The sequence below is a fragment of the Acromyrmex echinatior genome, chromosome 6, assembly GCF_024713525.1.
Source record: "Acromyrmex echinatior isolate Ae372 chromosome 6, ASM2471352v2, whole genome shotgun sequence".
Taxonomy (NCBI): domain Eukaryota; kingdom Metazoa; phylum Arthropoda; class Insecta; order Hymenoptera; family Formicidae; genus Acromyrmex; species Acromyrmex echinatior.
The window spans coordinates 11,854,244-11,998,422 of record NC_141857.1 but is presented as its reverse complement, the minus strand read 5'-3'; the positions used below and the strand labels follow the sequence as shown (position 1 = coordinate 11,998,422).

General features: G+C 36.4%; 8 protein-coding genes, 5 long non-coding RNA genes and 3 pseudogenes across 33 annotated transcripts in view; 7 read left to right on the top strand and 9 right to left on the bottom strand.

The window, feature by feature from the left end:
* LOC105148545 (Jumonji domain containing 7) overlaps nucleotides 1-24,653 on the bottom strand; it is a 38,043-nt gene extending 13,390 nt beyond the window's left edge. For 2 of the 4 annotated variants that reach the window (XM_087407483.1, XM_087407482.1), the window contains exons 1-2: nucleotides 24,514-24,613; nucleotides 21,871-22,016 (exon numbers count right to left, since the gene is read on the bottom strand). In XM_087407483.1, the coding sequence (XP_087263609.1) occupies nucleotides 21,871-21,934 (64 nt within the window). In that variant the 5' untranslated portion in view covers nucleotides 21,935-22,016; nucleotides 24,514-24,613. Of the gene's footprint in view, nucleotides 1-21,870; nucleotides 22,017-24,513 lie in introns of all 4 variants that reach the window. The other 2 variants (XM_011060334.2, XM_087407484.1) reach the window with 2 other exon arrangements.
* LOC105148546 (prestin) lies at nucleotides 24,522-31,912 on the top strand. 4 transcript variants are annotated; one of them, XM_011060336.2, is made up of 11 exons: nucleotides 24,522-24,662; nucleotides 25,445-25,646; nucleotides 25,731-26,003; nucleotides 26,219-26,400; nucleotides 26,486-26,650; nucleotides 27,475-27,579; nucleotides 27,653-27,786; nucleotides 27,913-28,075; nucleotides 28,149-28,349; nucleotides 28,430-28,678; nucleotides 28,747-31,912. In XM_011060336.2, exons 2-11 carry the CDS (start codon nucleotides 25,547-25,549, stop codon nucleotides 29,182-29,184), a joined length of 2,010 nt encoding a protein of 669 aa, XP_011058638.1. In that variant the 5' UTR covers nucleotides 24,522-24,662; nucleotides 25,445-25,546; the 3' UTR covers nucleotides 29,185-31,912. The 4 variants fall into 4 exon arrangements, with proteins under 4 accessions (XP_011058638.1, XP_087263605.1, XP_011058639.1 ...); XM_087407479.1 differs by lacking the exon at nucleotides 24,522-24,662 and adding an exon at nucleotides 25,041-25,059; XM_011060337.2 differs by lacking the exon at nucleotides 24,522-24,662 and having other exon boundaries at nucleotides 25,256-25,661.
* A 3,176-nt stretch (nucleotides 31,913-35,088) lies between these two features.
* On the bottom strand, nucleotides 35,089-40,544 carry Mpcp1 (Mitochondrial phosphate carrier protein 1). 2 transcript variants are annotated; one of them, XM_087407481.1, is made up of 7 exons: nucleotides 40,449-40,544; nucleotides 40,324-40,376; nucleotides 40,061-40,229; nucleotides 37,608-37,768; nucleotides 37,264-37,500; nucleotides 36,875-37,171; nucleotides 35,089-35,652 (listed from the first exon to the last, which is right to left on the bottom strand). In XM_087407481.1, the coding sequence occupies exons 3-7, from the start codon at nucleotides 40,200-40,202 to the stop codon at nucleotides 35,425-35,427; spliced, it is 1,065 nt and encodes a 354-aa protein (XP_087263607.1). In that variant the 5' UTR covers nucleotides 40,203-40,229; nucleotides 40,324-40,376; nucleotides 40,449-40,544; the 3' UTR covers nucleotides 35,089-35,424. The 2 variants fall into 2 exon arrangements, with proteins under 2 accessions (XP_087263607.1, XP_011058631.1); XM_011060329.2 differs by having other exon boundaries at nucleotides 40,324-40,461.
* A 6,222-nt stretch (nucleotides 40,545-46,766) lies between these two features.
* LOC105148537 (uncharacterized) lies at nucleotides 46,767-143,600 on the top strand. Of its 2 annotated transcripts, none has more exons than XM_087406842.1 (4): nucleotides 46,767-47,715; nucleotides 142,453-142,671; nucleotides 142,753-142,866; nucleotides 143,323-143,600. In XM_087406842.1, the coding sequence occupies exons 2-4, from the start codon at nucleotides 142,485-142,487 to the stop codon at nucleotides 143,451-143,453; spliced, it is 432 nt and encodes a 143-aa protein (XP_087262968.1). In that variant the 5' UTR covers nucleotides 46,767-47,715; nucleotides 142,453-142,484; the 3' UTR covers nucleotides 143,454-143,600. The 2 variants fall into 2 exon arrangements, with proteins under 2 accessions (XP_087262968.1, XP_011058628.1); XM_011060326.2 differs by lacking the exon at nucleotides 46,767-47,715 and adding an exon at nucleotides 137,771-141,808.
* On the bottom strand, nucleotides 48,401-50,287 carry LOC147909453 (uncharacterized). Its single transcript, XR_846452.2, has 2 exons — nucleotides 50,074-50,287; nucleotides 48,401-50,002 (listed from the first exon to the last, which is right to left on the bottom strand). It is a non-coding gene; the product is annotated as an uncharacterized LOC147909453 (long non-coding RNA).
* On the bottom strand, nucleotides 50,346-54,936 carry LOC105148541 (uncharacterized). The gene is made up of 3 exons (XR_015545296.1): nucleotides 53,911-54,936; nucleotides 50,916-53,731; nucleotides 50,346-50,485 (listed from the first exon to the last, which is right to left on the bottom strand). It is a non-coding gene; the product is annotated as an uncharacterized LOC105148541 (long non-coding RNA).
* LOC105148539 (uncharacterized) lies at nucleotides 59,454-67,547 on the bottom strand. 13 transcript variants are annotated; one of them, XR_015545406.1, is made up of 7 exons: nucleotides 67,398-67,547; nucleotides 67,100-67,326; nucleotides 64,258-64,492; nucleotides 63,260-64,155; nucleotides 62,332-62,770; nucleotides 62,015-62,178; nucleotides 61,458-61,940 (listed from the first exon to the last, which is right to left on the bottom strand). It is a non-coding gene; the product is annotated as an uncharacterized LOC105148539 (long non-coding RNA). The 13 variants fall into 13 exon arrangements; XR_015545405.1 differs by having other exon boundaries at nucleotides 67,410-67,547; XR_015545400.1 differs by lacking the exon at nucleotides 64,258-64,492 and adding an exon at nucleotides 62,850-62,976 and having other exon boundaries at nucleotides 63,260-63,478; nucleotides 67,410-67,545.
* Nucleotides 64,521-66,886, top strand: LOC147909452 (uncharacterized). Its single transcript, XR_015545409.1, has 2 exons — nucleotides 64,521-64,604; nucleotides 64,686-66,886. It is a non-coding gene; the product is annotated as an uncharacterized LOC147909452 (long non-coding RNA).
* LOC147909451 (uncharacterized) lies at nucleotides 73,944-75,724 on the top strand (annotated as a pseudogene).
* Nucleotides 95,781-96,188, bottom strand: LOC147909450 (uncharacterized). The gene has a single exon (XM_087406801.1). The coding sequence runs from the start codon at nucleotides 96,186-96,188 to the stop codon at nucleotides 95,781-95,783; it is 408 nt and encodes a 135-aa protein (XP_087262927.1).
* Nucleotides 98,761-102,912, top strand: LOC147909449 (uncharacterized; annotated as a pseudogene).
* Nucleotides 103,111-104,891, top strand: LOC105148538 (uncharacterized). The gene is made up of 2 exons (XR_015545360.1): nucleotides 103,111-104,551; nucleotides 104,615-104,891. It is a non-coding gene; the product is annotated as an uncharacterized LOC105148538 (long non-coding RNA).
* Nucleotides 107,924-110,070, top strand: LOC147909448 (uncharacterized). Its single transcript, XM_087406993.1, has one exon. It carries the CDS (start codon nucleotides 108,868-108,870, stop codon nucleotides 109,954-109,956), a length of 1,089 nt encoding a protein of 362 aa, XP_087263119.1. The 5' UTR covers nucleotides 107,924-108,867; the 3' UTR covers nucleotides 109,957-110,070.
* On the bottom strand, nucleotides 112,197-113,467 carry LOC147909447 (uncharacterized; annotated as a pseudogene).
* On the bottom strand, nucleotides 113,581-115,404 carry LOC147909446 (uncharacterized). Its single transcript, XM_087406800.1, is given in 4 exon segments — nucleotides 113,581-114,346; nucleotides 114,348-114,802; nucleotides 114,897-115,093; nucleotides 115,221-115,404. Coding segments are annotated over 4 exon segments (1,602 nt in total).
* Nucleotides 134,577-135,131, bottom strand: LOC147909445 (uncharacterized). Its single transcript, XM_087406799.1, has one exon. The coding sequence runs from the start codon at nucleotides 135,129-135,131 to the stop codon at nucleotides 134,577-134,579; it is 555 nt and encodes a 184-aa protein (XP_087262925.1).
* Nucleotides 143,601-144,179: the final 579 nt, after the last annotated feature.

The window sequence follows — 144,179 nt, the reverse complement described above, 5'->3', positions numbered from 1 at the left end:
TTCTATGCACAACACACACATTGTAAATAGTGTTCAATTCAAAATTTTGAATAGGAAATGCAGTTTTTCAATCCAATTGCATCCAATTGAATCCAATTGAATTCAATCGAATCCAATTAAATCCAAAAAAGTATTCGCTATTTAAAATACGCATTCGAATAGAAAAAAATTTCAATCCATTTGAATCCATTCTCGTTTGCTGGGAACAGAGATAAATTTCTTTTTAATTATCATTTCCTAATTTAGTTAACAAATACTAATGTATAATTTTATTTTTGTTCGATTTTCTTTTGTTAAATATTAATTACAAACAAATATAACAAAGATAAATCGTTTATTCATTATCATTTCCTAGCTTAGTTAACAATTATCAATGTATAATTTCGTTTCCATCCGATTTCCTTTATGTATTAAATTATAAATAAATAGAATCCAATAACGAACAAATTGCTTTTTATTATCATTTTCCAGCATAGTTCTCGAAAAATTCTCGATTATTCCCAATTTTCGCAATCAAAACATTAATTTTGAAAGTGCTGAATATTCTCCATCGATAGCTTGATACGCGAAGAATGGAGACTGCCTGGCAGTCTCCACTAGATATAAAGAGTGACGCCAATTAGCCGAAAGTCCATTTGATGTCCTACATCTAGGGTATCTATATGACGCAATTCCTTATCTTAACCTCTTCTTTCTTTAACGTTGTCTTCTTTTAACTAACAGTGCCTAGTTTCCACCGAGGGTTTCCACCGAATCAGAATGTAAGAACCAACTACAGTCGAGTATTCTCCTGTTACAGTCGAACGACAGGGGAATGCTCGACTGTAGTCGGTGAAAACTAGGTCAGTAAAACATCTAATGATGTAACCAATCAGCCTCTGGCATACCAGATATACAATGAGTGTACAGTTTTACCGATATTCTTATTCTAAAGCTTATTGTCATTAGATATCGCGTGTCGCGCGCGACTAACGCTGGTGTGCCGGAGCCATTAAGCACATGGATTGGTGTCACTCTCTTTACAACAAAGTCCCTAATGAGTTCGACTGACAACACATTCGACTTGGAATGTCGACATGATGGACATTGGAATGCCCCATGACATTTTCTCGCCATATTCACAATTTTCTTTCAGAGGTCATTGGGGTCCGAGGGACATGACCGCCATCTACCGAACAACCAGCCAATTCTCGTGTCCTCCGTCTAGACATCTCTCGGTCATCTGAGCTATTCATTATTTCTGTTCTGTATCTGAATCCCAGTTCCTTTTATCGAATTATTTCGAGCACACTTCGAGCATTCTCGCCACTGGCTCTAATTCCTTTCTGACTCCAGAACATTTTTCTAAAATTCTGATGTTCTTCTCCTGAGGGGTAGCAGGCACACTAATCCCACTTCTGAGCTGTAAACGATTGACGACAACAGAGAAAAATATCAGGGCGCTTCTCGTCTCGAACCCAGACTTGGTCTCTGCTCCGAATTGATAGATTTTTGTTCTGTCACTGAGCCACACAGCTCTGACGCTGGTAGTTTCTCTGTTATCTATTCATTTTTCACTCCAACACTGCCATCGGTAGTCCATTCTATATGTCGATGAATCGCACTGTTATCCCTTTCACCACTAACTAGAGTCCTATATATGAGAAAAGCGTCACAATTTCTAATTGATGATACCCCTACCTAAAGCAGTCATATTGTGCCTGCAGTGAAGAGCTATTATATTTTTCCTTGTTACAACTGTCTACAATTGAACTGATACATACATACACATACCTAAAATAGATATAAGATATGCCGTTTATCTTTTTATGTGACATTTGTAATTGCATTACTTAAGCCTAACTAGTCGCGGCTGCCATGTTGGAATCGTGATGTCAGAAACGAGGAATGACATGTTATGTCATTTTATGTTGCATGCCATTTTTAAATAAAGATAATTTGGATGAGATCACCTTAAAACATTTGTAAAAATCGATGAAAACTGTCCTTTCCTCCCTTGACAATCAGTAAAAGGTACGTAAAGTGAATCTATATTCGGACACACGGTTCGACAGCTGTTGAAACGAGTAAAATATACGCTTTTAGATATAAAATTCCAAGATAACATTAGTTTTTTTGGATAATTATGACTTTGATAAGTTCGAGACAAGTCACATTTTTACAATTAAGCAAATAATAACGAAATGGTACGCAATATAAATTTCGTCGTCAAAACGTCACTTTTCCATGCCTATAAGTCGGCCATTTATCGTAGTGCGGCGCTGTACACACAAACACGAGTCCATGTTCATGGGCTTGCTTGCGGCGCATCGAGAATGAAGCCGAGAGACAGCGAGCTGTTTCTCACACTAGTCGCTTGTTTCGACCGAAAATGCTTTCTCGATAATCTCAGTCGCTCGGCGGCCTTAGGCATCAATAAGGGGCGGGGAGGGGGGGATCTCAAATAACATAAGTTTTAATAAATTGTAGTAATAGTGTATCTCTCCTATTAATCCAAAATAATATAAATCATGTTAAAACGCAATAGTTTACGAGATATTTAATTGTTTACAATTTTTCATGCGCATTATACAGTATACCCCTTCTTCATAAACTGTAGCAAGAATAGTTCAATAGAATTTTATCAGAAAAAGATTATAAACCATTTCTTTTCACGTAAGTCTCCAAAGGTCATCAGAAAAGAAATGCGTATGTTTGAGAACTTATGAAGAAAATATGCAAAAAAAATCGAATAAAAATTGCAAAAAGCGTTTTTTGCTTATAAAACGAAAAATATTGATTGTATGAAAAAAAATTGGTAAAAAATGTAGGAATTTGAAATAACTACAAAATGAGACGTCGAATATTAAAATCGATCTATTAGTTCAGTAGAAAAAAAATAAAAAACATCGAAAAAGGCCTTTTTTCACTCGTTCTCTGTTCATTGAGATTTAAACGCAAAGCTTTGAAATTCTCATAAAATGTAGTCCTCGTAATGATGATCAAATCTAATCCTAAACAAGCCTGAAATGTTCATTAGTTTTTGCAAAAAGCCATTTGTTCACTAAAAATCTGTCTGCGGAAAATTTAATTTCTTCATCTTTGAGCAGTCACACAGCAATTTAGGAGTGACTTTTTTTCTTCGAGAATTGTACTATCGCGTGCATTTAATAACAAAACGATTTTTTGCAGTTAAACTATTATAAAACGATTTTAAAAAGTAGATATCTATTTCCGTATAAAAAAATGGAAATAATTCCGTTAATATGCATTATAGCCGTGTGAAGTATTCTACATCTGACATTTTTCTATGAATTAAAAAAAAAAGATTACCCTCCGATTATTAGGAGCCGAGATAACATTTCTTTTCAAAAAATCACTAGCTCCAATTTTTAATATTAAGAATTCGGTCTGGACCAATTTGTCAAAGAAGAATTGAATTTGCTGAAAAATTCTCGAATTTTTTGCTGCCGAAAAAGTTTGTTTAAAACCATTGGAAAGTTGGAGAACGAAGCATCCAATTGGACAATTAAATTGTTTTTGTGAATTTAATTGCAGATACAAATGTGACTATGTAAACAAATAATAAATAATTTGCCAAACGTGTAACATGTATATAGTTGCAAAATACATTTTTCATAACACTAATTTTCTATTGGGAATACAAATTAGTTCGGTCCATTTTTTTGTGTTCAAAAATGCATTTATTTCAAAACAAAATGAATGAACAGATTAATTAAAGCATTGTCCATCGCTGGCTACTACTCTTTCCCATCTCTCAGGTAATTTTCGAATTCCATCTCGAAAAAATGACTCGTCTTTGGAGGCGAATTTTAGAGAAGTGAATCGGTGACTTGCCAAATCGTGCTGCGTTCCTTCGGAACAATCAGTAATTAGAAGGAGCAATGTCCGGAGAATACGGCGGGTGCGGTAAAACATCCCATTTGAGCGTTTCCAAATATTTTTTTTATGACTTTTGCAACATGAGGCCGAGCGTTGTCATGAAGAAAAATAACTTTATCATGTCTTTGCTATATGTATTCCGGCTGTTTTTTTCGCAATACACGGCTCAAACGAATCAATTGTAACCGATACCGATCGCCCGTAATGGAATCGCCAGGTTTCAGCTCATAATAAACAACATCCTTTTGATCCCACCAGATACAGAGCATGATCTTCGAACCATGAATGTTCGGCTTTGGTGTTGAAGTTGAGGTCGATGGCAACGATTGACCGGGCGTAATATTTTTTCTTCTTGGGATTGTCGTAGAATATCCACTTCTCATCTCCAGTCACAATCCGATGCAAAAAACCTTTTCTTTGTTGTCTTTGAATCAGCTGTTCGCAAGTGAAAAATCGCCTTTCAACGTCTCTCGGTTTCAGTTCATAAGGCACCCGATTTCCTTGTTTTTGAATTATTCCCATGGCTTTCAATCATGCAGAAACGGCTTGTTGAGTTACTCCCAATGATTCTGCAAGCTCCTCTTGCGTTTGACTCTGATCTTCTTCGAGTAATGCCTCTAATTCTTTGTCTTCGAATTTTTTTGACTGTCCAGAGCGAGGCTTGTCTTCAATACTGAAATCTCCATCCTTGAAACGTCGAAACTATTCCCTACATGATTTATCAGTTAGAGCAGTGTCACCATAAACTTCGACAAGCATTCGATGGACTTCAGCTGCACTTTTCTTTCAATTAAAGCAGAAAATTAGAACTTCCCGCAAATGCTGCTTGGTTAACACAAAATTCGACATTTCAAACACAGTAAAAATCAAGATTTTTGTATGAAACTCAAAACGATATAAATTGAATATTATTAGCAGATGTCTAACCTCTCTGAAAACGTCAAAATCAGCTGTCACTATGAATCATTCACAACAGCCGGAGCCATCTTTTAGAAAACGGACCGAACTAATTTGTACTCCCAATATATACCGTAAAGCAATCTTTTCCGGTAGATTTCTTAATTTCCATTCACACCATCCACTTTGTCCATCATAAAAGAGGTGTAATTTATGGAGTTGTGGATAAAATTTTAAAAGAGGTGTAATTTATGGAGTTGTGGAAGAACGGTAAATGTCGACGAACATCTACCGGAGTTGTAAATGCAGCGATCGCTCGACTAGCACGAGTGGAAGGTTTGAGAAATGTTTTACGGCAACGTTTCGAACATGTGGGCTCTGACTATGTCGAATCGTAAAAGAGGGGATTTTCGTGGTTGGAGATTGAAACAGCTTTTACCAATCGCGTATTGACTGGTATGGTGTTGAATTCGAATTACATCGAACTTTGACAATTTCTCGATGACGCGAGAGATATCGTTCTCGATCGGATACGCGATAATCTTCAGAGCATATTTGTTTGAAAGTGAATACAATATTCAACGATGAGTTCGTCGCGGATGCTAAGAGATCTGCTAAGAGTATTACTACGAAAAATTACGAGCTTTTTGGCACATCGGATCTGCGAGAGTGGTATGATAAACACGTGACAGACGATACTTTAGCAGCATTGGAGGAATTTCAGGAACGTGATAGTGGATGGGCGCTATCACGTATATTGAATCTGATCATAAATGTTAACAAATACAATCCTATGCATGCGGGATGTTGGGTGAAGCTGCCGCGAGAAATTATGCTGAAGAAGGTGGTAATCAATGTGCGTTCGATGAACAATGCATGTTTCGCTTGGTCGGTGGTCGCCGCTCTGTATCCAATTGAAAGTCATGTGAATAAGAAATCATCGTATTCGGATTATACTACTGTGTTGAATCTTGAGGGTATCGAGTTTCCCGTTACCTTAAAACAAATTACGAAATTTGAACTTTTGAACGATATATCTGTCAACGTATTTACCGAGCGAGAGAGAGGTGGGAAAAAAGACGATGGTAATATAATCGTTCCTCTTCGTCTTACCAAAGAGAAGAAGAAAGAGAAACGTGTAAATCTATTGTACCTGCAAGAGTCGAGACGCGACGACGAAAACGTCATCGGTCATTTCACATGGATTAAAAACCTGTCACGTTTGATAGGTTCGCAATTGAGCAAGAATACAAGGGAATATAAGGGAAGAAGTATTTGTGCGATAGGTGGGTATAACTAATTGTTCTCGTACATATACTCGTATACATATTTATATACATATTTATATTTTGTATTTTCAATTTTGAAATAGAATTATCTTCGAATGAAGATTACATTGAGGAAATGGAATACGTTATGGATTCTTCTGACATGGTATACATTGAATAAGGAAACAAAGTTTATGATTCAAGGTATAAGTACAGTAAAAGAAAATGTACTTACTACATCCATAAAATCGTGAAGTTTTATTATTATTTACTCAATTTATGCAAATCGATTCTTTTATAGTGAGACTTGCATATGTAGTATAGTCGATTGTAATGCGAATTTATATTTTTGGAAATGGAAACTCTGATGTAGGAAAATTGCATCAAGGTGAAATCAGCTTCGTGTGACATGGTGCAACAAGAAGGCAATGAAGAGGTTCCTAATTCAAGGTTGGGAAATGTCCAGAATACATGAATATTTCTTAATTACTAATTACTTTTGTAATTTGTAATTGTTTTATCCAAATAGATTGTGTCGAAATATCATAGTGAATGATTATTTCAATTTTTACAGTAATGATACTGCTGATTCATTGATATGGAATCCGTCACTGCTTCGATAGCGATCGACAAAAACTGAGTTGCAATATCCAGCTCAAATCATTAAAGAAAATATACTGCAAATTAAGATCGTTTATCAAAGCTACATGTATTTATATTAAAAGACGTCTACGACAAAAAAAACATAAATAGTCAAACGATTACAGATGCAACAACGTCGACAAACAAAAAGAATAAAAAACCTACAAGAGTTGTTCGAATTATCCAAACGGAACCTTCTTTCAGAAAATGCTTCGAAAATACAGATAAGGGACAATTAATAGGGAGCGGTTCATCTGCACCACTACATCGGCCTGTTCCTAATATATACAGGATGGCATGAATATACGGCCCCACTCGTCCCGAGCAGGTAGAGTGAACTAAATTGAGTAGAAAAGTCCTATTTGAGTAGTACCATTTTGTAATGCTCGCAATAATTAACGAGATATTAACGTTTGAAGATAGCTGAATACGCGCGTCCGCTCGACTTACTATTGTCGAAGGTACGGCCCACCGAGTGAACGGCGCGCGAGCCGCGAAGAGCAGAAATGGCCTAGCAGGCGCGCCGCGCCGTTTGAGCTTAGATGCTCGCGATGGTAAGCCCCGTCTATATTGATTATGAACATGCGATTAAGGAACCTTGTGAAGCAATAGCAACCCAAGCGTTGGTGTATTTGGTCACGGGAAACGAAAAATGGAAAATACTTGTAGCGTATTTCTTGTTGAATGGATTGAAAGCATTGGAACGAGCAGAGATAATTACGAGAGTTCTGGAATTCGCCGCGAAATCAGGAGTACGCGTTATAGCTCTAACATTTGATGGACTATCGGGGAACATTGCCATGTGCTCTGATTGAGGTGCCAATGTATATAATGACAAACCTTGTTTTACATATCCAGTTGATGGCCATCTGGTTTTTATTTTCCTAGACGCACCGCACATGTTGAAGCTAGTGCGGAACACGATGGGGAAGCACATTTTATATGATAGCGATGGACAACTCATAATGTTCTAATATCTGCAGAAGTTGATGAAACAAGAAGAAGAGTACTTTCATTTAGCAAATAAGCTAAATAAAAAGTACATAGAATGGTGGAAACATAAAATAAGCAGTGAAGATAGCAGCGCAGACATTTAGCTAGTTCTGCTATTGAAGCAGTTGTTAGCAGATGAGCATCCAGACTTCACAGGATGTGCTGCAAAATTTTGTCGAATGACGTCTTCGACGTTTTAAATTCAAGAAGTAATTTTCGCTTTATTTGCAGAAGCCACTCAATATTTCTCCACTTTGAAAGTCGATAGCATAGCCTTAAGAAATGCATAGCCCTAAGACTGAAAGAATAACAAGAAAACTCGTTATTGAAAGCCAATTCAAAGTAGGATTTTGTGGTTTCATACTCGACATATCTAATTTGAAGAACATGTACGAACAATTCATAATAAATGGCTATTTGAAATACATACTGTCATACAAAATATCACAAGACCACCTCGAGATACTCTTCTCGTGTTTTCGGATAATGGATACAATAATAATACCAAATGCAATATAATTTGCGGCCTCGTAAGAACCTTTTACATCATAACGAAGTTATGATCGCAACCGCAAATTGTATCGTTCGACAGCACGTTGATTTTATTCATAACTGTTGCATCGGGAAAGAAAATTAAAGATTTGATAACCGAATGCAACGAAGAAGATAAAGAAATTGATGACTATCAAATTAACGTGGATGACATTCCTGTGAAATGCATCAATAACACTTTAAACGACGCAGTGCTTTATGTATCAGGTTCCGTTGAAACGCGTACTGAATGGAATTAAATACTCTGAATGTGTGAGGTTGTTGGACGAGTGTTCAGAGGCAGAGTTCGATTTTATTGCAAGAAAGTCTTTTGGATTTTTAAGATTTCCAAGGATTGATACATGTAAAGTTACATCGATGATAGAGAAATTATAATATATATCTCAACAATGGCGAAATCAAACATAAAAAAGCATATCAAAAAATTATATGTGACAGGATGCGAAATTTAGACATGACCGCACTGTTTAAAAATTTTGATAACCACGTTAAAGATGTAGATATCATCGAAAATCATAAATATGAATTGATAAAATTAATCATAGATTATTACTTGCGAATAAAAATGTCTTATTTTGGAAAATGCAATTACTCTTTGACACCAAGAATTGTCAGTCAGGCATATCTTTAAATAAAACAATTTTATTTAAAGATCAATAATATATGTTATATTTTAGACTTTGTTACATATGTCTATCATTAGTTTTATTTACATGTATCTATTATATTCTATCAATCTTATTACATATTTTTAATTATTAATTATATGTATATGTTGATTTGACACATAATAATAATTATTTATTTACTTTCTTACATTTTACTTTTACCCTATAAGTAACTTAATTCTTATTAATATATAATATATCCAGAAATTAAGGATGATACACGCAAAAGGTATGTGTTTAAGAAATATAATATTTCTATTTCAAATTTTTAAAAACTATTTTAAAAATTAATAAATAATTAATAAATAATAATAAAAAATTATTTAATTGATTTTAATAATTGTATTTTATTTCATAATAATTATTTTTATAATTTCTTTTCTTATTTAATTACTTCATAAATTAGTTGATTATTAATATTTCTCTGTTAATGTAATGTCATGATCAGTTCAATATTATACATGGATGCGCCTATGACAGGTAACAAGTTTATTAAATTATTTTTTCAATTTCGATTAAAAAAATAATATTAAAAGTTACTGCTTTCAAAGATAATCACGAAAAATTATTTATTATTTCCTTTCATTAAATGCTTTTCTCATATACTTATTGCTAAAATTATTATTTTTACTTATTTATTTTATATCCCTATTCTCAACATACAAATTCTCGTAACAGGTAGCATAACCTCAAACTATCAAAAATAATACTACATCCCCTTTCTATATATTTGAGATTTTTTTGGCTTCCTATCAATTTTCAATCAAATATCGAACGAATTTAAACTTTTCTTATTTGAAAAAGTCTTACTATAAAAAATATGGCAACTTTCGCATTTGAACTTCTCGATCTTTACTATTCGGGGCGAAGCCTAACAATCTTCAATCAACTTCAGTTCGGCGACACTGAGAGTATGCATTTCCTATAGCAAAAAATGAGGGACTAGTAGTCCATGTGTTTATAGTCAAAACTCCATCCAGTACTATATGTCGATGGCCTTTTAGTTTTTACCGAGAGTTTAAACCGGATCAGAATGTAAGAACCAACCAACTACAGTCGAGTATTCCTATTACAGTCGAACGACAGGGGAATGTTCAACTATAGTTGGTTGGTTCTTACATTCTGATCTAGTTTAAACCCTTAGTGGAAACTAGGCCGATGATGATACTGACCGACATTTGTGATGGCCACGGAGTAAAAAGAACCCAGATAACCAAACGTGCGATGTTCCACGATACTCGCACAAAATACCATTACCATACTCAACCCTATGAGGATGCCATTCCATGTATCACAGAATCGGAACGATGGAACAAATTTCTTACTAGAAATCAGTTCACTAGCATTCTGTTCCATAAGAAGTTTCTCTGTATTGGAACCACCAGAATCATAGTCGGAACAGTATAGAGACGATCAGACGATACGGAATCAACGGAATGTCGATTGTAAGCTATGTCAATTCAGCTATTGTTGATGATTGAGAATTTGACAACTTCGAAAAAGAAAATTAATAATAATTCTTATTTTTCAATATGACGTATTCTTGTTTTATATATACATAGTCCAACTATAATGTCAGCAATTCTTTAATAATTCCGATGTCATTCTGAAAAGTAATTGAAGAATTTCTCACGGTCATTGCATTTCAAGGACTAACTTGCACCTTGGTGTCATCTCATTCTTTGTGTAAACATTGACTATTTAGAATTTTCGTCTTCTTGTATATTTTGCTGTTGCAATAAAATGTTATAAGCGAATAAAATTTTCACACACTCTTAAATATCGGAATAGCACGCAACATTTCTTGCCTTTCGCAATAATTTTAACATTAGTATTAACATTAGTAATTATTTCTTCATCCATCGTTATAGATTTACAAAAAAAGTTTCTGAATATCCGTTTCAATTTTTAGATTCAATCAACTCAGCTGAACGTACCATTCCATTCCGTAAAAATTTTCTCTACCCGTCCCATGTAGCCGAAACGCAATGGAATTTTAGTAACAAAATATATCTCACTCCTATAATTCAGTATTTTTGAATTCAGTATTCAAAATAATGTTATAAATAAGATAATTGCACAAATGCATATTACTGCTTTAGTCGCATTAAAATACCGAAATCATTTAAATTAAACAAATGAGCTTGCGACCGAAACGACATTCCATTTGTTCCATCCCGTTCGCATTTCCATTCCGTTCCATCTACATGAAACGGGTAGAGAAATTTCTTACAGAAACGGAATTGTAGTGAACTCAATTTTCTAACAAGAAATTATCGTTCCATCGTTCTGATTCTGTGTACATAGAACAGCAACCTGACATTCCTATTGCATATCCTGTAGTATGGCTACTTAATGTCATCGAACCGCTAGAAGGCGACGGCAACTTGTATTCTGCATAATATTGTACATATATAGATTATATAGATATTTTTGTAATTTTTGTAGTTTTTGCAAATTTTTAGAAGTTTTCCTCAATTTTTATCAAGTAAGGCAGTTGAAATCATCGAAATACATTGTTAAAGTGATTAAAAGTATTAATTGAAATTAAGGATTCGGACCGGTTACGATCCGGTCAGAGGTCCAATTTTCGGTTTCAGTTTCGGTCCTTTTATAACGGTTTCGATAACGGTTTCGGTCTTTTTCGGTTCCGGGTTGAAAAAGTCCGAAATTCAAACGATTTCGGCATTTATCGATAACGGTGACCATAACCATTTGGATTTAAGTTTTTTTCGATTACGGTATTATCTACTGTAGATAGTAAGAGAGAAAGGTAATATAACAAGTATAAATTGCATATTTAAGGAAATTCATGTTTATTTTAAGACAATACTGAATTGGAGATATGTAAGCACTAAATAATGTAAGGTTCATTTCTATCAATCCAGTTTAACTTTAATCACGGTTTAACTTAGGACCTTGGCAGAAGGCTGACTTACTTCTTCTTCTTCTTCTTTAGATACTGGCCAGGGAACCCATGGGTTAATACTAGGCCACTGAGGTCCGCGGCGAATGAAGTTTGTTGTGGTTATGTTTAAAAAAAGTGTCAGTTACAATCGATACGGTTGCCTTCTCCTTAAATCCGGACGCTTGCTGCCACCCAGCGGTGAATAGCGTGCCATGAGAGAAAAAAAGAGAACAAAGGAAGATCATAGAAAAGGTCGCTTTGATAAAGATCAAAAATAGGCGACACAACTTGGTAGGAGAGGAATGCAGAGCAGGGAGGACGTCTTGCTTGAGGGGAGTTTGGAAATTTTTTTAATATAGTTTCGGGTTGGAGAAGAATTTGTAACGAATTTTTCATAGTGAAAAATTATATGATTAACCGTTTGACGAGAGTTTTCCGCAAGGACAATCCGGCGAAGCCACCATGTTTACTCTATGTAAACTCTCATTAACATTAACATGATTGGATCTGAGTCGATTGATAAGGACGATCTCTTCTCTCGTTAAGACAGCCTTGTGAAATCATGTCTTCGTGGAACTTGTGTAAAAAAGTTCGAAGTACAGTGATAGAAACTTTAGTGATAGAGACTTTTTTCATGTATTCTACGCTTTGTTTATTTGCCTGAACATACGACTCTACTAAAAGATCCTTATAAGGAACTCGAAAATTGGGCTTATATCTTTCCAATGCGATCAGCTTTGCAGTTTGGTCAGCCGATTCGTTACCAGATATACCTGAGTGCGCAGGAACCCAGATTTGCCATTGATAGCACTCCTGGCATCGGCAATAGAAATATTTTCAATGGCTGTTTGAGATCGGTAATTCGAAAGAAAAGCAAGCGATTCGTCGTTCTTTGTTCTTTTTAAAACAATTCGTTACACGCAAACAAGTTGTCGTTACCGGCAACGGACAATCGAAAGTTCTAGAACAATTCAATTCGCGCACACGAGCGCCGCGCTCCGACGATACGTCACGCGCTGTCACCAATCCCACGCACGGATTTTCTGTCGCGCATGACTGTTACGTTGAACGTCGTTAGAAAAGAATCCAAAGCGCCAATCAATTTTGTACACCTAATGCCACGTAATAATTACGATTGTGGCAAAATTTTATTGGATTTTTCCCAAGAAGAAAGCCCAGGCCGAAAGCAATAAATGCTTCGATCTCGCCGGCCTCCTTCTTAGAGTCCTTAGTTCTTAGAGTCTAAAAGTTCTTAGAGGTCTTAGAGTCATAGTATCGCTACTATATCGCTTTGTAAAAAACCGCCGTGCTAACCGCTTAGTGAAAACCGTTATAAAACGAATCTTTTCGAGAAGTGCCGAGAAAATCGCCGAGATTTTCCATCACCGCGATTCCAACTACAATTGGAAAAGGTGACCGCATTTAATATTCTGTTAATCTAATATTTAATTAATTATATTTTCTGAATTTGTAACTGTGCATATTAAAGAAAATTCTTTTGTTAAATTACAAAGAAACGGAGTTCTCTTTACTGTCGCTTATCATATCAACCTTGTGCCGTTTTCTCACTCGAATCTTTCCGCGCGGTGCGCTCTAGCACAGCTGCCATGCTGATAATAGTACACTGCTTGCTGATAAGACAATCATAATCATTAGCCCAGTAATTGTCATGACAATTAATACATTTAGGGGCTCACGGGTGCGGCACAGATCATGCTTATTTTCGCCGCAATATAAGCATCTGGGGGTGCTCTTGCATGAACTACTAACGTGTCCCACTCTATAACAAAGATTGCACATTCTCAGTCTAGGAATGAAGGAACGAATCTCATATCTAACCTTATATATAAAGACTTCTTGCGGTAGCAATTATCCTGCAAACCTTATACGTATTGTCCTGGACGGAATATATTCCACTTTGCCATCTTTTACGCTTCTGCGGTTGAGTTTCTGAACATTAAGGACTTTAGCTTTTGGCGATTCAATGCACTCTTTAAGTGTCTCTAAGTCAATTTGCTGTGGAACGTCCTATAACGCCGATTCTGAGAACCTTGAAAGCTGGAATGAAGGTACGGAGTTTATGCTTAGGAAAAATCGTGTTTTCAACTAACTTATTTGCGGAGTTATTTTGACTATAACTAAAATCTTTTTTCTATCAATCTTTTTTATTTCTAGAATATCTGGAATGCCGGCTTTAGTAATAATTCTATTAATAAGGGGATGTATGATGCTGTTCCTGTTATTGAGATACACATATACCATAAAGGGGCCCATGTCTCGTGTGTCTGATGAAATCGTGTGCCTGTTAATGAAATTTTGTCACCTAGATTTTGGTCTTGTGGCGGACCATTGTTCATAGCATGGTTTATCTGAGTCTGCGGCGCTGTAAGCGCGTCAGAGAGGCGTGCTTGCGAATCTCTTGGCGGGAAATATTTGTACAATTTGATTTTCCTCCAAGGTTTCCTGCAAGGGATGCTTTCTGATTTGAGACTGACGCTCTTCAATATCCATGGGTGTTTCGTCAAAATTACTTTGAACCATAGATGGATGATTTATGTTTTCAAAAGAAAGTTTACCTGCACTATCCGATACAATCGGAATAATGGGAACTATTATCCGATACAATCGGAATAATGGGAACTATTTTATTACACAAGGAAGGCGGTATTACGATTCCCGCTTTTTTGTAGAGATCCTCTAGGAGACCCTGGGATGTATGCTCAGAATGAGTGGATACAGGAGAACTATAGGAGAAGAAGCATCCGCCGTTTCGTGGGAAGAGAGAGATTCTAGATTGAAGATTGAGGTGGTGAGCGCGAAAGACGCACCAAATGCACCGTCACCGCCTTCTCCCTTCTCCCCGGAAAGCGAGATCATGGTGCCTCAAAGTTAATTTAAGCAAGGCTAGGCAAGCTATACGATTCACAATCGATATAAGAATATTAGAATATTCGCCCTGAAAAACGCTACGCGGGCCTGATTGATACGCTTTACGCGTCCAGAATACACATGAGCATACGCACATCCGTGTACTCTACCGCTGCTCAAAGGAGACTCAAGGCTGACTTATAATCTTAAAACAGTTCTTGTGCGTTACTAAAGACATGAGACTTAGGTCCAATTCCACAACTCACAGTTAACTCTTAACTGATGTTCAACTTATTCTTTATTTCTTTCCAATTCTAGAATTGAAAAGAGATGAGGAATAAATTGAACTACGGTTAAGAGTTAACCGTGAATTGTGGAACTAAGTCTTAATCATAAAATACTCTCTTAAAGTTATAAGTCAGCCTTTTTGCTAAGACTCTTATGCTTCATCTTTTTCTAATTCTTAAAACTAGAAAAAAATGCAGAGTTAGTTGAACCGAGATTAAAGTTAAACTGCATTTGTAGAACAGACATAAGCACTCTAACTCTAAACTAGTGTAAAGTAAACAGATCATTTTTTTTTCTTTCTTTGCTGCTGTTTCATTTTTATTATCTTTTACGATGTCATCTACGTCGACTACATCAGCACAGTTTGTAACATCGCTAATGGTCGTTTATAGTTTTTTAATAATTTTTTATAAAATAACATATTATTCTTACATAAATTATCATAATCAAACAAAGAAATAAGAAAGTAACACTCCGTGGACACCCTGTAATATTGCTACTTAAAATCCTTTTTCTCTTTAAGACTCTCCTGTAGTCACTGTGGCAGTGGCAACATTGGAGTATGATGTTATAAGTGAGAAATGATGTTAAAGTTTCTTGCATAATATTTGTAAAAAGAGAATTTAAGTAAAATCAAATAATGAGATTGCTTTAAAACACTTGTAAAAATAGGCGAAGACTATCCTTTCTTCCCTCTTGATTCCTTCTGAGTTAGTAAATAATGGCAAAAGAGAGAAACGTGACATGAAAATAGGCTACAATAAGTTGTCAGTTAGTGTCGTTCGTACGCAGTAATGAGTCTTTCTGGCGTGATTTTTGATTACTTTCCAACTTTCATTTTCATGGAATTAATTAGTGTTTTAATGTTAAAGCTTTCCATTTGTAACCTTGAATAATACTAGCTAAAACTAAAAGTGATTCACTATGTCTGATATTGACTGGCCAAAACATCAAGAATCGGTTTTTGAATAATTCATAGTAATGTTTGCGATATAGTTTGTGATTTGTGATCAGAGTGAACGTCCTTATTTTCGGGATAATTAATTATAATCTTAAAGTTTTTTGATAAATTAGTTTTTCATATTCTCTATTCCGATATTTCTATCATTTCCTTATTTATGTTCATTTTTCTTTTTTTTTTACTCTTTGGGTTTAATTCGGGCATTTAAATTCTCGAGGTAGGGGAGCTCACCATGATAGGATAATTTTTATTTACAATTTATTTATGTTAGTTTGTGTTGTCTCTGAGGATGGCTCAAAAGTGAGTCGAAATGTGTAAGTATGTTTTAGTGAATAAAGAAGTTTCATATTTCATAGATATATTAGGTCATCTAAGAAGTATCCGCGGTACTTTGTCACTAGATGTATGATCATCAACACACATCTAGTGACAAAAAACCGCGGATACTTTTTAGATGACCCAATATTATTTGCGTAACGTCTTCTACGCTTGACTCCTACTATCCATATCCTTTTCAGTTCTTTGATTTATAAGGAGTCTTGGTTAGTTTGATTTGTTATACGGATTTAATGTTTGATGACATTCTAAATAAATATGATATGAATATATTGGGTCATCTAAAAAGTATCCGCGATTTTTTGTCACTAGATGGTATTGATGGTCTAGTGACAAAAAATCGCGGATACTTTTTAGATGACCCAATATATACTGGAATTTTAACAAATAAATGGAATAAACAGATTAAATGATTAAATTTGTTGGTGCGATGCTATATCTGCGACTACTGCCACTTAATTCAATCAGTTCGGTCTATAGCGAGCCTAGTCGGCCTAGCCCATGTATGGTCTATAGCATGCAGGTACAAGTTGTCAGTGACAGTATGTAGATATCGGGAACTACTGTAGTGTCAGTGGGCTGATCGTACTGTTACGGGCTCCGTACAATAAAAGGAACAGGAAACAGAGAATAGAGAATAAGAATTTCAACCTATAAACTGTGTATTCCACAATACATGATTTCTGATAGGTTGAATTCTTATTCTCTGTTTTCTCTTCCCTTTTATTGTGCGGAGCACAATGACCCTGACTGTACTGCCATGAGATGGCGGTGTATGGCGTAACAGTACATAAAAAGTGTACATGATATTATAATACAGTGTATCAACACTATATCTGTACTGTTAGGTATATCATAGTACATAATCTGTATCGTATCAACACGTCGTACTATTATTGACAGACTGTGGAAATCTCTATAGTTGAAGATGATATACGTGATAACTGATACTACGAAAGTACAGCGTCTGATTTCCTAATCTGAAAATAGTCGTTATAACATTAAAATTAAATATTAGACAGTAACTGACTGGATGTTCAAACTGCACAAATTTCTATCAAGACCATATTGAACAGATGTATCATAGCTATTCATCTATGATTATATAGGTGTTCGAGGTGGATCATCGAGATGTAGCGGTTTTCATACAATTTCAGAAGTCAAGGACAGTGGATGGCAGTATGTAACCAGATGGATAACCGCTTCTCGAAGCTATGAAATTAGTTTCCGAATTCAGGAAAAAACGTTTTTTTTTTAATCATAATTTTACGATATGTATTCTGGAATAACATATTAATCATTAATAAGATATTAATTAATAATATTCATTTTAGCAATAAAACTATAAAATTAATTAATTTTGATAACATGCGTATTTAAGGTGTACATTATTGACATGACGTATCAAAAGTACAGTGTACTGTATGTGTAAACTTTAGGTACGCATGTACGTGACAGGTACGGTACCGGCACACATAGGATGCGTTCGGGGAGACACTATTCGCGCTATGAACGCAAACGCTACCAACGCTATTCGTGGAATCAATAGCGTGATAGCGTTAGCAAATTCTATGAACGATCTTAGCGTAGCGTTGGTAGCGTTTAACCAGAGAGATTTAATATTCGTCAAGGTTAAATTAATGTAGGGGATTCTGTTTTCAATCACCGACCAAACTTTTCTCTGTAATTTAAATTTTTAGGGTTTTGTAAAGTATATGTAACGTAAATATTTAATTTTCTCGTAATGAATAACAGAACGCAATCTCAATTGCAATCTCTATGATTGCCACTAGGCCGGAGTAAACAATGTAAACTAGATAAAAAAATTAATAGTTACACTGAATAAATTAATCAGAAAAGGAAGAATTCTTGAGCATTCGTTGTCGATTTGAGAAGAAGCGTATCTATATCTAATAAGGACCTTAAGCATCGGCAGCGGAATACCGCAATAGTAACTTTTTTCTGTACACGGAAATTAATAATCGCCAGTAACAAGATATCTCTGACTTTCACATTTGTAATGAAATCAAATATACAAGTTGAACTCTGCAGGAACTTTGAAAAGTTAAAGATGATACACAAGCAAAAATTACGTTCACTCCAGCCTAGTAGCAAGTCATCAATTGCAGAGATTGAAATTGATATTGCATTCATTACGATAAAATTTGAAATTCACATATTACGTACGTACGTTTATTCTACGAAATTCTAAAGAGAGAAAAATTTGATGGTACTCGAGAACAGAATTCTCTCAAATATTAATCCATGACAAATGTTAAATGCTACCAATGCGACGTTAGGATCGTTCACGGATCTGTAAACGCTACCTCGGAAGGGATAGCGTTGATAGCGCGCAGTTGTGACGTAACACGCTGCCATTAGTGACATCATGATCGTGTTTGTTAGCGCTATCTGCAGCTTCGTGAACAGTTTGTAGCGCTAAATAGCGCGAATAGCTTCTCTTCGAACGCACCCATAATATGCCGTACGCTCATAATACGTCGTACACTCGTACCAATATCGTGGAGGTATTTTGCTCTGGATGTACCTAAACAGTATGCATACAGACACTGTGTTATTGATACGCTGTACTATAATATTATGTATATTTTTTATATTGCTATCATACAATTGTAGCGTTGCAAGCGTTAGTTGCGTTTATGCCCCGAGATTGCATTTAGCAATAGCGCTTGCATGCTTGCGAGATCTTTGAGAAACCGATTATAGAAATTGAGCATTCCTAAGAAACATCGAAGTCCTTTGACTGTAGCTGGTTCCTGAAATTCAGCGATAGTTTGGACTTTTTCAGGTAAAAGTTTGATACCTTCAGCGCTGATTGTATGTCAGGAAGCACTTTTCTGTCCGAACATTTATTCAGATTGATTGCTATGCCATGCCGTTGAAGTCTGTCGAATAGTATTTTTAGATACTCTTTATGCTGTATTTCATGCTGCAAAGCGATTAAAATGTCATCAATATAAGTAAGAAGTTAAGTTCTACAGTTCCATAAATCTTTGAAAAGTTTGTGCTGCATTACGAAGTCCGAATGTCATATAAGGGAATTCGAAAAATCCGAACGATGTAATTATTGCGGTTTTAGGAATATTCGATTTGCGACTGAAATCTGTTGATATGCACGCACTAGATCTACCATAAAGAATACAGTTTTGCCATGGAAATATGTGCTGTCTTGTAAAAATGGAATTAAGTAACGATCTGGCAAGGTTACCTCATTGAATTTGCAGTAATCTTTATATGGACACCAATCGCTATTCTTTTTTTGCACGAGATGTAGGGAATTAAGGTCTTTTGGAAGATCTATATAAGGTCTATGATCTTGTTGGATCATGTAAAATTCTTGTTCAGCTGCTTTGAGTTTTTTTCTGGATAGAGTCGTCTGGCTTTATTTGACACGAGGAGACCCGTTGTTTCGATTACATGTTCCCGTGTACAATTTATTTGTGCGTGATCGACATCCTAATTATTTCAGCTATACAAAGAGATTTTAAACTTGTTTAGGATCTCTTTGTATGGGCAATCGGTCAACGCTGTTAATCGAGGAATAGCTTTGTTGACAAGTTAAGCAGAAATTTTAAGAAATGTCGATCAAACGCTTGTGCTGTATGTCAGGCAGTAAATTGAAAATTACTAGAAAATCTGAGCCAATAATGAAGGCGATCATGAAAGACCATTAAAAAATATGACAGAATCCCAAATCAAACTGGAGTAATTTTTGTTCATACGTAGGGATGATCGTTTGTAGCGTAAAATATCCGATCGCTAATGTGAATATGATCGCGTCTTGAGATAGGAATGATTAAGATATCCGCTCCAGTGTCCACCAAAAATTTGGTGACACGGTCTTTATGAGACGGTGAGTCGCCACGGCCAAACTATCTGCCGCCGGAAATAGTCGTATCTCTAGTTTTCCTGCATCGCTGGCTTCCAGCTGCAGGGTTGCGTACATTTGATAGCTTTACCACTAAAGCATCGATGACACCAGCAGGACTTGTTCTCCGATTGTGATCTTGAACAGTTTCTGCGACGAGAATGTCGCGAGGTCTGTGACTTGCCACGCATAAACGAGTTTTCAATTTCTCCACCCGATCTAGAAGCGCGGACATTTGCGAATCCATCGAATTGGCTTCTGTCGGTGTAACTGCTGTGACAACGTTAATGCCAGCGGATAGCACATTTGTGATTCGATCTGCTAGTTGCGACAGCTCTTCGAGTTCGTGTTTGGTAGCTTGTTATAGTAAGCGTTATACACAGCCATAAAGATTTAAGCACTCCCTCTGACACGCCGTTTTGCGAGATCTCTCATCCGACGGAGCAATTGCGACGGACGGCGGTCACCTAAATCAACCTCATTTAATAACTTATGCAGTTTCTTTTCGGTATTATCCGCAAAACTCTTAACTAACTTGTTTTTGAGCGCGGCATATCTATCCGTCGCGGGTGGATTAAACACGATATCACTAACTTCGATTAAGGAATTGTCGTCAAGACACTGTATCATGTAATTGTATTTCGTCTCATCTATAGTTATATCCGCGGTGAGGAATTGAGTTTCCATTTGTACAAACCATAGATCTAGTTTTGATTTTCAAAACAATATGAATCTGATTTCGACTCGCGCAAGTGCAGGCACTTCAACTATACACGACGATGCACCGCTGCCCTGATCGCCCGAGGGAGGATCGCCTGAACTACTAGCCATGTCTGCGACTTGTTAGGATGCACGCGTTAGGTTAAATGGAACTGCGACACGATCACGTCAGGATCATTAATCTGGGGCTGCTGTGCCCAATGTAGTGCTGAGCGTGTCTGACCAACTAATGGCGAAGGAAGATTAGCGGAAAATCACTAAGTTCACAAAGAAATGTTACTCATTGTTTCTGACTCACAAGCCATAAGGAAGTTTAATATAAACTCAAATGAATATTTGGAACGTATATCGAAAGAGTAGAGACGTAATTGTGTGTATTATATAACAGCTTGAATATCGGTGTTGCATTACTAGGTTAGAAATAGAATATGAGAAACTAAAAAATCTATAACATAAGCGTTTATCTGACGGCGCGAGTAATTACCTAACGATATGAGCAGTAATCGATGCCGATCTCGCAATGAATATAAAGTGATGATTAATCTACCGAGCACTAACTTAAAATCTATCGCTTACAAAAGTTACGCAGAACGCCATGATACCAGTGAGAAAGAGGAAGGGGGAAAAGGAGAGAGGAAGGGAGGGAGAGAGAGACGGAAGGGGAAGGAAAGAGAGAGAGAGGGGGGAAAATCGGAAAAAAGAAATGACTCGAGCGCCGCAACTAACGCTTGCAACCATCAAACAGTTACGCCGTACATCGCCACCTTGTGGCAGAACAGTAATACGGTAGCGGTATCTTGTACGAGTATCACACGCTTAGTTATCTGAGATGCTAAAATCGTCTGTTTTATTAACATTTCTACACGGCAAAAAATCTTCAAATTGAATTTACAGATTGCAAAAGTGTTTTATTACATAAATTAAAGTACGCACAAATAGGACCTCATCTGCACTGGATTTCATAAGAAAGTGGAAAAAAAGATAAAAAATTCACTTACTTTTGGCTCGTGCAGTTATTATCCCAGATATGTATTTGCTTGATATAAGAATTTTAGAGTCCATATATCTTAAAAATAAGCGTGCAGCTTGAGGTCCATATTATTGGAACGAACAATACCGAGTTTGTAGAACTAAGATTGAAAGTCTAGAAAAAACGTATTTTCACGTGTAGAAAATACGTGCATACGAATGCTTTGCGAAGACTAAGAATGTCAACAGAGCCAAAATTCCGTGTAGCAGTAGTTGTGCGGTCTTGCAATAGATGGTTGACATATTTTAGATAAGGACAGATGTATGATTGAGTAAGACAGAACAATATATTGGGTCATCTAAAAAGTATCCGCGGTTTTTTGTCACTAGATGTGTGTTGATGGTCATATATCTAGTGACAAAGTACCGCGGATACTTTTTAAATGACCCAATATAATATATTACATAATGTAAGAAATTAATCAAAGATGTCACTATCGAATTTGGAATTAAAAAAGTCTTTACTATTGATCAAGTTCGGTAAGTCTGGATCTACAATAGATTTTTAAGCCTTAAGAAATGGACGAATCGCAATCGATTATTCTTCTCGCATTCGACTATTTATTGGTCAATTTCTTATGGCTTAAAATACCTATTGTAAGTCCGGACTTAGAATCCCGTTAAGCACCGACGAGATACTATTAAAGACCGACATCCTTACGGAAGTTCGCGTCCTTGAGAATATTGAAGTAATTAAGAATTAAAAATTAATAATATATTAATTTTATGATTTATTAGTTTAGTAGACGTATTAATGCATTTAGAACTCAATAATACTTCATTATTCTTTAAAATTTCAATGTTATCATCAAATGAGATTAACTTGATTATCAATAGAGATGATAACTGCAGAAAAAAAATTGTAATTTTTTTGCATTATATAGGATATTATAGCTTTAAAAGTATGCATGTATTTATGGAACATTTATGTAATAAAAAATTGAATTTAATAATGTATGAGTCAAATATTTAATAATAGCAAATTAATAATAGCAAATTTATATCAATTGTCGATAATGTCAGAGTTCTCCAATTATCTCTAGACCCTCGTCCTAGAATCCCTCGTCTAAGTCCTTTTTATACCGTCGAAAAGTGTTCAGAGTTGATGGTCTTTAATAGTATCTCGTCGATGTTTTAAGTAATGTCTTAAGACGTTAAAGGCCGCAGCATAGACGTTTGCATGACGCATAACGCATAATATTGGGTCATCTAAAAAGTATCAGCGGTACTTTGTTACTAGATATATGACCATCAACACACATCTAGTTACAAAAAACCGCGGATACTTTTTAGATGACCCAATATATAAGCAAACCAACTAATCAAAATCTTTACTTTCCTCCCATATCATAAAAAAGAATTTCGATTATATGCATTATGCGTTATGCAAGAGTCTGTCTGATTGGTTCAGACCGGCCCTCTGATTGGTTCGGCCCTCGATTTCTTAAAACTGTACTTAGACAATCTTGAATATATTGGATCATCTAAAAAGTATCCGCGGTATTTTGTCACTAGATATTGGGTCATCTAAAAAGTATCTGCGGTACTTTGTCACTAGATATATGACCATCAACACACATCTAGTAACAAAAAATCGCGGATATTTTTTAAATGACCCAATATTTGACTATGAATACCGGCCTTATAGCTCCCGTACACAGAACGCAGCAATGCTTGCCGCGCGGCGGAAGTTATCCTACTAACCAATAATTCTATATTCTTAAGTCGGCCTCACCATGCAAAACTTCTAGAAATGATGTAATATTACTTTCCGCCGCGAGGCAAAAGTTGGATTGATAACTCCTGCATACTGGACGCGGAAAATAAGATGCTTGCTGCGCGGCAAAATACGACGCGGTAACCAATGAACACATTAGGAGCTGTAAGCTTATTGGCTACCGTATCACATTTTACCGCGCGGCAAGCAGACGTTTCCGCGTCCAGTGTGCAGAAGCCATGAGTTCAATTTTTGTCGCGCGGTGGAAATTATGTATCTATTACTTCCGAGCAAGCGAGACGTTGATTGGCTATCGTACCAACTTTCGCCGCGCGGCAAGCATTTTGTGTGCGGGACCCATTAAGCCGGTTCTATATTAGTTGCAAGTTGATCGCAAGTTTGTTGCGACAGCCAATATGAAGCATTGATTTTTAAATACAAGCTTCAGATTGGCTGTCGCAACAAACTTGCGATCGGTTTGCAACTAATGTAGAACCGGTTTAATGTATAATCATAAATTTTCATTGATTTATCATTATCTAACTTATCGACATCAAAAACTTCGAAATTAAAAAGAAAAATGGAACTTTAGCAACGATTTTGTTTTTCAAAATGTATGAAAATACGGAAAATACACAAATTTACAAAATGACATCGGAGAGAGTTACGTAATATTTACTCAAATTACATTTACATTTGCATTTATATGGCTGTTCCATAAATATTTATTAATGTAATTAAACGAAAAATCGCAAATTATAATGCGTATTTATAATATATGTAAACGTAACCAAATACTAATCTATATAAATTCTTTTGAAATCGATACATACATTAAATTAATTGTAGAGGTTAGTTCGCGTACTTAAATATTGAAGAAAATAAAAAGACAGACCTTTTGCTTCTTGCGACAGAATATGAAACGCCTCTTGGATTCTGACCTCGAGATTTGACATTATTCAAGATAAAAAAGAAATAATGCGAAACGTTTAAGAAAGCACCGACAAGTCTAAACAAATCTGACAAGTGGCCTCGGAGATAGATGTAGGTATTGTAGGTTAGGAGATCTAAATTGAAATTGTGAATATTGTTATACTACACAACTACACAGCTAATCAATGCATCTGAAACTTCGTCGGAATTAGTCACGTGCTAGTAATTTCATTGTCTCTTTGCTGAGGATTAAAAGAGATCGAAGAATCCCTTTTAATATGTGGATATATATATATATATATGTATATATATATATATATATATATATATATATATATATATATATACATATACACATCCCAAGTAGCACATAGCACTTACAAAAAAAACGTTAACAAACATCTCAATAATCGTTTTTTTAGCGCTTTGCAAACGTGCTGTGCTACTTGGGATACATGTAAATTTACGCTTTTCATCGAGAAGCTAACTAGCTAAAACGGACGAGATGGTGACAGAATTTAAAAAATATTTATTATTTTAATCTAATTCAAATTCTATATTTGTAGTACATATTGCACATAAAAATTAACCAGAGCGATGCATTTAATAATATATTATATGTTCGTATATATTCATAAGATGAGTCTTACTCTGTGTAAATCATTACAGATTAAATATAAAATATGAGAGGATGGTGTGTGGTGTGTGTGTGTGTGTGTGCGTGTGCGCGCGCGCGGTGTGTGCACGCGCGCGCGTGCGCGCGTGTGGAAATTTCTGCTCAAGATGTTACGTAATCGTGAAAAATGAAGAAATGTTGTGGATCTAGAGATAGAGAATTTTATTATGAATCTCAAAAATATTATATCTATTATATAATGTTGATTTGATTACAGATACATTGTATAGAGCAAAAAAGATAATCTCACATCAGTTTTGACATTGAGCTCAGAGATAGATACAGTTGTTAAAATTAAACACGTTCGCCATTGTAGATCATGAACAAAAGCAATATGTTGCAATTACGCTTAGAAAGGCCTCTTTATGAACACGAAATGCTGAATCAAACTTACGATTATGAAAAACCAAAGTCATCCTGTAAGTTATAATGAGGTATAGATACATCCTATGTAAAAACATAAATTTAAGTATAAGCAATAATTACAAATAATCTGTTTACAGTGATGCAGAATGTGATAAACAATGTTAAGTCAAAGAATTGGCAGTCTTGTATAGTGTCGACAGTTCCAGTGGTACAATGGCTCAGCCAATATAATTGGAGGGAAGATATATTGCCTGATATTATTTCAGGTCTAACAGTAGCAATTATGCATATACCACAAGGTATGGCTTATGCACTTCTGGGAAATTTACCGCCGGTAGTTGGCATATATATGGCCTTCTTTCCTGTCTTCATATATTTCCTTTTCGGGACGTCCAAGCATGTATCTATAGGTAAGAATATCAGGTGATATTAAGAGAATATACAAAATTTGAATTAGAGATAACATTGAGTTAAAACCAAGTTGCAAAAATATATATATTTTGCAACCCTCTTGGTTAATACATTTATTTGATTAACTTCCATTACAGAACAGTTAGAAATAATACATCTTAATATGAACTTATTCAACTACCTTGAACAATCAAACATTCTTGGCACTCATCAGGAACTTTTGCTGTGGTTTGCCTAATGACTGGCAAAGTAGTCACATTTTACTCAAATCCATATGTCGGACACACGTTTGCAAATGCTACGGATGCTGTTTTACAAAATCTCCAAGATGTCTCATATGGATATACACCTATGCAGGTAGCAACAGCTGTGACATTAATGGTCGGAATATTTCAGGTAAATGCCTTTTGCATCTTTGAAAGTATATTTCTTTTAAAATTGAAAAGACAGGGAAAATAAATAGATTTGCTTATCATTATAGATAATAATGTATACATTCCGATTAGGCATTGTAACGACTTTACTGAGTGAAACTTTAGTAAACAGTTTTACAACAGCAGCTGCTGTTTATGTTTTAATATCTCAAATCAAGGATCTTCTTGGTTTAAAATTGCCAAAGCAAAAAGATTACTTCAAATTGATTTTTGTAAGTAAACATAAATTATATTTCTCGTACATAAGACTATATATTATATAGTATATTAAGACATAATATCACATTTTTCCGTTTCTGTTGTATGATAAATTTTTTAAGCTTTGTTGATTGCCTAGAAAAATCCGAGAACCTCTTTGTCCTGCAACCAATCAATAGGTTTGAAAATCTTTATCGTATAACATATAAAATATTAGCTTTATACCATGAATTATATAGTAAATGTACAATGTAACAAGAAAAATGTGGGATTTAAATCTTTCATTATCTTTTTTTAGTAAAGACCGTATTTTTTTATGTTAGAATCTATGTATAAAAAGATTTAATTATGAAAGATAAAATGAAAGAAATTATTATAAAAATAAAAAATTTTTTTCAAAAAATAAAATATTTTATTAATTTTCTTCTTTTGCTTATATAAACATTTAAATAAGAAAACTATTATATCTAATGTAAAAATATATTATTAGATATTATTTAGTCTGATTACTGCGAATTTTAATTCTAGTGATTATATATCTGTGCGACGTACGTATTATTAATCAGTTTGTCAGTTACGGAATAAAAAATTATCAATTTCGAAAATACTTTTCTCATTAAGCATAGATACGAATATGTGCAACTTTATATTATGAAAATTGCTTTAAAATATTTTCAATATAATACAAATATATACAAATGTATAAAATCTATTATGTCGTTGAACAATATGCACACTAATTATGTGGACAAAATGATGTATATTATTTGCTCGCAACTGTATTTGTTTTCAGATTAGTATAATAGAAAAACAGATATTTTACTTTTTTTATTTTCAGACTGTTATAGATGTATTTAAAGAAATAAAGAATACCAATATAGCCGCTGTAACTGTATCGACTGTATCAATTATTATTCTTGTTGTCAATAATGAATATCTAAAGGTAAATAGCATATTAATTTAATACTTTAATTGAATATTTGTAAAAGTTAAAAATATGATTTATATTTCATTAGCCAAGAATGAAAAAAAAATGCAGCATACCAATACCCATTGAACTTATTGCAGTAGTTGGTGGAACATTAATCTCTCGATATTGTGATTTACCAAAAATTTATGATATTGAAACCGTTGGGCATATTCCTACGGGGTATAAAAATTTTATTTTTTAACATTTTATCCTATTTTCCAAAATTCTATATTTGCCAAAATTCTATTATAATATCTACTTAAAATTTAAGATATTAAAATATTAATTCTTATGTCTTTTAAATAGATTGCCCAAGCCAGAAGTGCCAAGTTTCGAATTATTACCCTTAGTATTGGTCGATAGTATTGCGATAACCATGGTTTCATATACTATCACTGTATCAATGGCGTTAATATTCGCACAAAAGCTTAATTACGAGATAGATTCGAATCAAGAACTTCTTGCAATGGTCAGACATTAATATAATTTTTAACAATTATTGAGCTTTCATTAATAATTCCGGCAAATTATTCTAATTTTAGGGTTTTAGTAACATAATGGGTTCTTTCTTCTCCTGCATGCCAATATCGGCTTCCTTGAGTAGATCTCTTATTCAGCAAACCGTCGGAGGACGTACGCAGATAGCGAGTATTGTATCTTGCTTATTATTGCTTATTATACTTTTGTGGATCGGGCCATTTTTTGAGCTTCTACCAAGATGTGTCTTGGCTTCCATAATAGTTGTACGTGTAGAATTATATTATAAAGAAAATCTCGCATTGTCATTAAGAAAGCATATAATTCTTAAAGACTTTTCATGCAGGTAGCGTTAAAAGGAATGTTTCAACAAATCAATCAACTCGTTAAATTTTGGAAACTAAGCAAAATCGACGCTGTAATTTGGATTATAACGTTTTTCGTGGTAATATTGATAAATATCGACATTGGATTGCTTGCTGGATTGCTCGTGTCGCTTGTCATGATTCTATTGCAAGTTATTCGACCTTATACATGCTTATTGGGTCATATACCGCATACAGATCTGTATTTAGACATGGGTAGATACAAAGCGGTAAGGCATATCGAATAAATCAGAAAACAAAGCTATTAATCAGCTTTTATATTGATTTTTATTTTTAGGCGGTAGAGATACATGGAATAAAAATATTTCACTATTGTGGGACTTTGAATTTCGCCAATAATAGCTATTTCAAGTCCATTGTATACAAACTTGTGGGAGTGTGTCCACAAAAAATTATTAAGTACAGAAAAAAATTGGCCGAAGAGAGTCGCTTTTTGGATGAGAAAAACTCCAGAGAGACATGTGAATTACAGTGTATAATCATGGATATGAGCGCGTTGAGTTACATCGATCCCAGTAGCGTTCAAGTCCTGCATATAATCGTAGAAGAGTTCACTCAAGTGAATATTAAGTTTTACTTTGCTAATTGTCCTAGTCCTATTTTCGAAACAATCAAGAAATGTGACTTATATGTATATGGGACGATGTCATTGAAAATCTTTGCAACTATACAGGATGCCATTGCTTATTTTCAAAGTGAAATAGCCTCAAGATAATGGAAAATACAATAGTTTTCTAATATACTGTAGTAAGATACATATATATATGTATACAATAGGGTAGACCAAAAAAATTTTTGAAAATCAATTAGCGATACCTCCCCCCCCCCCGCTAAAAAAAAATAGCTATGAGCCACAATATGATTTAGATAAAATTTCATCGAAATCGATTAATATTTTCAGGTTGCCTCTCGACTTTGAAAATTAGTATTTGTGCATTTCTTGAATACATGTATCAAAATTTGAAAAAATATTGAAATTTTAATACAATTTTGTACTATCTATTCTTTTTTGGTCACTAGAATCCGAGGTTAGAAGTACACATTTCAAAATGGCGGATCCAATATGACTACACAAAGGATGTGAGTAAAGTCCAAGACCGGGAAATAACTAAGCATTTCCAAAAAAAATGTTTCCTACGAAAGTTGCAAGGTTTTAAATGATCTATTCACTGATCTGGTCTTGGGTTCTCAAGGTCATATTAATTTTTTTAAATGGCACTCCTAATTTTCGATTCCAGACTCTAATAACCGATGTCGAGAATTTTCAAAAACTATAATAAAGTTATTTTTTATTGAATATTTTTCAGATTATTAAAAATTTATTTTTACGTAAAAATGAAAATAAGAGGTACAACTTCCAATAGCCTTGATCTTGACAAAGTTCCAGGACATGATCCTAAATAATATTCAAGAGATTTTAGTCGTCGGACACCTTGCGTAATGCTAATATTTACGATAATGTAACCTTCGAGCTTTACCCTTTCGAATTATACCCAGTGAGAAATGACAATGAAATCGACATCGAAATCATCAAATTGACATCAACTCGACGTCAATTCGACATCGATTCCATTGCCATTTCTCACTGGATATAACTCGAAAAATACTTAATAAAAAATAACTTTATTATAATGTTTTGGAAAGCTGTCGATATCGGCTATTAGATTCTGGAATCAAAAATAGAATATGCTATTTAAAACAATCGATGTGATCTTTACCTGACCTTGGCAACACCACTCGAAGTCAGAGTGATCAGATCAGTGAATAGATTATTTTAAAGTTTAAATTTTAAACTATAACTTTTGTAGGAAACATTTCTTTCAGAAATGCTTAGTTTCCGAGATATTTCACCAGTCCGGAACTTTTACTCACTCTATCATATTGGATCCGCCATTTTGAAATGTGTACTGACTGTGTTGGATTCGTGTTCAGCAACCAAAAAGAACAAGTAGTACAATAATGCGTTCGGGGAGACGCTACTTTTGTTATTCTATCATTGTTTATTAGACGTAAAACAAAGATAGAATGACACAATAGCGCTAATAGCGTTTCCCCGAACGCACCTCAAATTCTATTGAAATTTAAATATTTTTTCGAATTTTGACACATGTATTCAAGAAATGCATAAATACTAATTTCTAAATCGAGAGATAATTTGAAGATATTAATCGATTTCAACGAAATTTTACACAAATTATATTGAGGTCCATAGCTAACTTTTGGGAGTATTTGCTAATTGATTTTCACAAATTTTTTTTTTGACCCATCCTAATGTATAAAATATATATATCTTTTTGTTACAACTATTATTATATTAATGTATAATGGAGGAATGGATGAATGTAATTATAGAATGCAACTGCATATTTATTGTTATTTTCCTTTATGCAAGATACTTATTTTGTTTGTGAAATGATATAAACGTAAGAATTATATTTTTTGCTATTAATTTTATACAATGCAATGTAAAATACAGTATTGTTATATACATGATTAATATTGCATTGAAAATACTGCATCACTGGAAGTGAGGTGATATAAAAGTAAAACTTGCAATGGATATTTTCTAACACTGTACTTAGAAATGAGAAATTGTGAATTGTTTTGCTCTATATGTTGAAATTAATTTTTTTTAATGGTTCTACTACATTTACTAATGAGATAGAAGTTGGAAAAATGATCAAAAGTCACCTTGAAATTTGAATAAAGCAAACATGGTTTTATATTGTAAATAAGATGAAGACTCTGTAACTAAATTATATAAAGGCTTCATCAATTTATTTCGATTTGGCAAGGCATTGGAAATAAAAAAGACACTGAATTTGTTTTGTGAGCTATGCAGCATATTTTCGACAAATTCAAAAATATTTGTCAAATTTAAAATATTATTAATAGAATTAAAAAAACAATTTTTGACACATTATTGATATATACTGTTGAATCAGTACAATGAGATAAAAGTTGGAAAAATTGGCCGAAAGTCAATCTTAAAATTTAAATAAAACAAATGTGATTTTATATTGTACATAAGATGAAGATTCTCTAACTAAATTATATAAAGGCTTCATCAATTTATTTGGTTTTGACAAGGCAATGAAAATAAAAAACTGAATTTGTTTTGTGAGCTATGCAGCATATTTTCGACAAATCCAAGAATATTTGTCAAATTTCAAATGTTATTAATAGAAAGGATACGGGCAGTAAGAGTCAAGCGCAGAAAATGTCGCGCAAATAATATATCTATAAAGTGTGAAACTTCTTTATTCACTAAAATGCGCTTACATGTTTCGGGTCACTTTTGAGCTTCCTTCCTCAGAGATAACATAAACCAACATATATAAAAATTGTGAATAAAAATTATCCTGTTATGGTGAGCTCTCCTACATCGAGAATTTAAATGTCGGAATTAAAACCAAAAAGAGTGAAAGAAAAAAGAAAAGAAATTAGGAAATATCATAAAATAGAATATGGAGAACTAATTTATCAAACAATTTTAAGCTTATAATTAATTATCCAGCAAATATAAGGACGCTCACAGAGCACTATATCGTAAACACTACAAAAATAATTCAAGAATCGGCTTCTGTTAATGTTGGCCAGTCAATATCAGACACAGTGAGTGACACTTTTGTTTTTAACTAGTAATTTTCCGAGATAACAAATGGAAAAATGTATCATTAAAGCGTTAATCTATTCCAAGAACAAGAAAGTAATCGATAAACACGCCAAAAAGACTCATTACTGCGTACGAACGACACTGACTGACTCGACAACAACCTTTATAGTTTGTTTATGATCGGGAGATAAGCTTTGGGAAACCCATCTATATCCGTCTGCAAGTTGAGTCCATGCATCTGTCTCCTGATGAATATCATCTCCGAAATAAATCTCTTCCTGTAGTGAGGCTTTTCGTCCAGTATTGTAATGGTATCCCAATCGAAATCATGGCCTTCTTGTAACCGATGTTCCGTTATGACATTACGAGTAGAAGTATTCCATTAGATGTGATTCTTAACCTCAGCTGTCTACACGTCTGTCTCACAACTTGCATCGCAACTCTTACACGAGATCTTATAAACAACATTCGATTTCTTGTCACGCGGTAAAAGGTCCTTATGCATCCTAATGAATTCTCGCAATTTATTAATACTATAAAATGAAACCCTCATACGCTCGCTATTCAATCTACTAAGCTTCTCAATAATCACGAACGAAGTGAACCACGAAGGCTGCACTGTTTCAACCCTATTATCATTAACAATACTCTTCCTATTACTAGCCATAATAATTTTCTTCAAACGATTGTTAATATTCTCAAATATAAAGTTCAATGGATAATCATTCTCTATAATACTTTAATAATGAAACATAAATTATCAAGATGAAATTTAGGATTCGAAAGCAAAACTACCCTATCAACTAATCCCGCGATTGTATCTATTTTTTGAGAAACCGGATGCTGTGATCAAAAATTCAAATATCTACTAAAAAAAATCGGCTTATGGTACCAATTGAACTCTATCAACTCTCATCTCTAATCACTGTAACATCCAAAAAATTCAATCTATTATTCCCTATCTCCATAGTGAACTGAAGCTTAGGATGCTGAGAATTGAAAAATATTAAGAATAGAATTAACCGAAAACGCAGGTGTCGCCAATATAATATGTCGTCAATAAACCTATGTAAGATAAAAGGGCAACGGAAACCGAATCAAAGAAGCTCTAACCTCCAGTTTTCGCATAACTAGATTTGCGATGACGGGAGATAATGGAGAGCCCGTAAGAGTCCCGTAATTCTGCTTACATATAACACTATCAAAAACAAAGAAAGTAGAATCTAAAACAAATTGAACCGCTTTGATGAATTCCTTCTCCGGTAAACAATAATCTCTAGAAATAAATCGTCAATGATCTTTAATACAGTCCATCGCATAGTTAATGGGGACGTTAGTGAAGAGGCTCACAATAGTGATATTAACTGAAATTCATCACTCAAATGTCTATCACCAAATTCCTTAATAAGTTAAAAATTGTTTTCGATATGACTATCTGCCTCAGGAATTGTTTTTATGATAATATTATGAAGAAATATTGCTAACGAATACAAAAGGCTATTTATCGAAGAAACTATTATATGAAAGGGCAATCCTGCTTGTGTATCTTCGGAAGAGCGTAAGATCTCGAAAGTATCTCATCGTTACTTAACAAACTTCTATATGTGGAAGCTACTTTTTTTCCCTCCAACTAATAAAGCGCGTAAGCTCGTTACCATCCTCCTCGTCGGATCCCTTTCAATTACCTCGTAAGCATTCACATCCCGAAATATCTCATTTACCTTTGAAATGTACACCTGTCTATCTAAGGTTACCGTCACATTCCCCTTATCTGCACGAGTAAAAATAATCCTATCATTTATATCCCTCAAGAAAAATGTCTTTTGCTAGCTGTGACAAACTCCTATCTACCTCGTACAATGTAAGGAACAAGAAGTTATCCCACTGTATGTACATACATTGGTTCAATAATATATGGATAATGTATAAAAAAGTTGTTTTTTAATTCCACATTAATAAATAAGCATATATAATTCATGTCTTACACATTTGTGAAAATAAATTTCATTTATTAATCAAGATTTATATAATTACTTATTAATTTGCGAATCGAGAAGAATTTTGATATATTTTAGATTGAATCTTATACGTAAGAACATGCATGAAAATATTAGTTTATTTCATTATACGGTAAAACTCACAAATTTCAATAACCTTGATGTATGTTGTCATTATACTAAGTAACAATCAATAGGTTTTTTTTTAGCTGTAAAATGTTATTAATCAAAGTTAATTATTCTCTTTTTTATATTCTGAACAGTAATACAATGTATATTTTTTGCGTGATCAGCATCATAAATGTAATATGTGGGGCCTCACTTTACGTTATAAAGTGTATGTGTGGATGCAGTAGTTTCAGCCTCCCCCCCCCCCCCCCCCCGTTACTGGTGGGACCATTCAACCACCGAAAAAATAAATAAGTTTGGGATTACATTTCGCGTAGTTATAAACTCATATGGATTAAAAATTTTTTACGCAAAAAGTGAAGTTTTTACACAAACAACATAAATTCACATAATGAGTTTACATAGATGGGCTTTTTAATTAATCACAGGTACAGCTTTTTTGGAGCAAAGTTGCTAGCCTATTCTATATTTTATTCTATATTTTGATCATGACAACGTATGTATATGTAGTGACAGACTATAGAACACACATAATACGATTTAATCTAAGTAAAATTGAATTTTTTTGTTAATAACTTTTACGACCGACAATTAAAATCTTTTGATTATTATTCAGGACCTTGACAACATTTGTCAAGGTTGTTGAAATCGATGAGATCATCTTTAGTAAAGTTTTACTAAAAACCCTATACACATTACATGAGATAAATTCTGTTTTTGCTATTGCAGTCCAATATAGTTAATAAATTAAAAATCCATTTTTTCATTACAACTTTATTAATCAGCGATATATCTTGTAAAATGTTGCATTCTCTGCGTTTATATTATCAATCATCGTTATATTTTGGAAAAAGGAGAAATATTAAGCAATATAGTATGTGATTGAGTAATCGGCCTGTTTATTTATAGCGATCACCCTATGTACAATGTCACGGCTTATGGTTACTCTAGGTAACCCGTGCCTAATAGAATTCGCACAATTAGCATCCTATATTTTCTATTTGTAAGACACAATTGTTTTCTCTAATCTTGCGGCAGTGTTGCCTTGCGTTGATGCTGTTGTATAATACGGAATAAATATTCCAAAATAAAATAGGACATATCGTTCAACGACATACAATATAAGAAATTGAAGTTGCTTTATACGCTTCTCTTTTTCTAATCAATGATCGAGTGAAATGATTCGGTTAGCAATGTGCCTATCATATTGCGCTTATGCCAGACCATACTTCTTCTTGAGAGATTCTGGCATCTCAGGTGGTGGTGGACGGGGCATGCGTAACCAAACCTTGACAGCGTCATAGATAAACCATTGCGCAGCGGTCAAAGTACCGATCATAATGATTCTCGGTCCCAAGCCCTTCCACACACCACCGAAACCGAGCTTCTTCAGAACTTGACCCGCGGATGCTCCCTTCTCTTGATTCAATTTCGACACCACCTGGCCAAACATTTATAGATTCATAATGTTGACAATTTAAAACTATAAGAATCGAGAGATGTCATCAAATAATCCATGTATATGCTATACGTAGTCTATCTAGCCTAAATATCTTTCGGTATCTTTATTTCGTAACATTTGAACTGATCTATTAGGTGTTGGAATTAATTCGTAGCGTTTTACAAGTGATGGGAAGTACTTTCATTAATGTATTTTTTAATGCTCATGTGAAATAAATAACATTCTTTCATTAAAAACGCTACGAATTAATTCCAACACCTAATAATTTTCAGCTTAATTCTTTATGATCTCTATTAATGGATTATATTCGAAAATTATTTATAATAATGTAATTTATTTTAATTCAGATGAACAAATATAAATGAAGATTTTTTTTATCTTTTGAGGCTTCTATAGATATTTATATTTTATGAAGATAATGAACAACCTAGTAGCGGAGTTGCTCTTCCAAAAAATTCCCATGTTTAATGTTGGTTTAATGATATATTAACATATAATGATAACCTGTAAATCTTCAAACAATTTTGAATTTTAATTTCTTACTATGTAAGTTTTATGGCCATTCTACAATAAGCCATTAATTATAAATCAGAAATTAGAAGTTGGAAATTTAACAATCACAGTCGTCAATTTCTAACTTCTAACTTCTGATTTATAATTGATGGCTTATTGTAGAATGTGTGTTAGCTTTACAGGCCTAAATAGACTGTAGCAAGAAAGTTATTTTTTTTTTATTGATATAAATATCAAAATATACTTTGTATTTCAATAATTCATTTTTTTTTTAAGAAACAACGTCATTTATTTTGTTATCTAATCTCTCTTTTTATATTTACTCTTAATGTGTCCGAATTTTTATCATGTATCATGAAAACATAAAGATTAGCCAATAGCTGAACTTTTAAATAATAAAAGTTTCTTTATCTTGACTTTTCAAATAATATTTTTCGAACAAGTCAAATTTGATCGATAAAGGAGAATCAAAGCAAGGTAACAATGCAATAATGTACTTACTTCAATTTACTTCAATTTATATATATATATGAAATCAAAATATATGTAAATATATTTATCAAAATATATGTAAATTGAAATAATATATTCATCTTGCGTTGGTTTTTATCGATTAAATTGGCTCCTTTATCGATCAAATTTTTCTTTTTCTTTTTTTTACAAATGGAAGTATTCCAATAAAACCTACCGTATCAGCAGGATGGGATACAATAGCGCAAAATATACCGGCGATATATCCAGCTGCAAACGTAACCACCAGCTGCTCAGATTTACTACATTCTGATCTAGGTTTAGGTACTACATATTTATATAGAAGTTCGACGGTGCGTTCGAAACAGGCAAATTTCATCATCGTATATGGAATCTGACGCAGCCATAGCGGTATTAAGCCTTTATAGAATCCGGTAAGACCCTCATCTGCATACATCTTTGGTACCGCTTGTCGTAAAGTATTAGCATATCCTGGCATAGTCTGTATCCTGACCTGTAATTTAAAAACAAATTTGTTATATAGAACAGGGAGGCAGTTGATTATGATATAGAAAATGATATAGAAAACTGTTGACGATCAATTACCTTGGCGGCTTCAAATGGCGCTAAACCAATATCTGCAAAGAATTCCGCTGAAGCCGACGATATCAAGTATAAAGAGGTTCTGTATTCATAAGAGAGCTCTTCGCCAACTAACGTCGAATATTGAACTTTGAAAACTTCATAAAGACCAAATTTAAACATTCCCTGGATGGAATAGCCAAAGAAAGTAGGTGCCCAGCCTTTCACTAATCCTCGAGTGCCATCTTCGGCGAAAGTTACCTATAACACGTAGAATTCACAATAAATATTATGTTAAATATTAAACAATAATATTGTATTATATCCAGATATAAAAGAAAGTGTGAATAATTATTAAGAATAGTTACTCGAAATCCATTGAACACTGATTTGTATTTTTGAGGATCCACTTGAATTCGGCATTTGACTAAATCTAAGGGAGTGATACCGGTATGAGTGATGCCACAGGATAAAATGCCTCCGAGACCGCATAATAGGAAATAATGATTTGATCCAAACTCGCAACTATCTGGAAATAACGCAATAATCAACATCGTATTAATTTTTAATTCTATGTATTTTTCAGAAAATCCGACGAATAGAACTCTGGCAATATAAGTTGGTCCACAACCTTGCTTTAAGATGCCCTAAGCCATAAGCTGAAAAAGGTTAAGTGACATTAATTTCTGTCTTTAAATTATTTTTGAGCAATTTCTAGTCTTTAATTGTACTTAAGCAAATCGACTTCAGCAAAATCTAAAATTCTAAAAGCATAAGTTTTCTGATCGCGATATATCGTCACTTACAACTTACGACTTACGACCTCTTAAAGTAAGGTTGTGGATCTAGGCTAATATCGTAAGATCTACAAGCAATTAAGACTTTTATTAATATATTAGGTAAAAAGAAATCCATTATTTTTCCAATAGATGGTTTTAGTAATCTGTATCTCGTCTACGCGTGATATTTCGTTTCAGCAGTACGTTTAGCTAAATTCGATATAAACTCTAAAATTATTAATATAATAAATTTTCTTCTATATTTTTTCTAATTAAAAAAAGAATTCTTTTATGTCTATTGCATGATATATCAATAGACAATATTTTGTTTGTGTAGTCTCGTTATTACATCATTAAATTTAGTAAATTTAAATTTTTCACATCTCTCTCTCTCTCTCTCTCCAAGTTTAATGTGAAAGAAAACTTGTACTTGATCTAGGCAAATTGTTTCTTTTAAATACATAATAATAATAAATGGTATAATTATAAATACAGTTTTACCTTCGGTAAAAAAAGTATCTAAAAATATCTTTTTGAATAAATATCTTATAATTTTTATTGCAGAATCCTTCTCTATTTTCACTTGGAGCGGAGTACAATATTAAGTTTAAATAAAGAATAAATTAATAATATATTTAAAATTTAAAAATGTCACTTTTAAATATCGAGATATTCGTAAACATTTCAGGGGGTTCTTTCGATCAGCTGATTAATCGAGCACTCTTCTTGGTAGATTCTAAGTTTAACTGGATTTGTCTCTTTTGCTTTGCTTGCTTGATCTATAAACATGCTTTGAAAGCATGGTCAACATACAGGGATGACAATCAAATTAGCGAATTATTAATTAAATATAAACGAGGTCAATGATCGAGCCTTTTAAAGCTAAAGCATACTACGCTCAAATAAACCAAGTAAGAAATGATTTATATCTCATGCAAGCGAATTATTCCTACCGGTTCGCCTTGTTCAAAGCTAAAGAGTATATTTTGTATGTGCTGATAGCATAATGGCCAACAATGGCCGCACCTTATACAATCCAAGACATCCACGGTTTTAAATTAAATTTTCTTGCTATGTAAAATGTTAAAATTCTCACATAAAGATCATGTAATTTGTAATCTTTTAACATAGGAACAGAAATTTAATAATACATTGCACAGCACATATACAAACAATACATATGTATATGAAATGTTCGAATAATCAAACATCGGTTTTCTAGTTGTATAATTTATAAAAATGTATTATAACCTACCACGAGAAGTCGTGGAGCAAGGAATAGTGGAGCACGCTGTTATTTTTTTAAGAATTTCGAACAAACATTGATTAACTTAATGGTGATTAATCTATCAATATTATTTTATTCTATATAGCTATAACTTTGTTAAGGGAACTAAATATTTTCTTTAATAATGGGAAGAAAAGATTATAGGTAGACTAAATGGTGCAAAGACATTATTTCAATTCTGTGCTAGATTGAATTATGTCCATTTCTATCAATATAACTTTAATATCGGTTTTATGTAACTTTTTATATTCTTCTAGTTTTAGAAATTAGAAAAATAATAAATTCAACAAATCAATTAAAGTTAATCTATATTGATAAAAGTGGATTAATTGTAAGTTAATTAGAATTTTGGCCAAAGTTGTCTTAAATCATATCAATATTAAAAAAAGCAAATAAAATAAAACAAAAGTTCTCGAGAACATCAATGAGCAATCGAGCGACCTTCAAATACGGATTTGACAATGAAACGACATTCGATCGTGTTTCAGATGACGTTGAAACATATTTCGGGTTATGTAACGCGAATCAAATAGAAAAATGGCGTGTCTTATCACATAAATGGATTATTTCATACAAATAATAAGAGAAAAAATTCTTGGGACATTAGTAACTATTCCTAGTATAAACAAGATCGCTCCACAAGATGTTAGATATCATGAAATCACGTGAAAGCTGTATAACCTCTCGATTGAGAAGAATCGCTCGTTTTACTCACAATCAAAGTGAGAAGAGTTCGGAAGATAATATTACTAACCACTTTCCTCGACGGAAGCGGCAGCGATACTTCGATTCGGAACGAGTGATCGAGCACCGTTCTCCAATGCCTGGCACTTGACTGTCAAAAACGGCGACGAAAATGGATTCATTTTTGCTGCTTCTTGCATCCAGGCTAACATTGTGATTCCCGTAACTCGCGCTTACACCTGAGAAAAACATTTGTTCAGTTTAACTAGTTAGATCGCAAGCAAGGATTTTCTTTTTTTGTCCGTAAGCATACACATAGAAGTACATACAGACCTGTACAAAGTATACGAGTCTCGTGAATCCGCCGAAGAGTGAACACCAAGTGACTAAAGTGACACGAGCGAGATTGAGCGAGACTGAAAGTAACACAGACAGAAGGGTTGCTAGTTGCCACTTACCGTTTGCTTTGCCGAATTGCCACCAGTCCAATTTTTTGGGCTGCATTCAGGAATTCAGATATATCCACACAACTTACACACCACATAAATGTATGTAAAGAAAACTATCCAATCAAATTTTACATGCGACTTTATAAAAGAAATGTGATTGGATGATTTATTTCTGTATATTGCAGCTGTGTAAAACCTGCGACACACGATGTTTGTTTTCCAACTGGATTAGAATCTTGCCACCGTATTGGCTGCGATGCTGACACTGGCTTAGTTTCCATCGAGGGTTTAAACCGGATCAGAATGTAAAAACCAATCAACTACAGTCGAGCATTCCTCTGTTGTTCGTCTGTAGCCAATACGGTGGCAAGATTCTAACCGGACAATTACAATAGATTTTTAAGGAATGGATCACAATTAATTATTCTCCTCGCATTTGACTATAGTTGGTCAATTTCTTATGGCTTAAAACACCTATTGTAGATCCGGACTAATTCAGCTAGTAATCCAGCAGGAAAATAAGTATCGTGTACCGCAGGCTTAAGTGTATGTGTTCTGAATTACGTATGAAATGCATGTTGTATCATTTTATCTTTCTTTAATATTTGGTGAACAACAAAAAAAAATGATTCATTATGTGCTTAAATTCGAATCTGCAATATTTTAAATCTTATGGTTTCTGCACACTGGACGCGGAAACGCTTGCTGCGTGACAAAATATGATGCGGCCAATAAACTTACAGCTCCTAATGTGTTCATTGGTTACCGCGTCTCATTTTGCCGCGGCAAGCGTTTCCGCGTCAGTGTGCAGAAGCCATTAAACCGTAAGAAATTGATCCAACTACAGTCGAATGCGAGGAGAATAATCGACTATGATTCGTTCATTCTTTATGGCTTAGGCCCGATTGCACTAACGTTACTTTGATTTTAAGTAAGCTTAAACTCTTTCTGTCTCTGTCTCTTTTTGGCTTTAAAACGAGACAGATAAAGTTTTAAGTCTCACTTAAAATCAAAGTGACATTGATGCAACTGGGCCTTAAAACTTAAAAATCTATTGTAGATCCGGGATTATGCGTAATTCAGATGCGTAGTAGGAACGCATCCTGTGTGGATATACTATAAATAATTGACAACAACAGAGAAAAATATCAGGGCGCTCCTCGTCTTGATCCCAGTCCTGATCTCTCCTTCGAGTTGATAAACTCGTTCTGCCACTGAGCCACACAGTTCTGACGTTGTTGGTATCTCTGTTGTGTCTATATCTAGTAAATTTCTTACAATACCCTCACATTTAGATAAAACCTGCGACACACTATGTTTGTTTTCCTGTTGAATTGTTACCTGGATTAGAATCTTACCACCTTACTATTAGCTATGATGCTAATACTGACAGCATCGCAGCCAATACAGTAGCAAGATTCTAATCCAGCTAACAATGCAGCAGGAAAACAAGCATCGTGTGCCATAAACCTGTGGCATAGGGCCTTTTTCATCAATTTCTGGGAGTCCTATTTTTGAAAAGTATCGCATACGAAATACTAGGGAAATACTATAATGTACGTAATATATACTATAGTATTTTCTAACAGAGAGTATTTTTTATCAGAGAGAAATCTGAGAGAGGATATTACGGCCCAAAACCTGTAACCGCAAAATGCTTGTGCCTACGTTACTGCTGCTGTGCCCAATGTGGCGAGCGTGTCTGGGCGCCGGCGATGACCAACTAACGATGAAGGACAATTGGCAGGAAATTGTTAGGTTTGCGAATGAATGCTACTCGTTGATTCTGACTCATAAGGTGGTTTAATACAAACTTGAATGATTATTTAGCAAATATAAATTACAAAGATATAGACATGATTGCGTGCGTAAGACGGTTCGGATATCGGTATCGCGTTGCTAGAATCAGAATACGGGAAATTAAGAAAATATACACTATGAGTATTTATCCGATGACGCTAACAATTACCGAAAGAGTGAGCAATACGCGATGTCAATCTCGCAGTGAACACAAAGTGAACTTTACCGAGTCTTAACTTACTAACTATCGCAGAGGCTTATACAAGGTCCGCACGCAGAACGCCATGACACCAGAGAGAGGGAAAAAAGGAACAGCTAGAAAAAAGAATCAACTCCAGAGTCGCGACGAACGTTCGCAGCGCCGCAACTAGCGCTCGCAACGTCACATGCTGCTCCGCACTACTGCCCTTTGACAAAGTGGATGTAAACTACATAGCAATGTCCATTTTTCTCAGGGTACATTATCCACTTTTCAAGGCTAGAGATAATAAATCGATATTTGGTTCATATAATCGTGCTACATGTAACATGATTATATGAATCAAATATCGATTTAACTCGAAACTCAAAATAAGTCCACCTTTAATAACGTAAGTGGAGTCTCCTTATGACTCCTACACACAGAACGCGGTGACGCTTGCCGCGCGACGAAAGTTGGCGCGATAGCCAATCAACGTCTCGCTTGCTCGGAAGTAATAAATATTGGGTCATCTAAAAAGTATACGCGGTACTTTGTCACTAGATATATGACCATCAACACACATCTAGTGACAAAGTGACCCAATATATTGGGTCATCTAAAAAGTATCCGCGGTTTTGTCACTAGATGTGTGTTGATGGTCATATATCTAGTGACAAAGTACCGCGGATACTTTTTAGATGACCCAATATAATTTTATGCGAAAAAAGTTGAACTCAATCCAACTTATGCTGCGCGACGAAAATAATATTACATCATTTCTAAAAGTTTTGCAAAATAGGGCCGACTTAAGAACATAGAATTAGGCTAATGCGACAATTTCCGCCGCGCAGCAAGCGTTGTCGCATTTCTCTTGCGGGAAAAGTTAGAAGTATTGATTATCATATGGTTACAGGTCACGTGTTTGTACGTATGTATGTAGTAGTATATCTAGTAGATACGTGTGACCTGTGACCACATGTCAGTCAATATTTCCAACTTTTTCCAACTTATTCAAGACGTAAAGGCACTAAAATCACATCTGCCGGATTTTTCATGGGTGTTCTTACACTGCGTTTCAAACCCATTTTTTGTGACCGCTTGAGTTTGATCACCTTCTTTATATGTTTAGCATATAAACAATTGATGCAAAATATAGCCATACTGCATTCCTTTGGGTATATTCGTGATGCATGCGCAGAACTATACAATTTCGGGGTCCATTTCACATAAACTGTCGTAAGGAGTTAGTGGTCTAGGCAATATATTGGGTCATCTAAAAAGTATCCGCGATTTTTTGTCACTAGATGTGTGTTGATGGTCATATATCTAGTGACAAAGTACCGCGGATACTTTTTAGATGACCCAATATATAGAAGTCTGTGGGTTTGTTCCAAATTAACCCGTATGCTCCAAATTCACTCAGAGAGCACTTGGATTTCAGATAAGATGGCGGTTGGAGCAATTGGATTTATGTCATCGATATCTAAAATGGACCGTTGGATGGAAATGGATGGCAGTAATGGGAGTAGAAAGACGAGTAGAGTAAGAGATAGATAATAGTAAGATCGTTCTATCTTCTTTCCGAGCAGGAGCCTAGCATATCGTAACAGGGCCCTGGTCATAATAATATTGTAAATACCGACAGAATTAATTTTTTTGCAATGAAATGTCATGCATACATATATATATATATATATATATATATATATATAAAGGGCTACGAGTCTAAAACAATCATCATAAATTAACAAATTTGTATTAAATAGTTAAAAAATAAAATAAAACATGTCATGAATTTAAAAACATGAAATTTAATTTGATCAACAAATAAACAACACAAATGTTTCGATCCCTGTTGGATCATTTTCAATGTGTCGCAAAAATAATGGAAATGTTACATGGATAAAATATATAAAAATTAATTAAAAATTCGCCCTCGGGCGCAGTATCAACTATAAATCTTGCTCCAAAATAAAATGAAAATTATACAAAAGTTGTAGTTCACAACAATGTGTTCCTCCGGATTGTATATGTAGAATAAGGACGAACATATTTCTGTTAGAAAGTACAAAATGTAATAAATTACGACAGGAATAAAAAATAAAAATAATAAGAAAAGTACAAATCAAGTCGCAAATAATAAAAAGAAAGGTACAAAACAAGTCTCAAGTAATAAAATTAAAATTAAAAGAAAGAGGCAAAAATTATTTTTGATATTATAAGACATGTACATTAGAGTTATTAATGTCGATAGAGAAAGTATAAAGTTAAAAGTTTATTTTAATTTATTGAGCTTTATTATTTTTATAATTTTATATATTGGGTCATCTAAAAAGTATCCGCGATTTTTTGTCATTAGATGGTGTTGATGGTCAACACCATCTAGTGACAAAAACCGCGGATACTTTGTCACTAGATATATGATCATCAACACACATCTAGTGACAAAAAACCGCGGATACTTTTTAGATGACCCTATATATATATATTACTATTTTTTACTATAAACAAGCAGCGTAACTAATTAAATGTGCAAGCGAGAACTACGTTCTCAATATCTCACTAGCACAGCGAGTGTAGAAAGCCTAGGGATTTTGTAGGTTGCGAGTTACCTACAAGCAACGTCAGAGAACAAATAAGAGGATAGATAATGGCGCTCATCCTATACGGTCATATTCATTTGAGTTCGAGTAATAAAGATTCATCGTTACCAGTTACAAGAAAAGTGTCGATCATTACCTCTTATATCACATCACACAACAAGCATCTTGAGAATTTGACTTAATTGAGTCATTTATTCACACAAGCACGAGCCCATATCCGTGTGCTCGCCTGTGGCGCGCCGAGAGTGAACGAGACAATGAGTTCCTTCTCCCACTAGTAACTTGTTTCAAGCAAAAATGCTTTCTCGGCAATCTCGGTCACTCGGCGAACACTAACTTTTGCAAATATAAAAGTAAATTAGTGTTACATATTTTGTAATTATATTCAACAGTTATACTAACATTTGGCAAATTATTTATTATTTGTTTACATATGTCATATTTGCATCTGCAATTAAATTCATAAAAATAATTTTGTACTGATAATTCCGTACATTTAATTGTCCAATTAAAAACTTTTTATGACATATTAAATGAAGAAATATAGCTAATGTGACTTAAATTTGTTAATCAAATATGCACTCCATACTTAATTAGTAATTTTTTAGTAATAAACCGAAAAAATAAAAATTCAAGAAACAAAAAACTAAAAATTTCATGATTACAATTACTTTGCGAAACATTTGGTTAAGTTATTTGTTTATATCTCGTTAAGCTAGTCTAGATTAAAAAAATATCAAGTTTCCATCAATTTATTGCTGAAAAAATATAAATTTAGCAAATTTTAACACAAAATCAAATATGCGCGAATCGCCGAGCGAATCAATCTTCTCCATTCGACTGCGCATCGGCTTCCCTCCAGGGTTATTTTGTTTAAAACTTTTTTTTTTAAACAAATGTTTAAAACATGTTTTAAACATTAGATTAAATTAAACATGTTTTTTTTAAACAATTTAAAACAAATGTTTAAAACGTTATTTTTTTTAAATGTGTTTTTAATACTATTTAGTAGAAGAGAGGATGATATTCTAGTTACATTTTACACGATAACTGACTAATAATGAATATTTAAGTTTAAAACTTGACAATTACATTTATTAAAATGTTGTTTACAGAAGTTTACTTTATAGAAAAACTGCAAGAGGCAATTGTTAATTTTCTTTTCATAGAGCTTTAAGAATTTTTTAAGAATTTTTTCAGAATTTTTTAATACCGTATTTTCTTATATTGGAAAATTGAGAAAATGTAATACTAAAAATTGATAAAAAATTCTGAAAAAATTCGTAAAGTTTTATGAGAAGAAAATAAATAATTTTTGTTTTTTGTAGTTTTTCTGTAAAATTGATAATACTTGAGTAAAAATTATTGAAGATCAATTTTCGTAAATTTTTAGCAATTAATATTTTGTTAACTATTATGAAAATTGCAAAATGTTAGAGTACTTTTCTTCTCAGTTTAGTCCAATCTGCCCTTATGCGAAAGATTTATTATTATTTTCCAAATACTCTGTATATATAAGCAGCTTGGCAGCCTATAAAAATCTATAGTAATGTAAGTTATAGATTAATATTAGAACTACAATAGTTCAAGGAATAATTATTTTGAATTAAAAATCTCAAAAAAGAAGCCGTTAGTAATTAATACGCATAAAGGACCACATTAGCAAAATGCCATGCTATTGTTTAAATTTGCATAACTTAAAATATATATAATCAAATAAAATGTTAAATAGCAAACAATACATTCAAATATACATATATTTATGTGATAATATGTTCAAATTTAAGAAAAATGAGGAAGTAGGTGTAATTAAATGCTAAAATGTACGAGAAACATTTCAAAATACTTGAAAGTGAAAATGCGTTTTAATAAAATATTAGATGTAGTAAAAAGAAATTCATTATTTTTCTAATAGATGGCTTTAGTAATCTGTATCTCGCGAACGCGAGATGAGCACAATGAACACAGAGCGAACGAAAAAAAGACCTTTTTTGATGTTTTTTAATTTTTTTTCTACTGAACTAATAGATCGATTTTAATATTCCATGACTTATTTTGTACGTATTTCGAATATCTACATTTTTTTATACCGAATTTTTTTCCATACAATCAATATCTTTCGTTTTATAAGCGAAAAACGTGTTTTTTGCAATTATTCGATTTTTTTTCGCATACTTTCTTCACAAGTCTCGAGTCTCGAACATACGCATTTCTTTTCTGATGGCCTTTCGAGACTTTCGTGAAGAGAAATGCTGATTATAATTTTTTTTCGGTAAAATTCTACTTCTACTGAATTATTCTTGCTACTCGAGTTTATGAAGAAGAGGTATACTATAACGCGCATGGCAAATCGTAAACAATTAAATATCTCGTAAACTGTTGCGTTTTAACATGATTTATATTATTCTGGATTAATTGGAGGAATACATTATTACTACAATTTATTAAAACTTATATGTTATTCAAAATGCTCCCCGCCCTTTATTGATGCCTTGGGCCGCCGAGCGGTCGATTGCCGAGCATTCTTGGATGCTTGAAACAAGCTACTAGTAGGAGAAGGAGCTCGCTGTCTCGTTCACTCTCGGCGCGCCACAGGCGAGCACACGGACATGGGCTCGTGCTTAAGTGTGTGATTTCGCCAGACCGCTGTCTAATTCTGTGTCACCACCGTCAACGCAGAGTTCTTGGCTGAGTAAGTAGTCAGGAGCCTTAACAGTCAATGATTTTATGAATGTTACAATATTCGCGATTTTGCTTTGAATGTCATGAACATTACAGTCTGAAATAAACATTTTCTGTGGATCAGTATTAAATTTATTGCGCGAATTCAATATATCGAATGCTTTATCATGAGACAAAATTTTTCCCTTACTATTTTTAAAATCTAATAACTGCAAGTCGTCACGTAAATATGCTAATGTTTTTGCAACACTGTTGCTAAGCATTTGAGCTGCCAGAAAAACTTTCATTTTTTCATTCTGCCAATTCAAATGCCATCTGCTAATTTTAGTTGCAGCATGCAAACCATGTTGTTCTGGAAATTGTACCAATTTCTCCAGAAAAGACCATTTTATAATGTTACCATCTCCGTCAACGATGACTTGCAGTTTTCCAAACGAGTTGCGTATCAGTTTTAATATATGGCACGGATCCAAAAGTATAAAAATTTTTTCTTTTGAAATCGGATGTAAAAAATAAACTTACAAATCGTCGTCAATGCTTAATTTCGCACCTGTGTAATTGCGAAGTGATTTCGCGGTCCATCGAAGGTGATGGAAGTGAAAGATCCTCGGATTTGATAATTATTTTCAAAAGAATCTTCTTCGGAAGGCAATTACCAGCCTATTTCTTGTTTTAATCAATTTGATAGACAAAGGTTTTATCGGATAAACTGGTTTTTATTTAATAAATAATTTAGTCAATCAATACAATGATTTTCTCATTTCAATGTGGACAAAAGTCTCTAGGACAAAAGTCAACCGCGTTATTACACTTTTTAATAAACATTTGTCGTTATAAGAATGCAGTAACGAGTGTTTCGAGATGGTCCCAAGTTTTGAAAGTGGCGCCGAATAGCACTGCGCAAAATGGTGCAGTAGCGCATCAGTCGCGGAGTGTGATTATAATCGATTAGTCGCGGAGTGTGTTTATTATCGATTTCTTACAGAAGTGACTAAAACCAGTTTCATGTAGAGATATTAATGTATCATTTACTATATTTGCTCGTTTCGTGCTATTCAATGAGTTTATATTGGGTCTAAAAAGTATCCGCGGTACTTTGTCACTAGATATATGACCATCAACACACATCTAGTGACAAAAAACCGCGGATACTTTTTAGATGACTCAATAAAATAATACGCAATTGGAAGCTTTCAGTGACCATTGACACCTACAATATACATAAGTACAATAACACTGGAAGCTGTTAGGAAAGCTTTAAATAAATCAATATCATTCATGTGTTTCCCATAAATAATATATCCTACATAATCATTTATATACCATTCAATTTTTTTAAAAATTGTTATATCATCCATAATTAAGGAACACAGGATTCCTTCATTTTTTTCGCGCGCAATTTCTATCTTTTTTTAAAAAATTGTAACGTAGGTTTACATATTCCAGGGTTACCATCCACATTGATATATTGGGTCATCTAAAAAGTATTTGCGGTTTTTAGATGACCCAATATTAGGAACGAATCGTACCTTCATGAGGTAAAATCTTTAAAAATGTTTCTCGTACATACTCGTATGCTTTTGGAAAATAAAAGTGTAAACTCACTGCAAAGGTCTGTAATTTTAGAGGGAAACGTATGAGGTTTAGATAGGAGTTTTTGGATAATAAATTTGACAACTGGAGCAGCGAACTGTAACATTTTAAATATATACAATTTGTAATGTGATTTCCTTTTGCGAGTTAAAGTTGTATACCTATTTGTAATAATAATTATAATTCTATAAGTGTTAAAGGCGAGAACAAATAAAAGAAATAATACATGAAATTAAAACTCTATATGACATATTTACAACAATTATATCATAAAAAAATCTTGATCAAAAACAAAATCTTTGACATCAAACAAAGCGTTTGTGCTTGACGATAATTTGCTAGTAATTTACTGGATATATTATTATTAAATTATGACTTATAGTGATGCATCCCCTGTATAGCATAATCATATCATACGCATTTTAAGAAACACTTACGTTCATACGTTCTAAAGTTTCTTTAGAAATGAAATTATTGTCATGTAAATGTTTATTTAACTCAATCAAACTCTCGGTTTTTTTAGTTTACATGCCTGCACTTGCAAATGTTGTATTTTCTTTACCTGTTCTGCAATTGTTTCTAATGCAACGTCTAATATCATTGTCGCTTCGTCCGAATTTCTAGATACTTAATATCATACATTATCCTTCATATGTTTAATATGTTTCAAAGGAAAGTCTATTTTTTCATCTTCCATTGATTTTCTAGAAAAAGAATACATTAATATAAGTATTATGGAGATAATACTATATTAGTAAAAAATATACTGTTAAACCTTTTCAATGAGTTAGAATTATCTTTTGTAGCATCATTACATTCCACACTGCATTCTTCTATTTTAATTTCACCGGATTGTTTCTTATATGTATTCTGAAAATACCATAGGTATATTTTTATATTGAAAATTACTTGATTACTGTGTTATGTAGTCATTCTCCAAATATCTGTTGTATTTCAATATGAAATTCTTCGTCACTAGATGATGCTATGTTATCACAATTGATTTCGTGTGAAGTAATTTAAAAAAAGGAATAGCAGTGTTTTTAAGTCTCCCTTTTAGTCCACGTAATGTTTCTTGATAATCTGATGATTTAAAATGGTTGGAGCACAGCCGAGCATATTGTGAAACTTGATTCATATTGATTGCTTGTAACCATTTGTTTCTTCTATCTTTATTTTTTGGGAACCTATAAATTAGAATATTAATTAACATCTCATTAATTATCTATCCTTCTCCCTCCTTTCCCCTCTCTCTCTCTCTTTCTCTTTTATTTTACATATATTTATTTGTAATTTGCTGAATTTGCTTAAACAACAATCGCACTATGAAGAAAAAGAAACAGCATCTAGTTTATAAATATTAAACTGACTATTGTATGTGTGTATGTATGAGTATTCAGTAAATACTATAATAAATAAAATCGTCTTATACATAGCAATAATATATATTAATATTATACATGGTTTATATTGTAGTTAACTCATCGACATCGATAGGTTAACCTTTTTAATATATCGATGGTATAAATATGTGGTATTATATTGGGTCATCTAAAAAGTATCCGCGGTTTTTTGTCACTAGATGGGTTGACCATTAACACCATGAAATATACTTACTTGTGAAAACTGGATGCAGAGGTTACTGACGTTTTGCAAAAAAATACAATAATTTGTTATTTTATTAAATTTTATTAATATTTCATTAACATTTCTTTTACGCAAGCAACAGCGTACTCGCTTTTAGTCAGAATCTTTTGTCATAGCATACACTACTGTTGGATTAACAACAACCAATCAGACTTCAGTAAACAGAGGAAAAACGATCTTCCTATTATTTGCCTCTCATTCTACTCGTTTTTTTACCTCCACCACTGCCATCAGCGGTCCATTCTAGATGTGATGATTCATGTGGCCCATATATATAATATTCTGCTATATTGTTAACGCAGCCTCTTTTTAGGAGTGGGGAGGTGTGCGAAGACAGCGAAATAGAAGAATGGGTGCTTTCCATTTAATGATATGAGTCGATATAAGCGTTGTTCTATCCTTCTTGACATTCAGAAAATGACAAAGATAAAACGATACTTATGTTGATTTATGTATCATCAAATGGAAAGTACTCAATATAGGATCTCTCACTTCTATACATGCGAATAAGATTGGTTAGGAATGTGCGCATGCGTATTGAAGGTTTCAAGTACATTATCTAAGCGAGAGATAAATATCGTCTGCACTGTGGTATTTTCGCCATTAGCTCTTAGGCTAATTCTACAATGTGCCGTGTTTCTTGTCTTATTGACCAAAAAGGCAAGAGACAAACAAAGACAAACAGTAAGAAACAGGAAACAAAGAGCACATTGTAGAATTAGCCTTAAGCTACATTCGAAAACACTTACTGGTGTGCCACTAATACACACCAGCCGGAAATATTCGTGTGTACTCGATGTGCACTAGTGTGAGATCGTTCAGAAACGTCGAGAGAGTCACACCGAGTATCACTAAACCATCCATGCGAAAAGCAAGGGGAGTCGGTGTGTTATGGCTGCAGACTTGCGCATAATGCATAGTACATAAGGGAATCGATCAATCGAAATTCGAAATTTGAAAGGAATGACTTATATTCCTTTCTTTTTACAACTATATACTGCCGTCGTTCCTTTTTACAATCATTTAATCGCCTTTCTTTACCAATGAATTGTTTAACTCGAAGTTAGGCTCACTTAAACGTGAGCGGTGAGATGGAATTGAGATCTTCTTCTTTCTCTTAGATGCTGGCTAGGCAACCCAAAGGTTGGTACTAAGCCACTGAGGTCTGCGGTAAATAAGGTTTATTGCGGTTAGGTTTAAAGAAAGCATCAGCTACAAATCGATATGGCTGCCTCCTCCTCAGAATCCGGACGCCTGCTGCCACTCAGCGGTAGATAGCGCGTCATGGGAGAGAGGGAGAGGAGCAAAGGAAGATCAAAAGAAAAGATTATTGGCCTTGATGAAGGCCAAAAGTAGACGACACAGCTTGGCGGGAGAAAAATATAAGGCAGGAAGAAGATCTTGAGGGGAGTTTGGAAATTCTTTTGTAATATGGTTTCGGATTGGAGTAGAATTTGTAGAACTTTTCATAATGAAAGATTATATGATTGATGAACCATTTGACGAGATTCTCCGCAGGGGCAACATGGTTGGATCTGAGTCGGTTGATAAGGACGATCTGTTCCCTCGTTAAGATAGTCTTATGAAACCATGTCTTCGTGGAACTTGTGTAGAAATGTTCGAAGTACAGAGTACCCTTAGTGATAGAGACTTCTTTCATGTATTCTACGCTTTGTTTATTTGCCTAAATAGATGATACTACTATAATTCTCATAAGGGACTCGAAAATTGGGCTTCCAATGCGGCTAGCTTTGCGGCTTGATCAGCCGATTCGTTACCAGGTATTCTTGAGTGTGCGGGAACCCAGAAAAATGTAATTTCTCTACCCTTTTTAAAATGTCCAGATAGGCTCGTTTAATATAATATACTATATAGTCACGCTGTACTTTTGAAGATTTTGAAACGCTTCAAGCGCACTCTGAGTCAGAGAAAATAACGCTTCTGGAAAGGTCAAGATCGTTAATAATCTGTATGGCCTAGTAGATAGTCCACAACTCAGCCGAGAAGATGAAGGAAATCTGTGTTTAATGTCATCCTCCATTTCAGGTGAAAGACTGCAGCTCCGACTGCAGCTTAATATATAAACTTGGAGGCAATGAGATTGAATCTAATGTTTAAATTAAATTCCTTGCTTCAGTGAGCATGACATTTATTGAGTTTGAGATACGATATCCCATTGCCTTCCTGATTACTTTGTATTGTAATCGCTGTAACTTGATGAAATCGGGAGCCGTAGGTTTCCAGGTAAAGAATTGACATCCATATTCTACAGCACTACGAAACGTAGACGGCTCTGTAGACGGTGAGGAGAAGCTCAGGATGCTAACTCCATGTGACACTTGATAGTGTTGATGCGATGGCAGAGATTTTTCTTTCTTTACTAATAAGATATCTCAAATGTAGCTTACCGTCAATATAGTCTAGAATAACGCCCAAGAAACGGTGCAAGTGTATTCTAGGAATTATGCTCCCATTGATGCTGCTCTTCGGAATCTTTATTGTGTTACCTTGTGCGAAAATAACCCAATTAGATTTTTGAAGCGACACTTCCAGATTTCTGAATTTTAGATGACCGTATATTTGATCTAAACAGTGCTGAATGGATCTGATGGCTTTATTTATGTCCCGATGTGTGGAAAATAGGATTACATCATCTGCACATTGAAGGAATCGGGTGTCTTGATGCAAATGCTGTCTAAAGTCCCTGATGTCAAATAAGAACAGACTTACTTTAGATCCTTGAGGTGTACTCTTATAGGCGTCATATAGTCCGTGCAGCTCACTATCTATGACAAAATTAAAGTATTTAACATTGATAAGATTTTCAATGAATTTTCTAGAAAGAACAGGAATGTCAATCTCTCTTAAATCTTCCAATAAAATGTGTGAAGCCACATTGTCAAATGCGTCTGCTATCCAGAAAAACAGCAACCGCAGGAGATTGATTCAAAAAATCAGTTCTCACCGAAGTGACTAGAGTGGCCAAGCCATCACAGGCTCTAAAAGGCCTAAAACCCGATTGTGATTGTGGTAGAATGGGCCTGCATTCAACAACCAGCTCATATCAAAGACTGAGCTGGTTAAAGATACGCTCCATGAGCATGACTTGCATACGCATGACATAAGCGAAATGGATCTGACCGCTTTAGAACTCGGCTTAAGAATAAGCGCCATCAGGAAGCTTTTCCAGGAATGTGGGAAGATACCCTCAGAGAAAATTTTATTGAATATGGATAAGAGATAAGTCTCAAATTCGGTAGGGATTTGTTCTAACATTTTGTAACTAATTTGATCCAAGCCAGGGGCAGAATTCTTACGAACTGATTTGAGCGCGTTTTTAAGTTCTTCGAAAGTAAGAGGATCATCAGGTGCAGATGCACGAACTCTGATTGTCTTCAGATTTCATTGTTTCAAGAGTTTTAGAGCGATCACAGTAAGAAAATGGGGGGCATATTTTAGAAATAATATTGTCCAATGAGGCATCCCGAAGGTCTTGCGTTGTTCCATTGTTGCAAGTTATATTCCTTTTAAAGCTTTTAATTAGTGACCAAATTTGTTTAGTGGGAGTCTTATCATTAAAACTGTTCACTAATTTGCGCCTTCACGTTTTTGTTCGGAAAGCTTTTTAAAACAAGCAATGTGAGTCTTTTGGAATTCGATATGATTCTCATTGGTAGGATTAGATATGAAAGTCCTTAATAGCCTTTTTTCTGTTCTACACAGCATTCGAACAGGATTCGTTTCACCAGGGGAGAGGTTCGAGCTTTTGGTGATGTACGTGGAAAGCTATTCCGCTTTCCGGAATAAAACTTGTGGCAGACTCAATAATAACTTGCGTGAATGCATCGTAACAATCTAGTACATCTTTCCTGTCCATCGGTGGTAAATTTTTAACAGAAAAAGCAATTTATGAAATAGGATTTGGTACTCTTCCTTAGATAGAGATAATTTATAGGAAAATTTGAATCTTAAGGTAACTCTATATCTTAAGGTACCCCGTACGCCTATAGTAGTAACTATAGGGAAATGGTCATTCCCGAATGTGTCGGATTCTACGGAAGCATTACAAAGCGGTGCCAACTGCGGAGACGCCAAAGCCAAGTCGATAACTGAGGCCGTGAAGAGGATCGCAGGAAAGTGGATGTTTTCTCATTGAGAATGATGAGAATCATATTCGTTTATCATCTGAAGGAGCTTCCTCCCCGCTGTTGATTGTTGCTTGCCTTCCCAAGCTGTGTGATGAGCATTGAAGTCGCCTAAAATAATGAAGTTTTTGTAGTCACGCAATTCATTAAAGAATTATAGAAAGTGACGAGAGTTTTTTGATCGGGATGTCTATAAGTATTGACCACAACCACAGATTCTGTATTAGAGTAAAAAATTTAATTACTAGAAACTTTGCGGATGGATAGACTGTATCTTTAAAATCGAGAACCTCTTAGTTTATATGTCCCGAATGAGAATACAAACACTTCTATCTTCTGTCTGAACGATGTCCTTTCTAATTATTTTAAAACCTCTAATTTTAAAGGCATTATGCTTAAGAAGAGTCTCTTGTATACAAAAAATGTCGTAATTCTTTGCTGCAGCAAGTAATGAAGGGAGATTATGCCGAATTCCTAGAGAATTCCACTGAAATATTTTTAATTGTTTGTTAGAATCCTAGTTAAAAGTGGTTTTTTGCGTGTTTGAACATTTGTATCTTAGTAGCGAGGATGCCAGTAAGGCAGGAAGAATGCCTAATTTTGGGATAGGAGCAGTATTCTCCTGCGGAAGTGACGCCAATGTTATTGTCGATATCTGTCCCACGGAAGTCCGCATGAGAAGGTGGATCGTTTTGGAAAGTCACTTTATTGCCAGATGTGGGAGGTGTTCTACCGTCAACTTCATTTAAGTTGTTGCGATGGACTTCTGATTTGTATTGAGTCCTGGCAGATTGGGTTACCTTTGGACGATATGCACGACGAAGTAATTCATCCCTCTGGATGTTGTTTTTTAACTTCTGTGAAGAAGAGTGAGAACGAGATTTTAATACATTCGCATAAGTCAAACGTTCTTCTTCAGGCTCTTCCCCATTCAGGAGATCAAACTTGTTGAAATTTTCAAATGTAGTCGTATTTCCCTAAAAAGATTAGAGTAGTAAATAATATCTTATTGCTGTAAGACAAGGGAGGGGTGAAAAAGGAAGATTTGCTACTGATAGTACTCCTGGCATCGGCAATGGAAATATTTTCAACGGCTGATAATAGCACACTGTTTGCTAATGATAGGGCAGTTATATAATCATTAGCCCAGTAATTACCGTGACAATTAATAACATTTAGGGGCCTCCTCACAAATCATGCTTATTTTCGCCGCAATACAGATATCTGGGGATATCCCTGCATGAATCACTAACGTGTCCCACTCTGTAGCAAAGATTGCACATCCACGGTCTAGGAATGAAGAGGCGAACCTCATGTCTTACCTTGTAGATGAAGATCTCTTGTGGCAGCAATTGTCTTGCAAATCTTATACGTATTGTCCTGGACGAAATATATTCCACTTTGCCATTCCTTACGTTTTTACGCGCGGTTGAATCTCTGAACGTCGAGAACTTTAGTTTTTGATTCAATGCACTCTTTAAATGTCTTTAAGTCAATTTGTTGTAGAACGTATAATGCTGGTTCTGAGAACTTTAAAAGTTGAAATGAAAGCACGGAGATTATGCTTAGGAAAAATCGTGTTTTCACACGATTAACCTAACCTATTTGTCACAGAGACTGTTTTGACTACAACTAAAATCTTTCTTCTACCAATCTTTTTTATTTAGAATACTGGAATACTGGCTTTGGCAATAATTCTGCTAATAAGCATGGTGCTGTCCCTGTTGTTGGGATATACATATACCACAAAGAGGCCCATGTCACGTGTTCCGTATCGTAATGGAGTTTTGTCATCTGGATTTTGGTTGACTTATGACTGTTGTTCTTGGCATAACTTGTCTGAGCCTGCGGCGCTGTAGGCGCGTCAGAAAGAGGCGTGTTTGCGCATTTCTTGGCGGGAGATATTTGCGTTTGGTTGGAACTTTCCTCCAAAGTTTTCCTGCAAGGGACACTTTCTGATTTGAGACTGTTGTTCGTCGATGTCCATTTCGTCCGAGTTGCTTTGGACCATAGATAGACAATTTATGCTTGCAGAAGAAAGTTTGCCTGTTGTACCATCCGATACAATCGGAATAATGGGAACTATTTTGTTACGCAAGAAAGGCGGCATTATAATTCCTGTCTCTTTGTAGAGATTCTCTAGGAGGCCCTCAGGGTCGTTTGCTCAGATTGAATGGATGCAGGAGAATCAGGAGAGAAAGCATCCGCTTCGTAGGAAGAGGGAGATTCTACATTAATGATTGAGGGGATAAGCGCGAAAGACGCACCAAATGCACCGTTCTTCCCTCCGGAAAGCGAGGCCATGGAGTGCCTCAGATTTAATTTAAGCAAGGTTAAAGTTTAGGCAAACTATACGATTCATAATTGGTATGTAAAAAAGAAAATATAAGATTATTAGAATATTCGCTCGAAAAGGGCTACGCTACAAATAGCACTACGCTATGTTACGCGGGCCTGACTGATACACGATATGCGTCCGGAATATACGTGAGCGAGTGACACGCGCACGTCCGCACCCTATCACTGCTTAGGGGAGACTCGTGGAATTGAGTCGCACATACGCCACGGAAGCCGTTTGGGAACTCTCACCCAATAAAGGTAAAATAAAGGTGTCACGAAGACATATTTGCATTAAACAGTATACCAATAGTATCGAAAATGAAAACTGACATTTAGCGTTATATACAAAGTTGTAGAAACTGTCAGTTGAAAAAACTCGTGTGCGTAAAGATTTCCATTTGAAAAGATTTCCATGGATATCATGGGTCCGCTACCGGAAACTCGAATGGGCAATGCGTATGTATTAACAATACAAGATCTGCTAACTAAATATTCTCTCGCCATACCGCTAAAACAGATCACAGCCATCGACGTGACTTCGTAAGCGATTTTATTTGCACTTACAGCGCCCTAAGACTGTTCTCACGGATCGAACGTTCTGAGCGCTCTTAGCACGCCGTAGCATATAAATTTTGGATAACACAATTTAAAATCACGGCGTACCACCCCCAATCAAACGATCGAGAGAAACCATATACTCTGGGAATATCTTAAACAATATATAAATCGAAATAGCGAGTGGGACGAGTAACATTCTCATATACAAACGTGCAGGCACGAAATTTATACCGCATAAATTAGTATTCGGCAAACTCGAATACCGACGAGCAATTCGGTTTTGTTGAGTGAATTTAAATGTTACGTACGCGCAATACCTGATCTCATTGTTCAACCGACTCCGCGATGTGCAGGAAATTACTCATGAAAACTTACTCAGGCAAAACGACGGTCGAAACAATACTAAAATAAAAAGATCAATCCTCGAGTATTCAAACGCGGCGACCAAATTTACCTACTAAAAGAACCGATAAAAGGAAAATTTTCCGATCAATATACAAGACCGTATGAGGTCTTGGAAATCCTAGATAATAATAACATTAAGATAGCTATAAGTAGAAATAGTGTACACGAAGATAAGCTTAATTGATAAAAGATAACAGGAAATTGCGCTACATTGGAGAGCATGGAACGCATACGCCCGACAATGGCGACCCCCATCCCGGAGCTAACACAAGCTTCTTCTTCTTCTTTTTATTGGCTCCACAACCAGGCAGGTTGGAACCGAGTCATTGAGTATCCGCCTTATGCTGGTATGCTTCCGATTGCATGCAAATCGATTGCATAAGACTCTAAGAGGGGGAAGCCGTCTCCCCAAATCGGGCGCCTGCTGCCACCCGACGGTGGTCGCGCGTCATGGGAGAGGGGAGATTACCAAAAGTAAAACTCGGAGACCTTCGTAAAAGCCATAAAGAGCCTACAAAGTTTAGGAGAAGGATGGGACAGGGTGGGAAAGACGTCATCAGGGGATTCAGGAAATTTAGATCTACAATAATTACGAAGAGGAGATGACTTTTGACTGCAGAGCTCGTACTGGAAAATGACATGATAGGTGTCCTCTGCTCCGCAGAGGCATGCTGAGTCCACAATGTTTACTCTGTGAAGACTGCTATTGAAATTATAGTGGTTGGATCTAAGACGGTTAACTACGACGATTTCCTCTCTATTAAGAGAGGTTTTATTGAATCAGGTTTCATAGGAAAACGCTCGTGATGAAGTGTGCTTTTATATGCTATCGCTAATTTTAGATATGCCCTAAATCTCTTTGGATTCAGTGGACATATCTTCATATGGAATTTTAAAGACCGGGGCGTGTGCCTCTGTGGAAGCATGTTTAGCAATCTCGTCCACTTTCTCGTTTCCTGGAATACCTGAATGAGATGGAACCCAAAAAAGGGTGATTTTAATTCCCTTCTTTGAAGTATTCAAAATATTCTGTCTAATGTCGTAAATAATAAAGTTATTATGGATATATCTATTGTTATTTATTGCGTCAAGAGCACTTTTGGAGTCAGAAAATATGACAATATTTTTATTTCCGCAATCCCTGGCGAGAAGCGTGGCTTGAAGTATGACTCAAAATTCCGCCGAAAAGATAGAAGTTTTCCTGGGAAGTTTATGCTCAATGGCGAAATCCAGGTCCGGTGAATAGACGCCGACTCCTACTGCGGTGCTCGGTTCCTTAGATCCGTCTGTATAGATGAAGACAGCATCCTGCCTGCGTCCGGACGTTTTGGACAAGAAATCAGCTGCTATGGAGTGTTTTGTCCTTTTGGTTGCATTCTAACATGGATTTCACATATGTATTATATAATAATAAGTTATGACATTACTTCGTGCCAGAAGGCCGGGGGATATGTGGCGCGGTGTATAATTTTTTTGTCTGGATTATGGGAGATGAAAGCTTTGAAAAGTTTTGAGTTTTTAATAGCTTCGGTTTTACGATTTCTTTGAGAGACTGCGCATTCAAGTTCCCGCAGAGCTTCGTATGAGATGTTGAATTTATGAGCCATAGATTTATATATGAACTTGGAGGCGGTGAGGTTAAATCTATGGAGGGGGAGGGGGGGGCTCCCGGGCTCGCTCAGCATGACATTTATAGGTGTGGAAATGCGATATCCTATTGCTTTTCTGACAGTCTTGTATTGAATACGGAGAAGTTTGACAAAGTCCGTGGAATCTGTGCTCCAGGAGAAGATTTGTGAGCTATACTCAACTGCACTTCTAAAGGTCGTTCTATAGACGGAAAGGGAAGACTAGGTGATGATCCCCATTTAACGCCACACAATGAAGAGTTGATACTTACAATCTTTTTACCTTTTTCAGTAGAGTCTTAAGCTGTAAGTTGCCTGACAGTTTTTCATCTAAAATAATTTTCAGGAATTTATGAGAGTAGATTCTAGAAATGATAGAATTGTCAATTTTAATAGCAGAAGCTTCTGAGTATCTTTTGGATTGAGAGAATATGACGTATTTCGATTTATTTGACGAGAGTCCTCTGTATCTGAGATATGTAAAAATATTGTTAATTGAATTTTGCACAGAAGAAATTGCCGCTTTAATGTTACGTTGAGTAGAGTATATAACGACATCATTTATATATTGTAATATCCGAGATTCCGGGTGTAGATTAGAATTGATATCTCTAAAATATAGATATTAAAAAGTACTATAGATATTAAATAGTACTAAGAGTGGAGTCCTGTGGCGTACCCTTATAAGAATCGAATGAGCCCGAGAGCGATCCATCGACCACAAAATACAGGCGTCTTTTGCTAATAAGATTTTCTATGAATTTCCTAATAGGTGCAGGGATGCCAACTTCTATCAGATCATTAATTAAGATGTGAGGGTCGACATTGTTGAATGCAATAATATCTAAAAAGACCGCAAAAAGACCCCGTGAGTGAATTTTTGATGAAACCAATTTTAATATTAGTAGTAAGAATAGCCAAATTGTCAATACAAGACCTGGAAAGTCGAAATTTGATTGAATTTGTGGCAGAATAGGACGAGATTCCAGAAGTCTAAGCCTAAAGTAAATCATATATTCCATTATATTATATATTGTTTCAAACGATACTTTAGAGAGGTTGTTCTTGCAGGAGGGAAGGGATTCCTTGTTGCGTCTGAAGCATTTGATGAAAGACCATATTTGCTGCGTGGCATTGTTGAATCCTCCTACTAACTTTCTCCAACTAAGGCGTCTCGGATAAGCATTTGGCATATTTCTTTTTGGCTTTTCTGAAATTGTCAAAATGGACTCTATCAGGACACACAATGAATTCCTTAAGCGATTTTTTCCGTTCTTTGACTGCGTTATCGCATCCTTCACCAAAGAGGAGAATCTAGACGATTCGAGTTGACCTTACTACACGGTAAACTCTTGCTAGCAGGTAGCAAATTCCTAGCAGATTCCAGAATATGTTTAGAAAATGTGTTGTAAAGGGTGTCTCAAAATGATCTGACATTTTAATATATTAATAAAACATATTATTTATTTGAAAAGTACACATGTTTTTAGTTTAATATAAAGTACAAACATGGAGATTATATGTGGAACACAATATCCGATAAATGGCCGCCTCGACTCTGTTTGCAAACGTTCATTCTTTTGACAAAATTTTCAATGACATTTTGGCATAATTGCGGACTAATTTCATTAATGGTACGTCTAATTTCTTCCTTCAACTCCGGAATGGTCTGTGGATCATTGGCATACACTTTTCCTTTCAGAAAACCCCAAAGAAAGAAGTCCAATGGCGTCAAATCGCACGATCTTAGTGGCCAATTCACATCGCCGCGGCGCGAAATAACACGACCATGAAACTTCGTCTGCAATAACTGCATTGTTTCGTCCGCAGTGTGGCAGGTTGCTCGATCGTGTAATTCTCCATGACTAAACCTCAATACTTCCTGATGCCAGTTGTTAAAGGTTAGTACGTTACGTTCGCTGCAAAAAAAATGGCGCGCAATTTAAAATGTCAGATCATTTTGAGGCACCCTTTATTAAGAGAGGACGCTTACCGTGTCGTCGCACGAGATTTCGTAAGCAGTGTTCTTTAGGATAACGTAAAGCTTATTCAAGTCTTCCGATTTTAATTTCAATTTGTAGCAGAATTTCTTAGAAGAGCAGGGAAAGAGTCTAATTTCCGTGACGACAAGAAAATGATCGCTGCCGTACGTGTCATCTAGAACAGAATTATTACACAGGGGAGCAAGAAGAGGAGAAACTAATGCGAGGTCAATGACTGATTTGCGAGCAGAAATATGTACGAGGGTAGGAGAACCATCATTAAGAATTACAAAATCGTTGTCTTTAATGGCCTTCATTAACCTCTTACCCGATTAAAAGGCGCGCTCCAAGTGTGATGAGCGTTGAAATCTCTTACGAACAAAACTTGATTGTATTCTGCCAAGGCATTAAATAAATTCAGATAGAATATGGGAGGAGTGTCTTGACCTAGGTGTCTATAGATATTTACTAAAATGATAGGGTCTTTACAAGAGTTAATGACTTGAGAGTAGAGTAGAGTTTAATGACTTGATGACTTCCACGGATGCATGATCAAATCGTTGTCTAAATGAATGGCTTCAAACTTGATGTTCTTCCGAATCCAGGTATAGACACCACTGTGTCCCGTTTGCGTGACATCTGCCCTAACGGCGTTAAAAGATTTGATTTTCAGATAGTCACCTGGCTTAAGCAAAGACTTCTGAACACAAATCACGTTATGATCTTGAGAGAGGATCTGCAGGGATGCCAGGTTACCTTGGGCTCTCCTGCAATTGTATGATTTTAAATTTCTCTGAAGATTTTTTGAATCATTTACCCGGAAGATAGAGTGTTTTGATCTTAGACCTCGAGAGAGGAGATAAAGATGAGGGAGAAGTATGAGTATTTTTATTGTCCAGATTAATTCCGAAAATTATTCCTATAGCTGTCAGAGTATTGGTTGTGATTCCAAAATTCAGACGGATCTATTTGACTATAACGGTAAATTTAATAATAATTGGGAGGAGGAGGGGGGGGGGCTAGGATAAAATCGCACGCATTATTATTAGGAAAATTAATATTTCTAATAATTAAAAGAATTATATTCATAATACTCGAAAAATTGCGATTTTGAAAGCAATGAATCAATTCCGAAATTAAATTCATAATTTCTAGCATAAAATTCGTGTCCTCAAAAGAATTTGCGTTATCAAAGCCATGCTGAGGAGGGAGGACACCCTGATATTCTAAACTATTAGCTGTGAAGCGTTCGTTACCTCTTTGATAATCATAGAGCGCATTTTGATGTGCTTCTATCATAATCTGCGTTATTAAGATGTTATTGACTGGAGTTTCTGCGAGAAGGCGAAGGACTGGAAGGGGCCCGCGTAGGGAGATGAACGGTTCTTGTTGAGTCCGCTACCGGAATCAGTGCGCGATTTTGGACTCGAACTGGTGATATTTGCATAAGTATTCTCCTCCATAGTCGTCCGAACCTAAAATATTGAAAGAGTTAGAGCTTTCAAAACTTGACAGTTCCGGAGAACTAAAGTTAGGTTTCCTTCTTAAATATGAGAAACTATTTAAATCCAATTATTAAATTCTAGGCCTGCTTTGGGAAGAATATCTGCTATTATCATTAATGATTCTTCTAGCATTTGCGATGGGGATGTTTTCGGTGACAGCCAAGTTAATAATTTGATCCTGCTTCAAAACCATTAGGCATTCCTTGGAAGTTGCGAGGTGATTACTTTTGCAGTTAATGCACTTATCATCCTCTACACTTCCAGAACAAGAGCTCGGCTCCCGCTTCGTGTCTATTGCTCCCACAATAAAGGCATCTTGGCTAATTCTTGCACACTTTTGCAATGTGTCCAACTCTATAGCAGGCAAAGCAGATGCGAGGCTTCGGGATGAAAGGACGTACTTCATGCCTAGTCTTAAACGAGAATATTTCACGCGGCAAAATCTGGCCTGCAAATTTTATACGCAGTGTCTTTGAGGATATATATTCAGTTTTGCCGTCTTTGGTTGTCCTGTTGAGTCTATGGATGTCCAGAATTTTACTATTACGAGGAACTTCAATGTGTCTAAGGACAGCTTCCAATTCAAGCTTCCAAGTCAATTTCAATTGGAACATCTTGTATGACTCCCAATCTTAAAACTCGGAATGCTGGAATGAAGGCTTTCAGATTATGCTTAGAAAAAATAGGATTATCAACTAACCTATTTGCAGCCAATGCAGTTTTTGCTTCTATGAGTATTTTTCCTTTACCTATTTTCTTGATTTCCTATACATCCGGAATACCTGGTTTCATTGTGATACTGGAAATTATCGTGGGGTGTGTTGATTTTTCACGATTCATGTCATAGACATAAACTGCATACGGGCCGTTATTCTGTGAGTTATATTTCGCTGGTGCCTTAAGGGGATGCTGGAGCGAAGGCCGAACTTGATCAAGGTCGATATTACAGGTTTTCATTTCCAATGTATAAGCTGCTTACGCCCTCTGAAGTTAATATGATCATGCAGGAAATTCGATCGATTAATTATCGATATTTTTATTCCGTTTCCTACATTACCATCTTAACAGGGACGTGTATTAGGATCGGTCCCACAATGTAAGATTTATTTTAGAAAATTTTCCAATTTTAGAATTGAAAAAAAAATAAACATAATTGAAGTTAATCTTATATTTGTAGAATCGGACCTTAGAAATTTAGTTGCATTATATACATATTTAGTTGTATTATATACACATGCAATGTAGGCCGTGTTCTAATATATATCACCAGTACTAAAAGTCTGTAATATATATAAAATACAGATTTTTAATTAATAGATATATCGATACGAAACCGTAATAGCACTTTTTTCTTACATCCAATGCCATTTTAGGTTACGATAATATATTATCATAAATGAATAACATAATATATATATATAGATATTCATGCAGATATTCTCTATGTCCATTTTTGCAATATTAAAATTTTATATTATAATGTGTATAATGATATATAAAATGTAATTCTAACGTTGTATATAAAAAGACATTCATGAATACGAATTACAATTACATTTTATGTGTATTATAATATATGTGTATATACACAATAACACAAAAAATATTATTGACATATTAGTGAAGACATAAACATGTTAGTGAATTAATGATATATGCAATATTAAAATTATATTTTGTACATTATTGTGTATATGTACATTATAATACATATAAAATATAATTATAATTTATATTCACTAATAATGTTTTGTTATATTTTACAACAATGTTAGAATTATCATAGTATAATGTACATACAATTTTCTATATTAGATATATAGTCGACATATTAGTAATGTATAAGTACTATAAGTATCTATCTCTTTTTATTAAACGTAGAAAAAAGAAGATATCAGTACACCTTTTTGTTATACGTAACAAAAAGAGATGAAGTAGCTACATACATATGTGAATATGAATTAGAAATATATTTTATAATGTGTGTACACATCATAATGCACATAAAATATAATTCTAATATTCACTAATAGACTGTGTCTATATTATATCTGCATGAAAAGCTAAGTATGAGTAACTTCTATCTCTTTTTATTATGGGCCTTCTACAATAACACATTAGTTACAAATCAGAAGTCAGAAGCTAAAAATTGATCACAGCCAATTTTTAGCGTTTGACTTCTTATTTATGGCTGATTTATGGCTTATAATTGTAAAAGGCCCATTTAACATAATAAAAAGAGATGGAATAGTTACATATGTATGTGCAATGTATTTACGTACTGACATGTTACATCCTAAGTTAAAATGACATTGGGAAAAAGAATAAAGGAAAAAGTGCTATTACATTACACGTGTATACATGTATTTCAAATACATGGTTGCATCCGAAAATATATCTAAGTCACAGTCAGAGTGTTCATTTAGTAAAAATATACTTATTGTAACTTGCTGTTAGTCAACGTACATTGACCTGTAAGTGTATATATTTGCTAAAACACTTTGAATATGATATACTTACATACATTTCATAAACGTACAGCATCGTACAAAAATTATGCATGTGACTATTGACTGTGTAATGTATGTTGTATATATATATATATACATATACATATATATATATATACATACATATATGTATAACATATATATTATATAGGGTGTCCAAAAAGACTCCGGATTTAGGAGCTGAATATAAAGGTGACTATAACTAATCGTAAAGGAATGTGAACGTGTATCGGCATGCATAGTACGCCAAAATATAATGCGTTGCCCTATGATTCACGTTCTACGATTCAATTACGACCATCCTGGTGCCAAGGCTATTACATAACGTTTTTAGAAAAAACGTTTCAGACAAAAGTTGTAAGGTTTCAAAGAAACTATTTACTGATATTCAGTTTTTTTTCTTCATTAATTTCTTTGTTTCGGTTATGTCAAGCAATTAGCTTTTGATTCCATCATGACAATGCATCTATTTGCATTTCTTTAATTGCAGACGCAAAATTCTATAAATTGGTTCCATAATTGTATTTCACCAAATTTAATAATCGAAATGCTTCTGCCAATAAATTAAAAATAGTCAGTACATATATAAACGCTTTTGACATTTATTTGTAATTAGCCAAAGCACGATTTACGGCTGTGGCATTTTGTTATAGTTAGTCAGCTCACAATTAACGCCTCTGACAGTGAATTAAATATAGTCAGCCCACGATGAACGCCTCTAACATTTGTCTATAACTAGCCAAAGCACGATTTACGGCTGTGGCATTTTGTTCTAACTAGCCAGCTCACAATTAATGCCTCTGGCAGTAAATTAAAAATAGTCAGCCCACGATGAACGCCTCTGACATTTGTCTATAACTAGCCAAAATATGATTTATGGCTGTGACATTTTATTATAGCTAGCCAGCTCACGATTAACGCCTCTGGCAGTAAATTAAAAATAGTCAGCCCACGATGAACGCCTCTGACATTGGATCATAATTAGGCAAAGCGCAATTTATTGTTATAACAATAAATTTAATCATATCACTTGTATGATAAATAAAAGTGATATTTTTACGAATAACATAAAGATGCTAACCTTTCTCATTCTGGCTTTATAGGGTGCCAACAAGAAACACACATCACAATAACCAATTTTGGTCTTCTAGAGTGCTTTCCAACAAAAGACACAGTGCGACACGGTGCATTATTACAATCTTGTATATTACGATAATACAAGGATGAGATATTGTACTGAATCGCTTGTTATAAAGCACCCATAACCTTCTCTTATCAAAGGCAGACAATATTCTGCTACTATTTTTTCTATTTTGTGAACAAAAAACACTATATAAATATATATATATATATATATATATATATACACATATACACACATATATACATACACATACACACACACACACATATATATATATATGGTGTGTGTAGAACACTACTACACTACACTACATTGACAGTACTGTTGTGCGGCAATGATACTGTGAACGCGGGTCATACTGGTTACAGCTGATTGACTAGTATAATGCCGTTGTTTTCTATACATACAGCGTCACGCAAAATGATATATGTATGCATATATATATATATATATATATATATATATATATATATAATACACATACATACAAAATATTGTTATTTATCACTCTAAGAAAAAAGATACATAATCGATATCATGATCACATTATCTTTTCCTTAGCGACTAATTAAGAAAAGGCGTTCACCGTATCTAAATTCACGTTATTGTAAAAAGACTCTCTATTATTTTTGAAGTTCTATTATTGATACGTCATTTAAATGTATTCTCCAGGTTTATTCCACTAAAAAAAAATACAAATAGATGACCAGATGTATGATGCGGTAAAGTAAAATTTTATATTACATTCTGTGGCATAAAAACGTGATCAGTAACTCTTTGAAACTGAATGTATCATAAAAATAATAAAGTAATATTTTAAAAGTACATTTAGTAAAATGCATTAAGTTATTAATATGATGTTCAATCACCATTATTAAGAAAATACAATATTATGTAGGAAGGAAAATATTTTCATGACAATTTGCTGGAAGGTATGGTCGCAGCATGTTTCTTATCTATGACACTTTTGAGATACACGTCCACGCGTGAGCGGTTCGGCCGTCAAGCGTCGAGCGATTGTGAAGGAAAAGTAGGCAGCATTTCAGAAATCGGCTCGAAATGCGCAACTAATTTCGAGCACATTGAAGTATACGTATATAATTTTTGAAATTTTATAAAAAGTATATTTGGAGTAATATGTTTATTAATAAAATTTAATAAATAAAATGTTATTTATTAAATAAAAATTAAAAAAGGAAAAAGCAGAATCGAACATAAGATCTCCAATATTCTGATCTTGCACCCAACGCCCGAGACCACGCGTTCTTGCAGATCACCTCGACGAACGCGATACATATAGTGTATGGAAAGTCGTAAACTATTGTATATCTCATCAATGTTTACGTTTTGAAATCATTTTTGCATTTGCATTTTTGCTACGTTAATGAGAAAGATATATGATTAATATAATTTAATAAAAAGAAAATGAAAGAATTTTAATTCGACAAAAATTGGAGATTTTCACATCTGCTGGAGTATTGAATATTAGTCCAAGAAACCGAAGTCTGTCAAAAAAAAAAAAAACGGAGAACTGGCAACCGTGTTCATGATTTAAAATTCTTTCAATTTTTGTTATTTCGATAGAGCGAGACAGAGAAAAAACAAACGGATAGAAGCTCCGATTGTAATCGGTGAGTCTCCGCGCGGACACGCCGAACTGGGCCCGCTAGCAAAACAATGAGTCATCTGTCTCTGTCCTTCTCTCTGTGGTCGCTTGTTTCTAGCGACCGAAAATATTTTCTCGACGATCTCGACCGCTTGGCGTGTATCATAAGGAGGAAAGAGACATTCTAGACAATACTTAATTTTTATTAAATTATATTAATCCTTTGCCCTACGATTTAAGTTACGATGGCGCGTGCCATAATTAACAGCCTGGAACATATTGTTTATGTTTGGCTCGATTTCTTTACCACGAGTCTCACATGATATTAGTGAAAGAGTTAATCATATACCTTTCTCATTAATATATAATAGCAAAAATGATTTCAAAACGTGATAGTTAACGAGATATAGTTTACGATTTTCCGTGTATTTTATGTACCACGTTCATAGAGGCGATTTGTAAAAACTCAGCGTGGTCTCGGGCGATAGGTGCGAGATCAGAATGTTGAGGATCCTATGTTCAATCCTGCTTTTTCCTTTTTTTTTAAATTTTTTTTTTAAATAAATAACGTTATTAATGACAACATATTACTCCAAATATTAGGTGTTGGAATTAATTCGTAGCGTTTTACAAGTGATGGGAAGTACTTTCATTAATGTATTTTTTAATGCTCATGTAAAATAAATAACATTCTTTCATTAAAAAACGCTACGAATTAATTCCAACACCTAATATATTTTTATAAAATTATAGAAATTATATGTGTACTTTAGTGTGCTCAGAACTAGTTACACATTTCGAGCCAATTTCTGAGGTGCTGCCTATTTTTCCTTTACAACCGCTCAACAGTCGACGGCTGAACCGCTGGATCGCGTGCGGACATGCATCTCAGGAGCGTCACAGTATAAGAAACATGCTGCTATCATACCTTCCAACATGAAAATTATCATGACAACATTTTAGCATGAAAATTATTATAAAAATATTTTCTTTCTTACATAATTGTTATTTTCTTAATAATAGTGATTGAACATCATATTAATAAGTATATACATTTTACTAAATATTATGTACTTTTAAAATATTTACTTTATTATTTTTATACATTACATTGATACATTCGGTTTTCTTTCAAAGAGCTACTGACCACGCTTATGTGCCACAAAATGTAATATCTTTTAATATAGAATACTGATAATATCAATTTAAGACTAATAAGAGTCGATACAGAACGAGATGCGTAATTTTAAACTGGCATGATTCAACTTCAATAACTCCGTGATGTCTTCTTTATTCAACATGTGAATAAAGAAGGCATGTTGAATAAAGAAGACATCACAGAAGACTAAGGAAAGTAAAGGATTGATAATTTGCTAGAAGATACGGAGCATATTTCTTAGTGCAACGCTCCTGAAATACACATCCGCTCTCGATCCGGTGCAGCTCAGCCGTCGAGCATTGAGCGGCGGCGGCGGGGGGAAAGAAGGCAATGCCTCAAAAGTCGACCCAAAATTTAATATGTATTCCAATAACTATAGGAAGAATACCGAATCACTTTAATAGATAAATAAAAAATTATTTGTATGTTGCATATAAAGGCACATATAAAGGCTTTTTGATTTGTTAATTATAAAATTATATTGACATAATCCTTATAATTATATTAATCATCCTTATAATTATATTAATCGCACTTTTGCGATTTGATTGATTATCAGAATTTTCTTTCGGATGATAATTATAAAAAAAACATTTCACAGAAAGTACTGATCGACGTTACATTATTACAGAAACATAATTTTTTTTTTGATTTTTTCTAAAGGTAAATTGAAACGTTTAGAAATACACATATAATTTCAATAATTAAATAAAAATATATTTAGCCTGTAATATATGTTTGTTAACAATGTCTTCAATCACTTATTTAAAAAAAAAAATTATGAAAAAAGAAAAAAGGAATTGATCATGAGATCTCTAACATTCAGATCTCGCATCTTACGCGTGAGACCACGCCGAGGTCTTGCAAATCTTTTCTATGAACGTGGTATATAAGGCTCATGGAAAAGCATAGAAATATCCCGTAAATTCGTGTTTTGAAATTATTTTTGCTATTATACATAAATTGGAGGGATATAGGATTAGCATAATTTATTAAAACTTATATTTTATCTATAATGTTCCTTCTCCTCTTAATTATACACATTGAGCGGCCGAAATTTTCCAGAAAGCATTTTCGGTCGCTAGAAACAAGCGACCGTAGAGAGATGGGGGGGGGTGGAGAGGAGAGGAGAGGAGAGGAGAGGAGAGGAGAGGAGAGGAGAGGAGAGGAGAGGGAGAGAGAGAGAGAGAGAGAGAGAGAGAGAGACTCTGAAGGATAGACTCGCTGTTTCGTTCGACGAGCCCAGCTCGTCGGCATGCGAAGTCTCACCGATTACAATCGGAGTTTCTATCCTTTTTTGTTTTTTCTCTGTCTCACTCTGTCGTACTTCTGTTTCAATAATTCGTTCTGCAATTCAAGAATGTGATTTCTATCGATTCTGGCATCATCATCGATACATCAAGAACGCATGATTCCTTCTCTAAACAATGATCTTGATATATATTTCTATATATACAAAAATATATTATTATGGCGTTTCCGGCTGATAATATATTGCTGATTTATTTACAATGGTTCAATCCATTTCTATAGTTGAATAGTAATACTACTTCGTTTGTGCGCGACCGATAGGAGGAATGGCGCTTCTTACTAAGACTCGACATCCGAGTCAAAAATGTGCTGTATACAATAATTTCAGACCTTGCATAAGTAGCTGGCGATTTACAGAAAACCTCAAAGAACAATACTATGTTTGCAGAAACGAGTTACGAGCTTTAGTATAAGAACAAAGTGTATTCGAAAATTTCATTTATATGCTACGTCTGTTACGAGATTGCCGCTTGTCGTTCCGACATCCGAGCAGAAAGAAAGCTCAACCGAAACACATCACATTCAGAACCTTGATATATGCATGTGTAAATAATTAAGTAAATAAAGTTTAAACATGTGTTGTATATATGTACACGCACACACGCGCGCGCGCGCACACGCATACATACGCACACGCGTATGTATGTATGCTATTATATATGCATATATATATATATATATATATATATATATATACACATATATATACACATACATACATATACATACATATATATATATATATGTATATGTTATTTTATATATATGCATCAATAATTTACTAAATAAAATGTATGTAAAAGACAGAACAGTGTAATTAAAATAATTATCTTCATTTGTATTCATATGTAAATAATATGGTATGTTTCTTGTTTAGGAAGAAATTATTTCAACAAAATTGAAATAACTAATATCATATTTATTTTATTATTTTTCCTCTCAAAAGAAAAAACTTTGACCAGAGCACGTTTTGGTTGATATGGGCCTGAGTAGGTCGATAATTCAGATCATTTCTATGGTTCAGCGACGCACTTTTCATGACAGCGCCGCTGTCGGAATATCGCGGAACTAAAATACTGCTCAGTTTCATGGCTACACGTCAATTTCACTTGTAATATACAAACGAAATTTTTGTACACGCCTTTCTCTTATACTAAAACTCCTATCGCGTTTCTAAAAGCATAAGATTGTTCGTTTCGGTTTTCCGCAATTCGCCAGCTACTTTTCATGAACGTGCAAGATCTGAAACTCTTATATGCAATACATATTGTGATGTGTTGACTACAGAAGCCGATAACAAAACTGTAAGTCTTTAATTTTCTTTCGTTTTTCGTATTCAAATGTAGCTGGTGACTTGCGTTGTTGTCGATACTTTAATTGTGGAGAAGGATTTTTCAATCCATAAACTCAGTTACGAGAAAGGCGTTTTTAAAATTTAATGATAAAACAGGACACTCCAGCATCCCCTTAAGGTTAGAAGAATTGAGGTTATCACGAGCATGCGGATCTGTTAAACTCGTCTTTGCCCTGTTGCGATCCCTGTGAATTTGACGATGGGGAAATAATCTCAGAAGATTTTTTCGGAGGGGAAATAAGAGGCGAATCCTGGCTTACGTCCCGGTCAGGGAGAGGGACGTTTCCTTGAGTTAGTTATTTCATCGATGTCCATGGGTGAACTATGACACTGTTGCGATATTCTCTTGATACTTCGAGGCTGACGTAACCTCGCAGTTCGAATTGCACGGTTCGGCCATGCCTGCTTCACTTAGAGATTTGAGCATAATTCGGATAGATATATATAGTCAGATAGATTTTCCGGTATCTTAGAATTCATTAAACTTGCAATAGAATTTGCAGGTTCGTGCGGGTTATAGACAAGAGTAGGAGAGTGTAAGGAGAAGGAGACGCTATGCGAGCTATGATTACTTCCTCCACTTGAGTCCGAGGCCATGCCTCTATGCGGGGGGGGGGGGGAGGGACGCCGCCATGTGCAGCGATTGTTGAAAAATCAGGAAAAGTACGATAATACGTGAATGTCCATCAGTAAAAGAAACCAAGCCAGCCCTCGGAAAGAGCCAAAGAAAGAAAAAACTATAACGCAGATACGCGCAAAACACGCAAAAACAATCCCAAAAGCGCACACGTCACATAAACACGTCCGCCTTGCATGGGCGTCCACGCCGGAATCGGTTAAATAGTAGACTCACCTAGCAGAAGCAGCTGATGCGGCAGCAATCACCGGCATACCAGTCCAATGGACGGCGCATGTCAAGATGGAACGGCCGGCAATCGTCATCGTTCCGCTCGTCATCTCGTTATTTCTCACTCCCTCCCCCTCTCCCGGCACTCAGCCTGATAAGTTACGACTACGCGGAGGTCACGGGCTAAAAAACTCCGTTATCACTCCTGGATGATCGGGGGCTGCAACCTAGAGAATGTCGAATCCGACATGTCTAAGACATTCAATTAATCCAAATCCTCAGACTACGACAAACTAAGTGTGCTCCAATGCCGGATGGAGATAGATCGTATAATTTATTATTGTGGTATGCATTCACACATCTCAGCGGTACGGTGACCGTAAAGAATATATATATATGAGCTCGGAGTAGATGATTGTAGAAAAGTACATGAAACTGAATCAGATATTGCCCACCAGAACCCTGGACAGACTCAACATCAATGTCACCAACTAGAGGAGCGTAATGTTGGCCGGAATAGACGGTCGCTGTCACGGGACGCAGTACGACTTCAGCACATGGGACGACGTGATAATGCAAGCATTCATTAAAGTGCTGCGATCACTGGAAGTTACGGTAAAGCAATCAACAAATGAGATTTTACCATCAGGAGCATGGTGCCGTATCGGTAACAGGATGTGCATCGACATCGACGGAGCGGAAACCTATTGAATAATAGCCATAGACTGCAAGTTTAGTCAATATGATGTATTATACGAGGAAATCGCCACCAAATTATCATCGAAACCGAACCAGATAATGCCCATCGTATACACCGTAACAACACGTGACACAACCTTCGCGCTAACTAAGACCAAGGAATTCAACTTGTGCGGATATCAATTGTTCCGAACAAAGCTGCTAACATTAGAAACACAGCTTGGACTTTTAAAATCCGCGGTGGTGTCTCAGTGGACAACCTTGACATATTCTCCTATGTAAACTCGAAATTTGTTTACGTAGAAAAACATATTAAGAACCAACTCAACCACCTCTACATGAAACAGAAGTGTGCGCTCGAGAAATAAATACTCCAGAATGCTCTCTCTCTCTCTCTCTCTCTCTCTCTCTCTCTCTCTCTCTCTCTCTCTCTCTCCTCTCCTCTCCTCTCCTCTCCGCCCCCCCTCTCTTTCTCTCCCTCTAGCATAGCCCTGGACGAGATGCCTTCCGCATAATGAAATCACCAGGATACTACCGGAAAAGTCATCCACATTATACAGTGCGTTCTCGTCGAGTGTAAACTACACCGAAGACTGTTATGATGAGCTGCCAGTTATCTATAAAAATGTCTCAGCCTTCTTACTCCCACGGTCGCACATCTTGACAAGACACGCGGTTTCAAGGAACTGCAATGATCTTCTACCCGTGATATATAGAATCCACAGAACGTGGTTCCGAATCAACCAAAGCCTACCGAGAGTCTGGCCCCACCCACTATCCGCTTACACATCCAGTCTGGAAATACGTAAGCCCGGATTCTTTGGCAACGAGTGGAACCTTTATATCACCGAGGACCTGAACAGACTCCGAACTCACATCATGTTGCCACATCATGTGGAAAACCCGACAACTCTGAACACAATAGCTCAGGGAGCGATGGGAAGAACGATTCCGCCCGGCAGTGTCACGATGCTGAACTTATTGAGATGAAAAATCTCTGGAGATCGATTCTGTATCTTGAAACAAGGTGAAAATTACAAAAGTGAGCGAATGTAGACTAGAATACTAATAATTTCATTGGTCAACATCTAGTAAATTTGCTCACTTCGTAATTTTCTTGTTTGCAGATACAAAATCGACTCCCTGGAAAGGATCGCAGAAAGCAGGTGAGTATGGCAAGAATTTATAACTTTTGGATACGCCAGTACCGGAGTACTTATCATCTTCATCATCATACGCCTAATAAAATTAATAGTTGACACAATCATCCATGACTACGCACTCTACTCGGTATACGATTGGAGCTTATATTTGCTCGGGGACATTTAGAACTCTGTTACACCTACTGCTTCATCTGGTGCAATCTAGAGGAAGGGGCATTTCGAAAAAACAACAAGACGAAGAGGCCCTCATACCCATCGCCTGGGCCCTTCATCAAAACCTATTCTGCGTAACCCAGATCAATCCCTTACCCCCACAGCCCCGGTGACTGTCGAAAGTGCGAGTGAACCCATATATTATAAAGAACACCGTGTATTATTAAACGATAAAGAAAGTGAATAAGTGATCATTGCAAACGAGTAATAAGTAAGACCCACTGCCGAATAAATTGTAATAACATCACCATAGACTAAGGAAATTACATTGTGGACTTATCAACCGATAACATCGTAAATGCTCCGATGTTTTATTTTTAAGGGGGGGGGGAGGTGTCACGTTCGTAACATAATATGTAATTTTAATATGTCCAGTAATTATTTTTTTAACAGACTTGAAGTAGCACATGCACCAAATCTCTAGAGACGTATATGACTCTTTTCTTCAATACCTACAACCGACAGAGCGTTAATGGAAGGGATTTTTAGGAACGTCCACGAGAAAAATGTAACAGCGTGCATCGTCTAGAGTGGACACGCGCACAAACACCGGCTCCTTCCTTTGTCTGCTCTAATTTTAAGCGCTGTGTGCGAATCCTAATTCCAAGATCGAATATAATTTTTCTTTCTTTGTTTTCAATTTCCAAATTTAAGAGTGTTAGTTCTAACTTCTAAATCTAGAATTATATGTTCCAACTCCTATAGTCGTAATTCTTCAATTTAGTTAAGAAATAATTATACTTTTGTGTAAAATTAATTAGTAGACCATTAATTAGTCGATTAATTAGTGTACCACGTGAATTAATATTAAATACATATTTAATTAACCAAATTCGAATGAATCTTTTGGAATCCCCACATTTTCTCGCTGAACCGCGTAATCTCGATAATATAATTGCTATAAAATTAGTGAAAAGTAATCGTTCGTCCGAGAGAGCAGCTCTAGCAAGTCGGACGATTGAATTCATCTAGAGAGCTGCAGAAGCCTTGTTGCATTGATCACCTCTTTGGCTGGCATTTGAAAGCATTAGAGGACATTCAACTGAATATCTCTCAAAATAAGAAAGCCTTTTCTGCATTTGTCAACTAAACTTTGCCGTCAATGAATTGCACGAAGCATGCGCCCTCCATTCCCGCGTTCGCGCGCTTCAGTCGATGCTCGGCTTCTATCAGTTAACTCGTACGTCGCGTGGATAGCGGTTATTGTGCGTCCTTGTTCCATCAACATAAAGAGAGCGGAATAATTAAATGCAATGAATGTTACACCGCGCTACGAATTTCCGAAAGGGAGAATTATTACGGGATTTTGCGTCACTACATTCATTTGGGTTATCCCAAATGTTCGAAACTTGCAACGCGTACGCTCGGATATTGGTTACGTTTTGCAGCTTGTTCCAAATGCCCCAGAGATTAGAAAGATTCTTCGTATTCTTGGGAGCGACGGAGGAGCAACCGTGGAATGAGTCCGAATCTACGATAATCACTATACCCAGTGTTCACAATCAGTAAATTGGACAACCCCGCTCGCGGCCTCGTTCGACACGTGGAATCGAGTTTCTTATCTCACTCACAGCCTCAGGTTGGTTCGAAATCGAGGATTGATCGGATCACTCTGAGACGTAACAATAGATAAGCTTCTCTGCAGTTTCCATTAGCTGGCTCAAACATGTAGTGGATATCTGCCAAATCGATGTTAAAGCTCCCATGTTGATGAATACTATCTTCACGCTTAAATGCTTAAATAAAGACTGATTCCAATTCCATACAGATCTTTCTAATAACTCTTTGTTTATTTTAGAAGGTGAATGTAAAAGGTGAATAGAAGTACAATTCATGAAACATCGAAGCGAGTCATGTTGTCCGACGTAAATACGTACAATTTAAATAAAAAATATTTACAACTTGAAGAGGAAGCGTTTCCGAACTCATATATTTATATGATTTTTTTTATCCTTACAATGAGAAATGTGCTCTTAGAGTTTGTTCAACTATTTCTGAAGCATCCTGTATATTTGTTAATATTAATTTTCCTTTTATATATAAAATTTTATATTTTTTGTATTTTATTAGTACAATGTTTTTCGGTATTTTAAATAAAAGTATAACTATATATACACTGACCAACAAAATTAACGCAACATCTGTTTTACTCTGCAAAAATAGGCAAATTTCAAGATAGAATAACTACCTCAAAAATCGTATTGAGATGTTTAAAAAAGCATTTTACAGCTTAAAATCTCTACTTTTCAGATCGCTACTTTAAAAAACGGTCTCATAAATATTTTATAAAGTTACACAAACATAAATGAAGGTATATCAGATCTCAAAATTTTTTACAAAATTTGAAGAGTTCCACAAAGTGGACTAAAAATTGTACATAAATGCGATTTACATTATTCGAAAAAGCAAATCTTTATCTTCAATATTTTTTTTTACGAAGCTCCGTACGATTTTTTTCGAGTTATTCAACGTTGAAGCAAAAATGTCATTTTTAGCATAAAGTCATGTAAATTATGATGAACATTGTGAATGCGATTGAGTTTAAGTTTAAGATAAATAAATTTAAATTTGTAAGACATACGTTATAAAAAAGAAATGAATAGTAAACTTTATTCTTATTCAGTGTAAAGTTCAGATTAAATTTATTACTTTTATTATTACTTTAAATTACTTAATCGATCTAGCAGCGCCAAGTATTTTTACATGAAAGATTTTTCTATTTAAATTAAATGTTTTCATTTTATAGGGTTAACTGTTTAATTTTTTGTGATAATACTTAAATTGAGCAAGGTAACGCAATTTTGTAATAATGATTTGTATAATATAATATCTTGAAGGAGAAAGGTTGAGCGGTTAAATAACCGCTATTTTAATTGGAAGGAAAAATTTGAATGAATTGTGATATGATAATTTCATTTAAGAGGAATTTAAATCATTTCGATTGGAATAGGAAGATTCTTCAGTAAGATATACATATACTTTGGTTTCATTGCATAAAAATTAAAGATAGTCCATCATTTGGATTAAGTAAATAATAATAAAAATAATATCACTTGGGTTTTACTTTTTATTTTGATAGTAGAATTTAATTTGGCGCCACAGTTGTTGATATCAATTCTTTTATACAAATGATACATATCATTAGATTAATATTCATTATTTGTTTAATTTGGCATGATATAAAGAAATGGGATTTAACTTTGCGCTAATTCTTGATATCAAATTTTTTAAAGGAATGATACATATCATTAAAATTAATATTATTTATATAATTTGGTATCCGAATTACATGGAATTTCACTTAGCACCAATTTTGTTGATATCAAATCTTTTATACGATACATATCATTAGAGTTAAGTACATAATAAGAGACAATACCATTTGTGTTTTATTTTTTAATTTGATAGAATTTAACTTGATTAGTTAAAATTATAGCGACTGGGTTTGAATTTTTCATTTGATACATTAATTTTTTTTTTGAAGAGTAATAATTTTTGACAGAGAATTAAAGTTGCCATTATTTAGACTGGAATAAGAAGACCTTTAATAAGAATATTCTTGAAGAAAAATTAAAACTATTATTAATTGGATTGGATACTTAGTAATATATATTGGACGGGATGGTTATCGATGGTGTTTATTCTATGGCGAATGGCATTCATACAACGCACTGTGTCGAATGATAGTTAGAAAAGATCGTTGTGCTCGTCTATTAATTCATTCACGTGCATCATCTTTTCGTTATTTAAGTGGTCGAGTCGCAGAAGAAGGCCTTACTTGTCCCGCGTGTTTGTCCTTAGGGATGTTTTTTGCTGAAACCGGAGCTATTTGGAATATGTGACCGTTTTTTACATCGTTCGGTTCTTCGTGCCCTAAGGCCGAAGCATGCCTTTTAAATATTGACGCGTTGTTTGATCGCCAGAGACGATTTCAACTTCTTTGAGTTGAATCACAGGAATTTCTACTTCTTGATCGGTCTCGTTCGCGTTGACTATGTGGATAAGAGCTCGGCCATTGCGATTGGCAATTAACGCGCTGCCTAGGTACACGTTGTCATGTAACTCTAGCTGTGGGACATATCCCTCCGATAATTCTGAATTGACAATTCGCACAGGAATAGCGAGACGAGACCTCAACGGAACGGGTATTATTACGGTATTTCGTTGAATGAAGGATATAGTAATGATCTCGTCGCGTCGCACAAGAAATCCGATTCTAGGATCCCTTCTTGAAAAATAGGAAAGTCGTTTTCTACGACTTGCAGGGTTATGACGTGCCCCATGAATCTTATCGATGGATCCGAGAGTTTTTATATTTCCGTCGGTTATTCCATTAAGGTATTTCCGTTAATTGACTGCTGCGTTTAGACGCATGTTTCGGGATGTCAATTTCATACTTTTATTAAGTTTCGGCGCCTGTATCGATCATAAATTCTGTCGTCCGTGACAGACCGTCGGCAGAAATAACAATAATTAATACGTGAGAGAAATCGCGAGGATTTAAGATTGCGATGCGTCGTTTATGATATCGTCTGACTGAAGATCGATCGCGCGCACCGGGTGATTTTCCTGAATCCTTCCTACCTGAGGCTCGTCCGCCGTTCTCGAGGGGTTCTCGGAGTTTCCCTGGTTAATCTGGGAATTATTATATTCGCGCTTTCTACATTATTCATGCCCCACGTTCTTGCAATATCGGCACCATTTATTAGACTAATCGGCAGCAGATCGATTTGCGGATATGTTAAAGTCTGGGAGCTGGTTCTCGCGATTTCGGTGGGGTTCGAAATGGCGCGTATAAACTTCGTGCGAATAGCGCGGATTTCCTCTGTCGTTGAGTCTACTCGATGGCAGATCGGGGATCCTGCGCGGTATCTCGGCGCTTGGGAAGCGTTTCACTTCGTTGCGCGGTTGAGTGAGCGAGGGGGAACTAGATCGGATTTACGGCATTTATCCTCGCGAGTAATTTTCGGGACGTGATTTAAGGGCATATCGCTGCTTATCGAGCACTTCCCTTTTTGCTAAGGCCTTAATGGTCGCGAATGTTTCAAAGGAATGCACATAGCATTCGGAGCTGATCTGCAAGTGGTATTGTAGCGGCAGCCCATCGCAGAATGATCTCGCTGTGAACGCGTCGATCTGGTAATGTGGGAAGGAAGAGTCCCTTTCGAACAATGCTCTGCGTCTAAGATCGCGGATCGAAAGTCTTTTACGCGACTAATGTAATCGAGCATATGCTCGTCTCTCTTAATATAAATAGTGCTCAGTTCTCCGCGATATCAATAGTTTTTGCCAAACCGAAAGCTTCGTAGGTCGATTAATTGCGCAATCGTTCGTTTTCGCATGGTTCGTCTTCCACGATGTAGTACGCTTGGCCGCGCAGTTTATTTATCAATAACTTCGTGAGATTCCTTTCAGATAACAGGGGAACGATTTTCTTAGCGCGATGAAACGCTTGGATGAATTGTGATGGGGAGAGCTTACGACCATCGAAGTATGGCATTGATTCTGTGGTTTCGCGAAACGAGATTTTCAGCATTTGTGATTCTAGTGAACTATCCCCCGGAGGGGGGAGGGGGGAAATTTGACGTTCATATTGACGTTGACCGTCGGTTGTGTAAGGCGGATACTTAATTCGGTCCGCATCACGACGGAGGCGAGTTCTCGTAACTCGTTTTTGAACGAGAGGAGAAAGTCACGAGTAACAGCGGTTTGTTAGGTCATATCTCGTTCGGTATCGGAAGCGTGATTTATGTGCTCTGTTCTCTCGCGTGCTTCTGTTCTCTCATGTGGTTAAATTTTTCACGATCCTGTTCCAAGGCACGATGCTCGGCATTGAGCCACATCCTCTCGATTTCGCGATCGCGTTGAAAAGCGTCGCGCTTCTTTTTGTTTCGCGCTCCTTTTCGATATTCGCGCGCTCTCTATCCAAAACCACGCCCTGGTTTCGCAAACGCTCTTCCTGCTTTGCGAGTGCCTGGCGTAGCGTTTCCAATTCCTTCTCGCTGAGTTTCACTCTTTTTTGCGCGGGTATCCATAATACATTTATTCGCCGACGACTAAGATACTATTATGCGGGCGGGAGAATTGGAATGTCTCTAGCTAGGATGGCGTAGTACTTGCGCCTTTCGCTGACGAGCTCGTTATCAATTATGACATAATGTTTCCCATCGCGGTAAACCTCGCGTTCAGATTCTGAAACGTCGCCGATAAAGTATTCATCGCAAAGAGGTGTATAGAAGACGCAAAGGCAATTTATTCCTATCTCACCGCTGTCTAAAAATATATTACGTCTCAGGGTGATTCGGCCAATCCTCAGTTTCGAACCAACCTGAGGCTGTGAGTGAGATAGGAAACTCGCGATTCCACGCGTCGGACGAGGCCACGAGTGAGATTGTCCAATTTACTAGATGTATGGAATTTACTAGATGAATTGGCTAGATGTGAACGCTGAGTATAACGGTTATCGTAGATTCAGACTCATTCCATGGTCGCTCCTCCGTCGCTCCCAATACGAAGAATCTTTCTAATACTCTAGGGCATTCGGAACAAGCTGCAACCCTGCAAAGTGTAACCAATACCAGAGCGCACGTGTTGCAAGTTTCGAATCGTCTGGGGTAAACCCAAATGAATGTAGTAACGCAAAACCCTGTAATAATTCTCCCATTCGGAAATCGGTAGCGGTGTAACATTCAGTGCAAATAATTATTCCTCCGCTCTCTTTATGTTGATAGAAAAAGGCGAAACAACCGCTACGTACTCACGCGACATACGGATTAACTAATAGGAGCCGAGCATCGATTGAAGTGCGAATGCGGAAATAGAGGGTACATGTTTCATGCGATTCATTGTCAAAGTTTATTTGACAAATGCAGAAGAGGCTTTCTACCTTGAGAGATACTCAGTTGAATACTCTCTAATGCTCTCAAATGCCCGCCAAAGAGATGGCCGATGCAACAAGGCCTCTGCAACTCCAGGATGAATTCAGTCGTCGACTCACTAAAGCTGCTCTCTCGGACGGACGATAATTTTTCACTAATTTTATAGCAATTATATTATCGAGATTACGCGGTTTAGCGAGGGAAAGTGAAGATTCCAAAGGATTCACTCGAATTTGGTTAATCAAATGTATATTTAATATTAATTCACGCGATATACTAATTAATCGACTAATTAATGGTCTACTAATTAATTTTATGCAAAAGTATAATTATTTCTTAACTAAATTGAAGAATTACGACTATAGGAGTTGGAACATATAATTTAGAAGTTAGAACTAACATTCTTAGATTTGAAAATTGAAAACAAAGAAAGAAAAATTATATTCGATCTTGGAATTAGGGTTCGCACATAGCGCTTAAAACTAGAGCGATTGAGCAGACAAAGGAAAGAGCTGGTATTTGCATGCGTGTCCAGTCTAGACGACGCGCGCTGCTATTCTTCTTTCCATATTTTGCCGGTGGGCGTTCCCCTTCCATTGACTGTTTTGTCGGCTGTAGAGAGAAGAAGGGTCAGATAAGTCTCTAGAGATTTGGTGTCTGTTTTACTTCAAGTCTGTTAAAAAAATAATTACAGGACATATTAAGATTATTACGGACGAGACACTATCAACAAATCTTCCTTCAAAGACGATGCTAAAAATACCTTCAGTTCGGTCCACCATCGACTTAATGAAATAGGATTTTTCTTACCCAATATAGTTAATCGAGGACAAAGCAGAACCATTCAAGCAGCTGCAATCGAAGAGCAAGTAATTAGACGAGTCACGGGAAATCCAAGATTTAATACGAGATAGATCGCATTAGAAATGCAAAACATTTCTTTCTCAACTGTGTGAAGGATATTAAACAAAGCTCTTTTGCATCCTTATCACATACAACGAATACAAGCTCTCTTACCAGCGGGTTATTCATCACGAGTAATTTTTGCTCAATGGTATTTGCAACAATGTATCTTTCCAAATTTTAAAGTGTCGATACTTTTTACAGACGAAGCAAATTTTTCGCAGGATGCTATAACAAATTATCATAATAATCTATGGTCATACAAAAATCCGCATGGTATTATTGAATCTCAGATCAGGTCATGAACATAATATGTAGGTAATAAATATAATATAACGTTTAATATATTGGGTCATCTAAAAAGTATCCAGTTTTTTGTCACTAGATGGTGTTGATGGTCAACCCATCTAGTGACAAAAAACCGCGGATACTTTTTAGATGACCCAATATCTATCATTCAAAACATCCTTGCAATATCTCGTAAGTAACTTCATAGTTCGACCGTAACTGTTGTATTAAGGGGATGCTGGAGTGTCCTGTTTTATCATTAAATATTAAAAACACTTTTCTTGTAACTGTGTTTATGGATTGAAAAATCCTTTTCCACAATTAAAGTATCGACAACAACGCAATTCGCCAACTATATTTGAATACGAAAAACGAAAGAAAATTAAAGACTTACAGTTTTGTTATCGGCTTCTGTAGTCAACACATCACAATATGTGTTGCATATAAGAGTTTCAGATCTTGCACGTTCATGAAAAGTAGCTGGCGAATTGCGGAAAACCTAAACGAACAATCCCATGCTTTTAGAAATGCGGTAGGAGTTTTAGTATAAGAGAAAGGTGCATCCGAAAATTTCGTTTGTATATTACGAGTGAAATTGACGTGAAGCCATGAAACTAAGCAGTATTTTAGTTCCGCGATATTCCGACAGCGGCGCTGTCATGAAAAGTGCGTCGCTGAACCATAGAAATGATCTAAATTATCGACCTACTCAGGCCCATATCAATAAACGTGCCCTGGTCAAAGTTTTTTCTTTTGAGAGGAAAAATAATAAAATAAATATGATATTAGTTATTTCAATTTTATTGAAATAATTTCTTCCTAAACAAGAAACATACCATATTATTTACATATGAATACAAATGAAGATAATTATTTTAATTACACTGTTCTGTCTTTTACATACATTTTATTTAGTAAATTATTGATGCATATATATAAAATAACATATATATATATATATATATATATATATATTTATATATGTATATGTATGTATGTATGTATATATATGTATATATATATATTATATATAATAACATAAATATACACGCGTGTGCGTATGTATGCGTGTGCGCGCGCGCGCGCGCGTGTGTATATATACAACACATGTGCGTGTACATATATACAACACATGTCTAAACTTTATTTACTGAATTATTTACACATGCATATATCAAGGTTCGGAACGCGATGTGTGTTTCGGTTGAGCTTCCTTTCTGCTCGGATGTCGGAACGACAAGCGGCAATCTCGTAGTACTTGTATATAAACGTAGCATATAAATGAAATTTTCGAATACTCTTTGCTCTTATACTAAAGCTCGTAACTCATTTCTGCAAGCATAGTATTGTTCTTTGAGGTTTTCTGTAAATCGCCAGCTACTTATGCAAGGTCTGAAATTATTGTATACAGCACATTTTTGACTCGACTCGGATGTCGAGTCTTAGTAAGAAGCGCCATTTCTCCTATCGGTCGCGCGCAAACGAAGTAGTATTGCTATTCAACTATAGAAATGGATTGAACCATTGTAAATAAACCAGCAATATATTATCAGCCAGAAACGCCATAATAATATATTTTTGTATATATAGAAATATATATCAGGATCGTTGTTTAGAGAAGGAATCGTGCGTCCTTGCTGCATCGACGATGATGCCAGAATCGATAGAAATCACATTCTTGAATTGCAGAACGAATTATTGAAACAAAAGTACGACAGAGTGAGACAGAGAAAAAACAAAAAAGAATAGAAACTCCGATTGTAATCGGTGAGACTCCGCATGTCGAGCTGGGCTCGTCGAACGAAACAACGAGTCTATCCTTCAGAGTCTCTCTCTCTCTCTCTCTCTCTCTCTCTCTCTCTCTCTCTCTTTCTCTCTCTCCCCCTCTCCTCTCTTCTCTCTCTCCTCTCCCCTCCCCTCCTCTCCTCTCCTCCCCCCATCTCTTTACGGTCGCTTGTTTCTAACGACCGAAAATGCTTTCTGGAAAATTTCGGTCGCTCAATGTATAATTAAGAGGAGAAGGAACATTATAGATAACATATAAGTTTTAATAGTTAAATTATGCTAATCCTATATCCCTCCAATTTATGTATAATAGCAAAAATAATTTCAAAACACGATAATTTACGGGATATTGATATTTCTATGATTTTCCATGAGCGTTATATACCACGTTCATAGAAATGATTTGCAAGACCTCGGCGTGATCTCACGCGTAAGATACGAGATCTGAATGTTAGAGATCTCATGATCAATTCCTTTTTTCTTTTTTCATATTTTTTTTTTAAATAAGTGACATTGTTAACAAACATATATTACAGGCTAAATATATTTTTATTTAATTATTGAAATTATATATGTATTTCTAAACGTTTTAATTTACCTTTAGAAAAAATTCAAAAAAAAATCATGTTTCTAGAATAATGTTATGTCGATCAGTACTTTCTGTGAAATGTTTTTTTATAATTCTCATCCGAATGAAAATTCTGATAATCAATCAAATCGCAAAAGCGATTAATATAATTATAAGGATGATTAATATAATTATAAGGATGATGTCAATATAATTTTATAATTAACAAATCAAAAAGCCTTTATATGTGCCTTTAGAAGGAAAATATTTTAATGATAATTTTCATGCTAAAATGTTGTCATGATAATTTTCATGTTGGAAGATATGATAGCAGCATGTTTCTTATACTGTGACGCTCCTGAGATGCACGTCCGCGATTCAGCGGTTCAGCCGTCGACTGTTGAGTGGTTGTAAAGGAAAAATAGGCAGCACTTCAGAAATTGGCTCGAAATGTGTAACTAGTTCTGAGCACATTGAAGTACACATATAATTTCTATAATTTTATAAAAATATATTTGGAGTAATATGTCCATTAATAATATTATTTGTTTAAAAAAAAATTAAGAAAAAAAAGGAAAAAGCAGGATTGAACATAGGATCCTCAACATTCTGATCTCGCACCTAACGCCCGAGATCACGCTGAGTTTTTGCAGACCGCCTCTATGAACGTGGTACATAAAATACACGGAAAATCGTAAACTATATCTCGTTAACTTACTATCACGTTTTGAAATTATTTTTGCTATTATATATTAATGAGAAAGGTATATGATTAACTCTTTCACTTATAATATCGTGTGAGACTCGTGGTAAAGAAATCGGGCCAAACATAAGTATCATTGATGAGAACCATGGTACGTCTATCGGGCCAAACATAAACAATATGTTCCAGACTGTTAATTATGGCACGCGCCATCGTAACTTAAATCGTAGGGCAAAGGATTAACATAATTTATAAAAATTATGTATTGTCAAGAATGTCTCTTTCCTCCTTATGATACACGCCAAGTGGCCGAGATTGTCGAGAAAATATTTTCGGTCGCTAGAAACAAGCGACAACAGAGAGAAGGACAGAGATAGACTCATTGTTTTGCTAGACGAATCCATATTCGGCGTGTCCGCGTGGAGACTCACTGATTACAATCGGAACTTCTATCCGTTTTTATTTTTTTCTCTGTCTCGCTCTATCGAAATAACAGAAATTGAAAGAATTTTAAATCACGAACACGGTTACCAGTTCTCCGTTTTTTTTTTGACGGACTTCGGTTTCTTGGACTAATATTCAATACTCCAGCAGATATGAAAATCTCCAATTTTTGTCGTCTGCTGGAGTATTAAATATTAGTCCAAGCAACCGAAGTCTGGCAAAAAAAAACGGAGAGCTGGCAACCGTTTGTGAATTAAAATTCTTTCATTTTTTTTTTATTAAATTATATTAATCATATATCTTTTTCATTAACGTAGCAAAAATGCAAATGCAAAAATGATTTCAAAACATAAACATTGATGAGATATACAATAGTTTAAGACTTTCCATGCGCTATATGTACCGTGTTCGTCGAGGTGATCCGAAAGAACTCAACGTGGTCTCGGGCGTTAGGTGCAAGATCAGAATATTGAAGATCTTATGTTCGATCATGCTTTTTCCTTTTTTCATAATTTTTTTTTTTAATAAATAACGTTATTAATAAACCTATTATTATATTATATTACTCCAAATATACTTTTTATAAAATTACAGAAATTATATACGTGTATTTCAATGTGCTCGAAATTAATTGCTCATTTCGGGCCGATTTCTGAAATGCTACCTACTTTTCCTTCACAACCGCTTAATGCTTGACGGCCGAACCGCTCACGCGCGGACGTGCATCTCAAGAATGTCACAGTATAAGGAACAGTATGCTGCGACCATACCTTCCAGCAAATTGTCATGAAAATAAAATAAAATAAAATAAAATATTTTCCTTTTTACATAATTGTATTTTCTTAATAATGGTGATTGAACATCATAATAACTTAATGCATTTTACTGAATGTAATGTATTTTTAAAATATTACTTTATTATTTTTATGATACATTCAGTTTCAAAGGGCTACTGATCACATTTTTGTGCCACAGAATGTAATATAGAATTTTAGTTTACCGCGTCATATATCTGGTCATCTATTTGTATTTTTTTTTTAGTGAAATAAACCTGGAGAATGCATTTAAATGATGTATCAATAATAGAACTGCAAAGATAATAGCGAGTTTTTACAATAACGTAGATTTAAATACGGTGAACGCTTTTTCTTAATTAGTCGCTAAGGAGAAGATAATGTGAACATGATATCGACTATGTATCTTTTTTCTTAGAGTGAAAAATAAAAATTTTTTGTATGTATGTGTATGTACATATATATATATATATATATATATATATATATATATATATATATATATATGCATACATATATCGTTTTGCGTGACGCTGTATGTGTCAGAAAACAACGGCGTTATACGAGTCAATTAGCTGTAACCAGTATGACCCGCGTTCATAGTATCGTTGCCGCGCAACAGAACTGTCAATTCAGTGTAGTGTAGTAGTGTTTTACACACAACCATATATGTGTGTGTGTGTGTGTGTGTGTGTGTGTGTGTGTGTGTGTGTGTGTGTGTGTGTGTATATTTATATAGTGTTTTGTGTCCACAAAATAGAAAAAAATGTTGTAGCAGAACATTGTCTGCCTTTGGTAAGAGAAGGTTATGAGTGCTTTCTAACAAGCGACTCAGTACAATACAGTATCTCATTCTTGTATTGGCGAACAAGATTGTAATGATGCACCGTGTCACACTGTGTCTCTTGTTGGAAGGCACTCTAGAAGGTCAAAATTGTTTATTGTGATGTGTGTTTCTTGTTGGAAGGCACCCTATAAAGCCAGCATGGAAAAGATTAGCATCTTTATGTCATTCGTGAAAATATCACTTTTATTTATCATACAAGTGATATAGTTATAACAATAATTTGCGCTTTGTTTAATTAGATCCAATGTCAGAGGCGTTCATCGTGCGCTGACTATTTTTAATTTACTGTTAGAGGCGTTAATCGTGCTTTGGCTAGTTATAGATAAATGTCAGAGGCGTTCATCGTGGGCTGACTATATTTAATTTACTATCAGAGGCGTTAATTGTGAGCTGGCTAGCTATAACAAAATGCCACAGCCGTAAATCGTGCTTGGTTAGTTATAAATAAATGTCAGAGGCGTTCATCGTGGACTAACTATTTTTAATTTATTGGCAGAGGCATTCGATTATTAAATTTGGTGAAATACAATTACAGAAGCAATTTGTAGAATTTTGCGTCTGCATTTAAAGAAATATGAATAGATGCATTGTCATGATGGAATCAAAAGCTGATTGCTTGACATGATCGAAACAAAGAAACTAATGAAGAAAAAAAATTGAATATCAATAAACAGTTTCTTTGAAACCTTACAACTTTTGTCTGAAACGTTTTTTCTAAAAACGTTATGTAATGGCCTTATAGCACAAGAATGGCCGTAATTTAATCGTAGAATGTGAATCATAGTCATAGGTCAATGCATTATATTTTGGCGTAGTATGCATGTCGATACAAGTACAATTCACATTCCTTTACGATTATAATTATAGTCACTTTTATGTTTAGCTCCTAAATCCGGAGTCTTTTTTCAACCTATATAATATTGAGTCATCTAAAAAGTATCCGTAGTACTTTGTCACTAGATATATGACCATCAACACACATCTAGTAACAAAAAATACGCGAATACTTTTTAGATGACCCAATATATATGTCATACATATATATATATATGTATATATATATATATATATATATATATATATATGCTATACATATAATATATATAACATACATTACACAGTCAATAGTCACATGCATAATTTTCGTACGATGCTGTACGTTTATGAAATGTATATAAGTATATCATATTCAAAGTGTTTTAGCAAATGTATACAATTATAGGTTAATGTGTACGTGAACTAACAGCAAGTTACAATAAGTATATTTTTACTAAATGAACACTCTGACTGTGATATAGATATATCTTCGGATGCAATCATATATTTGAAATACATGTATACACGTGTAATATAATAGCACTTCTTCCTTTGTTCCCAATGCCATTTTAATTTAGGATATAACATTATTGTCAGTACATAAATACATTGCTCATACATATATAGCTATTCCATCTCTTTTTATTATGTTTAATGAGCCTTTTACAATAATAAGTCATAAATCAGTCATAAATCTGAAATCAGATGCTAAAAATTGACGATTGTGATTGATTTTTAGCTTCTGACTACTGATTTGTAACTAATGGCTTATTGTAGAAGGCCCATAAAAGAGAGATAGAAGTTACTCATATTTAGCTTTTCATGCAGATATAATATAGACACATTAATGAATATTAGAATTATATTTTATGTGCATTATGTTGTACACACATTACATAAAATATATTTCTAATTCATATTCACATACGTGTGTAGCTACTTCATCTCTTTTTGTTACGTGTAACAAAAAGGTGTACTCATGTCCTCTTTTTTCTACGTTCAATATTTTTTTATGGTCAAATATACAGATATTAGTGATACATACTTTTATATTTTCAATACCATATACATACAACTAACATAAATCAAAGCTAAGAGAGTCAAACACAGATGATCAGACGTAACATCTTAAAAAAAATAATCAAATTACAAATTCTCTGATAAATCCTCATTTTATGTACGTATATATGCATTATATGTATATATATATATATATATATATATATATATATATATATATTATATATGTATACAATTTTAATATTGCATATTCAAACATAGGGAATGCATAAGTAGCTTAGCATTGGTAACTTTTATCTGCAACGTATGTATATTCACACATTATAGTATACATATATGCAATATTGTATATATGTGTATTATATTGCCTATATGTGTATTATATTTACATACACTACTAATATTTTAACATGATTAATTTCTACATCTTTTCATTAAACGTAGCAAAATATGATATAGCTACGTATATTGTATGGTAATATATTCATGTATAGCTAATACATATCACATCCTGACCTAAAATGACATTGTACAACAGTAAAAATGCTATTAGGGCCATGTGTCAATGTATACTGTCAATACTGAAAATCTATAATTACGTTTTCACTCGCAGTTAATATCGGTACACAGTCGTAGTATCACTTTTTCCTATGATCAATATCATTTAGGATTTAGTCAAGATGTAACATATATTATTGTCAATATATGGACACGTGTTTCATATATGTATGTATATATATATATATATACGGATATTCATGAAAAAGAATTACATTATGTATGTATAATGTCGTATTCATTTATTGATACTGTTTGAGATCGGTAATTCGAAAGAAAAGCAAGCGATTCGTCGTTCTTTGTTCTTTTTAAAACAATTCGTTACACGCAAACAAGTTGTCGTTACCGGTAACGGACACTCGAAAGTTCTAGAACAATTCAATTCGCGCACGCGAGCGCCGCGCTCCGACGAATACGTCATGCGCTGTCACCAATCCCACGTACGGATTTTCTGTCGCGCATGACTGTTACGTTGAACGTCGTTAGAAAAGAATCCAAAGCGCCAATCAATTTTGTACACCTAATGCCACGTAATAATTACGATTGTGGCAAAATTTTATTGGATTTTTCCCAAAAAGAAAGCTCAGGCCGAAAGCAATAAATGCTTCGATCTCGCCGTCCTCCTTCTTAGAATCCAAAAGTTCTTAGAGTTCTTAGAGTCATAATCTCGCTACTATATCGCTTCGTAAAATCGCCGTGCTAACCGCTTAGTGAAGCCGCTATAAAACGAATCTTTTCGAGAAATGCCGAGAAAATCGCCGAGATTTTCCATCACCGCGATTCCAAACACAATTTGGCAAAGGTGACCGCATTCAATATTCTGTTAATCTAATATTTAATTAATTATATTTTCTGACTTTGTAACTGTGTATATTAAAGAAAATTCTTTTGTTAAATTACAAAGAAACGGAGTTCTCTACTGTCGTGTATCATATCAACCGTGTGCCGTTCTCTCACTCGAATCTTTCCGCGCGGTGCATTCTCGCACAGATACTATATTATTATTACATAAAATGGCATTGGACGTAAGGAAAAAGTGCTACTACGGCTTCGTATCGACATAACTATTAAAGTTAAAAATCTATACTTTATGTATATTACAGATTTTTAATACTGGTGATATATATTGAAACACGGCCTACACTATATGTGTACATAATACAACTGTATTTTTAAGGTCCGATTCTACAAATATAAGATTAACTTCAATTATGTTTATTTTTTTTTCAATTCTAAAATTGGAAAATTTTCTAAAATAAATCTTACATTGTGGGACCGATCCTAATACACGTCCCTGTTAAGATGGTAATGTAGGAAACGGAATAAAAATATCGGTAATTAATCGATCGAATTTCCTGCATGATCATATTAACTCAGAGGGCGTAAGCATCTTATACATTGGAAATAAAAATCTGTAATATCGACCTTGATTAACTTCAGCCTTCGCTCCAGCATCCCCTTAAAGATTAGAATCCGGGACGCGAGAGGACGCGAGAGGAATTCATCATACATTTTTAGGATTACAAACAATATTTATTTCATAGTAATCATGGGAAAGTGGAATTAACTCGTTGATACATTTAAGATTTAACTTGAATTATTCAAACTTGTTTTGATTTCGATTAATAAGAATAGAGCTTATCATCAGATAGTCAGTTCGAGGTTACCGTCATGCTCTGCGAGAGCTTATCTTACACAGAGCTCATTTGCTTGAGCGATTGTAGCACCTAAGCTAATCATTAGGTCTTCTTGGTGCTTGCCGGGCATCGCTCAAGACCGTCGATGAGCTACGTTTGCACGATTCACGCTATGATCGTGAGACTGCCCAGAGCTACGTCGTTGAGAAGTTGCGTCCGAGATAATCTCGACGTCCAAGATGGTGGTGGTAAACCACCGCCTGAGATGATCAGGCTTCCATTTCGGTCATAGACTCTCTTATGCGGCACTCACGCCGTAATCACTCATTTTGTAATTTTTGCTAATCGTTGAAAGGACACCGATTTTGCATACCTGATCTTTTCTTTTGATTATATCGTATTAGAATCCGCGCAATCACTGCTATATCTCCTTCAAATCGTAAAACCTTGTTGAATCATGAGCAGGCTCTCATAGCAGGGGGTCCATGTGCAAGAAACGGGGTGGGGGGGGGATACAACGAATCGTCACGACATATGTTGTCCATTTAATAATTAAACGCACCGTTTATCGGTGCGACGGAAGCACTGACGACACGCGCGCTCCTAAACCGGGAACGTTCGGAACTACGCGGACTTATCCATTGAATCTTGCTCGAACATTCCCGTCTTTAAGATGAGAATCCTCGAACACTGTTGCTCTTGATCGACGGATAAAACAGATCTTGGTGATCGGTCTCTTTAAGGTAGTCGTAGCCGTTTTTAAGATGACAACTCTTGTCAGTCCATCGGCGCCAGGATGTAATTGTTGGATTCGAGCCAGAGGCCATTTAGCTGGCGGGTATCGTTCATTAAAACTAAAGACCCTTCTTTAACTTGAGTCGATGAATGATGCCTTTGAAATGGCTTGATAGCGTTGAAGACATTCAGTCTTCCATTGCTCCAATTTTTCAGATGAGTTGCCATCTGGTTAGACGAGAACTCGGTTAATCTAAAAGGTTTGATTCGGGTTACAGTAGGGGCTTCGCCCAAAATAAAATGACCCGGAGGTAGTGCTGTGCAGTCGTTTGGATCCTCTGATAATGGCCAAAGGGGTCTCGAATTTAGCACTGCCTCGATTTGAGTGATGAGAGTGGAAAGCTCCTCGTAGGTCAGTATTGAGTCGCCTATCACTCGACGAAGATGAAATTTGGTCGACTTGTCTGCCACTTCCCTTTTCCAAAATGAAGCGCGGCAGGGGGAATGAAGCGCCATTCTGTTCCGTGATTGGCAAGGATGAACGCCAATTCTTTCAGTTCTCTCGAGGCTGAATCGAAACGCCGTCTTAATTCGTGGTCAGCGTCAACGAAGTTAGTGCAATCACTGTGCAAGGTTGCACTAATTCCACGCCGAGCTGTAAACCACTTGTATGATGCAATCAATCAAAGCTTCGGTAATATAATCAGTGACAATTTCTATATGTACTGCTGAAGTAGTGAAGCAAATGAAGATAGCCAAATAGCCTCGGTAAATTTTTGCCGCCCGCCTTCGCCTAGTTTTTTATCGTCATGGGACCTGCGTAATCCACTCCTGTATGTAAAAAGGGACAAGAAGGTGTCACTCTCGATGAATCTGACGACGAGTTGACTCATCAATTGCTGAGCTTTCTGACGGTGCCTCGCACATGTTACGCACTTGAGGATGAAAAATCGAACTGAAGTTCGTCCGCCTAATATCCAGTATTGTTGGCGGATATGTACCAAGGTAATTTGGATTCCACTGTGTAGGGTTTGAATGTGAGCATTTGCGATTATCAACATCGTAAGAGGTGACTGTTTTGGTAAAAGAAATGGATGTTTGGCATTGGTCTCCAAATCCTGCTGAAGCCGCCCGCATACGCGAAGGAATCCGAATTCGTGAATGAAAGTAAGCCGAAGAAGAGAGTTTGATTTTGGTAAATTCTCTCTTCTCTCTAATATCTTAATGTCTTGCGGAAAGTAACTTTGTCGGACTTGACGTATTCAAAAGGAAAGACTTTGGACTCAGCTGGAGTTAGAGGGTTAATTACTAATTCTGATGACGATCGCCAAAAATGACTAATTATGCCTTTACAAATTACGATAATTCGTAGTAGCTTCATAAGGGAAAAGTAGCGGTTTATTCCATATATTTATATAGATTCCAAAGAGTCGTTTGTCGGCCGTGATGAGGTAAGTATTGCTTTGGGTTTTCTTCCAGATTTATGTTGCGGAAGAAGTGAGATTCATGTTAGACCAATTGATTAATACACAACCACGGTGGCTCAGACCATCACAGCGAATGCCGCTCCAGATCGCGCATATACCTCTTGATCCGCGAGATTTTCTTTGCCGGGAACGAAGCACCACGGAGGGCAATATTTCCTGCATGACCGTCACCCGATTGCAGACATATTCCTTCCATCTTGCGGGATGAAACCCACATTAGAACGACGAGTCAGTCCAAAGAAAAATTGAGTAGTCTTCCGATTGGTCAATGCGATTCGGATACTAGACACTAAGCGGGATAGCATCAATGCAACGTTTAACTTGAGGCGCGGGGTAATAATTTTCTTTAATGGCGTTACCTTGGTTTTGGTACAAATAATACTGACCTGAGTTCCGAACTCTGACGTTTCAATCCTAATATAGACTACCGCTGCCATGGCGAGTTGAGATGTGTCAGAGAATCCATGCAATTGGATGGAAAGCGCGGATGACGAGAAATGAATCCATCGAGGAATATTCAACTTATTGAGTGCACTTAATTGCTGTCTAAAGTCGTACCACTGATTTTGTAATTCAGACGACAAGGGACTATCCCAATCGATTTTTACCAACCACAGCGCCTATAAAGATCTTTGCGCGAATTATAACGGGTGCGATGAGAACTAAAGGGTCGTATAGTTGCGCTATCTCAGATAATACAGATCTTTTGGTAAGTATTCGGTTAGAAGATAGCATTGAGGTGAATTTAAGAATGTCCGCATTTGGTTGCCAGCAGATACCCAGCACCTTGACTCGAGAGGAACCTAGGCAAACGCATTATCATTAGATGGCCCTGACAATTGATCTAGTAATTCCGGACAATTGCTATTCCATTTCTGCAAGGGAAATCCGTCCGCCTTGTAAAGTTGCGTTAGCTGGCTGACTATCTCATTGGCTTCGTCGATCGATTCGGCACCTCCGAAGATGTCACCCACGTATCTTCCTCTTGCTAACAAAGTTATCGCTTTAAAAAACCAATAACCTTCGTCGTCGATAAGCTGTTTTAGGACACGAAGTGCCAGAAATGGCGCACAGTTTAATCCGTAGGTTACTGTTGTTAGCTGATACGGATGCGGTTTACTTTGCGGATCGTACCAAAAAATACATTGTAAATTACAATAAGATGAACTATATTTGTCGATACATCTTGGTAATGTCCGATGAAAATACATACTGATGAGATCAGCTCAATATCGTTATGAATATCCATAGTAGTTTCCAATCCATCGGGCATACGTTAATCAGTCTCAGCAGCCTCCTGCTGCAAACTGCACGCATTTTCTATTAAATCATTGGATGTTTGCATAAACTGCAGTGCCTGCACATTAATATAATGCGCGCAACCAATTAAGTTGTTAATATTTGCCATTTTATTAATTGATCGACTTTCACAGATTGAATGACAGGCTAACAGACTGATTGTCCGTTGTGCGAGATTTTATATAGTAAAAATGTTCGTGGAACATGATACCATTCCGAGAAAAGAACAATGCCTTGATCAAAATTTATATCTCAGTCGAAAAGTATAATATATCACGCGATCGAACGATCTCATGAATAAACTTCAGCATTTTTATCAGTTATAATTAGATCAATGCGTTATATCAGCAGGCAAAAGTACAATGCCTTAGGCAAAAGTTTATACCTCAGCTGAAAAATATATCACGCGTTCGAACGATTCCACGAATAAACTTCAGCATTTATCAGTTACAATTAGATCATCAATTATTAGATTGCCATAATCAATATATCAGTGGCAAAAAGTACTATGCCTCAACCAAAAGTATACGAGAAGACGTCGTGCTCGAAAGATTCCACGTCAGCATTTTTGTGCTTGCAGCACTTCGCATTGAAGCGCAATTATGGTAAATATATATCTATATTGAATAGCTATCGAACTAATATTTAGCAGCTATCAGACTGATGTTTAATAGTTATCAGACTGATAGTATTTAACAGCTATTGGACTGATATTTAACAGCTATAAATAGCTATCGGACTGATATTTAACAGCTATAAATAGCTATCAGACTGATATCAGACCGTTATCAGTCCATTTTCAATTCCATCTGCTATATATACAGGGTGTAGAAAAAGTCCCGAACTTCTTAAATATCTTGAAAAGTAATTATTTTTAAGAAAAATTTGTTTTATAAAAGTTATAGGGTTGAAAATGATCTTTTGACTGATTAACCTTATCAATTTAACCTTGGATGGCACCATCAAGGTCAAGACAAAGTCAAATCGATTTTTTTAAACGAAACATCCTATTTTGATTTTAGAATCTAATAGCTGAGGTCGAGAGCTTTCTAAAACACTATAATAAAGCCTCTTTTTAATCAGTATTCAACTTTTCAAGTTATGAGAATTGAAAGTTACGGAACTGCCGGCATTAGTATTATCTAAGGTATTACGTAGAGTGTGACTATTAAATAACGAGACTGACGCTGCTACAGAAGAAGTACGCATGCGCCAAACACCAGCGACCGACAGCTGTTTAGCGTGAAGCCTTCTCTTTCGAATGCAGTACCTCTCGCTTCTGTAAACAAATCCGTATAGCCGTAGCCTTCTTTCGCATTAGAGTTGTTTTTTTGTTTCGCCGGAAAAATGATAAGTGTAACAATAGAGCAACGAATTGTTGTGAAATTTCACGTGAAACTTGGAAAAACCGCTACTGAAACTTATAATTTATTGAAAGAAGTGTATGGCCATGAATGTTTATCGCGTGCACGTGTTTTTGAGTGGTTTAAGCGTTTCTAAGACGGCCGAGAAGACATTGAAAAAAGCTCGAATGAGCAAATCAAAATTCAAAGCAATGATGATTGTTTTTTTCGATATTCATGGGATTGTGTATCTTCACTGGGTTCCTGAAGGTCAAACTATTAATCAATTACTACCTTCACGTTCTTGCTGAACTCCATGAAAGAATAAGGAAAAAACGACCCGAATTGGAAAGACAAGTCATGGGTTCTCCACCAAGACAATGCGCCGGCTCATTCCGCATTGTCTGTCAAGAGGTTTCTAGCCAAGTACAGCATCCCAGTGTTAGACCATCCGCCTTATTCGCCAAATCTTGCACCGTGCAACTTCTATCTGTTCCTAAGGTGAAATCTACATTAAAAGGAACAAGATTTGAGTCCGTTGAAGCTGTGAAAGAGAAAGCGGCACGCGTCCTGAAGGAGCTGACAGAAGAAGACTTTCAGCACTGTTTCAAACAATGGAAGATTCACATGGAGCGTTGTAGGGATAGAAGAGGGGTGTATATTCAAGGTGATAATAAGTAAATATGTATGAAATCAAAATAAAATGTTACAGCGTCAGTCTCGTTATTTAATAGCCTCATATATATTGGGTCATCTAAAAAGTATCCGCGGTTTTTTGTCACTAGATGTATGTTGATGGTCATATCTAGTGACAAAGTACCGCGAATACTTTTTAGATGACTCAATATTATAACATTCTAAATTTAGATATACTTTCGCGTTACTCAAATTACTATCGTCGAATACGCTAACATCTCGTAACATGACATTCTTTTGACTGGTCTGCAGAGCAAAGATAACATATCGCGGCTTCTCAAGTTGAGTCGCCGTTTTGAATGCTTGGTCATATTCTGTAACAGAGGATACTCGTACAGATCTCACGAGCGAAAACTTATGCTCAGATAATGACCACTTTCCAATGCTCGCAGCATTGATAATTTATTGATCTCGTTTACGCAACGTGAGGCATCCGCCACTGCACTTTGAATAATTTAATATCAGGCTCCGTCACAGAATTTCCCACCCAAGAAATTGTAATCGTTGCGCGACCGTATCAAAATCAATTCATAGCGAGCGTTGACGACCACGAGTTTGTAACGCGTTTTTGTTCCTCGCAGAAGCCCAACAACATATTGAGTGACACGCAAAAATTAAAGTATCCTTCCTCCGTGTCGAGAATCAAGAATTCTACCCTGCGTTCAAGGCAATCAAAGCTTTATCGTACGTCATTGACACATAGTTCTTGATGGTAATTCCAACGTTTCTGTTGCGATCAATCTCCACACTGTTGAGTTCATATTGAATTTTATCAAACATAAACGCCATGCAATTATTTCCAAGCGTCATCGACATCTGATTGTTTTTCTTCTTTACCGTCAATCTTCCTTCGATATAAAGAAAACTGTCGCACGGCAACGTGTAGAAATCCTGCTGCTATATGGGAATCTGTATCTCGTCGCTTTGCCCAAACGTAGTGTTGGTGTACGGATTGTGAGTCTCAATCTTGATGATGCATTGGCATGATATTTATCGGCATGTCCGACTCGTGCCACTGTCGCTCCAGCACGCGATTCGACAAAAAGCAGCAATCCAATGTTGTGAAGTTTTGCAAAATTTATCCGATAGGCGCATTTGATCTCACTTCTCATCGTATTGTTGTTGGCGCGAATAACCAGCAGGAATCCTTCCCTTCGCATCGTGAGAACGTAAAATTTCACGCTTCAGATACCGCTCTACATCACGCAGTTCGTACGATCCTTCGGGAATGACGTTTATCGCACGATTTAACAAGCTTCTCGATGACATTTGCTGCAATTCTTTACCAAAGGCGCCGTCGATATGCGTTTGATGACTCGTTAAATTGTAATGCTTCAGGCACCGATGGTATCGTTATACCTTCGAATCTGTTCAGATAATCTGTCCTACAACAAATCTATGCAATTTTCAAACTCCCACAGCAGTACAATTTTCGGTATTCCAGTTCTTTTGAGGTTCAACTGTGCAGATCATACGATACGACGAGAAACATTTTGATTACTGATCGATTTTGCTGTACGTAGCTCTATAAATATGCTCGCTCGCGATATCGTTTTCAGTATTTGTGGAAAGAGAAAATATGCGGATCGTGCGCTAGTCGCGGACGATCAAAGTGATGAATCTTGACAGCAAAGTGCAAACCGATAAAGAAACACGCAAGGCGACATGCTACCGACATCTATACGTGCTGTCATCTGCGGACCATCAAATTGCAGCAAGACGAACATGTTGATAAGTAAGCCTGTTGGAAAGTACGCACGGCGTACGATTCGAAAACGTGTACGTATACTCAAAATTTGCAATAACTGAAATATCAATATCTGGCGAATTTGTTAGCATTGATCGAGAAAATCGGTTATTTTATATTCTCCAATAACAACGACGTTATTCCACCGAGCGAGGCGCTTCCGAATTTCATTTTTATCTTTGATGACGTGACATGCGACAAGCAGAACGTGATAAGAGAGTACTTTGCAATGGGACGCGGACGTCGATTACTTCTATCTCTGTCAGATGTATGCAAAGATACCGAAGCACCTTATACGTGACAATGCAAATCTGTTGATTCTGTTCAAACAGGATGGTACAGGATACCAATCTGAAACGCGTGTACAACGATCACATGAATATCGATATGTTCTATGAGGATTTCTGCGATTGTCATAAATGTTGGCAGTAAAAGTATGGACTTCTAATGATTGACAAGGACAGTGCTTACCGATGGGCGATAGAAAAGGATTTAATGACTTTTCAATACCGTGATGTAATCAGTTGACCTCGATACATGGACAATAGCAAAAATTGTGAAAAGATAATTAAGGAGATTGCGAAAACGAGCGATTCGATTCATAAAAAGTATGCGCGCTTTGAAGATTGGTAAAATGGAGGAGGATATTGCATTGGAGAGGCACCACTTCAAACCTATTATCGACCTGCTGAAACAGATTGTTAAAAACACTGTTGAATCCTTCAAGGATCCTATTATGACTAAAACATTCTTTTCGGAAGAAGAGGAACCAAAACCCAAAAGAAAACGACTAAAGTGCTTTGTATGACAATCCTATACAGACTTCCACGCCTATGAAATCAATGTTAAGTCAATCGAAAACCGCATCATCCACTTTGAACGAAGTGTCTAAAATAATACAACCGCGTGAGTTATCGTATGACCACGCTCCTATCGTCGAAAAAATTTTCGAGATTTTCGATGAACCGCTCGTAACATCTATTCGACACCTGCTTCAAATATCCGAGGAGCAAGAAAAGCTGCATACAAACTATGCTCCGTTGGAACAGAAATATTTGAAAGCAATCCTGAGCGGTAAGAAAGATTATCGTCAACATAGACGTTGTGTATGGAGTTTATTTCAACGACGGGGAGAACGATGCTTGGTGACAAACGTACCTTGCACAAAAACGAAGAAATAATTACAGATGAGAAAAAATACGATGAAACGCCGAGCTTGTACAAGTTAATTTTCATGAAATTTCCCAACGAAAGTAACGTACAGACCTACAGAAGCATTCTGTTGACGATAAATGCTCCGACGCGGTCATAACCCAAGTAATCAAGTAATGGATAATAAAGGATACAAGTATAAGAACATAATAGTGTCATTGGTGTCGGGTAAAAAAGTTGGAACAAGAATAAACAAAAGAATGGATTTACTGCATACAATAACGCTTAACGATAATAAGATCGACTATATCCATTGGGATGATCCCGAAATTGTGGATCTGCGATTGCTCGAAGCTTCGCGCCAGGCGGGTCACAATGATCACGACAACGAGATTCTGTCAATTATTGAAAAGCTTCGCGAAGCCGATCTGATTATAAATTAACCTCTTTCTACATACGTTGTTCAGTTAACATCGCAATGCCGATCAACAAGTTTGGACTATCACTTGAAGGAGGAGGAAGCGAATCGCACTATCAGTGGTGTGGATTGCTCAGAAATTACGTGCGTGATAACGCTCTTTACATAGTCGCAGCCAACTTTGACGCAAAGTCGCGCAAGGTTTGACGAGTAGCACTATCCATGGATGATGCTGACGTAACAAACAAACGATACGTGCAGCAGAGTGTTCAAGATTTGAAAGATCGTTTGAATGAAATTGAGAGGAAGATTGCAATCTTACAAAATAATGTGCAGATTATGTTAAACGAATTTGAAAAGATAATTCGAGAAGTGCATCATATCGAATAATTATAGTAATGTCTGAGAAACGTCTGCTGGTTGATGAATTGCACGCTCCGGCGAGAAGAAATTTTCCGCGAAGACACGTCATAATATACGGATACGATGACCTGTGGCAGGCGGATGTGATCGAGATGTGTCCTTATATGCGATTTAACAGGGGTTACCACTACATTCTCACATTATCGATGTGCTGAGTAAGCACGCATGGACCGAACCGCTCAAAGCTAAGAGCGGGAACGAGGTGATGAAGGTGATCGCAAAGATAATTTGAGACGATGAAAGATGTCCGAAAAATTTACATTCTGAGAAGAAAGAAATTTTACAAATCGGATGTGCAGAAACTCTTAAAGAAGCACAATATCAACTATTATTCTACGTATTCCATAATGAAGGCCTTGGTCGTCGAACAGTTCAACCGTACGTTAAAGAACGACATAGAAACAATTTACGCACAATGGAAATTACAAATGGATCGACATCCTGCCGCGTCTCGTATCAAATTACAATGCATGCAAGCATCGAACTATTGGTATGCGTCTTGCGATCGCCGACAGACTCTTAACTATAGTTTACAATCGCGTAAAGATTGCAGCACCCGCGCGATACAAAGTGGGTGATTCGGTACGCGTGAGCAAATTCAAGACAATCTTTGATAAAAAGATTATATGCTGAATTGGAACACGAAGGTGTTAAAATTCAAAGTATAATAAACTAATCCAGTGACGTATCTTCTGGAAGATTCTCGCGGAGAGTCTATTGCTGGAAGATTCTACGAATACGAATTGCATAGCATCGCTAATCCCGACATACATCTCATTGAAAAGATGCGCAAGAGAGAGAACGAGGTTTACATGAAATGGTTGAGATTTGACAATTCGCACAATTCGTGGATACATAAAGACAATGTGTTGTAAAACTTATAATTATTATAAAATATAAATACGTATTATACATATTATAAATATCATATACATATTGTATTTATACATACATACTATATATATATTTATACATATATTATACATACTATATTATACATATTATACATGTTATACATAGCATACATATTTTACATGTTACATATTAAACATACTATACAATACAAATATGTTTTATTTACATCGGTAATGCCCCCAATAATAATGGCAGCGTGTCGATGGAATCTGGCAAGATATACTGCTTATGATCGTGTGGACTTAAAGCAATTTTGTTTCTGATATCGTGTACACCTCATGCAATTTGGACCTTATGATCTGTCTGCACATCATTTCGATTGTGTCATTCAACACCTCGAATATTATAGACCTCGCTACAACGTTGCTCTTGATGCCCTTTGCCTTCTTCATATCTTTCTTTCTTTTTACACGCAAGACATACATTTTCGCTCTAAGCCCAATGAATTCGGTCATGATGACACCGTTGTTCTCATCTTTCATAAGGCCAGGAACTTTTTTATTCGCGAGCAGAATGCTGTAAGTAGTATAATAGTGGCGGTTCTAACCCAGGTCCTCTGAGGGGGGCGCGGGGATACTCATAGGCGCGGGGGAGTAGGCGCGAGGAGTATTGGTAGACGCGGGGAAGGGAGGGAAGGCGCGGGAAGTCCCGGCGCTATCGGTGTTTACTGATATGATGAGCCCCAGCGCTATCAGTGTTTACTGATATGATGATACGTATCGCCATGTTGTGGTGTCACGTATTATTGGGACCGCCGCCGCCGCAGACCCCGCGTCCATCCTAAAGTGCGTTTCGGGCCATCACCACAGACCTCGCGTCTATCCCAAAAAATGCGTTTTTATTTCATTAAAATAGATATTTATTTAAATAAGGGCGAAATAAAATTTTATTCCTAGCAAATAAGTTATCTATTTTATTGATACAAGCGAGAGGGCGAAAGGTATTTAAATATGGATAACCAAGCCTGCGGGCTGAACCCCTTCGTAACCGAGGGAGACGGATCCGTAAATAGACTGTGGACTCGTGAAAAACGAACAGCATCCGATTTTATCTCTTTGTCTTTTTTCTGCAATTTTCAAAATTTCTTCTAAAGATAACGAAAATGATTTTCTAAAAGAAAATGAAACTAGTTCTAAAGGAGTTATTAATCTCCTCCGCTCAGGAATAGTTGCACTAACACAATACTCGAAAATAAATAATTTATCATAAGTGTCGTCACGAAAAGTTATCGCTATAGCGCGTCGAGATATAGGATGAATGGATGGATGGATGGATAGACGGATGGGAAGTAAAGAAAGTACATACAGGGTTGGCCATATTCGACGGAAAGATCTGGCAACACTGTAACTTTTGACAGAGATGTTAGATCGAGTAACGACGTAGCGCGTTTGAAGCGTCAGTCGAAGGAAATTTTTGCCATGGAGCAGTACACGCCACGCGAACGCTCTCAGATTGTTGAAATTTACATTCAACAAAACAAGTCAATTGTTAAAACTCAACGTGCATGGAGAAAAATAAATAAAGTGAAAAGTGCGCCTTCCGCGAATACATTGTATCGTTTGTATGAAAGATTTTCAACTGGTGAGGCACTTACTAATCCCAAGCGTCCAAATAAAATGCGACCAAGGCGATCGCGTTCACCAGATTTAACGGCTCCAGACTTCTTTTTGTGGGGCTATTTGAAATCAAAGGTTTATGTCAACAAGCCAAGGACCCTAGACGAACTTAAGGCCAACATCCGACAGGAAATAGCCGCCATATCGACCGAAACATTGGTCAAAACGATGGAAAACGCTGCAAAACGGGCACGACTCGCCATGCAGGCTCAAGGCGGTCATTTAAGAGATATCATATTCAAAAAATGATGTACACAAATCTCCTTGAACCCTATTAAATGATTTTTAAAATGAACAGCAAAAAATGTGTTTTTTTCCCATGATTGAAAAAAAAACATCTTTCCATCGAATATGGCCAACCCTGTATATATATATAATGATATGAACAAAAAAATTTTTTTATTCACATATTATTACATCATTTCTTTTTTTTTACGTATTAAAAACTAAAGCCAATAGCTCACAATCGACGAGCTGATGTTTGTTAAAGATATCACTATCGCGTATAGTGTTTTCGGATGCGATGTTGGAGAATCGCGTATACTTGACATCAACCGTATCGACGAGTCGGGTTAATCGTTCGAACGTTACATCGATACATTCGTCAAACTCAAACATACGTCGTTTCGGTCATCATGCGTACGGATGAAGAATTGAAACGTATGAGCGTAGCATCGTTCAGCATGCAAACGCTGACAGTTAGCGGTCCAACACTTATAAAATTGTCCTTGTATTCGTTTCGCAGAATCTTGTAAACATTCCATCGCTGCTCGTAGAGACCCTTCCACGTTTCGAGAGACAGCAGCAGTTCATGTCCGCGATGATCTCCCAGGGCGATCTCCACGGAACTCGGTGGACCAACCTGTCAATCGGTCAATCTCCACACCATTGAGTTCATATCGAATCTCATCGAAAATGAACGCGACGCAATTATTTCCCAATGCCACATGAGCACCTTGGACCACTTTGTTCTTCGTCAGTTTTCCCTCGACATATAGAAAGCTTTCGTACGGCAGTGTGTACAGATCTTGTTGCTGTATGGGTATTCTTATTTCGCTGTATCCAAACGTGCTGTTGGCGAATGGGCTGTACGTGTAAGTCTCAATCTTGACGATGCGATCGTCGAAGATTGGCTCGTCTTTAATGTTTAAGATATCATCTCAAATGTTGCGCACCGCGAATCCCAAAGACTTTAAAAATGTAACGTTTGTCGCGCTGAGTTTCTTCTTTTTCTTCCTGATGCAGCTGGATGAGCGAGTGTTGTCGAGCTGTGGCGTCACCGACCTTGTAATGGATGCGTTATCTCTCTGCGTACGCTCCGTTCCGTTCAGCACGAGCATCTCACGCTCACGTTATTACTGTCGCCGTCGTACGTGCAATCTAACGGTGATCTCTTCTCCTCGAAAATCGAGCAATCGTCCGTTCTGATCGACGATGCGTATCGTTAGATCTGTAATGCTCCGTGCGATGATCGGCAGGTAAATGATTTGCGTCGGCCTCTCTGATATCTTATATCCTAGCGCCACGCTCGGCGAAAATTCATGTATCGTGTGTGCGCTTTTACCGTTGCTGTATGCACCTGCAGTCACGTTACACTCTACGCGGATAACGTTTACATTCATTATGTTGATCGACACGTCCGATTCGTGCCACCTTCGCGGCTGCAGTATACGCTTCGACGAGAATCTCAGCAGCGATGTTGTTGGACTTGTCAAAGTTTATTCTGTATGCACATCTAATCTCACATTTCATCGTGTTGTAGTTTGCGTGAAGCGTAATCGGGTATTCTCCACCCTCATCATCATCATCATCATCATCATCATCATCATCATCAGTGTTATTGTTATTGTCACCACGCACTACATCAACGGTTTCAAGTGCGTCGCGGTGCGGACGTTTTCGTAAAATCGCGCGTTTCAGAAATTCATTTATATCTCGCACTTCGTACGAACCTTTAGGAATTGTAATTTCCGCGTCGTCTTTGGCGAAATAAAATTTGTTGTTCGATTCGTTCACGTTCGGTATCGTGTGATAAGTCTCAAAAATCGCCAAACCGAGCTCGTAATCTCCGTCACTTAAATCTATGGCGGGGAAGTAATTCGCCGCGAGGACGGTGCTCTTTCCGCTTAGCGTAAGCGTCAATGACATGACGGAAAAAAGCGTTCGACTAATACTAAGATTTCACAGCGCCTCGTCGAGCTTTTTAAATTCACGCTCGTCTACCGTTTGTAGAAACCGCAGACACATCTGTCCGCAGAAATTTTGATCGTACGTCTGATAGGACGTGCGATTGTACTCTATCGTCGTAGCACCGTTCTCGAAATATCGCACCAGTTCCTTAGGCAGTCGAAGATTGCCGAAACTGTCAAAATACACGACGCGATTGTTCCTCTTCGCGTACGCTACCCAGTGAGTACCAGGCCCCGTCGCATCGTCCAGATTCACGATACCGCTTTCGTTTCGGTACACACTGCTCGTCGGTAACGTATTACGCATGAAAACGCCTCTAAAGTATGGTACACGCATACGTCTCGCGAGCTCGTTCAATTGTACATTGGTAGTTGCGCCAAACGGTACTTTTATCGTTTTTGACGTTTTTTTTTTCTTTGCAGCTACGTCCTGTCCATGTTTGTATGGACCGAGATACAGTCCGCGTCCATATTTGTACGGAGCGAGATACAGTCCGCGACCCTGTTCCATCACGCGATCGTGACGTTGCAGCTCTTCGAGCTGACATCGCGCGGTTTTGCTATCGTTTACCGCTTTCGCCACGCTGACTGCTCCGCCGATCAAAGACCCGAGTGCGCCTAACATTGGTAGAAACGGTAACGCACCGCCTCGTTTCGCCGTCGGAAGTATCCGCTTTTTCGTCACCTTTTTCTTCGTCGTCTTCTTCTTCGGTTTCATGCCCATGCCGATCTTGGTCTTGGCTTTCATCGCTGCCCAGACGGCAGCTGCGGCGGCTCTCTCGCCCAGAGCCGAATCTCTCGCGACGACGCGTCCTAGCGCTTTATCGGCGAGTACCTTGTCCGCCGTGTGTCTATCGGTGAGATCGTTGCTTCGAGAATACGCAATGTCGTGTTCTCGACACGCCGCGTCCAGCGGATTTATGCCCGCGTCACCTCTGGTTAATCGTTTCGTAAGTCGAGTGCCCGGACCGCAAAACTGGTAACCCGGAATATGTAACTCGAAAGGAAGCGCGTTTATCGCTAGATTTAGCAGACTGCCGACATTCGCTTCAATCCTTTATCTTCGGTGTGGGGCCGTCGATGTGCGTTCGCTGCCAAGGCTGATTGTAGTGTTCGCAGCGACGATAAGTTTGAACCTCCGAATCTGCCTTCACGTATTCCGGAAGCTTGTCCCAGACGTGTTCGATGTATTCACCGTACACGCGTAAGAGTACGACCTTCGGTATATATTGTAACTGCTCGGCGCTCAAATCTCGAATATCGGAAGGATGACACAGCGCGAGATACATTTTGCTACTGCGCGATTCGCGGATTCGCACGCCTTTAAATAATCGTTCGAGAGCGCGTAGTCTTTAGTGTGAGCATGAAATTCGTGCTGCAACCGCTGACGATACGTGTCACAAACTGTGACGTGAAATCACAAATGATGGGAGGCAGTGCGGAGAAGCGCAAGCACGGCGAAATGCTGCCGAGTACTATACGCGCGATCATTTGCGGCCCGTCGAATTGTGGTAAAACCAACGTTCTCATAAGTTTGCTCGAGAGTCCAAATGGCGTACGTTTCGAGAACGTGTACGTCTACTCGAAATCACTGCAACAGCCAAAGTATCGATATCTCGAAAATTTATTTACATCTATCGATGAAATCGGCTACTTTTTCCAACAATAGCGACATCGTTCCACCGAACGAGGCGCGCCCAAATTCTATTTTTGATGACGTGGCATGCGATAAGCAGGATGCGGTGAGAGAATACTTTTCGATGGGTCGCCACGCGAACGTGATTGACTGCTTCTATCTTTGTCAGACGTATGCGAGGATACCTAAACATCTGATACGCGACAACGCGAACCTGCTGATCCTGTTCAAACAGGATTGTACCAACTTGAAACACGTTTACAATGATCACGTGAACACCGACATGTCCTACGACGAATTTTGCACGTTGTGCCGCGACTGTTGGCAAAAAAAATATGGATTTTTAGTAATAGACAAGGATAGTGCGCTTAAAGACGGGAGATACAGAAAGGGATTTAACGAGTTCGCAATACTGTAACGTGACTAGTCGTTGTTGATACTTCGCCAGAGACGAACATGGCTGATGTGCGCGAGCATGAAAAAATCGCGAGAGAAATCAAGAAGACGAGCGAGTCGATCCGCAAGAAACATCGCGCTCTGAAAACCGGTAGAATCGAGGAAGACATGGCATTGGACAGACATTTTAAGCCTATTATCAAACCGCTGCGACAAATCGTTGACAGCTCCGATAAAGTGCACGCGATAAAGAGACAGTCGCGCGACGATGGCGCAGCGTCTGCCTCCAAGCGCGAGAGGAAGGAAGAAGAAGAGGAGAAGGAGGAGGAAGAGGGAGAGAAAGAGAGTGAGACGTTCGAGCGTTCCGCGATTCCGGATAAATCCGATGATCGATCGCACGATCGTGTACAGCCGATAACCTCCACTCCGCGTACGATAATCGTACCGACGATAGAATCGTTGGATAACGTTTTCGAAACGACGGACGACTCGCTAGCAACAAAGGCTCAAAATCAGTTGCAAACGTCGGAAGGTCGAGAGGCGTTGCAAACCGGCTTGGGTCCGCTGGGTCAAAAGTATGTCGAGGCTGTCCTGAGGGGAGCGCGAGATAAACAGAAGAGTGGTATAGATTATGTATACGGCGTTTACCTACACAAGGATGGATTGATGTTTGGCAATAAACGTTTCGACGTGGATGATGCTGACAACATAATTATCGACGGCGTACGATACGCCGGTTCACCCGGTCTTTACGAGTTAATTTTCAAGAGAATTCCCGACGATCTCCTTTACACGGAAGACGATATGAACAAGTACAAGAGCATGCTGCTGGCGACGAATGCGCACAAACACAAGCATCATTCGCAGGGCCGATTATTGAGCAACAGAGGATACAAGTACAAATACGTAATCGCGCCGTTGATGTCGATCACATCCAAGAAACAGAAGAAAAAATCTGGAAAGGGATTACCTCAAGCAATGACATTAAATGACAACGCGATCGATTACGTGCACTGGGACGATCTCAACGAGCTGGTGGATCGTCTACGATTGCTCGACGCTTCGCACCGAGCGGGCAACAATGCTCACGACAACGAGATGCTGTCGATTATCGAAGAACTTCGCGAAGCCGATCTTATTATAAATTAAATCGCGTATCGACGAAACGAGTCAGTCGAGTGGCGTCAGCGAGAAAAAAAAATACTTTTGTCCTTTGTATTACACGTCGAATCATGAAAAAGAAATCCAGCGAAAAGAGAAAAATTAGCTCCGAGAGACGCTGACTCGTCGAGGAATTGCATGCTCCGGCGAGAAGAAATTTTCCACGAAGACGCGTCATAGTTCGAGGATACGACGATTTATGGCAGGCTGATATCGTCGAGATGCGTCCGTACTCGAGCTTCAACAGAGGCCACCACTACATACTCACCGTCATCGATGTGTTGAGCAAGTACGCGTGGGCCGTACCGCTCAAGAGCAAGGGTGGAAGCGAGACGGCTGATGCTATTGTTGAGATAATTCGAGCAAGTGGAAGATGTTCTAAAAATTTACAAACGGATATGGGGAAGGAGTTTTACAATGTCGATGTGCAGAAAATCTTGAAAAAACACAACGTTAATCACTATTTCACGTATTCGACGTTGAAAGCGTCGATAGTCGAGCGGTTCAATCGTACGCTCAAAAGCGACATGTGGAAGATGTTTACACTCAACGGCAATTACAAGTGGATCGACGAGCTGCCGCGTCTCGTATCAGATTACAACGCGCACAAGCATCGCACTATCGGCATGCGACCCGCCAACGTAACTCCCGCGATCGCCAAAAACTCTTGGACACCGTGTACAGCGTGATAAAAATCGCTGGTCCAGCAAAATTCAAAGTGGGCGATTCGGTACGCGTGAGCAAGTACAAGATGATTTTTGAGAAGGGTTACACGCCAAATTGAACCACCGAGGTGTTTACGATCGTTAAGGTACAGCGTACCAATCACGTAACCTATCTACTCGAAGACTATCGCGGAAAATCCGTCGCTGGTGCGTTCTACGAGCACGAGTTGCATCGCGCTACTTATCCGGACGTGTATCTCGTGGAGAAAATACTGCGCAGGAAGGGAGACAAGGTGTACATCAAGTGGCTGGGATTCGATGGATCGCACAATTCATGGATACACAAAAACAATGTCATTTGATAAAATTTTTTCTACATATAAAAAATATATCAATATAAATATATAAAATATATCAATATAAACGTTTTTTATTACTTCCCATTCATCATCATCATCATCTTCGTTTTGGAGAATACAAAAAAAAACATGAGATACATAAAGTAAATAAAGTAAGTAAATTAGAATACTAGTATTGTGCGAGAGCGCACCGCGCGAAAGATTCGAGTGAGAAAACGGCACAAGGTTGATATGATAAGCGACAGTAAAGAGAACTTCGTTTCTTTGTAATTTAACAAAAGAATTTTCTTTAATATGCTCAGTTACAAAGTCAAAAAATATAATTAATTAAATATTAAATTAACAGAATATTAAATGCGGTCACCTTTTCCAAATGATATTTTGAAATCGCGGTAATGGAAAATCTCGGCGATTTTCTCGGCACTTCTCGAAAGATTCGTTTTATCGCGATTTCACTAAACGGTTAGCACGGCGATTTTACGAAGCGATATAGTAGCAAGACTATGACTCTAAGAACTCTAAGAACTTTAAGAAGTAAGAACTTTTGCGAAGTAAGAAGGAGGACGGCGAGATCGAAGCATTTATTGCTTTCGGCCTGAGCTTTCTTTTTTGGGAAAAATCCAATAAAAATTTGCCACAATCGTAATTATTACGTGGCATTAGGTGTACAAAATTGATTGGCGCTTTGGATTCTTTTCTAACGACGTTCAACGTAACAGTCATGCGCGACAGAAAATCCGTGGGTGGGATTGGTGACAGCGCGTGACGTATTCGTCGGAGCGCGGCGCTCGCGTGCACGAATTGAATCGTTCTAGAACTTTCGATTGTCCGTTGCTGGTAACGACAACTTGTTTGCGTGTAACGACTTGTTTTTAAAAAGAACAAAGAACACCAAATCGCTGATTTTTATCGAGGATTTAGATCATGCTCGAGATGAAATCACGAGCTCAATTTATGCATGCGTTCAATGACAATTACTGTCGGTCGACTGAAAGAATTCTTGCTTTTCTTTTCGAATTACCGATCTCAAACAAGTATATAATACGTATATAAATGTTAAAAACATGTGATATGTATTATATGAAAGTACAATAATCGTAATACATAAAAAAAAATACTTGTATAAATGTAAAAAAAAAGTATAAAATATAATAGTAATACATAATAGCATAATACATATAATATACACAATACATATATTGTATTACAAAGGTATCCGCCAATGTCCCCATGGTAACGTCTCCGTCGAGTCCGGTACGACGTATCGTTTGTCGTCGTTATGGACTCAGAGCGATCTTCGATTCGGATATCGTGTATACCTCGTGTAATTTAGATTGTATACACGATTGACGGCGAGTCATTTCAATCTCTTCGTTTAAACACCGCGTATAATCGTCGAACGTTATCGTTCGCGCTACAACATTATTCTTTACGCCTTTCGCCTTTTTAATGTCCTTCTTGCCATCCACTCTCACTGCGTACATCTTCGCTCTAAGTCCAACAAATTCGGTCATTAATACACCGTTGTTCTCATCCTTCATCAGGCCGAGTACTTTTTTGTTCGCGAGAGGCATATCGTACGCGTTGTCTGCCGGATAATCGCTCGTGTCGAATCTAGCGATATCGCGTTTCATAGTCTCGTAAACATTGCATGCATTGCTCGCATTCTATATAGTAAATGAGACTATCCGTGTCGGTGTACATGATCTTGCATTTGTCGCGATACATCGGTGACATGTACTCGTAATGAAATTCGTACAAACAGACTTTCGATATGTCAAGTATGCACATACCCACGTAAATCGGCTTGTTGAATTTCACCTCGAGTTTGCGCATTTGGACGGCAATCAAATTTTCCGCAAAGACGCTGCGGCTGTGAAAATTCGGTTTCGCGATCATTGCCTCCGCGCCGTACCGTTCGTCCCATTTTGTTATTAATTTTACATCAACGTGGTTGCGCACATTCTCCATGGTCTTACCGAATACTGCGTTGTTCATTAGCTTATACAAATTTTTTTCGAAATCGTTTTTCGCGAACGTTCTAAATTGTGTATTGAGTTCAATGTAATCGCAGAGCCATGGAGATTGAGCGAATTGTAGCACTCGATGGATCTTTATTACGCGGAGATCATGACGAGTACATTGCTGCAGGTTGCGATAATGGATGACGTAACGCTGCTTATCGTACAACGTCGCTAGAAGTTTATCTTCGAGCTTGCCAGGCGGTTTATCGCGCGTTGGACAGAAAGGTAAGTCAGTGTGTCGGTCGTGTAGATGCTGCGAATATTCGAGATCGACCTCGAGAATATAACCGGTAGGTGAATCCGGAGCGATCGCGCTCACGTCAAAGTTCGCAGCGTCTTCGGCGCACCGAAATTCGGTGTATGGTAAAGATTGACACATCGCCCATCCGTACAGATTATTCACATCGTACATCAAGTACGACGACGGTTTCGATGGATCGAACGAATACATGTACTTGTTATTAGCCTGCGCGTATCTGCCGGAGCATTAACTGAGGCCGCCGCGCTCGATGAACATAACCATATCAATGTCGGTGAGCAACTCGAATCTTATGCGTGTATATTTCAGCATAGCGTCCCACGTGAAACCTGGCAATGTATAATAATGCGCGGGATCGAGACAGTAACTCGCGATGCAGCTATTGCGGAAATTTTCGAAAATCTGTCTGCTAATAACAAGACATCAGTTTTCAAGTACAGATCACTGTACTCTCCGAGCGTTCGAATGGAGAATCGCTTCCAGATGTTCGCGGCGTGAGCGTAATCGCTCTCGGATACTGTATCGCCTGTCAACGAACTGAAAAATAATTCGCACGGTGGTAAGCGCGTGTCCTGCAATTTTTCGACGCAATCAATGTACTCGTACGGAAAGACACCTTTTCGTGTGAGTAATTCAAATTCTTCATCTGATAATGTTGGAAATTCGGAACGTACAATTTTTAATTTATCTTTGTCAAGATACGACGCCAATTTATCAAGACTTGCATTTAAAAATTTGAAAGAATCAATGAATCTTAATTTTATGCAATTTTTCTGAAAATTCTTTTCATTTGTGTCTTTGGTGCTATCGACATGTTTAGTGAATGAAATATATTTTTCTTTAGTTATCGGTAGTATATCTACATGTGCACCGTACGCGGTAGCAATTTCCTTAATTATAAAATGCGCGTCGTAGCCTGATAAATTGTGAAATACGACTGGAATATAAAACGAATTTTTATAATTTAAATTACAATTCGAATGCGCTGGACCACGATATCTACCGGTGAGATGACAATGATCGCGAACCCGCATTTCGTCCGGCGCGAACGGTTTCTCGCAGATGTGACAACGCGCTACGGTATGCCTCCCATTGCTGTTTAGATAACGTTTCCATGGGCACTTTGGTAGATACGATATTTTTCACGCGATGCGCTAAATCGTTGAGTTGTCGCGTGAACCACGCTATACAGTCTTCATCGCGACGGAAGTGATACGACGATAACGCGTCATCGTACGCACATCGCACGTAGTAGCCTATACTAAACGCGTCATGCTGTTGATACACGTACGACGATGCATCTTCCTTGTCGGATTTCGTCTTGCGTAAGACGCATTCCAGATCGGCGTAGACGATGAACGGTACTCGTTCTCGATTGTTATAGTTGTCGAATTCGAGCCACCTGTCGTCCTCGCTCGGCAGTCGGATGGCGCAGTTGTTGATCTTCTGGCAGTCCACTTCGTGCAACTGCAATTTTTCGCATGAACTGAAGTAATGAAGGCACCTACAAATAATAAAGGAATTTTTCTATTTCTTTTTTACTGTTTTTTTATTGACTATTTTTTTATTACCGATCACAAAAATATTTCCTGCTCTCGTTCCTAGTAATTTGTGATCTTACAAGGCGGGATAGATTTTTTATCCACGCAAAGTGTCTAATGTTGTCGTTACGTGAATGTTGTAGGTACAGGAGATTGACATGCTTCTCCTTCTTGTCATTGGTGAGCTGCAGAGGAAAGTCTATTTTTGATGCTGTAGACGTTGATCGATACCGTTCGAATTTCGGAATGTTTTTTAATGTCATTGGAAATTCGATACCTGCAAGATTTAATACTGTGGTGTAATGCGGGTATGATGATTCCCGATTTACATGACTTTCTGCGGGGTACAGAGTGGCGACCACCGACCACGCGAAACATGCATTGTCCGTCGAATAAACACTAACCACCGCTCGTCGCTATTTCTCGTGGCACTTCGATGTGACATCCCGCGTGCATTGGATTATTCACATTCACTATCAAATTGAGGATTCGCGACAATACCCATCCGCTGTCGCGTTCCTGGAATTCTTCGAGCGATGCTAGGATAGGCTCGACGACGTGTACCACTCGCTCGTACCACTCGCGCATATCGGTGCAACGATATATCTCGCATATCGGTGCAACGATTATGCTCTTATTAGCATGTTTATCCTTCGTCGCAAATTCGCCATTGAACGCGGTGTTCACTTTTACACTGCCGTGTCTTTCTACAGCGTCTCGCACTCGCTCGAGACTACATCGCCAGCGTCTTCTAAAAACCGCCGCAGCTCGATGTGATTAGAGTTTATCACCGCACCTGTCAATATATGACTCTCAAACGCGGCATCGATTTCTCGCCAGACAAGAGATCGTTCGTTGCCACTCGCGTATTCGCCACTCGCGTACTCGCCACCAATGTGCACGAAACGTCGCTCCAATTCCAACTTTGCACCCGCGAGTCGCGCGATCCTTGCCACCGCGGATTGTCTGTATCCAATGGTAAGGCGCGGACGCTTGGCACGACAAAGTTCTTCGAGCTGCTTGATGTATTCGTCGCACTGTTGCAGCCATGAGAAACACTCCGTCAGAGTAGCGACCTGGTTGCACTGTTCTAGCAATTCGCGTTCCACTCGCTCGTGGTTTTCCATGTTTTTTTTTGTTTTTTTGTTTTTAATGTGTGCAAAGTACAGGACATATGCTGCACGAGAATATAATGTACAAAGGTAATCTGCAATTTGTGCACGACCTGCCGTCTAGCCTACCGAAAGAACCGGCCTCATGCACCCTGACGTAATACATTCCTCCATCGTTAATGTCAGCTATACGAATCATGCATGATGTGCATACGGTTAAAGAACCACCCGTTGTATAATAATTGTGGATTACACAATGCTTAGTACGAGCATTCAATGTACGAATTTCTGGAGACGACACGAATTTTTCTACGCGATCCATTTCATACTCGCTCATATCACTAGCACATCCACTATCGTCGGATAGTATTTCTTCGTCGGACGACTCTTGGTTCATTATATTCTCAAAGTCTACTTCCACTTCATCAAACACTTCGTCTCTAATATTCGCGAACTATTCCTCATCCACATTTCTAATATATTCTGCTACGTCGATTCTCTCCTCAATGTTACCGATATTCTCGAACTCTACATCGTCCATTATGTTCTCAAATTCTATTTCCAATGCTTCAAATAACTTGTCTGCATTTACATCATCTATGTCCTCAACGTTTGTATGATATCAGCCATACTTTTCGCATTACACTTATTGCGATTCGGTAATTTTTAAAAACGTCAACTGAGATGCCGCGCGCTTATGACCCATTATATATTCTATTTGCGGCTTCTTTGTCCCTTTGTCTACCCTCCCTATTGGGTTGCAGCATCGGCGACGTGTCACCGATCTCTTCTTACAAAAAATATCGTTATCAATTTCTCTCTCTTAACGCATCGCAACGTGTCACCCGATCTCATGGTTCTTCCTAGATAAATATTATTATCAACGTTTTTGACTTTCTTGAAAGAAAGAACTGTAAGAATGTAGTATGATTTCATCATCATCTATCTCTCATTGAAGACGCTTTGTGTAGCAGCCGATACATCGATGATGTGCCACCGATCTTCTAGACAAAAGTCCACGTTATAATGGACGCATTTTTTAGAGTGAATGTTGGGGTGGGGTGTTGGGGTGATGGCGCAACGCATTTTTTTTTTTTCGACAGTTCGAAACGCACTTTAGGGTGAACGCGGGGTCCACGCGGCGGCGGTGGTGGCACTGATGCCTGCGGCGATGGGGTGTTGGGTGGCGGCGGTCCCAATAATACGTGACACCACAACATGGCGATACGTATCATCATATCAATAAACACTGATAACAATGGGACTCATCATATCAGTAAACACCGATAGTGCCGGGACTTCCCGCGCCTCCCTTCCCCGCGCCTATCAGTACTCCCCGCGCCTACTCCCCCGCGCCTATGAGTATCCCCCGCGCCCCGCGCCCCCCTCAGAGGACCTGGGTTAGAACCGCCACTGTATTAACTACTGCTGTACGCGTTATCACTCGAGTAATTGCTCGTGTTAAATTTACTTATATCGCGTTTCATGATATCGTCATATTCTATATAGTATATGAGGCTGTTAGTATCGATATACATAATTTTGCATTTTTCGCGAAATAACGATGCAATGTACTCGTAATGAAATTCGTACAAACACGTCTTCTCGAGGATGCACATACCCACGTATATCGATTTGTCAAACTTCATCTTGAGCTTATGCAGTTCTATCACGACTAGATCCTCCGAAAAGACGCTACGGCTGTGGAAATTTGATTTCGCGATTATTACTTCAGCACCGTATCTGCCTTCCCATTGTGTTAATAACTTTACGTCGACGCGATCGCGTACATTCTCCATGGTTTTGCCAAATATCGCATTATTCATAAGTTTGTATAATTTTTTTTTCAAAATCATTTTTGGCCAAAGTTCTAAATTTTGTGTTTAGTTCTATATAATCGGGTAGCCATTGCGTGAATTGCAGTATACGATGAATCTTTGTAATACGGAGACCGTGATGAGTGCTGCTGCAAGTTATGATAATGTATGATGTAACGCTGTTTATTGCGTAATGTTGCGAGGAGTTTGTCATCGCTCTTGCCAGGTAGTTTCTTACGCGTTAGACAGAATGGTAGGTCAGTCTGCGCGTCATGAAGATATTACGGATACACTGCGTCCATCTCGAGAATATAACCTGTTGCCGAATAACGCGATGATCGTAAAGTCAAAATTTTGTCGTCGACTCATCGAAAATCGGCGTAAGGCAATGGTTGGACATTGCTCAGCCGTACAGATTGATGACGTCATAGTACATCAAGTACGATGATGGTTTCGATGGATTGTACGACATGTATTTGTTGTTGGCTCGCGCGTACCTGGTCGAACGCTGACTCAGATCATCGCGTATACCGCGCTCAATAAACATGACCATGTCAATGTCTGTGAGTAATTCAAATCTTATACCTGTATGCTTTAACATGGCGTCCTATGTGAAGCCCGGTAAGATGTAATGATACGCGGAATCGAGCCCATAACTCGCGACGCAACTGTCGCGGAAATTTTCAAAGACGTCGGCCAACAACAATATTTTCGGATATAAGTCGCTATATTCACCGAGTATCCGGATGGAGAATCGCCATATGTTGACGGTATGCGCGTAAGCGTTCTCAGATACAGTGTCGTCTGTCAATGAATTGTAAAACGACTCGCGAGGTGATAAACATAGCTCATCCAACTTTTCAACACAATGTACTTATACGGAAAGACGCCCTTTCGTGTCAAAAGATTAAAATTTTCTTCTGATAAATTGGAAAATTCGTGTTGCAGTATTCGTAGCTTGTTTTTAATGAGAAAAGATGCCAATTTGTCTAAACTAGAAGCGAGAAATCTGTATGAATCTATAAACCGTAATTTTACACAATCTTTTTTATCAATTTTGATACTATCGACATGTTTTGTAAACGAGATATATTTTTCTTTAGTTATCAGTTGATCAAAAGATCAACATGTCCTTCGTACGCGGTGGCAATTTCCTTGATGACGAAATAGCCTGATAAGTTATGGAAAACTAGGGATATGCAATGCGAATCCCTATAATTTAGATTACAATTTGAGTGCGCAGGGCTTCTGTACCGTTCGGTTAAGTGACAGTGATCGCGTACCCGCGTATCGTCTGGGGCAAACGGTTTCTCGCATACGAGGCAGTGCGTGGCATTGTTATTATATTTTTACCAATCGCGTGAAATCCGCCATGATTACGTTAACCGAAATTATAGACTATACACTGTGCGACAAATTTCTGAGTTCTTCCGTGATATACAGTCCTTATCACGACGAAAACGATAGCTCGACAGTGAGCTGTCGTACGAGCAATGCACGCAGTATCCGATACTAAATATGTTGTGATGATGATATGTGTATGTAGCTGATTCAGGATTCCCATCTGTCTTTTCCAATGCACACTCCACGTCATAAACCATGGCGTAAACAACGAATGGGATGCGTTTCTTCCTGCAGTGGTTGTCGAAACTCAGCCATTTATCATCCTCGCTCGGTAGTCGATCGCACAATCATTTAATTTTCCACAGTCGTCGCTATGAATCTCCAATTTAGCGCTCAAGCTAAAATAGTGGAGGCATCTAAAAAAACCGCTCATTTATTATTAGTTGCGCAACTAAGTTCTCGCTGTTATTTTGATGCATTTTCATCGCGAGAACTTAGTTGCGCACCTATTATTATTATTATCATTATTATCATTATTATCATTATTATCATTATTATCATTATTATCATTATTATCATTATTATCATTATTATCATTATTATCATTATTATCATTATTATCATTATTATCATTATTATCATTATTATCATTATTATCATTATTATCATTATTATCATTATTATCATTATTATCATTATTATCATTATTATCATTATTATCATTATTATCATTATTATCATTATTATCATTATTATCATTATTATCATTATTATCATTATTATCATTATTATCATTATTATCATTATTATCATTATTATCATTATTATCATTATTATCATTATTATCACTATTATCATTATTATTATTATTATTATTATTATTATTATTACATACCTATCGCAGAAATATTTTCTGTTCTTTTTTCTGGTAAGTTGTGAGCTGACTAATCGAGATAGATTCTTGATAAGCGCAAAGTGTCCCGCATTGTCCTCCACAAGAGGTTTACGTGCTTGCTCTTCTTTCGGTCGGCGAGTTGTATCGACACAATCCCCTTTTCATTGATATAGAAATGTTGATGGAAATGTCATTAAAAGTTTCAAATTTCTTAATTTGACTTAACGTTATTCAATGCCCGCGAAATTTAAAACCGATGTATAATGTGGATACGAGGATTTCCGTTCCACATATTTTTGAGCCGAGTGTAGAGCGGCAACAACAGACCATGCGAAATACGCATTGTTCGCAGTTTGCACATTGATTACCGCTCTCTTTAGCATAATTTCTCGCGGAAGTTTAATATGACATGACCTCCCGCGCAGAGGATTGTGCTTGTTCGTATTCACTGTTAAATTCAGTATACGCGATAATGCCCATCCGCTATCGCGTTCCTGAAACTTTTCCAGCAATGATAAGGCTCGACGACGCGCGACACGTACCATTGGCGCATATCGGTATTGATATAGTTTATATTTCCGGGTGGCGATACTTTTGTTCGCGCGTTTATCACCTATCACGAACTCACTATTAAAAACAGTGTTTATTTTTATAGAGTCATATCGTTGCACTACACTATGCACATGCTCAAGCACAATTTCGCTCTTCGAGGAATCGGCAAGGCTCGATATTTTTAGTGTTTATCACCGCACCTGTCAGAATACGGCTTTCGAACGCCGTTTCGATGACGTGCCAATGGAGTCCGTATCCGGTCCCCACATGCACGAATCTTCCACACAGAGATTCTTTCAGACTCTTGAGCCGCGCGATACATGCGATCAGTGATTGTCTATTACCGATTGATAATCGCGGGCGTTTGATATGGCTCTGCTCCTCCAATGATTCTATAAATTCGTCGCATCGCTGTTCCCATGCGCTGTAATTTTCTCTTGTATTAAGCAAGGTAGCTTGCTCAACTAAATCGTGCTCCATGTTGTCACTTACGCTGTCGAATTGACTAATGATGTTATTTGACTAAATCTTGTCATTTTTATGTGCACTATTTTTATTAATGATATCAGACATCTCAAAAAGATTAGATATCTGCCCTGAAAAAATATTAAATTACGCTAATAAAACAGTTATAGTTTGATGAAATTGCAAATGCAATGTTGCATTTTTGCAGGTGTTGAATCAAACATTGATCACTAAAACATGTTAATGTGAAAATATTTCTTATATTACGCTGACAGAGCAGTTGTGTATTGGCTGATATTGCACTATTTGGCAACGTCGCATTTGTATTATATTACATTAATCATTGTCATTGCAAAAACATGCTAAATGTCCTTGGAAAAAGTTATGTTACACTGAGGTCATATTGAAACTTGCAAATTTGCTGACATTGCAATTTGCGGTGTCAGATTACATTAATGTCATCGCCGGATGTCACTAAAAATCTTTTGTTACAAAAATTGTTGGAGGGGATAAGATTAAATAAAGATTGGAGCAATGATACTGCATCAGTCTGCATCAGACAGATTCGTTTTGCAGTAATCTCCAGTGCTATGGTTTCATACGTTCAACATGAGTCAAGCAAGTAAGTATTTCAATTATATTTATTTGTGAAGATTTTTTTCTCTATATATTGCTTATTCTTTTGTTCTTTTCTTCTCCATTACAGCGCGTCTTTTTACTGTTTTAAAAAGACTATTAGCGTTGACATCGACGGTTTAATTTTGGAAGATTAGAATCATCATGGGATCAACCCTTCATATTGAAATTGCTATTGGTGGCTATATTGGTGATACCCGAGGCATCATCCTACCGCCATGCTAGGTGAATGGCACTCCTCAAAAAATAGTAAATATCCAGCGATTGGTGCAGTCATCTACGCGAAAATAATGATATTGGATCTTATCATTGAACCTGTTAAAATAAATGATGTTGACAATATGAAATTATCTTTAAGTGAAAAGTATTAAGTGAAAAGTGTTTATATATGAAACTGTTACTATACTTTTTATGCTTGAACTCGAACAATGTATTGAACATATATATTTCGATTTGTATCAATATACTAATATTATAAGCAATAAATTTAAATATTTTGTGACTCATTTACTGTATAAGTACAATAGCGATGCTATAGATACCTTGTATAGGATTTACGATAAAAATTCATATATTGAATGCAAATTGATAGTATATATGCTGTAGATAATATTGTATATAATGCATTACATGAAGTATAAATGCCTAAAATAAAAATATCTGTGTCTGCAATTAATCATTCCTATCTCAGCGGTATCGTATTACGCGCGCGTCATCACGCACGACACCATAGCGCACGATCGTGCCATCGCGCAGTACGAATAATTATATAAAATAAAATAAAATAAAATAAAATATATAAAATAAAATATAGTATAACATAATAAATAAATAAAATATTCCGCATGCAAGAAGAAGATGACGACACATAAGAGAAAAAAATGTTAAGTATTAATAGAAAGTATACATGGTAAGTATAGCGCGCGGTAGGAACCGCGTCCGGAGGCGGTGGCGAGGGTCAGCAGAACGCGCCCGGAAGCGGCGGTAGGGACCGGCGGCGGCGGACCGCGCCCGGAGGCGGCGGCGGCGACGGCGGCGACGGTGGCGGCCATTGTCTCCGCGCCACTTCTTCACCGCGGATGCAAGTTTCCACTACATAATTTCCCGCTACATAATTTCCGGCTACGTAATTTCCCACACCCGAGGGGGCATCTTTGTCCTCCGCACTGCCATCCCGCTTGCCTAGTGACGTCATTTTCCTCCTCCCCATCCCCCCATGATGTCACCCTCTTGCCTAGTGATGTCAGCCCTCTCCTTCCCGCGGACCCCCCCCCCTGCGCTATGGGTACCCCCCGCTCCTTATCCCCTACCCCCTCGGAGCTCCTGGGTTAGAACTCGTTTTACTACTATAAATGTTTCTTATATTGTTTAAGCGTTAATCAATATTGTTTAAGCTATAATCAATATGATTGTTTATTTATATGATATGCGAATACAAGTTATCTTCTAGATTATACATAAGATAAGTTTAGTTGTATGTTTATTGAAAATATGTTATATTTGTCAAGGCGGGCGGCGTGTTATCTATTTGAGTTATGTCATTTTTTATTTTTATGTTGTGCGACACTGTGACGTTGATTATCGATCGCATTATCGACTGATTTAGTTATTGTGTAGTTCTGATCCATAAAGCGCCGTTAGTATGCGCGCTCATTCCTGTTAAGTTATATTAATAGTCGAGAGATTCAAACAAGCAGGGTATCAATTATAAAACTTTATCCCTAGGATGGAAAATTGAAAATGAAAATTTTTACCATTTAAATTAATGGAGAAATTTTTCACTTTTCACTTTCCATCTTAGGGATAGAGTTTCATGATTTGATACCTAAACGCCCGAGTAGCACGCATTCATTTGTGCCAATATAGGTTCTAACGTAAAACATATGAGATGCCATTCCTTCACTCAAGATTGGCAGTCAACGATTTATTCCAAAAGCGAAATTAGATAATAATTATTTCTTTAATCTTCTCCTCTATTTCCCCCTCTCCTAATTTAATCCTTTTATTATAATATTTTTTTTCCTTTCCTCTCTTCCTCCTATTCACTTCTTCTCACCTATTCAATCTTTTTATCCTTTCCATCTTTTCTTTCCATCTTTCATTCTCTTCCCCACTTCCTATCTCACCCCCCCTCTCTCTTTTTTACTCTTTCCTCTTTCCATTCTCCTTCCCCTACCTTCACTTTATCCAATTTTTCCAATGTCTTTATCCTCTCCACTATCTCTTCGTTTTCCTTCTTCCATCTTTCATTCCTCTCCTTCAACTCCTTTCTTATCCTTTCCACTTCTTTTCTCACCATCTTCTTTTGCTCCTCAGCTACTTTCATATTTCTTTCTTAATTAACTCCCCTTAATTCTTTCCTCATTTCCTCCCTCATATTCTTGAGCATTTCCCTCCTTCCTCTCCCATTTTGACCGGCGATCTTTTTGTCTTCTTACTCCTAAAAATCTCCTCTATTTTCTCCTCTCCTCCCTTTCCTTTTCTCTTCCTTTTTAGGAACTTTTCCAACTCACCTGTCTATCTCCCCTCTCTCCCCCTCTCCCTCTCTTCCTCTCCCTCCCCCTCTCCCTCTCCCTCTCTCCTCCTCTCTCTCTCTCTCTCTCCCTTTCTCTTCTCCCCCTCCCCTTCCTCTCCCTCTCTCTTCCTCCCTCTCTCTCTCGTCTGGTGAGTATACGTAGACATTAACTTTGTTGCTCTGCATTTATATTAATATTTAGACTGTTTTTCTGTTGCTTTTTGCCCCATGGGGTTTTCTTTTCCAAAGCTTTGATCAAATGCTATAAGACCTGATATCTGTCCGCTACGGGCTGTACTTTCGGATTTTTTGCACTTTTGCTTTCCTGCTTTTCTGACTATCTGATATGCGATTTCTGGAATCATAACCTCTTTGGTGATCTCCTGTTTATTACACAATACGCATGTGTTGATTTGCGGTTTCGTCGCTAGCAAGGATGGACAGGGAGAATCCTGGGAGTATCGACGGACAAGACACTGATGGAGAAGATGGCAGCGTTGAGCTGAGCATGCGTGAGCTGAGGAGGAATGCTCCTATTGCTCCGAGCGCTCCTATAACTGTAGATATGTCCGAGGGGAGCAAAGGATTGAATCTATTAATATTTCCAGAGTAAATGAGCTTGAAGATTTAATTAAGAGTCAGTGTGATTTGGGCAAATTCTTTCAACAAGTAAGGTCTCAGCTGAAAGAAGAGGTCTTATTGGCGTTTGTGACATGCAAGAATGTGTTTTCAGAGGTTTCTAATGCCCTGATATATCGCTTTACTGGAAATTTAAAAGCAATTACAGATGTTGTCAGGGCTGTAAGTGAAATGCTCGGTCCATTAAATAGAATAAATGTTGCTGAAAACTTAAGATCTGCATCGAGTCAGTAGAGAACGTATGCATCTGTGACTGAAGCGGCTGGGCTCCTAATTCGAATCTCGCGCGGACATGCTTTTAAGACTACACAATCCATCAATTTTCTGGTGGTACCGTATAACAAAAATTTAAGTAAATATATCTTCGCGAGAGGATACTCTTTTTAAGGTCTTTAAACCTGCTGAATGCAATTTAAAAATTAATAGAATTACTTCGGCGTCGAAAAACGGAGTTCAAATAGAAGCGATCAAACCTGATTTAGATAAAATTAAAAGTAATCCTAATCTTGCACGGGCTGGACTCAGAATAGTTGAGAACGTGAAATCGGATCCGCGATTCATTGTGCATGGTGTGCCGAATAAAATGTTATCAAGAGAAATAGAGGAAGAACTTAAGGCTCAGAATTTGAATGGGAGAGAAGGAATCAACATTAAGGTTATTTACAGATTTCCGCCTAAATAGAGTAGAAAGACAAGTTGCATCCTTGAGATACCCCCGGATGTACGAATAATATTGCAGAGTATAGGTCGAATCTATTCGAGATACTCTGTCTGTACTTTTGCTGATCATGTCAGAGTGCTGCAATGTTTTAGATGTGCAACTTTCAGTCATATCGCCAGCAACTGCAGAACTAATCCGTCTTGTTGTCATTGTTCGAGATCACATGAAATAAAGGTTTGTTCAGAGAGTGCTAAAGCACTGAAATGTAGTAATTGTTTACTGTCTCAAGCATTAATAAAACTAACAATAACATCAATTACTCAGCAATTACTGACTCAAATAAATGTCCTATATTGGCCAAAAGAATAAAAGATAAAATCTCTAATATTAACTACGCTAACAATATAATGATATAAAATCTTAGGCTCTATCATGTGAATTGCCAGTCGCTGATTGATTTGACGAATTTCGTCAGTTTTTTATAAAATCATGTCATCTGTTTGTCTAAAATGTAGTTGTGTCCGGGAGTTTCGGATGTGATGGTGTGTTTACCGGGCTACACGCTCTTTAGAGCGGATAGAGAGGGAAGACATGGCAAAGGGATGGCGTTCTATCCGTAATATTCTCAATGCTTCAATCTTGGCGAGATCTGAGGGGAGATACTGCGGTAAACCAGAGTTTATTGTTGCGGAGGTTTTTTTCGGTGGGAGTATCCAAACTTCTTCTGGCCTCGTTTAGACTTCCTAACATAGGCTACCTTCAGGAATTTCAATGCCTTTTTCTTAACCTTCAAATTGGTTACCGACATTCTATCATTGTAAGGGACTTTAATGCGGATTTGTTGACTTCATCTTATGACAGTCTGCAGTTGAAGGACTTCGTCTTGTCTGTTTGTACCTGTCCATGTCAGGCTACTCATCTGAGAAACTCCAGTACTTGATTTGATCTGTGCATAATTGATGATCAAGAGAAATTAATAGAATTTGGCCAGCATGCATTAGCATGTTTATCTATCCATGATCTGATTTCAATAACGTATAATATTGAAGTAAAGCAACGAGGAGGAAGAGTGATAACCTGCAGAGATTTTAGGCGTTTTAATAAGGGAGAGTTTTTATCCAAGGTACAAAATTTTGATTGGTCGCAGTTGATCACTGCTGATTGCGTTGATAAAAAGGTGGAGATATTAAACGCTGCTCGAATGCTTTGATGCACCACTTAAGAGAATACAAGTGCATAATGTGCCTGCTTCATAAATCACTGCGGAACTCAGGGAGGCAATGAGGGGGAGAGACATGGCTAGACGTGTGTGGCGTAGAAGAAGAGATGATATGAGTTACCGTGAGTTCAGGAGTTTGTAAACAATAAGGTTCAGTCATGGGTTCGAGCAGCCAAGAGTAATTATTATCTTGCAATCTTCGATCAATTTGATAATCCGGCTAATACTTGGAAGCGTCTCCGTCATGTGAGATTTGTTAAAGAAAAAAACCAGATGACATCTCTTCTTCATTCTCTTGATGATCTGAATAATTTCTTTGTGCAGTTTGCTGTTGACATTATCATAGCAGATGTGCGGGCTGTCACTCGGAATACAAACAGCTTTAACGACAATTGACTTAGATGGTGTATCTAAATTGATAAAATTAATTCTTCCATGCCTGATACCTATAATTGAACACATTTTCAACTTTTCACTTATGAATAGAGTCTTTCCGGATCCAAGGAAGTCTGCTTTTGTTTGTCCAGTCTCCAAAATAAAAAATCCTACTGTTCAATTATAGATCTATTTCTATTCTTCCAGCTTTATCCAAGACTCTTGAGAGGTTAGTCTGTGATCAGATCTGTGATTATTTGGAATACAGACATTTTTTATCCTTGTCAGTCAATGTATCGAAAAAAACATTCAACACAAACGTGTCTACTCAGAATGCTTGAAGATGTTCTGTTAGCGGCTGATCATAGAATGATTTCAGTTGCTATCTTTTTTTATTTTTCGAAAACATTTAACAGAGTACAACTTCCGATTCTCATTGAAAAGCTGTCTGACATGCACTTTTCCAGCTCTTCTCTCGCCTGGATTAGGTCTTATCTCACAGGGAGGTCGCAAGTGGTCTACGACCGTGCAACAGATGCTATTTCAGCTTCAGCTCTTGTTAGCATTGGTGTATCGCAGGAATCGGTTCTAGACCCTTTGTTTTTTAGCCTGTACCTGGGATTTTAAAAATATTCTATGGCATTGCACCTATAACTTCTATGCTGATGATTTACTTATTTACCTACACTGCGAGCCACGGAGAAGCTAGAATCGGAAGAGTGAATGAAAATATTACTCATTGAGCGATGAGCGGATTTTTATTGAATGCCTCTAAGACACAGGCTATGATTATGGATACCCCAGATATCTCAATGTAATAGATTACAAGTCATTACCTGATGTGATGGTTGGGAAAACTGTGATTCAATTTTCCGCACATGTGAGGTACCTTGGAGTCACAATATCCAATAATTTTTCTTGGGATGAGCATATTTTAGGAGTGACCAAGAGAATCTGGAGAGTGTATGCTGAGGCTGTGCCTTATTGCCTTACACCTTAAGGATTAAACTTATCATCACGCTGGCATTTCGACAACTGCTGTGTGGTTCTAACTGATATTACTGTTGAACAGGATCGAAAACTTTACAGGACATTAAATGCCTTTATACATGATATTAGGGATTAATATGTTACACCTTACTACAGAAAAAATCATTGGCTCAAAGTCACCTCAAGGAGGCAGTTTGTTGGCTGCCTCTTATACAATATTATGACTTTGGAGCGACTATAATTTCTCTTTTCTAATATATCTTCGGTCCTCTGTTACGCAGAAAATGACTAGGGCCTCTGCTGATTATTTAGTCGTGCCTCAGTGTAGAACCGAATTATTTAAGAGGTCTTTTTGCTCAACAGCGTTTAGATTGTGGAATGATCTCCCATAATCTGAAATACGTCAATCGAAAATTATAAAGGAATTCTATAGCTATAAGCGGAAACTTTATGTACATTTACAGGAAATATAGAGAGGGATAAAGAATAGAGAGGGATTGATGTCCTGATTATGTTGCTAGAATGCCCTCGGACTGACAGTGTCAATTATGCTTGTAATATAAGTAACTGTGCATATTCTTACAATTTCAATTCTTATTTTTATCTTTCTCTTAGACATGTACATATATTATTCTGTGTTTGGTTTTAGTTCTACTTATTTTATTATATGTCATTTTTATAACGGATTTAGGAAGGCGCTTCAGGGAACTTGTCCCAAAGCGCTTAATAAATAACGCATTCTTTCTCTCTCTCTCTCTCTCTCTCTCTCTCTCTCTCTCTCCTCCCCCTCCCTCCTCTCTCCTCCTCTCTCTCCTTCTCTCTCTCTCTCTCTCTCTCTCTCTCTTCATCTTCATCCTTTGCTCAACCTACTCACAAATCACCCACTTTACTCTATCACACTGCAAATAAAAGTCTGAATTTATATATTAGGTGTTGGAATTAATTCGTAGCGTTTTACAAGTGATGGGAAGTACTTTCATTAATGTATTTTTTAATGCTCATGTGAAATAAATAACATTCTTTCATTAAAAAACGCTACGAATTAATTCCAACACCTAATATATAATATATAAATTCGGACTTTCATTTGCAGTGTGATAGAATAAAGTGGGCGATTTATATATATATTATATATATATATATATATATATGTATATATATATATATATATATATATATATATATATAATATATATAGAAGCGTCGGGACAAATCAGATTCATTTCTGACGAAAAAATTTTTATTGATAATGCCAAAATCAATCGGAGAAATGACCGATGGCTCGCCCAACCCCGAAGATGTCCCTGTTGTTGTCAGAATGAAATTTCCGATCAATATTCACGTGCTAGATATTGTGTCCAGTGAGAATGATGTCATTCCATTACATTTCTTTCAAAAAGGGGAAACTGTCACAAAAGAAGTGTGCGCGTTCTGATGGATATAATGAAGCCGATATAATGAATATAATGGATGGAAACTATGGCGTCTGGAAGGCTATATGTTTTTCAGCAGGACAGCACCGGCTCATACAAGTCATTTTATTCAAAATTAGTTCTCAGACAATGTCGATATGTTTTGGTCTAAGGAATTCTGGCCTCTCAACAGCCCAGATTTAAATCTCTTGGACTACTACGTCTGGAGTATAGTTGAAAGAGTCACAAACATCGTCTCGGCATCCTAATGTGACGTCATTAAGGACCGCTATTGAGGCAGCATTTGTCGGCATGGACAGCGTGCATGCGTACGCTTCAGATCGAGAATAGAGGCCGTTATTCAAGCTAATGGGGGATATATTGAATAATTGTGCTTTACAGGAAGTAAGTGCCATGTAAAAGGATTTTTTTTAATATTTAATTTTTCAGTAAAAACATTTTGTTTAAAGAAATTGTTCGACTTGTCCGAATTTTGGTGACGCACCCTATATATATATATATATATATATATATATATATATATATGCATCACCAAAATCCTGACAAGTCGAACAATTTCTTTAAACAAAATATATTTATTAAAAAATTAAACATTAAAAAAAAATATATATATATATATACATACAGGGCGGCTTGAATATATACGGCCCCACTCGTCCCGAGCAGGTAGAGTAGTTTTCTACTCACTAAACTGAGTAGAAAAGTCCTCTACCATTTTGCAATGCTCACATTAACGAGATATTAACGTTTAAAGATAGCCGAATACGCGCGTTCTTTCGATTTATTATTGCCGAAGGTACAGCCCACCGAACGCGCGGGCCGCGAGGAGCGGGACTTACCGTCACGAGTCTTTAAACTCGAATGGCGCGGCGCGTCTGCTAGGCCATTTCGCTCCTCGCAGCCTGCGTGCCAAGTGATAATCAGAGGGAACAACGTCTGGAGAATACGGCGGATGGGGTAGGACTTCCCATTTCAATGTTTCCAAGTATGTCTTGACCACTTTCGCAACATGGGATCGAGCATTGTCATGCTGCAAAATCACTTTATCGTGTCTCTCGTTGTATTGCGGCCGTTTGTCTTTCAATGCTCGGCTCAAACGCATCAATTGCGTTCGATATTGATCGCCTGTGATTGTTTCAGTCGGTTTTAACAGCTCATAATATACTACGCCGAGCTAGTCCCACCAAATACAGAGCATGATCTTGGAGCCGTGAATATTCGGTTTGGCCGTCGACGTGGAAGCATGGCCGGGAACTCCCCATGATTTTCTGCGCTTGGGATTATCGTAATGAACCCATTTTTCGTCCCCAGTCACAATGCGATGCAGAAAGCCCTTCCGTCTTTGCCTTTCAAGCAGCTGTTCACAAGCAAACAAACGCCGTTCAACATCTCTCGGCTTCAACTCGTACGGCACCCAATTTCCTTGCTACTGAATCATTCCCATGGCTAAGACGTTTTGAAATAGCTGGTTGAGTCACTCCTAATGATCGTGCCAATTCTTTTTGATTTTGACAAGAGTCTTGATCAAGTAATGCCTTCAATTCTGCATCTTCGAAAACCTTCTCTCTTCCACCGCTATGCTGGTCTTCGACGTGAAAATCACCGTTCTTGAAGCGTTGAAACCACTTACGACACGTTCTTTCACTAATAGCGGCTTCACCATAAATATTTGAGAGCATTCGATGAGCCTCAGCCGCAGATTTCTTCATATTGAAGCAGAAAATTAAAACCTCCCGCAAATGACAAGAATTTGACTCGTAAACTGACATTTTCAATCGAGAATAACTTTATGATGCAGATACAAATCGACTAATGTTTCTATGGGGTTATGTTGACAGATGCCCAAGTTTATTGTGTGACGTCTATAATCTATTTATTTCGATCACCATTTACCGCTAAAGCCATCTATACGAAAAAGGTATAAGCAAAGTTATACACCTAATATATATATATATATATATATATATATATATTATACATATATATATATATATATATATATAAATACCTCGTTTAAAATTAATAAATCAATTTATATATACACATTTATATATATGTCTGAAAAATTCCCGGACCGATTTTTTTCTTATGAGACAAATCGTCCCATCTAACAGTCGATATTAGAAATAAGTTCTAAGAAGCTTCACGCAGAACATGTGCGAGTTATATTAATATCGATTGACAAGTGAGGATGTGTTTTGATTTATGTGTTTAAGCGTGCCGTTCAAGTTTTACGATGGAACAACGAGCGTGTATCAAGTTTTGTTTCAAACTTGGCAACGGAAACTCATGAAATGATGAAAACAGCATTCAGTCATGACGCGAGCCGAGGATCTTCGTCTGACACTTCGTGCGATATCTGAACAGTTAAAAATCGATAAAGATACTACCATCATTCATGAGGATTTGAACCGTAGGAAAATTTGAGCGCGCTTTGTCCCACATTTTTTAACTTTAGAACAGAAAGAAATGCGTGTGAATTGTTGTTGTGACTTTATTGAAACGGCAGACAAGGATCCAGATTTCATAAAAACTATTGTTACTGACGAGACATGATGTTTCATATACGATCCGCAAACAAAGAGACAGTCATCTGTATGGGTAGCCTAATAAAGCGAGACCAACGAAAGTTCACAAAAATATTATAATAATGACTGAATGCTATTTTCATCATTTCGTGAGTTTCCGTTGTCAAGTTTGAAACAAAACTTGATATACGCTCGTTGCTCCGCAATTTTGGATCGCATTTTTGGATTCTGCAGGATTGATTTATCATGAATTTGTGCCACCTGGCCAAACCGTTAATTCGATATTTTATTTAGAGGTTTTGAATCAAATAAAGCCTTCTGAATCGAATGAGATGTATCAGACGAGATTTTATTGCCTCTGGGAATTGAACACTCCTTCACGACAACGCGCCAGCTCATTCTGCTTTAATTGTGTCATGGTTTTTGACTAAACGTCAGGTCAGTGATAAATCACCCTCCATATTCTCCCGATCTCGCACCGAGAGATTTCTTTTTGTTCCCCAAAATAAAAATGCTTTTTGTTGCAGCCTTTTATTGCGGTTTCGGGATCATAAGATTCTCAATAATATTAAACACTTTTTCGTATTTTACATGAACACACTTTATTATAAAAACAATAAGAGCATATCATCCGGCTCGGATCATCCGTAGTAACAACGGCAGTAAAAAGCAAAAGTACAAAGTTTTATTGGTAGGAACGGGTAGCACTCGCTTAGCTTGCGATACGATCTCATTTTTCGTCGTCCACACGCGGCCATTCACCTTTCTCTAGCTCGCTGCTCGGCCGGTAACACGCGTCACCTTCTATGCTATCTACGATATTGAGAACGCACTTCCAACATCTCTCTCACCTTGAGTTATGACTCTTTGGTAGGAGCAAATCAACCTATCTTAAAAAAATGAAAACAATAAAAATAAAATAACAAACATTTCTAGTATCTGAATCAGTCCGGTTTTTTGATGATACGACCTCTTCGGGTCTTTAAGTTCGTTTCTTCCAATGATTTCGGTTCCTCTCTAGAGACAGCTACGGACTCCTTGAGAGTGTTACTGCAGGTCCCTTAGTAGTCTCTGACGTAGTAATAGATCCGATAAAGTTGTCAGCTTCAGGAGTGTTCAACTTCCAAGGGAATTAGTTTTTGGATGGGTCGAACCAGTTCATCTTTACTCGTTTTCAGTTTTACCACCCGCACATAATTATCTTTTCCGGGGTAGACTTCTCTAATGACGGCGAGCGGCCATTCTAAGCGCTTTTATAAATTGTTTTCAATAAGCACGACGTCCCCGACAGCTACGGGCGCAGAACTATTGCTGGGTTTAATTCGTCTAGATAACTGACCCAAGTACTATATACGGAAACGTTTTCTGAATTCTTCTTTTAATCTTTGACGATAGCGTATCCTCTTTGCAAAGTGGGACTTATAAACTTGATCCAAGTCTGGAACACCATTTTCTCGAATGTCACTGATGAACATCGCTGGAGTGAGCGCTGTGATTTCAGTTCATTTTCCTTTGTCAAGTAGATCTTAAATTCATAGTAGCTTCGCAATCGCAGTGAAGAATAGAACAGTGTTCATTTCTTCATAGCTCAACGAAGTTCTTTTTAATGTCTTCTTCAGTAGATCTTTAAGAAGGCGGATAAGTCGCTCCCACCATTCTCTCCAGGCAATTGAAGGTGGATTAAAATGCCATGTTATCTTATTGAGGGCACAATATAGGGAAATTTTCCGCCAATTAATCTTCTGTAGTAATGCATACCGACGACAAACGATGCATTTTCTTATGACTGAGCGTACCGTACAACATTGCAAGACCCAAAACTTCTCGCGTAAACTATTCATCACAATATCAATACCATGATTAAGTTTCAGATGAATATGAAAGATAATTTTCAACATCAATAAATGAGTTGAGTCCAACGCTACGGGACATCTGAAAGAAAAGGTATCTTGATGATTGGAGATCATTGTCTTTGTGCGTATTAGTCCGTTTTCCTCGAAAACATTTAAACTTCATAATCGTGAATCGTTGCTTCCCAAGAATGATTCTATCTGCGCTAGTCTACAGAGAAGCAATTCTATCTTAGTAATTTCTTTGGCATTTAACTCTTGAGTTTTGTTTACATAGATTCTTCGACAGCTATTCACAAATCTTAATATCCACGCGACGGTACACAGAATTTTGGAATACATCGAAAGTCTCTGCAAACCAGGGGACTGTCTTTTCACTCGCTTGTTCTACGGAGTTAACGATTTCTTCAACAGTAGTCTCGGGGAATGTTCCCTCTTTGTATCGTCCGGAACTCTTGCGTAACTCTAAATTAACCATGTTCTCGTCAATTTTTCCTTCCTCTTTGGACCACTCTTTGAGAGGTAGTTTCAACCACTCCGGTCCCTCTCACCATTTCAGTTCAAGGAATTTCTTAGCATTACAACTTCCCGAGGGTAAATTCGCTGGTTCATCACTCCAGGAACATATCTCTAAAATTCAATATCTGTAAAGCTCCTTATTTCCAGAACACGATTCCATATAAAGACTGCCCATTGTTTTGTCGAATCCATGTTAAAATAGTCATCGAATCACTCCAAAAAATGGATCTTGATATCTTGATAATCCATAGTCTTTATGAAGGATCGCATCATCCTAGCTCCAATAGAGGCTGCTAGTAATTCAAGGCGAGGTATGGTCTTCTTTTCTTTTCTTTTCTTTGTTACTCTTGATTTGGCTTCTACGAGATGTACCTTGATCCCAATGCTTAACTCAATTCGTACGAAGATTGCCGCCGCGTATGTGTCTTTACTGGCATCGACAAAAACATGAAAGGACAGTGAGTCGGGACCTCTTTTCTCTCCAAAAATCCATTGTGGAAACTTCAATATACGTAGGAGACCTAGTTGCTGAATCCATTCAAGAAATTCATGCTTAATGTCTATTTCTGTGTCCCAATCCACATTTTTATTCCACAGATCTTGTAATAGTAATTTTGGTTTTAATAGTACGGGACAGACGAATCCGAGAAGGTCATAAACTTTCTGTACTTGTGACAAGATGACTCTCTTTGTTATTTTCTCCATGATCGTCGGTGCAAGAAATTCCGGTAACATTAAAGTATCCCATATAAGTCCAAGCACCATTGACTGACTCTCATGATCTTTGCCAATCTATTTCCAATCTCTTAAGTCAAATTTAATTTGGATCCAAAGGGAACAGGCTCCTCTTCTGAAAACTTCAAAATCCGAATAAGAATCGACACTAGTGATGCAGTCATCGACATAAGGATTTTGCCAGTTTCTCATAAACTGCTTTCTTATATGGCAAAATGATAAAGTTTAAGGCTCTGTTAATATGCAATTCAATCGCCGCTCCTAAAAGGAATGGGCTGCTTTTCAATCCAAAGACAATTCGACGATGTCGATAAATTTCTATTTCTCCACCACCGGAATCTCAAATCATCTCTATTCGACGGAGAGACACTGATTTGTAAGAAGGCTTTTGCAATATCAGCTGTTACCCCTATCTTCCTCTCTCGAAATCGATATAGCTAGAATGAACTCTATAAGATTGGGTCCAGTCTCCAAGCATTGGTTAAGTGAAGGCGATTCCTTGACTTTTGCTGACGCATTGAAAACAGGGCGTCGTAGTTCCTTCTTTCTTGACTATAGGCCTGTGTGGAAGATGTTAGCTTGGATGTTGACTTGAAGTGCAGGTACTCTTTCAATAATCGCTTCGAGCTAATTATTAAAGACAGCCTGGTAGTCGTCAAATAAGTCTTCTTATCCGTATACTTTCCTGTATTGTCGTGGTAGTCTGTTGCAGCGGAACCGGTGTCGGCGTTTCGAGTTCATTCTTCCGTTCTAATAGACAGGTTAATCCTTTGCTTGATGGTATTTTGTGGCATTCATCTGCGTGCTGTATCTCTCTTCTAATGGCTTCTTCAGGCTTCTTTAACTTCGATCAAGGCAGTTTCTGATTTAGCTCACTAAGCTCATTCGTTTTGTCTCGTAGCAACACGAAGCTGAATTGCAACGAAGTTATGTCCGGCGATTCTTTCGACTGCTCAGCCCGGAAGGAAGTGTGCACTCTCGTAAAAGCGGATCGTGTTATTCTTAGCGTTAACTTTACTTGTTCCATGTCTACGGATTACTTTCTTACGATCTCTGCTTGCTATAAAACGGCTACAACGAAATTACTCAATCCTGTCACGGTCGCCAGAATGTTGCAACCGCGGTTTCGGGATCGTAAGGTTCTCAATAATATAATATTAGATACTTCTTCGTATTTTACACGAACATGCTACTTTATTACAAAAACAATAAGAGCATACGACTCGGATCATCCGTAGCAACCGTAACAACGGCAGTAAAAAGTAAAAGTACAAAGTTCTATTGACGGGAACGGGCAGTATTCGGTTAGCTTGCGATCCGATCTCATTTTTCGTCGTTCACACACGGCTATTCCGGCACCTTCCTCTAGCTCGCTGCTCGTCCTCTATATTACTCTACGGTATTGAGAGCGCACTTCCAACACTTTTAAAAGGACAGTTTTTTGAGGATATTCCAACCATTCGAACGAACGTAACACGTGAGCTGAAAGCGGTTCCGAAAGAGGACTATTACAATAGTTTCCAATCGTTATTTTCGATCTAAAATGTGTATTGAAAGAGGAGGAGATTATGTAGAAGTCTAAATAAAAGAAAAGATAAAACCTTAAACCTCTGATTTTTTATAATCTTAGTCTGGAAACTTTTCAGACACTATATATTAGTGATGCATGAATTGCACAGTGACTGCATCCATAACCAAGAAAGTCAGTCAACTGCTTGCCATACGTAAACACATGTTATATTGTATGCGGACTTGCAGACATGTTTCTTCCTTCATGTGTTTTTCAATCGTCGAATAATCAATTGTTTGTGATTGTCAGTGACTAATTATTAAATCGGCTTTATAATGACTGATTTTCTTGGGTGCAGTCATTGCGCAGTTCATATATCACTAAAGGTGATCCTACACAGTCAATAATACTGAATCTGTAACACTGACAGTATGCATCAATCTTTTTAGTATTTTTACAACCTACACGATCAGTATTATGAATAATATATTTCACTTTAATTTTACGTACAATATATATTGCACTGTGACATACATAGAGCTTAATAATATTGGAGGCTTAAGAAAGATCGCCGAATAATCAATTATTTGAGATTGTCAGTGATTAATTAATAAATCAGTTAATATAAATATAAATTCATCAAGTGAGTGTAATTGAAATGTCAATATGTTGAAACAATGTTGACAATTTATAAAAAAAGAATCTCATTGTGAAAACGTGTGACTTAATATCTATGAACTTAAAGGCATTTAATATTTGGATGAAGAAAGTGAATTACAGTAAAATATCTAATTAGTAATAGTGAATTACAGTAAACCGAACACTTAGTGCATCCAAATTTATTCCTCCGATTGTTTCAAGAAACTAGAATAAAATGGAATCATTGAACATCTACAAGCTAATAACAATTTTATAATTAAGATAATAATAAGCTTTCAAAGTGTATTTGGCTTACGTTTTTATTTTAAATATTGACAACTCTTTAACTATGCTAAGAAGCGCGATCGCGTTTCTCATAACATTTCTCATAAATATGTAATAAATGGCTGCGTTCAGTAGACTAAACAGTTGAGTGAGCGCTCGCTGCTATTGATGTATTATTCCAGATCTAAAATGCTGATTGGATGATCTAAAAGAATACACCAATAACAGCGAGCGCTCACTCAACTGTGAGTCCGCTGAACGCAGCCAATACTACAAGCGTGATAGCGTAGATAAAATTATTAGAGAAAATTTTGTAAAAGTGAGAAATTGGACAATAATTGTGTTCTACAAGTATTGTAACGCCTATTGACATATAATTAAGTTGAACAAGTTTTCGGTACATCAAATTGTAAGAAACACTCTTAGAATTTGACGTACTGAAATAATTGTTTGATTTGTATATCAATAATAGTTTTAATTATATGCTTATCGTACATAATTGTTGTCTAATTTCGCTCTTTTACTATATTTCTCTAACAATTTTATCAATGTAATTAAAAAGTAATTCGATATTCAAAAGGTTCAATATTCATTTTAATTTCATCATTATTTTATAATTTATAACTTAACGAAATTATTATATTTAAAGTATGTGAAAAACAAAGAGATAGTAGACTGAAAAGATAAGAAAAAATGTGTTTTTATAAACGTGTGAATGCATCGGATCAGTATGCGCACCGCGCATAAAGCATTCGCATCTAACCGTGAGCGCCGCTCTTGCCCGTCTTTTCTACGTGATTCGTGATACGCTAACCATTTCTTCTTGTAATTTGAAAACTAACTGCAGACAAAATTTTCGCAAAGGAAAAATCGTCTTAGAATTAAGCCAGGAATATATTTTAAGGATAAATGTTTTTTTCTGAATCTTGAACCCTGTATATGAGAAAGGTTGTGTGTTTTTGCCAGCATTAGTCGCAGAACGTGTAGACAAAAGGTTAGTTGAAAAAAATACACTGCAAAATAAAAGGAAATAACATGGATTTACTTAAATTGTCAATTTTCAACTTCGAATTATCAACAGAATGCTTGGTCTAAGGCTACGTTCCAAAACTTCCTCTCCGAGAAAGATTTTAGTCTATATGCTATAATAGACATTACGTATACTGTACTATATATTTCGAGTAAAATTTTCCTCGGAGAGAAAGTTTTAGAAGTCTAGATACGTTGGTATGTACATACATACGTGTGACCTGTGACCACGTGACAGTCAATACTTCTAACTTTTCCCGCAAAGCGCGATGGCACTAAAATCACATCTCGATTTTCTATGGATTTTCCGAAACCGTGTTTCGAACCTTTCAGTTCTCGAATATTTGGTCTTCTTCTTATTACTTCATGATATCAATTACTTTTTTCTTAGGGTGGAAAGTGAATAATTTCTCCATTAACTTCAATGGTTAAAATTTTCACTTTTCACTTTTCATCCTAGGGATAAAATTTCATGATTGATACCCAATTAAACTATATTAAGGCACTATAATATGAATATTGGCATTCGTCATTTGTCCTTTCCTCATTTTCTTGCTTCTTTCCTCAATTTCTTGCTCTCTCTCCATTCGTCGCTAAGCTGAGAAGATTGAAGAGAGAAGAGAGAAGGTTGAAGAGAGAATGAAGAGTGGGAAAAGGACTAAAAATGGTAGATGCAAATATCTATATTCGAGTGCTCTAACTATATGTTACGTTAGAGTGAGTATAAAGAGAATGGCGCCAATGCATGTGCTGATTGACTCCGCCATTAAGGAGTTGGAGTCCCATGAGATGTATTTATCGCGTAACTAATCAAAAGCAATCCGCTGTTGTGGTTTCACGTTTTACTGATTATTGATTCATTATGTGATTATGCGATACGCGTAAATCCATCTCATGGAAGTCCAACTTAAGTATCCTTACTATTAGTTAGAAAGAAGATAACATTAAAGAAAAAAAAATTAAAATGAGGAAAATTAAAATGAGAAATTATGTTATAGATATAGGACACAAAATGGTGACTTCTGGCTAATTAGCTCTCTTTATATTCACTCTAGGGTCGGAATCCATAGTCCGGAGGAGAGACCAGGGGATCGATTATGTAAAGTTTCCCCCAGGAATGAATACACAAAAAGTGAACAAATTCACGTGAATGTAATGAAAAAGCGATTAAGTAACTTTTGACTGTTATAAAATGTGAAATAGTTCACGGGAAATTTTTCGACAAGTAACGAAATACCTAAAATGTGAAATTCTAGTTATTTTTTAGTAAATTGATATAAACTAGCTTGTTTTTCGATTTTTTAGTCTGTTTTTTGTTTCTGCATTAGATTGCACTAGGATTGGTATCCATAATCGATACTTATTTCAAGACCGTCTTGAAATAAGTAATGTCTTAAAACGCTAATGCAGCTCTCTGACTGGAATTCATAGTCCGTTCTCAAGGTGATACTTAAGATTATCTTGATGAAGATCATCTTATTTGCTGAAGATCACTTTAAGACATTCATGAATTCATAATCCATGAATAAGACAATCTCAAGAATGCACTAATACTTAAGGACCGTTTTATTTCATAATATTATTATCTTTGTAAAGATAATATACTAATATACATACTTAAGACAGTGCTCATTTACGTTCGGGAACTTCCGTCATAATTCCGTTAGAACAACCAATAATATGATAGAAGAATTTGAATGTTGTGTATTCACTTGATTACTGTTACACATTGGTGTTTCAAGATCCTTCTCCAAAAACTTTTATACGGAAATAAATGGCAAGTAATAAGAGTAGACATTATATGCCTACGGAAAATAATCTTTTCTTACAAATTTTAAGTAACTATTAGGTTGGTGCGTATGAAATGTCGGATTTTTAAGTGAATATATAAAACTGCAAATCTTTTTTCAAAAGCTGTTTATTTAATCAAAATATGCTCCATTTATTTCAATACACTTTTCCCAATGAGATTTTAATGCATAGATGCCTGTCTTAAAGAAATTCTGTTCTTTAGAATCAATAAACTCTGATATGGAATTTTTCAGTTTTCATTTTCTGTCTTCATTTTCATACTGTTTAGCCAGTAAAAACTTCTAAATGTTTAAAAAAATGAAAGTCGATTGGTGAAAGATCCGGTGAATAAGCTGAGTGCTGCAAAATTTCATATTTTAATTCATTTAATTTCGCAATTGTTTTGTACGACGTATGCGGCCGAGCGTTGTCGAGTGGAGAAGTATTGGGCCATGCCGATTAACAAGTGATGGGCGTATAATTTTCAATTTTTCATGCAATTCATCAATGTACTGGCAGTACTTTTCGGTAATTGTCTCCCCAGTTCGAAGGAATGAGTAATAAATTACTCCAGTCACATTCCACCAAACTGTTATTAAAATTTTCCGTGGATAAAGTGATGGCCTTGGAGTATGAGCACAAGCCTCATTCCTATCAAGCCACCGAGCACACCTTTTCCTATTGTCGTAAAGAACCCATTTTTCATCACAAGTAATAATCCGATCGAAAAATGGCTCTCGATGAAATCGGGTTAGTAATGATGAGCATACGTTCAATCGATCCAGCTTATTTCATTCGGTTAGTTCGTGCGGTACCCATTTATTCATTTTTTTCACCTTGCCAATTTCAGAAAGGTGTCACAATACCGTTGTATGGTCAACTTTCATTCTGGTAGCAAGTTCCCTTGTAGATACAGTTGGATTCGTTTCCACCAATGCTTTCAGAGCATCATTTTTCACAGACGTTTTGGGTCTTCATTTTGTAGAGAAAAATCACCAGACCGAAATTTTTCAAACCAACGCTGCACTTTTCGATCGTTAACAGTATTCTCCCCAAATGCCTAGTTTATATTGCGTGCAGCTTTTGCAGCATTATTACCAAGTTTATACTCATATAAAAAAATTACATGAATATCGGTTGAATTCATATCCTTACGAAATTCAAAACAAATAACAAAATGGAACACTTTTGAGAAAATCTTCTTTGTTGAAATGTGATTCTGGCAAATGATAATGGACGACTATAAACGAGGTTATGCCAAAAACAAAAGCATAATGAAAACAGGGAGACAAACGTTCATATGTAAAGAAAATCCGACATTTCATATGCACCAACCTAATATAAAGACATTATTGAATGCAAAAAAAAGTAACGTTAACACACTTCGCGAAAAAGCAGTTGCGTAGACTAACATTTGTGACGAATTTAATAATTCGTCGTTAATTACGCAAGAGTAAGAAACATTTATTTCTTTATATTAGATAATTTTAACAGATTATGTCAACATACTGAATATAACATGAATGTAATACGTACAATTGAAAGGCTTGCTACAACAGTGAGTTAACTTACATTTTATAAAAATGGAGAAAATAAACTTGAATTCTGTCATTCATTCATTTTTAACAGTATCATATATTCAGCTAGTGTTAATTTTATAATGTAACTAGAATGAATATTGTCTGAATGTAACATGTGATATTTGATAGAAATAGAAGAGTGAATGTTCGAGTTCATTTTCTCCATTTTTACAAATTATGGGTAATTTGTTATTACAGCAATTCCTTTAATTAATGCTTATTTCAACAAATTCTTATCGAGTTTGTTGTGAAATTATTAAAACATTTATTTTACATTGTATTAATATTCTTTTAACAAATAAGAAAAAAAGCTTACGAACTATATGTATAAACGTCTTCATTGTATTATTTGTAAATTTATATAAACATTTCAATTAGTATATAAATCTAGTTTGACTCTTAAGTTCCTTCTTTTAATTTTAAGTTCATTATTCGTCATTTTAGTATTATAAATATATAATAACTATTTAATTATTACTATTAATTATTTAATATTATTTAATATTTATTTTTGTAGAGAAACAACTGAATACAACAACTGAAAAAGCTATGAATCAACTTAAAGCAACTCAAAGAGATATTATAACAAAAGAAAGACAAGCTAGATTTGCTACAGGTTGCGGACCAGAAACACCATCTTCAGAATTAGATCCAAATGTTACTTTAATAGCGCCTAATTTAATGGCCACAGCCTCTACATTATTTTCATCAAATATGAATGATGATGAAATAGAAAGTAAGCATTTATTTGGGAATAGTAATAGTAAATAATAATAGTAATAGTAATTGTTTGCATTTATTTTTTATTAAATTTTAGATCACAAACAAATCGTACAAGATATAAATGACAGTACAATACAATTTGAGTTTGATCAAGTAACAAATAAGGAAAATATACCTTTATGTGAAACAAAAGCATCAGATTTCAAAGGTATGTTATTAAAATATATGACAGTAAGTTTTTTTATTATACAAATATATATGTCTTAGGGGGCCCTTACACACTTTCCGTAATAATAATCATAAGGCATACCGTAAGAATTAACCAATCAAAGAGCTGAAAGTTTCTGACAATTCTTGACTGTAATTGGCTAATTCTACATGAAATATATGAAATATAAATGTTAGCTTATTAGATAAGACTTATATTTATATTTTATATTTCACAAATTTAAAAAATTAAGAAATATTACTAATCCCACATTTCAAATAACATATTATATTTGATTTACGTCATTTGACAAATTTATTTGCCATAAAAAGTATTTTGAAGCACTTTTCTCTAATTAATAATATATTTATGATATAATTATAATAATATATTTAATGTGCACATTCATAAAGTAATTCTTTTACATCTTTAAATATGTTATATTTTTTTTTACAGAAGTTATAATAGAAGAAATAACAGTAGGAACAAGCAAGACCACGAAGAAACGCAAGTTCATAGAAACAAAAGATGATTTAAAAATTGAAAGAATAAGGAACATAATAAAGAACAACAGTTGGCCAAAGTAAAACTCGAACATGAAGAAACGATGGCTGCTATTAAAGAAACTCATTTAAAGGAAATAAATAAAGCAGAATTAAGGACGTTGCTGGCAAAAGCTGGAGAAGCTGAAAAAAAGGCTGAAATAACTGAACTTTTATTAAAGAAAGAAAAAGATATTATTTCTTAACTATTTGTAAGTTTAAAACTTTAGAAGACTTAAAAAAACGTAAAACTGTTTATGTAAACTATTTTATGTTAACTGTTCATTATATTGTACTAATTTTATTATGTTTATTATGTTAAGTAACTGTTATTTTGTGCATTAAGTAATGAATAAGTAATAATAATAATAATAAAAAAGTTTCATATTTAGTTACAATTATATATTACAGCGACAAGAGATTTCGCAGTAAAATATAACAATACGAAACTGTTTTTTTTTTATTCTTTTGATTTTATTATCAGGTTATTCTATAACATGTGATTAAAACAACCCGAAGAATCCAATAACAGATTATTTTAAATATTTTGTAATTTTAGAGATAAAATAAAATTACAAAATATTTAAAATAATCTGTTTTTATTTAAAACTATAATAAATATAAATGATATAATTTAATATTCACATATTTTTTATATGATCATGATTATAAAAATATACAAAAATTGATAGATAATTAGTAATCAGTAATGCATTTTAATATATAGTATAATTGATAATTAATAACCCAAACAGCACAAGAACATCTTTA

Bases quoted from the DNA above. Each gene is read 5' to 3' on its own strand.
- LOC105148546 (XM_011060336.2), top strand. From the start codon at position 25,547: ATGAACAAAAGCAATATGTTGCAATTACGCTTAGAAAGGCCTCTTTAT. The intron at 26,401-26,485 runs GTAAATGCCTTT...TTATCATTATAG, and splicing joins TAATGGTCGGAATATTTCAG to ATAATAATGTATACATTCCG. The intron at 28,679-28,746 runs GTAAGGCATATC...TTTTATTTTTAG, and splicing joins ACATGGGTAGATACAAAGCG to GCGGTAGAGATACATGGAAT.
- Mpcp1 (XM_087407481.1), bottom strand. From the start codon at position 40,202: ATGTTAGCCTGGATGCAAGAAGCAGCAAAAATGAATCCATTTTCGTCG. The intron at 37,769-40,060 runs GTTAGTAATATT...CGTTATTTCCAG, and splicing joins CGCTTCCGTCGAGGAAAGTG to ATAGTTGCGAGTTTGGATCA. The intron at 37,501-37,607 runs GTAACTATTCTT...TACGTGTTATAG, and splicing joins CAGTGTTCAATGGATTTCGA to GTAACTTTCGCCGAAGATGG.
- LOC105148537 (XM_087406842.1), top strand. From the start codon at position 142,485: ATGAATCAACTTAAAGCAACTCAAAGAGATATTATAACAAAAGAAAGA. The intron at 142,672-142,752 runs GTAAGCATTTAT...ATTAAATTTTAG, and splicing joins GAATGATGATGAAATAGAAA to ATCACAAACAAATCGTACAA. The intron at 142,867-143,322 runs GTATGTTATTAA...TTTTTTTTACAG, and splicing joins AAAAGCATCAGATTTCAAAG to AAGTTATAATAGAAGAAATA.
- LOC147909448 (XM_087406993.1), top strand. From the start codon at position 108,868: ATGGCTGATGTGCGCGAGCATGAAAAAATCGCGAGAGAAATCAAGAAG.
- LOC147909445 (XM_087406799.1), bottom strand. From the start codon at position 135,131: ATGGTGCTTGGACTTATATGGGATACTTTAATGTTACCGGAATTTCTT.
- LOC147909450 (XM_087406801.1), bottom strand. From the start codon at position 96,188: ATGTATTTTCATCGGACATTACCAAGATGTATCGACAAATATAGTTCA.